The sequence below is a fragment of the Akebia trifoliata genome, chromosome 14 (assembly GCF_017979445.1).
Source record: "Akebia trifoliata isolate Shusen 1 chromosome 14, ASM1797944v1, whole genome shotgun sequence".
Taxonomy (NCBI): Eukaryota; Viridiplantae; Streptophyta; class Magnoliopsida; order Ranunculales; family Lardizabalaceae; genus Akebia; species Akebia trifoliata.
Window position 1 is genome coordinate 4,797,580 of NC_141388.1, and position 126,491 is coordinate 4,924,070.

General features: G+C 34.8%; 13 protein-coding genes and 2 long non-coding RNA genes across 30 annotated transcripts; 7 read left to right on the plus strand and 8 right to left on the minus strand.

Moving 5' to 3' along the window:
• Nucleotides 1-6,535: 6,535 nt before the first annotated feature.
• Nucleotides 6,536-7,607, minus strand: LOC147385700 (histone H4). The gene is made up of 2 exons (XM_086422870.1): nt 7,466-7,607; nt 6,536-7,017 (listed from the first exon to the last, which is right to left on the minus strand). Exon 2 carries the CDS (start codon nt 6,980-6,982, stop codon nt 6,671-6,673), a length of 312 nt encoding a protein of 103 aa, XP_086278996.1. The 5' UTR covers nt 6,983-7,017; nt 7,466-7,607; the 3' UTR covers nt 6,536-6,670.
• Nucleotides 7,608-9,064: 1,457 nt separating this feature from the next.
• On the minus strand, nt 9,065-14,608 carry LOC147385701 (glucuronokinase 1-like). The gene is made up of 6 exons (XM_086422868.1): nt 14,244-14,608; nt 13,357-13,506; nt 11,429-11,617; nt 10,728-10,844; nt 10,204-10,364; nt 9,065-9,612 (listed from the first exon to the last, which is right to left on the minus strand). The coding sequence occupies exons 1-6, from the start codon at nt 14,538-14,540 to the stop codon at nt 9,366-9,368; spliced, it is 1,161 nt and encodes a 386-aa protein (XP_086278994.1). The 5' UTR covers nt 14,541-14,608; the 3' UTR covers nt 9,065-9,365.
• A 4,240-nt stretch (nt 14,609-18,848) lies between these two features.
• On the plus strand, nt 18,849-23,763 carry LOC147385702 (uncharacterized). Of its 2 annotated transcripts, none has more exons than XM_086422064.1 (7): nt 18,849-18,987; nt 20,095-20,215; nt 21,132-21,171; nt 21,342-21,437; nt 22,108-22,307; nt 22,422-22,514; nt 23,163-23,763. In XM_086422064.1, exons 2-7 carry the CDS (start codon nt 20,103-20,105, stop codon nt 23,593-23,595), a joined length of 975 nt encoding a protein of 324 aa, XP_086278190.1. In that variant the 5' UTR covers nt 18,849-18,987; nt 20,095-20,102; the 3' UTR covers nt 23,596-23,763. The 2 variants fall into 2 exon arrangements, with proteins under 2 accessions (XP_086278190.1, XP_086278189.1); XM_086422063.1 differs by having other exon boundaries at nt 18,968-18,987; nt 20,892-21,171.
• Nucleotides 23,764-25,387: 1,624 nt separating this feature from the next.
• LOC147385703 (protein MAEA homolog) lies at nt 25,388-30,909 on the minus strand. The gene is made up of 7 exons (XM_086422062.1): nt 30,537-30,909; nt 30,263-30,457; nt 29,114-29,236; nt 26,789-26,974; nt 26,247-26,380; nt 25,877-26,063; nt 25,388-25,790 (listed from the first exon to the last, which is right to left on the minus strand). Exons 1-7 carry the CDS (start codon nt 30,831-30,833, stop codon nt 25,689-25,691), a joined length of 1,224 nt encoding a protein of 407 aa, XP_086278188.1. The 5' UTR covers nt 30,834-30,909; the 3' UTR covers nt 25,388-25,688.
• Nucleotides 30,910-33,860: 2,951 nt separating this feature from the next.
• Nucleotides 33,861-37,979, plus strand: LOC147385704 (protein GAMETOPHYTE DEFECTIVE 1-like). Of its 6 annotated transcripts, none has more exons than XR_015172246.1 (4): nt 33,861-34,476; nt 34,576-34,846; nt 35,892-36,046; nt 36,532-37,979. XR_015172246.1 is itself a non-coding variant. In XM_086424204.1 (3 exons), exons 1-3 carry the CDS (start codon nt 34,147-34,149, stop codon nt 36,537-36,539), a joined length of 513 nt encoding a protein of 170 aa, XP_086280330.1. In that variant the 5' UTR covers nt 33,861-34,146; the 3' UTR covers nt 36,540-37,979. The 6 variants fall into 6 exon arrangements, 3 of the variants coding, with proteins under 3 accessions (XP_086280330.1, XP_086280329.1, XP_086280328.1); XR_015172248.1 differs by having other exon boundaries at nt 34,753-34,846; XM_086424204.1 differs by lacking the exon at nt 34,576-34,846 and having other exon boundaries at nt 36,512-37,979.
• A 9,776-nt stretch (nt 37,980-47,755) lies between these two features.
• LOC147385705 (kinesin-like protein KIN-5D) lies at nt 47,756-55,672 on the plus strand. 3 transcript variants are annotated; one of them, XR_015171682.1, is made up of 25 exons: nt 47,757-48,030; nt 48,200-48,247; nt 48,328-48,537; nt 48,633-48,762; nt 48,847-49,005; nt 49,095-49,571; nt 49,663-49,760; nt 49,861-50,017; nt 50,133-50,202; nt 50,394-50,470; nt 50,556-50,609; nt 50,703-50,783; nt 50,879-50,990; nt 51,413-51,499; nt 51,601-51,776; nt 51,910-52,071; nt 52,643-52,750; nt 52,846-53,004; nt 53,107-53,190; nt 53,927-54,132; nt 54,243-54,344; nt 54,427-54,536; nt 54,607-54,758; nt 55,074-55,453; nt 55,551-55,672. XR_015171682.1 is itself a non-coding variant. In XM_086422044.1 (24 exons), exons 3-24 carry the CDS (start codon nt 48,359-48,361, stop codon nt 55,299-55,301), a joined length of 3,168 nt encoding a protein of 1,055 aa, XP_086278170.1. In that variant the 5' UTR covers nt 47,757-48,030; nt 48,200-48,247; nt 48,328-48,358; the 3' UTR covers nt 55,302-55,541. The 3 variants fall into 3 exon arrangements, 2 of the variants coding, with proteins under 2 accessions (XP_086278171.1, XP_086278170.1); XM_086422044.1 differs by lacking the exon at nt 55,551-55,672 and having other exon boundaries at nt 55,074-55,541; XM_086422045.1 differs by lacking the exons at nt 48,200-48,247; nt 55,551-55,672 and having other exon boundaries at nt 47,756-48,030; nt 55,074-55,541.
• A 630-nt stretch (nt 55,673-56,302) lies between these two features.
• Nucleotides 56,303-59,673, minus strand: LOC147385706 (putative protein phosphatase 2C 38). 3 transcript variants are annotated; one of them, XM_086422047.1, is made up of 5 exons: nt 59,216-59,673; nt 58,621-58,974; nt 57,800-58,167; nt 57,222-57,458; nt 56,303-57,141 (listed from the first exon to the last, which is right to left on the minus strand). In XM_086422047.1, the coding sequence occupies exons 2-5, from the start codon at nt 58,946-58,948 to the stop codon at nt 56,914-56,916; spliced, it is 1,161 nt and encodes a 386-aa protein (XP_086278173.1). In that variant the 5' UTR covers nt 58,949-58,974; nt 59,216-59,673; the 3' UTR covers nt 56,303-56,913. The 3 variants fall into 3 exon arrangements, with proteins under 3 accessions (XP_086278173.1, XP_086278174.1, XP_086278172.1); XM_086422048.1 differs by having other exon boundaries at nt 59,207-59,673; XM_086422046.1 differs by having other exon boundaries at nt 58,621-59,673.
• Nucleotides 59,674-65,335: 5,662 nt separating this feature from the next.
• Nucleotides 65,336-69,773, plus strand: LOC147385707 (Nitrilase/cyanide hydratase and apolipoprotein N-acyltransferase family protein). Its single transcript, XM_086423735.1, has 9 exons — nt 65,336-65,646; nt 65,978-66,114; nt 66,196-66,324; nt 67,065-67,123; nt 67,204-67,316; nt 67,428-67,520; nt 68,507-68,609; nt 69,203-69,285; nt 69,584-69,773. Exons 1-9 carry the CDS (start codon nt 65,455-65,457, stop codon nt 69,623-69,625), a joined length of 951 nt encoding a protein of 316 aa, XP_086279861.1. The 5' UTR covers nt 65,336-65,454; the 3' UTR covers nt 69,626-69,773.
• Nucleotides 69,774-70,315: 542 nt separating this feature from the next.
• LOC147385708 (uncharacterized) lies at nt 70,316-72,052 on the minus strand. Of its 2 annotated transcripts, XM_086423736.1 has the most exons (5): nt 71,875-72,052; nt 71,694-71,786; nt 71,473-71,593; nt 70,914-71,338; nt 70,316-70,831 (listed from the first exon to the last, which is right to left on the minus strand). In XM_086423736.1, coding segments are annotated over exons 1-5 (885 nt in total). In that variant the 5' UTR covers nt 71,877-72,052; the 3' UTR covers nt 70,316-70,587. The 2 variants fall into 2 exon arrangements, with proteins under 2 accessions (XP_086279862.1, XP_086279864.1); XM_086423738.1 differs by having other exon boundaries at nt 71,694-72,051.
• A 1,853-nt stretch (nt 72,053-73,905) lies between these two features.
• Nucleotides 73,906-80,071, minus strand: LOC147385709 (cardiolipin synthase (CMP-forming)-like). Of its 3 annotated transcripts, none has more exons than XM_086423626.1 (7): nt 79,336-80,071; nt 76,537-76,634; nt 76,383-76,433; nt 76,149-76,262; nt 75,486-75,542; nt 75,293-75,378; nt 73,906-74,096 (listed from the first exon to the last, which is right to left on the minus strand). In XM_086423626.1, the coding sequence occupies exons 1-7, from the start codon at nt 79,499-79,501 to the stop codon at nt 74,084-74,086; spliced, it is 585 nt and encodes a 194-aa protein (XP_086279752.1). In that variant the 5' UTR covers nt 79,502-80,071; the 3' UTR covers nt 73,906-74,083. The 3 variants fall into 3 exon arrangements, with proteins under 3 accessions (XP_086279752.1, XP_086279751.1, XP_086279753.1); XM_086423625.1 differs by lacking the exon at nt 73,906-74,096 and adding an exon at nt 74,486-75,143 and having other exon boundaries at nt 79,336-80,064; XM_086423627.1 differs by lacking the exons at nt 73,906-74,096; nt 76,149-76,262 and adding an exon at nt 74,486-75,143 and having other exon boundaries at nt 79,336-80,068.
• A 316-nt stretch (nt 80,072-80,387) lies between these two features.
• LOC147385710 (uncharacterized) lies at nt 80,388-82,605 on the plus strand. The gene is made up of 4 exons (XR_015171977.1): nt 80,388-80,837; nt 81,164-81,229; nt 82,135-82,252; nt 82,385-82,605. It is a non-coding gene; the product is annotated as an uncharacterized LOC147385710 (long non-coding RNA).
• Nucleotides 82,606-83,529: 924 nt separating this feature from the next.
• Nucleotides 83,530-86,732, minus strand: LOC147385711 (uncharacterized). Its single transcript, XR_015171675.1, has 3 exons — nt 86,432-86,732; nt 86,040-86,105; nt 83,530-83,902 (listed from the first exon to the last, which is right to left on the minus strand). It is a non-coding gene; the product is annotated as an uncharacterized LOC147385711 (long non-coding RNA).
• A 6,582-nt stretch (nt 86,733-93,314) lies between these two features.
• LOC147385712 (uncharacterized) lies at nt 93,315-107,458 on the plus strand. Of its 3 annotated transcripts, none has more exons than XM_086422138.1 (18): nt 93,315-93,633; nt 94,466-94,535; nt 94,613-95,179; nt 95,260-95,445; nt 95,551-95,664; nt 96,804-96,862; nt 97,038-97,104; nt 97,284-97,335; nt 97,439-97,531; nt 97,670-97,753; nt 97,892-98,307; nt 99,576-99,637; nt 103,521-103,590; nt 104,606-104,686; nt 104,766-104,867; nt 105,502-105,626; nt 106,116-106,236; nt 107,029-107,458. In XM_086422138.1, the coding sequence occupies exons 1-18, from the start codon at nt 93,590-93,592 to the stop codon at nt 107,140-107,142; spliced, it is 2,427 nt and encodes an 808-aa protein (XP_086278264.1). In that variant the 5' UTR covers nt 93,315-93,589; the 3' UTR covers nt 107,143-107,458. The 3 variants fall into 3 exon arrangements, with proteins under 3 accessions (XP_086278264.1, XP_086278265.1, XP_086278263.1); XM_086422139.1 differs by lacking the exon at nt 93,315-93,633 and adding an exon at nt 93,729-94,264; XM_086422137.1 differs by lacking the exon at nt 93,315-93,633 and adding an exon at nt 93,736-94,264 and having other exon boundaries at nt 94,457-94,535.
• A 3,690-nt stretch (nt 107,459-111,148) lies between these two features.
• On the minus strand, nt 111,149-114,975 carry CDL1 (Protein kinase superfamily protein). The gene is made up of 5 exons (XM_086422824.1): nt 114,818-114,975; nt 113,709-113,902; nt 113,305-113,494; nt 112,824-113,215; nt 111,149-111,856 (listed from the first exon to the last, which is right to left on the minus strand). Exons 1-5 carry the CDS (start codon nt 114,903-114,905, stop codon nt 111,530-111,532), a joined length of 1,191 nt encoding a protein of 396 aa, XP_086278950.1. The 5' UTR covers nt 114,906-114,975; the 3' UTR covers nt 111,149-111,529.
• Nucleotides 114,976-120,783: 5,808 nt separating this feature from the next.
• Nucleotides 120,784-125,082, plus strand: ELP6 (elongator protein 6). Its single transcript, XM_086421991.1, has 5 exons — nt 120,784-121,168; nt 122,958-123,030; nt 123,586-123,788; nt 123,895-124,041; nt 124,577-125,082. The coding sequence occupies exons 1-5, from the start codon at nt 120,938-120,940 to the stop codon at nt 124,697-124,699; spliced, it is 777 nt and encodes a 258-aa protein (XP_086278117.1). The 5' UTR covers nt 120,784-120,937; the 3' UTR covers nt 124,700-125,082.
• The last annotated feature ends 1,409 nt before the right edge of the window (nt 125,083-126,491 follow it).

The window sequence follows — 126,491 nt, forward strand, 5'->3', positions numbered from 1 at the left end:
AAAAAATAATAATAAAATAAAGAGTTTGATTTCAAACCTAAGTATATAATATCTTTTACTTATATTAAATCCATATCTTTTTTCTTTTTTTTGTTGGCGAGGGGGGGGGGGGTAAGTACTATTTATATTATGTTTAACAGAGGTTTACCCACCCCCAAACCTAACAGTTGCATTTTTATTATTTTATCAACTTTGTTACTTAGCAAACCTTACTTTAAGAATTTCACATGTTGTTTTAGTGAAAGATAACATTATATGATTGTTTAAAAAATAAGTTTTGTTATAATAAACTGGTGGTTTAGACTATTTGCACCCATTGTTTATGCCGAGTGCATCCACTTCCCTCCATACCTTAGAATGTGTTTTCAACTTTTGTCAAGGGCCCCCCAATTCATATGTAAATCACCATAGAATTATCATACATCTTGTGGTGCTCCTAGTAAAAGATGGTGCAAAAATAAAAGGCTCTCTATTAAAATCAAACCCAGCCCATACCCACCATTAACATGTGTGGTTTTGGAGTTGGACCTATTGACACTCAATTCGTTTCTACTAATCTGAACCACGAATTAGTATGAAGTGAATCAATTCGTGGTACGATTCGTAAAATCAAGCGAACCATCGAATTTTAGTTGGGTCGAAACCATCAAAAAATTTGGTTTAGCAAACCAAAGCTTGAAACTCGATAAACCAAATATTTTTTGAAGTGATTTTTTATTTTTTTCGTTGTTCAAATTTAAAATTTAGATTATTTTACTAATTTATTTTTGTTTAAGTTAAAATTTTTTAATATTATAATAGTAATTATAACGTGTATACTTAAATTATAAATATGCAACAATAAAACAAGCTAGCAAACTGATTTAAGAAACCAAAGCAAATTTAAAAAAGAATTTTCTCTATCGACCCTTACAAATCGAGTTCATTTTAGATTGACGAAACATGAACTTTGAACCTGAATTCAAACCGACGAACCAGGTAACATAGAGGTAGACAGTGGACTCTCTCTTTCCACTAATGATGGAGTGATATTCTATTTACTGCGATTTTTAGATTTCTGATGTGGAGGTCCATACATAATCGTAGATGTTTTTACTCATATCATGAGAAGACAACATTTATAGTTCAGTGCACACCTCCACATCAGAAATGTAAAAATCACAGTAAATCTAATGTCACCCCAGCATGACTCCTCTCATTTTACTTGTCAAGAGCCATGATAAAATGACTCATCAAGTGTTATACTCAATCGACTCACTGACGTGACAAATTTGAAACCGTAGATCTATATGCCTTGGTATACACGATTGCAGTTCCTCACGATCTTCAAACTTGTCCACGTCAATGAGTTTATTGAGTATGCCACTTGGCAAGTCATTTTATCAAGACTCATGGTCAATCACACAAATCTTTGCAAGAGGTGCCATCTACCGACAGCAGCCATTGAGTATACGACAAAAGAGTTTCGCGGACAACGCGGCAATGGAATCTAGTGAATTATTGTATGAAATTAGTGGTAAGTGCCAGATCGGGTAGGTATGAAATTCGGTATATCGTGTGGCTTAGGATGCTCGTGTATTAATTATGGCATTTTATGAGTCACTTTCCAAAGTCGTGGTTCACGAGGTAAATTAAAAATTAATGAGAGATTTGCCCGGCAGACCCAACTGTTTCATTTTTATTACAAAATCTCCCTTAGAGTTCTTACAACTCAAAAGCAACCTTATTTTATAAAGTTTGTTGCCCATCAAACCTTACTTTATCATATTTTATTACCACGTCATAAAATTCTAACAACATCAATTTGTGTGGCATCCAAAAATTGGATGCGGATCCTCTAGGGTGAGTCTTCTTTGTTGTGCCTTTTAATTAATAGAGATTGAAATCTTGAAAACAAAATCAAACAACACAATTTTATATGGATTATGATTGAGATCAGATATGAAAAAAAAATAAAAAAAATTGAGTTTGATGAAGGCTTTGAAAATGGATGGTCTATGACCTCAAATTTTTTAACGAAACAGATTTTGTGGCTATGTGACGTGACTGCCTATCAATCGTCTAATATTACTATAGGTTACTATAGGAAAAACACAATGCATAGGATCTGTTCCCATCAAAAATATGATCTGATGCCACAATGTTAAAAAGGAAAAAAAAAATCAAGATTTTAAAAGAAAAAAGAGTTAATTTTCACCTTTAAATTTTAGTTTTAAATTTAGGAATTTGGTAGTTCTTCATTTTCAACACCTATGATCAAGTTCAAAAAGTTTTTTTTTTTTTTTTATTTGAGTTTTTCCATAAAATTTAAAAGTCTGTTGGTTGATTGGTAATTTGATAGTCCATGTGGGTCCAACAACCCTTAGTAAGATTTGAAATCTTACTAAGTTAGTCGTGCTAGTGTGATTCATAAAGTAAGGTTTGATCAAAGGAGTTTTTGTAATAAAATTGGAACAGATAGGTCTGCACAAGAAATCTCTCAAAATTAAAATGAAGTTAAAGCGTTTCTACTTCCCAGTTCCCACAGATCTTTATTATTGTTACAGGTAGGGGACATGTGCACATGATTTACATTTTAAAATGAGTTATCAAAAGATAGATTTAAATAAATCTACTTCCCACAAATCTTTTGCACTATTAGAGTGGGGTGGCATGTGGTTTTGCACATGATTTCACAAATCTAATAATTTTATAAAAATATTATTATCTTTACTCGAAGGTGGCACGTGGAAATCCACGTGTATCAAAAGGATTCATTTGTAACTTAAAATATTGATCAGAGGATTTTTTAAGATTACATACTAAAAACGATGGTTTTATAATTTTGAAAACTAAAAACCAATGTGATTATTTGATCATGGCTTTGCAATTTTCTTTGTTTTGATAAAAATAACCCTAAGTATATTAAGTTAAAATATAAAAGTGTGCGGGACGAAACTATTTAAGGACAAGGGGGAATAATCCCATAAATTTTTTAAAAATAATGTTTTTTTTAATTATTTATTATATACTTAACCAACTTCTAGATAGTAGATAGTGTGACCTCAAAATATGTTTATATATAAAATCTTGGGTTCAAAAAAAAGAGAGTTGTTATTTGCACCCCAATTAAAATAAATATAACAAGTGAACGATTCAAAACAAGCAAAAGTTGGAGTGCCAATAGAAGTTCTCCCTCACTCTCTCTCTCTTGCTAGATTTTTTTTTTTTTGGTTTATTATTTTATATTTGCGTAATAATAGTTGTAAATGGCTATTGAAATTGTTTAAACAGGTGTTATAATGTTTTGTAATCTTGAGATTATAATTTAGGCCTGATCTTTGTAATGTTTGAAGACTTTGCTTTAATCTTTAATTGAGGTGTGGTAACTGGTTTAAGAAATTGGGGTGTAATAATTAAATGTTGGGATGCCAATAGCAGTTCCCTAAAAAATTCTTTCAGGTTGAACCGGTTGAGCTACATGTGCACTATCGTTGTCAATTGAGGCCGCAAGCCCGGCCCGGCCAAACAAAGAAGGGATCGGCCCTTAATCTTGTGCCCAAAAAGTAGGGTCGGGTTCAAATTTTTTCAACCCGCTTAATATGGGCTGGGCTAGGTCCAAATAACGCCCCGCCCAGCCCATTATTGTATTTTAGATTTATATTTTATATATTGTATGATTTTATAACAGAAGATAATTCAAATAAATTATAAATAATGACCTAGTTTCATCTCTAATCATTTTTCAATAAAGAGATATTGGACCCCTATTTTGATGAAAAATAATTAATAGTTTGCTTCCAATGATTTCAAAAAAGGCAAAAATTTAATTTTTTATAAAACCCAAAATCTACCCAAGAAAAGCCCGAGCCGTTTTGGCCAGCCTTGGATATAGGAATCATAGGCCCAATGGGTGTATAGGGCTGCCCACCAATTTAGGGCCAGTTTAGGGCTCGACCGTGCCCAACCCGAACCAGCCCTAGTGTAGACAGTGTGTGGCCCTCAATAAATAATTATATAGAGAGAAATCTTACTAAGTGTAGTTAAACACAATCGATTACCAAATTGGCAAATCCAACACCACATCCCTCTAGATTTCATGGAAAAACTCAGTTCCAAAAAATTGATCCAAGGTTTTGAAAATGAACAGCTACTAAACTTCCAAATTAAAATTTAATATTTAACGGTGAAATAATCTTTTAAAAAAAAAAAAAATTATAGTTCATAGGTTTTTTTTCTCTACATTCATGTGGCATCGGATCATGTTTTAAGATGTCACAAGGTGAATTCAATGATCCTTAGTAAGATTTGAAATCTTATTTGGTAATATTAAACTTAACCTTATATATATATATATATTTGTAATTTTAAATTTCACCGAGTTGAGACAACTTTATTCAACAATTTTGAGATTTTATTTTTCAAAATAAAAGTTATTTTCATCATAATGGCATGAGACTGATTGTTAGGGTTTGTACTTAGTTCGTCTTTACCACTCTGAGAGTTTGAGGTGCAAGAAGTCAATAAACCATCATTTCTCCTTTTTTAAATTTTTTTCTTTAAATCCCCTTATTATTTCTAATCTCATCCATCTTCATGGACTGTTATTTTGGACCATTTATGGGCTACCTTCAAGGACATCATCCCCCACCCCGCAGTCTCGCCATCTCTAATCTTTGGCATCTCTATGTTCATCTTCTTTTCTTTATAATCTTTGCATGAAAAAGAATCAGACATAATGATTAGAAGTCTTAAATCCCTTCGAATGCTTATATGTCAATGGATCGACCAAAAGATCCACTTTTAGGGTAAGTGGGCTCAAAAAAGAATTTAACAAGACATCAAAGATTATGTATTTGGGAATATAAAAAATTTGTGCCTTTAATGATGGATTGGCTTATGTTCCCTAGCTATATAACTAGTTAATACTTAAGTGATTCTTATAGAAGTCCTAAGAAAAATCATAGATCCATGCGATGTTTCTTTATTCACCATAATCGGGATGATAGGAAAAATTAAATAAGTTCTTTTCTGGGATTAGTATAATTATTCGAGACAATGACCTTGGAGACTTATTTATCAAGAATATTTACTAAATACTTCCCCAACAAGAAATATGGGACACACTTTTGATCAAACATCATCATCCCAAAGGACAATTAAAGGAAGTCCTAGCATCCCAACCCTCTATTTGATGGAGTGTTTTCCTTCTGCATTTAAAAATGTGTTAAGAGGGCTTTGAGGATATTTTAGCTATTTTGACTGGGGTTGCAACCCAGAAAGGTTGACTCGAACTCAACCCAATTGATGGGTGAGCCTGGACCGTGTTATGTGGAATATGAGTTGAGCTTGGGCTAGGATATATCAACCCGATAAGTTGGTTTGAAACTTTGCAAAGCCGCGTTGAGATTGTTTGAAATTAAACTAGCTCAATTAGTCCAGCCCACCAAACCTGCGCAGCCCGCTCAAATGACCTAAATTGGACTATTTTAGTTCAATCTCGGTTGAACTTAGATTAATGATCTTAAGCCCAATGATTGGGTTGAGTTAAGCCTAGCTTTAGGGTTCTACAACTTATGTTGAGCCTGAATTTACCCTCCAACCCACCAGGTTCAGTCCTAATTTTGCCAACTTGTTGGGTGTGTATATTTTCCTCCACTCTTGGATGTATTGTACCCCAATCAAGCCGCATGACGCTCATATATTCATAGTTCTACCCCTCTCCAACAGCTCAGTCTTTTGAAATAGCTGGTTAACAAAAACTCTTCGGATGAGTCCACAAATAAACCATAGTTAACATTGTCTGCACAAATCCTTCTTACAATTGTGAACCTTCCTCCATTAAACAAATACCAAATCCGCCAAATCATAAGCTTAATGTCGTTTCAAGAGTAGACAAATAAGAACCCACAAGCTCATCAAATAATGAGTAGAAATACCTCTCTTGCTCTTGTATAGCTAAATTTGTATAGACATGTGGAGTGTTGATCCACCTTGGTTCAATCTCACTTTCATGTTGACAGTTTTTTCTCTCCAAATCAGAAAGAAATGAAAACAAAAGAGATGCTCATAACTATTAAGAATACTAAAAATTATAAATCTACCATTTTTTTCTCTCCAAATATAAGTTTGTCTACTTTACTTAAACTAAACAAAATGAAAAGAAACTAAATTTTCTCTTTGTTTTCTTTTGTTTTAATAATTTTTTATTTTCTACATTTCTCTCAATCCAAACAGAACTTAATTATGTTTATGATCATATGAACATTATATCAACTCATCAAAGAATCACCAAACTTATTACACATCCAATCCACCAATCAAACACCAAACCCACGCAAGTGTCACAACATCCTTTTTTAAATTTCAAATTCAATCAAATTTAATTTATTAAAAATAAAATCATGACTAAACCCATTTGAATATGAATCAACAATAACACAACAATAAACAAAATCTCTATAATTAATCTTTAAATTGGATTAGATAACAAACCATTCTCCAAACTAACAACAATTTCACCAATTCTGAACAATACAGCTTAAAATCTATAACATACATAAAACTCATATTAGTTCATATAATTAACAAAAGGCAGTATACAATCATTAAACCCATTTAGTTTCTAATTGCAATTCTTGACAGCAAGACTTACAACTTACAAGAGAATAAAAAAAAAAAAAACAAAAACCTAACCCCCAAAACCATACAAAGTCCTTCCCTGCCTCTTCAGAGCATAAACAACATCCATGGCTGTTACAGTCTTACGACGAGCATGTTCAGTGTAGGTCACAGCGTCACGAATCACATTCTCAAGAAAGATCTTAAGAACTCCTCTGGTCTCCTCATATATCAGGCCACTTATACGCTTCACACCTCCTCTTCTCGCCAATCTCCTGATCGCTGGCTTCGTTATTCCCTGGATGTTATCGCGAAGCACCTTGCGATGACGCTTCGCTCCTCCCTTACCCAAACCCTTGCCTCCCTTACCACGGCCCGACATTGTTAATGGGCAGAATCTCTAAAACTTAAAGCGATCTGTGAAACATTTGACGAACACAAAGTAATCAAGTTCGAGAATCCGCTATATTAGATTTCAAGAACTCTACAAAATAGGGGTGAAAAAAGGGGGAAGAATCATCTATCGGTGAAGAACCCTAATTTGGAACACAAATTAGAAAAATAACAACTACGACAGTTAATAATAGTGTCACAACTTGAGACTATTGACCTAAAAACCCTAATATTTGAAAAAAAAAAAAAAAAAAAAAAGCTTAAAAATAATTTAAAAAATCTACAGAAATCCAAGCTAAATTCAAGAAAAAAATAAAAATAAAAATAAAAAAACCAAGACCAAAATAAAACTGAAGTAAGATCAAAGCTACCAATTAAAATCCTAGAGATAAGATAAGTTCGAAATCCCTAATTATTTTCTAAGAAATCGAGATCTAACAAGAAAAGAATGTGTAAGAAAATAAAAACATACCTGGAAGAATACTCGAACTTTGATTTGTTGACCTTGTATGGCGGAGTCTTTAGCTTTTATAGTACGATGGTCTCTTTGTTTATTAGTGGAGTCGATCCGCGACAGTTTTCGCTGAAGCATTTAAGCTGTCGATTTTTTATCTAAGGACGGCTAGGATGACCGATAGATTTGACACGGATCGATGACGTGGCAAATAAATGTTTTCTATCTGTGTGTCTTCGACGCTTGCGTTTGTTTTCAAATCATAGGCAAAATCTCTTGGCGGAGACAGTTGCCGCGATAATGGAAATGGGAAGGAAGATAAGTGGGACCTACATGTCCACCAAAGTGGATTTTCTTATTGGGCCTTTTTTATGAATAAGAGCCCAATTGTTATGAGTTTAGTATGCAAAGGGAAATCAAGTGGGAAAATAATTTTCCCAAAAAGAAATGTAATTGGCAAAAATACAATTGTACATTTTTGTGAAAAATTAATTTTTTTTAAGAAAATAATTCTCTCCTTTTGTAGAAAAATATGTCCGCTAATCTTACCCAAAGGACAACATCCCAGTGCTTAATCTTGAAAAAAAAAAAAAATTGAAAATTGAAAAAGATAGTAACAAAATGCTCTTATCATCTCCAAAGACTTACGCCAAAACTTTGAGAAGGTTCATGCTTTGAAAACTCGTCCGAGATTGAGATGACTCCCTCGATATTTATTTGATAATCGAGATACTCGAGCAATATTTTTGAAACTTTAAGAAGGTTCATGATTTGAAAACTTGTCCAAGATTGAGATGATGACTTGCTCGATATTTATTTGATAACCAAGATACTTGAGCAATATTTTTGAAAATCTTGACCGAATCAATAAAGCTCAGATAATTGGGATTTCTTTTTTATTAAAATAATTGATATTTTTTATAATCTAAATATAATAATATTCATTATCATAATTTTGTTATATTTTAATTTCTTATTAGAATTTTTCATGCATCCTAACAAATTTGAGTTTATGTCCTTTTGAGTCTAGGCAAGTTCTAATTTCTCACTGTGGAATACTAGTAAATCTGAGTTTAGTTTTTTTAATGGTTTCCTATCCCATCCACTCCCGTACGATTATTTTTCTGCACATGTACTCATCTCCAATAACTTTTCAGCAGGTAAGGAACACATGCACACGTAAATGACCCATAACTACTACTCTACCTTATTTTAAATAAAACCAACAAAACCACAATCCAGCAATGGGATTCAAAAAAGATGAGTAGGTCAGACATATATACTCCCATACATACATAATAATAATAAATAAATAGCAACCATTGCAACAAATGAATACTTGATATTTCAATGAAGATTTACGCCTCTACAATAACAATAATAATAATAATAATAAACCCCGAGGAGTTGTCTCGATGGCAATTTTGAACTGATAAGCAGTGTGAGGGCATTGCACGTGCCCAGGGAAGGGACCCACACACCTTGGCCTAGTCTCTGACTCTTCCGATCCCATTAGTCTGATGTAAATTGGGATACCCCTTCATCAGAAAAAAAAAAACCGTACAATTGAAAAGGAGAGAAATTCAATGACTGTATATGAGCTTGCCATCCATCAGGTGTTGGGAACAAACACAATTATAAATTATAAATAGGATAGTTGCTGAGAGTCGTTGCAAGTTGGGTCGTGCATACAAATTCATTATTCAACTTCACTTGAACCAACCAGATTCAGAACAAGGAGACTGAACAAATACAAACCTAAATTTCATTTTATTTTTCTAAATTTGGTTCTCAAATTTTGAAGAAATCGATGGAAAGTTCCATGTTCCACCTCTCCATCTTCAGTGGAGACAATATTTTAGCAAAACTGATAGGCAAGTGTCAAGGACAGGACAGGTCCTTGCTCTATAATATTTACTTATTTGGAAGGTAGGGTTTTGAGATCCACATCATTTAGAAGAGACGGAACAACTGTCACGGACTCAATTATAAAACCTGCTTTCCGGCAAGCATCCTCAAGAAGCTTCACTTGCGAGGGCCCATCGGGACAGAAGGCAATAACAGCTCCTCCACTTCCAGTAAACTTTGATGCTGCACCTACCCTTCTGGCCACCTCCACCATCTCTATGTTCATAGAACCAAGGGCATCATCTCCAAACATGAGCCTGTGCAACATTAAGCACAAAAAAGAAAACTACTGACTTATGAAAAAAATTTAATTAAAAGAAAAATTGAAAAATTACATAATCCACCTAAATGTAGGTCTGCCAACCTCACCTTTGCTATCTCTAGATCCATCCCATGATAAGCCAATTTTGTCCCTGTGAATAAATCAAGGATCATATTATCATGGCATGAGTCTTGAGATCCCTGGAGGTGGGCTGACCACGGTGGGTAGAATTCCATACATCTTAAGAGTCTGTATGATTACAAACAACATTTTCAAGGGAAAAAGAATTCCTCGGAAAAATAGTCAAGGAAAAAAAATGAATTCCTGTGTACAATTGCACCCTGGATAATGTCAAAAAGAGAGATTTTAGTTTGGGAGAGGGGTGATTGGTGAGGGTGTGAGATGGGAATTGGTGGGTAATCATGAGAATGACCTCGGGTGGTTGGAAAATGTGTAGTCATAAACCTGAAAATCAAATTTCCCAGGAAAAATCATTTTCCTTGTGCAGTCATACAAACCCTAATAAACGGATTTATAATTTTGCTTTAGATATTGTAAACTGGCTAGAAGCAATAGTGTAGTTTACCTCCGAAGATCAAAATTCCGGTTCATGAGGTCCACAAGTTTAGAATAGCTCTTTTCAAGCAAGGCTGTTCGACCTTCTGAAGCTAGATTTGCAACTTCTTTCATCGATGATATTATAAACTCATCACCATCAAGCCACCTCTTGCGAACAGTACTGTGCACCTACATTAACATATACTGATGTTATATATCATTAATTATCTCCCCTCCCCCAAGCCGCTGCCTCAAAAAAAAAAAGAAAAAAAGTGTGTTTTCATAGATGAGTGCATGCATGTCACAGAATATTCACTTCGATATTTCCTACATTCTAGTATGTTTAAATAGCTCTTAACACAGGAGAAATGCATATACTCTGAACCTAAGAACAGTAAACACGAAGCTTAGATACATTTTATGAAGACAGGTCCCTCCACACACAACCATATCAGTTGAGAAGATATCTTTGCATCTTCTGGCTAGTAAGTATGGAAATTGAAAAAATACAAGACTGACTAAATAACATTAGTAAATGATAGATAAAACTACCTTCCCAGAATCACTTGGATTTTCAGCATAAATGAGATGAAGTGCAGGGAGAAGACTAATATCCATTGGTGTATATAAGCCATGGCCCAAGTCATCCATGTGCTCTTTGCTAAAATCCTGCAACATCAAAATTGAATGAGCTAAGTTTATGGGTGCAATAAATTTTAGTGACGCAAGTTGTGCGGAATTTAAATGCTAACCACTTAATTGTTATGGACTTCGGGTCTGTTTGATTGGAAAATCAAATTCCATGGATTTTCAATTCCTTGAGAAAATGGAATGATGGAAAAAATCGATTCCATTGTTTAATTGCACTTGGGAAAATAACAGGGGGAAAAATAGAATAGGAGAATAATAAGAACAAGGGGGAGAGAGATGGGTAGGAAAACAAAATCCACCCAAAAGTGGACTTTTAAGATTACGGTGGAAATTCATTTTCCATGGAAAATCCATTTACCACCCATTTTCCATGCTTAATCAAACACACACTCGGGGATATTTATGATGCCAACTATTAACCGATGCAACCCTCATACTTTATTCGGGCCTCGGACAAATGGCCAATGCCTCTCCAATTGCAGCGAACATGGTTGGAACATACAACCTTCAGATATTACGTGCTCAGAGTGTGGGATCATATCATTTTGTGTTCCATGGATTACCTACAAAATAATTCTTGCAAGTTTCATAATATTATATACCATGTAAACAAGCCCCCCATAGACCTGAGCAACCCGATCTTGGAGACCAGCAACAATTCCAAGTTCTTTTTCTGCATTTAGAATCAAGTTAGGTCTGACCTCTACTTTAATCAGATGCCTTACATTGTAGAAATCAAGCAAGCAGCTTAGGGCAGCACATACAATAGCACTCGAACCCGAAAGCCCCGTCTGAAATGTCAAAATAGTGCATACTTTTCAGCCAAATGTTGCAATAAGCACAACTCCATACAAGTTCCAGTGAGAATGTGGAGCTAAACACAAGTTAACATGGCATGAAAAATAAACAAAATTCAAACACATCCACATCCATGTAATAATATCACAATTCAAAAGGTAAGATGTACAAAAATATATTTTCATAATTTTCATATGAAAGAGTATAATGTCGATATTAATGAAAAACACAACGTAAAAGTATTTCGTCTTCCCAATCGAAACAAATATAAAATAATTGAACTATCTTATCCACAATGTGCAAAACCAAAGTCAAAAGTCAAGATATAGCGCAAATCCACGGTCATGGATAGGTGAGGTATATGAGTGTTTTTTTTTTAATAAATATAAAGATTTTATAAATATCAAAAGAAGGAGAATACAAAGGAGGTTGGGAGAGCCACCGAGACGGAAAGTAAGGTATATGAGTGTTGTTCTACATTACTTTGCTCTGCTTAATGTATCGGCAGAGATATGTTGGAAATCAAGGGTCATCATGTCTGGGTGAGGTTTGTAATCACTACACCAACCAGCAAAGTCGCGGGATCAGTTATATTACATTTTCCTTCTTTAGTCTATTAACAATTATTAAGGTATTTCTCTTCACTTACACTCTATTTAGAAGAAAAAGAAACACTCCTATGTGTTTATTTCAATTTTTGTAAGTAATTTCTCCTGATTATCTACAACTGCACAAGGTGACAATCAATTTTGAACACAAGGTGACAATCTTCCGTAATGTTTGTGAGAGAATACTTAGAAACATTTCAGTTCATTAAAGGTCCCTAATGAGAAAAAATTCAATATTTCAAAATCATTCGGTCTTTGTCTTACTCCTGCTCTTGCATATCCATATTAAGAGGGTGTATTCCTTTTGTATGAGGTCGGACAAGGAATTAGTCATTCAACTAGATGAATAAGATTTATCGAGGGAAATGAATCAGACTGTCAGGTCATAGTTCTGCTCTTTCACATGATAGCAGCAGCACAGGTCATGGAGGTGAGGTCCATAGTTCAAGCTGAGAAAAGCCAAAAATTTGTTCCTCATTATTCTTTAATGGGACAAGTCAGTTCCACTTATTAGTTCTCCTTTATGCAAAGATATGATCATGACCATTTTTCCCATTAGTTGCGGGAACAAGTTTCCAATTTAATTGTTCTAAGATAATGTACTCAACATAGAAAGGGTTTGAACTATGATTTTTTGCTTAACAAAACTTAGTTCTGTAATAACAGGAAAGAGTGGGGTTCAGTGAGCATTACAACCTAGTGCAAGGGAGAGGTATCCATCAAACACAGATCAACAGTTGATGAGCAATGAAAGAACTATAACGTGGGTCCGAGCTTACAAATTCTCAAGGAGTGAAGAAGGGACAAGTGGATTATTTATACATTGTTGGGATGAAATGTAATGCAATTTTAATTTATACACATTGGTTTTGATTTCCCTGTTATTTGTAGTTATTGTACTGAAATAAAGATGATTTAGGATATTTTTAGATGTTACATTCATTCCAATATAATCTTGATTTTTATACAATATTATATTTGTTAATGTTCTTTTATTAATGAGGAAAAAGTAATTCAATACACAGTATTTGCCTTAGGAGGTCCAAAAAGGTCAATTGTTAAGGTAAACTCATTAGCACACACAACACAAGCAGTTACAATTTATCATCACTCTAAACCTTTACCTGCCGAGGAATATTGGTATCGTAAGATAGAGTGAAATTCCCACCGTTTAGCTCAATCTTATTTTCACTGCAATACTTGCGGAAAATTTTACATATTGCCATAAGCAACCGCACTCCTCCGTAATATCCTTCGTTTTGCAACCTATCCACCTATAACATACATATAAAGCATATTGTTACTCTAATAAAATCAAAAGCAAATATATGTGCATGAGTTTGGCCTAGTTTGTTTGTTTTTTTGATAATATGTGTATCTGAACCATGGTTTTAAATCTCTTCCGAAACTGAGACGACTCGTCTCAGATACATCTCGGTATCCACCAACAAGATGGATAGACAAGTCAAACGTATTGGATGAGATTTAAAACCATGGTTCATTTTTCTCATTGTTGAACGAGACGACTCAAACGTATCAGAAAACTCATTTGAGATGAGACGTCAAAACGAGTTTTAAAACCATGATCTGAACCTCTAGGTGTACTATTCAAGCATGACCAATTGGAATTCTTAGCCTATCGATTCCAAATAAACGCAGACAAATATTAATATAAATACTATCAAATTTCGTTATCTCATTAGTATATCTAGGATCATATCCTCCATTAAATTGAGACTAAGACTGCAAATTTTCAATTGCTACACAATTGCCACTTAAATCTCAAATAAAAACTTAATTTTTAAAAGCTAAATTGATCATCGAATATATTATTCCAATCCCTGATAAAAGGATCGATCCGCATAAATCTATATGAATCCGTGATGATAAAACCGAAAGATCAGATCTTGATGCTCAAATTGGAGGAAACAGAGGCACATCTCACCAATTGCGCGAAAAATAGAAAATAAAATTACAGAACAAATTCAAAAATAATTGGAAAAGAACGAACCAGATGATCGATGGAATTGAAACGAACGAGATCATTTGTAGGGTGAGGCCGAATGACGAGATCTTCTGAAGGCTGTAATCGAACCGTCGCCCAGAAATTTCCAAGACTGAAGGAGATTGTACGGCCGAAGTAAACATCGCTAGGGTTTCCAAGAAGACCAACCCTCGCATAGGCCTTGCGCTCAATGAAGGAAGTAGACCCTTCAACCGAGGAAAGATCGGTTTCAGTCATTGATGCCTTGTTTCTCTTTCGTCTAGAACTCGATCGATCTTCAACAACTTCTTCTACTTTCGTCATTTTAATCTTTATTGTTTATTGATCCGTACAGCTACTGATGTGACAATGGGCGTCGTCACTCCGCTGTGGGACCTGCACTTCTGTGGAAAAAAAAAAATGGAAGGGAAGGTAGTTGTCAAAGTGGGTCCCAGCGAAGAAAAGCTAAGATAAGGTACACGTCAACGTGGTGAAGTGTTATAATTGAAAACTGAAAAAAAAAAAAAAAGATTTATAGGGTTACTCGGCCAACCTTTCTTTCTAAACCGGTCTAACCTGACATTTTTAGTAAGATTTCAAATCTATCTTATAAGGGTCGTTAGGCCTATTGCTGTAAAACGGATACTAATCCAATCGAGTGTGATTATATCCGAATTCGAATTCAAAATCAAAATTTTTTACGATATTTGAATTCGGATATGAAATCGAACGGATCTTATGAATCAAGATTCAAAATTAAATTCAAAAAATATATGAGATCTGATATAAATCTTATAAAAATTAGATTCGATTTATACCATCATTTTTTATTTGTAAAAAAAAGTCGATATTTTTATTTTTTTCAATTTCAAAAATTATAATCTTCAACTTATTTCAATTTTAAAATCAAATAAATTTTGATTTTGAAAAATAATTATGAAAAATTTGAACAAAATATTAAGTTTTTTTTATATCAATGTTAAAAATATGAATTTTTAAAAAACAAATCAATATTATTTTGACTTGAGGTGAAGTGGATGGATTCTGAAAGAAAAAAAAAATAAGATTTTACTTTGAGAGAGAGAAAGATGAAATATCTACCTGAATGTTCGTCGGTCGGAGAAGATGGTGATTATGGAATTCACATAGTCAAAATCCACCCTTTCTGCTTCTTGTGTTTCAGATTGAGAGATGACAAGGATTTGAATAAAAGTTAAGTTTCGTTGTGTGACATGAATACACAAAATATATATATATATAGGGAGCGGATCCACTGGCAAATATGAAAACAGATGAGAAATCAATGAAAACAGGTCGTCTGATCTAATGTGTTTGAAGGGTGAAGATCTGTTTTCTAATGAGAAAAAAACTTTACATCTGTAAAACAGCCTTAAAGAACTTTCGATGGACGTGGCTCACATTATAAAAGTATTGCTTCATGTATCTTAAAATTCTTGTTGAAACTTGAAACCTTTATCAATGCAAAGAATGATGATGAATAATACAGAGAGACAAGATAAGAAGAAGAAAGAGGAGAATGGATTTGATAGGTAGGTGCACTTGATAGAGGAGGAGCATATGTGGTAGGAAAGTACTTATTTCAAATAGTAGGTCTTTATATTAGCTTCTTTTGAATTTTGCTAGTGGTTAAGTCCATTGAAGATTGTTTTTTTCAAGTTATCTTATTTCGTTTGAATATATATATATTTCTTACATTTAATCATTAAGGAATATGGAAGATTCACTATTAAAATATCCAAAACGACTATTTTGAATCGAATAAGTCAGAGATTTTTTTACAAATTTTACTCGGTAGGTTTAGATTAAACTTGTGTTAAGCAAATCTGATAAGTACTTATTGAATATTACCAAACAAATTTGATATGTACCTACCAAATAAAACTTTATACTAAACATTATAAAATTGATTTGGTAGATATCTATCAAATATTACAAAATAAATTTGATATGTACCTATCAAACAAAACCTTTTCATGTGATTGACTTCAACTTGATTAGAGGTGGTAAGGTAAAAAATACAAGTAAGATCAATGTTTTTAGATGTAAAGAAGAATAAGAAATGAGAGAGAGAGAGAGAGAGAAGAAAAAAATGAGCTCGGTGCCTTTTAGTGGGTGCAATGAGCAGTATACGTTACAACGAATGTATTAGGTGCGTGCAATTAGGTATTTATACTTTTCGGTGGGCATCGCAAGAAAGTGAGTATAATAAGATATTTTGGTGCGTGCAAGTAGAGCCACCTAAAACAGTAAATTCATATGGGTGGGTCTCTTTGCACACACCGAACAACTTATTACACCCACTTAAGTGACTTTTGTTAAATAAAAAAGTAAATTACCATATTATCCTTTCATTTTAGCTTATTGCACCCATCACCACATACTGAACAAAAAATATTCTCCCTCCTCCTCATCCTCTTTTTTTTTATTCATACCATCATTCTTCTTTTTCATATTCAACTCCTTATGAGTTTTGTAAGAGGTTGAATCAATAGAGATTAAGTTTTAGTTTTTTTTTTTTTTCAAGTTAATCTTAATTGTTTGAATATATATTGCATTTAATCACCATGAAAGATGATAAAATCACTATTAACATCTCAAAACGATGATTTTGAATTGAAGCCATTGAAATTTCTTTGACAATTATGTTCAGTCGGCTTGGACCGAATGTATTTTAGTCACATTCAGCAGGTACCTATTGAATATTACCAAACAGATTCGATAGGTAATTACCAAACAAAACTTTCTCATGTGAACGACTTCGACTCGATTGAAAAAGTCAAGGTAAGAAAAATAAGTAGAATCAAAGCTTAAATTCCTCATTAAAACCTTTATAGACGAACAGAAGAAGCAGAATAACTGAAAAGAGAGAAGAAAAAGAAAAAAAATAGGAAGAGGAAAATGAAGAAGAAGAAGAAAAATGGCTTAATTTCTTTAGGTGAGTGAAATAAGCAATTTAGGTTAAAATACATTTAATAGGTGTGTGTAGATAGTTATTTTAAAGTTATGGTGGGTATCACAAGAAAGTGGATAGAAATTGCAATTCTGATGAGTGCAAATCGACCCACCCATTTCATATCGAATAGGTCAAACTTTAAAAGAAATCAAGGACTACTCTACTTGCACCCACCTGGCTCAGTGCATCCATTTAGGTGCTGTTTGTTAAACTGAAAAAAATAAGTGCTGAATAGCATTAAGCGCTGAAACTTATAAGCGCTGAATTTAAGTGCTGAAAAAGTTGTTTGTTTAGATGCTGAATTATGTTTGTTACACATTGCTGAAACTAATAAATTGTGTTTGTTACCCTTATAATCATATTATACATTGTTTGCATGTTTCAAATGCTTATTTATTATCAAACACAATAAAATATATTATTTCTTATAAAATTAAAATACAATTTATTTTTAAATAATAAATAATACTCAAATCTTCAATTTATAAATAATAATTTCTATTTATAAAAGCCCACAAATTTCAAATTTAAAATAATAATGTCATACATGTCACCAAAATTTGAAATCAAATTTAAAAAGAACTTAATTTTGGATGAATAATTTTCGATGGAAATGAAGGATGTGTAATTATAAAAGCACCCTATGAATTAATAAGGGTAACCCACACTATAGCCATTTTTTGTTTTGTTTTATATGGATTAAAGTTTTTGGAATAAGCAAATTTTTAGTGAGGATGGTTTATATGGTCTAGAGATCATCCTCACCAAACTCGTTAAAAATAGATTTCAAAAAAAAAAAAAAAGGACAATTTACGGTTCTTGAACTTGTTTTGATAGGGTTAGAAGTTTCAAGATGTGCTGATTTTTTGTGAGGATGATCTCCTCATTGTAGAGATCATCTTCACCAAAAATCAACTCATTCCAAAAATTTTAACCCATATAAGACAAAATAATTTAGCTATGGTGTGGGTTTATTAATTTGTGGGGTGTTTATTTACTTATCCATGGGATATAAGAGGTAATATTCTTTTAAGAATAAGGGCATACTTGTCCATGCTCAAAAAAATAAAGGGCATACTTGTCCGTGTTGAAAAAAGCGAAGTGCTTACCGCTTCAGCACTTTTTTTCAGCATCAAAATAGTGCTGAATTTTTTTCACTTATTTTCAGCAATAAGCACGAGTAAACAAACGCGCTATTTTGACAAAAGTGCTGAATTTAATTTTTTTCAGCAATAAGCACTGAAAAATAGCGCAAACAAACACCACCTTAGTTATATACATCCCCCAATCTGCTTGAGCTATGTCAAACGAGGGTCCAATCATCATTTTAAAACTTGGTTTCGCGTCTCATCCATGTTAGATTCTTAGTCGTCTCAGAAGAGTTTTTCGATATGTTTGAGATGTTTCATTCCAAAATTAAAAAAATTGAACGTGGGGTCTTAAATCTCATTTAAAAAGTTGATTTATCCGTCCATCTTGTCCATACTCGCTACCGAGATGACTCCAACGATACGTCTCGGTCTCGGACGAGTTTTGAAACCATGGGTAGAATTCGTTGGGGGAAAACTCGTTTCGGTTTGGCCACTAGAAACGCACGACCACTTAACACGACTTTTTGGACTGTTTCTCTCGCTGCAGACAAATAAATAGCCTTCATCAAAACCGTTCGATTTTAAAATAGCGTATCCTGACCACCCAATCCCTTCTCACTGGGCTATAAATTGAGGAGAGAGACAAACCTTCGATTCCATTTCAAGAAAGCGAGGGTTCATACGATTTCGCGTTATTCAGGTTTAGGTAAGTACTTCTCTTGCTTGATTTCTAATCAGGGATTCGATTTATTGTTAATTTTGGGAGTTTGTGGGAAGATTGTGAACATTTTTTTTGTTAATTATGATCTGATTCATTCCAAGTCTCTTGTTTCTCCCTATATTACTATGAGTTCATGTAATTTATATGTTAATTGATTGTGAATTATCGCGTGAGATTTTCTTGAATTTTTTTCATTTTTTCGTTTGATTAAGGGAAGATACTTGAAATTTGATGAGTTTTATTAGGGATGAACCGTTTTGATTGAGATTTTTGTTCGTGTAAAGATTCTGTGATTGTGTTAGAATTTGAGATTTTATACTCGAATTTTTTTCCTTAAAACAGATCAGATCCGTGTAAAGTTCTTGTTTTGAGATCATCTATGACTTAACTTTCTTGGTTATCTGAATTAAAAGGGCTTAATAATCTCTTTGCATGTTTTGAAACCTAGAAAGAAGGGGAATTAATTAATTTTTTTAAATATCTTAAGGGGACCTCATCTTGATCGGAACATGGCATGCTGAAGTTATTTATAGGACAGATTTTATCCAACTTCTTGATAATTCCCACTTCATATCCCAACTGCTCGCCAAGTATTCCATGAATCAGTCCAGTCGTTTCTTGTGTCAAGTTTTGACCTTTTGCTCGTGTTTCTCAAGTGGGGATGAAGGAAATCTCGTAAATTTTTTTGCCATATCCTTTAATGAATCATATAAATCGATTCATACTTATGTTAGGGTTTATTGTTGTTCATTTTTTCGTTTAAATGGCCGTTCCTACTCCCAACAAGGGTATGCTTTCTAGACAGTTTGGTAAACAAGCCCCAGACATAACTAAATGTGTTGAAAAGATTATAGTTTTGTTCCTAAATGGTTAGGTTTAGGTTAATGCTCTGCTGTTTATGATAAGTAGGCGTCCAACAAGCATGTTAACCAAATTAGTGAAAGTTGTACGTGAAAAAAGTTATTCACTTATTTTTTTCAAAATCAGCCGTTTAATTTGATTTTTGGTCTAGAATCAAAATCCTCCAAGGATGCCACAACTTTCTTTGCAATACTTGCAACACTCAATGATAAGGTTGCTTAATTTTTTCAGTGTAGAAAATGCCTCGCTATGATGATCGTGATCGCTCTGGTAGTACGCGCCTCTATGTCGGTCATTTGCCTTCACGAACGCGTTCCCGAGATCTGGAAGATCTCTTCAGCAGATATGGAAGGTAGCCAACTCACTTGCCAATTAAATATCCAATTGGTTGCATATTAGATTATGTTGAATTCTACTTGGATCTTTTCTGTTTTCTTTCACCTGTATCTTGAGTGTGTGCTTCTGTCCATTTAGATGCCAAAATGTCCGATGTCTCTCTGCTCCCATTTTTTTAGTATGCGATTTTTATAATTCCATGCTTTTCTATTGTTCTGAGTTTTTTGAGAGTATAATTCATGTAATTGATGTTGTTGCTTGGATTCTGCATCCTTCCGAAATATTTAAGTGGCTAGCATCTATTCTACCATGTTTAGGTAACATACTATATCCATTATCTTCCATAACCTTTTGAAACATTTACCATAGGAGTTTGGGTGATGGAAGCCAACCCTTTATGTTATGGGAGCTTTTCATTGTAGTCAACATTTATCCTATGTTTTTTTTTTGGTCACAACGTGTCTGTCCTGCTCTGTTTGATTACTTTGTCCACAGCTTATGATGTCTACTCTAGGATTAGTGGTCAATTATTGTGGGTGGTGGGGTATGACTTCTTTTTAGATGTCTAGGAGATATTCAGACTATAACCAAGCCTTTGGTGCTTGGTTTTGTGTTCACTATTCATTATGTTATGTGTGAGAAGGATGCACCCCGGCGAGTCGCGTATTTTAACTTGAATGATCTTGTTGAAGGTTTCTGGGCTTTTGCCTGACCTGGAGGTCTATGGTGAGAGGGTGCCCTTGGTGGATTTGGTGGCTATTCTTGCAGATTGTATAGGAGACTTTGGCGATTCTTTCTGTAATGTTATTGCGTGTTTATATGGAAATGGCAACCATCTCAAAGTGGTGTTTTGTTCATCTGAGGGGCGAAGTATCATACCCTTCGTTCTTAAGTCATGATGGCCTTACTGTTTCTGGCAACCGTTTCCGCAGAGTACGTGATGTGGATTTAAAGCATGACTTCGCCTTCATTGTACGTACTGCCACTCTTTATACCTTTTTATCTGAAATGTTCAGCTCTTTGTATTGTTTTGTTAAAACATATTTTGTTACCCAATTTTGATTTTATGCGAACTGTTAGATTATGTCATACAAAATATAGCTTCTCTTTGGTGTTTTTCTTGTGCTTTTCTTTCTTCGCAGGAATTTAATGATCCGCGAGATGCTGATGATGCAAGATACAGCTTAAATGGTCGGAATTTCGATGGAAGTCGTATTATAGTGGAATTTGCAAAAGGGGTATTGTTCTGGACTTGTTGAGTTCATGAAAATTTTAGCAGATGTTTACTTTCTTTTGTTTATTTACTTTTTCAGCTACATCTTCCATGTTCTCTTGCTCTCTCTTTTGGTTTCTAGTGTTGAATATGATAAGACATTAATATGCTGCATGAGTGGGAAAATTTCCCCAAGTACAAAGATAACAATAGAGAAATGGAGAGATCTATTCAAAGTAAGTCATACCTTCCAATTTGGTAGTATTTGGCCAATTCAAGGTGGAGGTTTGTTAGGTATTATTATTTGAAGAGCCCAACTTGAGTAATATCCTGTGTTCGTATTTATTGTTAACCTATGCAGAAATTGTGATGTTTTCTCATTACTGGTAAGTGTTGAACAATTATGAGGTCCTTCACCAATACACACACACACACACACACAAACTGACAGCTTCGGGAGGAAGGCTGGTTTTGATATTAGTAATAAATGATTAAATAAGCAATCTGATCTCTATAAAACCATTCACTACAACTACTGCCAATAGGATAATTGCCAGTCACTGTCATCTATTTTCTCCTGATAGAGAGGATGCCATGATATGAGATTTTAGACCTTATTCCATTATATATCTCTGTACTATCTTGTTGCTTCATCTTTGATTACATTATTGGTGGTGCCTTGACATTTGGTGCAGGGTCCACGTGGCTCAGGAAGTTCTCGAGAGTATCTAGGCAGAGGTCCTCCTCCTGGGTCTGGTCGCTGTTTCAATTGTGGCCTTGATGGTCACTGGGCTCGAGATTGCAAAGCTGGAGACTGGAAAAACAAGTGCTATCGCTGTGGAGAAAGAGGCCATATTGAGAGAAACTGCCAGAATAGTCCAAAGAAGAACCTCAAGTAATCCCACCTTTTGAAGCTTCTTTAGTCATCTTTTATCTGGAGAGAGATGGTACACCATTATGTTGGATATCTCTTCCATTTGTATGATTGATAAGGAATGTTTTGTTGCAGACGGGGACGGAGTTATGAACGATCACCATCAAGATCACCTGCTCGCCGAGGCAGAAGTCGGAGTCGAAGTTTCAGCAGGAACCGCAGTTACAGGTCTGATATGCATCTTTATGGTTCTCTAATTGTGGGTGGAAAAGATCATTTTGAATGATTTATTGTAATAAATTCCAGTTATCAATTTAATATTATAGAATTACTTTTGAAGCTCACTATTGGTTTGGGATCAGAACTTAGAAACCTCTTAGTAAATTGGACTTCTATTCACACACCAAAAAGCTACTTTATTGCAGCCAACCGTATCTATACTCACATTTCTCTCATTACATCCATCACTTGAAATCTAGTTGTGTTTTTGTTCTGCAAAATGGCATTAAAAATCCATCTCCAAGAACTTGTTACTGTACCCCATTTAAATATGAAGATTTTATTTACAGGATATGGAAATTAAATGGTTACCGATCCTTCTATTCTTCTCATAACTTTTTAAGTTTACCTTGAAAAAAATCTTATTATTCACAAACCCACCATTAGTAAAAAATTAAGTATAAAAAACTAAGCGATGTCATCATCAATTTGTTTGATTTGCATTTTGTACATGTTTAACAATCGATTCTATATTTTGTGTGATTTGTATCTCCATTGGGTAGCATTATATTTTTAATCAATTGATTTGATTTAGAATTTTTGTCTAATTCTGCACCACAACTGTAACATAATCGTTTTTTTTCTTCTTCTTGCCAGTCTATCTAGATCTCCTCCAAGGAGAGAGCGTAGTGTCGAGCGTGAGGTGAAGAAATCAAGGAGTCCTCGCTACAGCAGGAGCCCAAAACCAAAGAGCTCTCCACCTCCATCCAGAGGCAGAAAGCGCAGCCCAACTCCTGATGAGGGCAGCCCACAAGAGAGAGGGAGCGCTTCTCCAAGAGATCAAGGACAAGACACAAAGGGTGATGGTTCAGACTACAGTGAGAGTCCCAGGGCCAAGAGCAGAAGCCCCAGCCCTGAGAGAGAGAGCCCTGTAGGTAGAATGTACCGAAGCCCTTCAGAAACTAATGGTCATAGCCGTAGCCGTAGCCCCCCAAGCCCCACAGATGACCGGAGCCCCATGGATGATGAAGATGACGCTCGTGGAACTCCTAGAGGAGGAAGCGAATCTCCTTCAAGCGCTCAAGAGTGAATTGCTGCACCTATCGAATATATAGTTCTGCCGGAAACTTAATAATGTTTGTCTATTTTGTTCTATTTTCATTCTGATATATTACTATGATGACGGAGTGAAAGAACATTCTCTAGGAATAAATATTTTGCTTGCTGATTGTGATTTAATGTTTGCTATGTTGTTTCATCAATTGGTATGCTATTAGATTTGATTTCTTGTTAACATGTGTATAGTTTATGCACCTGGCGGTAGGGTTCAATTTGCTCAGCCCAAGTATATATATTTCTTTGATGTAGGACATCTACAATCCTAGATAAAGTTTTAGTTAGATTTTTATTTCATAGGTATGTTAGCAGTACAATTCCTTGTTAGTTTTTAATTTGTTTTTGTTATTTAGTTATAATTAGAAGTGTTTAAAAGTGTCCAATTTAATTTCTAATAGAATTAAAAAGTTAGTATTATATTATAGATTAGTTAGGAATATTAATTTTTGATATTTTAGTAGAATTCTAAATTGTTATGATGGAGTTATCTGTATAAGGAGTTTTAAATCTGAAAATAATCAATCAATCAATAATCATCAATTCAATTGTCTTTTATCTCTTTATTATTTTTTAGTTTGGTGCTTTATTTTCTTTTGAACTATTGTTTGTTTATTAATTTGAATCAATAGATTTAAATTGATTTTGAATGTTTCATTAAGGTATTTTGAAACTTATTTTTTATTTACTAATTATGAGATTTTAAAGTTTTGGAGTGGGCGGTTTTGTGGGTGTTCTAAACTCTATACACTTTATAGTTCAAGGGTCTGACTACTTTGATTAGAAGTTTTGCGATCTGTCTTTGATGAAAGTTTTCTAGCTCTTGATTAAAATTTTTTTTTCTAGTTCTAATCATTGGTTCACTAGATTTGATGTTCATCTGACGCTCTTTCTGTGAAATACAAGTCAACATACTTTGTTGTGTGCAATTGATTCTTGATTTCGTTTTGTTTAATATCTTGGAGTTGAGCTATGTCCATGGCTGAGAAACAGATACTGATTGGGCTAGGAAGAGAAGTGTCAATGGATTATGTTTTGGTTTTAGTAAGTAATTGATAATTGTTTTATTATTATTATTATTAAACTTGTAAAACACAAAAGTTTAAGCGTTCAGCAATTCTTTGCAACAGAGAAATTCCAATGTGTGACTAAACGTTGAAGTTCATTTCAATAACCACTGCCAGCACACATTAGAATCTCTGGAAGGTTTTGAGGGTTGGGCGTGTTATTTTATCCACCCTTCAGAAGAGATGGGTATAGGAGACATGAAAATGGTCATGGGTTTTCTTAGACTTTCAAGTAGTAAATCAATGACAGATTGCTCTTGATAGACCATCTCATAAGAGTTCCAATATTATAAAGACAACTAAATTTTATATTGGCATCCATCTTGTGCAGTTTTCGATTTCTAATCCGACCAAGATTTTTTTTTTTTTGACGTTCCTAGGGATGACTTTATTGATTAATTACATTTTATTGTATAAGAAGATCTGAGGGAAATACTGGTCTCAAATGAAGTTTGAGGGATCGGAAAACATGTACTACAATCCCTAGGAAACCTGTGCTTTCCCTATCATATATATGTTCAATGTTAGCCACCGTTTGAGTATAGAAAAATGTGAGATCTAACCATTAGACAGTGTCGGATGTTAACGAAAATCACCAATTTGATTTATATGCATTTGGAAAGCAAATAAAACATAAATTTCCAAGAGATCAGTTGTAGCTTTCTATGATCAATGTATCTTTTAAGGAGTAACGTAAGAAGATCACTAAATTGAATTCTAATAGTCATGCACCTAAGAATAACATTTTCCAAGGAAAACCATTTTCCTTTTCATGTCCAATCATAATTCATACATACCCTAAAGGTTTTATATTGCTGAGCTAACAATGGGTTATAAAGCTTCACTAGAAACTTTAAAATATTAATCAAAGTAAGAACATATATATATATATATACATGTAACTCGCACAATAGACCCAACCCGAGTGCTAAAACAACGGGTTAGAACATCTTTGGATCCTTAATTCCTTTACCCAAGTGAATGATCCTTCAGACATGCACAGTTATGAAATGAACGCCTTGACAAGTTCTGAATAATTGCAGACCAAACCAGTCCTTGGACAAGTAACTTTGCCATCGTTCTTCTTGGCCATTTCTGCAAGAGCCTACAACATACACAAAAAGATGAGTAAGACTAATAAAGCACACAAATCCTTGCTTCGAACTAGTTTGTTTTTTAAACAACTTGGACCTTGGTGCTGTAAACATAGCCATTGGGCAGGACTAATGGTGGATTTTCTGTATCCATCAGTTCTTTAGTAATGTAGCAAACAAGCTTCGAATGATGTTGCTTAGAGAATGGTAACGATGTTGCCAGTTTCCGGAAGCTCTCCTGTGACAATGGATCTTCATTCATGCAATCATCTTCATAGCAGAATCTAAATCAGGTCAAGAAAACAACTATTGTTCCTATAAAAATGGATAAATATCAATACAAGGATGCATGCTGTTGGTCTTCACATCATTGGTCCCCAAAGCCAACACCTTAGATTCTCGGTTAATAAAAATATGCAGATAATAGTCAGCAAAATCATTAGTAATGAATCAAATCAAACGGATACGGAGTCTTGAGAGCTGACAAGCCTGCTTGCAGATAAATATTTAGCAAGGGTTCAAGAGTCATGCCATATAACCTGCAAAACTCATGCTTGAATTGCTCCACTAAGTGATCCCATTGCTTTGGTTCAAATAATACCTGAAAAGCACAAGAAACCAAATCATTCTATTGTGCTTCGGCTTAACCAAAACTCTGCCCAAAAAAAAAATTTAAAAATTAAAAATTAGAAAAGTCACTTTGAATATTTTAGTAAGACCAATAGCAGATAAGGCTTCACACCAAAGAAAACACCATCCTTAGAAGACCATAATAAGAGCTTAAGTAGCTGATAATTGGACAGTTATCAAAATAAAAAAAATTCCAAGGCTGTTGTCTCTTTTCCTCCAACTTGCACTAGTGCTGCTAGCATTCCGCTAAACTAGAAGACTAGCAACCATGTTCTCTTACTAATCAAGAGTAAGTAAGAAACAATAGAAAATATTCTCAAAGCCAACTACAGTATACAAATGAAAACACAAAATAAACACTGGACAACTGACAGGTTACCTTGTATGTTTCACATTCGGTATTACTCTTGAAAGCCAGGGTTGCCATGACGCGCTGCAGGTCTTTCATATGGGTAGCTCCCCATGGCGCAAGATACTTCTGAGCATATGTAATGGCTCGAAAGTTGTTGTCCGCTCGTACAAGCTCTATGAACTCCTGAAGTCTCAGTTGAAATTCAAATTTACTCTGTCGTCAAAAAAGAATTCAGCACCAAGTTTAACATGGAGGTAGTTTCAAATGTGTTGTGGTGTGCTGCATAATTATTACAATACTAGGCGAATTACACCTATCAACCTGAGGTCCCAACTGATAGAAGCATGCACATTATAACAAACAACAACAACAACAACAGCAAAGCCTTATCCCAAAAATAACGCTATTAAACAAGAACACTACATTTAAACATAGCTATAAAAGATGAAGAGAGGGAGTATGTATAATTTTCTTATTTCCATTAAACAATATCATTTACCACGATTATCAGAACAAGATGCCATCCAGAAAGACTAGATGCTGCAAAGTTCTAAAAATCTGTTACTGATATCCTTTGTTCAAGCACAAAGTGTGTCAAAGGACAGTTTTGACCCTCTTCTAAGCTCTCCTGAAAACAACCTAAATCAAATATTTGATCTACTAAACTAGCACTAATATTGATCCTGTCATTTCTCTTCATTAACTTTTAACATTTGGCGAAGTTTTATTTCCCTTCACAAATAAGTTCAAAGTTGCTCTCTAACATGCTTTGTACAATTGGTAATACAAATATCTAATAAAACGTATGAATTGTGGCAAATTAACCTATCTAGAAAGTCAGACATGACCAAGTTAAATGTTTCAGTGACATTCAAGACTTTACAAATATAAGCCAGAATCTACGATGATTGCCAAGAAGAGGAAAAAAAATCATGTCCACATATATTCAAGACTAAACGAGTCCTTTCAATACTTGATGGTAACTCAAACTCAACAGAACCGTTCTCCCAAGACATCCACTTAATGTGTTTGGTGAATTCCCTAAACAAAACAATAAACACCTCATGCTGAATAGCTTGATGCAATAAAGTAATTGGAGATCTGGGCAACCTTGAGGTTGCCATTGGGCAATCACAATCATTCATCTTTTAGAAGCCCTCCAACATCTCATTCTTGATCTTGCAACATGCACCTTAGAAGATAAACTCTCAATACCCCAACAACTAGATAGAGGTCCTGAATATCATTAAAACTCATAACCAATGAAATTTTATGCACATAAGCATAACATAATCTTTTTTTTTATTGGTTTTTTTAATGAGTATCAAATGATTTAGATCTTGTTATTTGTATAACATATAGATCATGAAAAAATGATCTAACTACCCAGCTCATGTCTGTCTTAAATCATATCAACAGGTGAAGATTAGCATCTTCTCTTATTCAATGGGTGCGAAAGAGCTAGTCGTGGCTATGTTCCCAGACAAGCCAAGGATATGGCCTCAACATATCACAACAAGGATACAATATTAACACTTAAAATTGAAGTATCTGACAAAGACATGACACCCATTTTGAAACATCCAGGTGACACAAGTTGTTGATGGTCAGATAAATTTATGACAAGCTATTCAGTATCTCTTCTAGCAGACGTGGAACCATAGATTTGTGCTTATTTTCTTTTGCTTGAACCTATTCCCATTTCCAGATTTAGCAACCCATTAGTAAGGGATACCGATTACGACTTACAAGATAGGCATTACTATTAAGTCTTATATTGATATTTATATCAAATACTACACTACTTCCATAATTCTTATGAAGTGCTCTTTAATTCTCTGGAAACTTACCAACAAAGCACCAATATTTACTTTAACTTCTAAAAAAATGCCATTTTTTTTAGAAATTACAAAAAACGTCTTAACTCACTGGACTGTCCAACGTTTCACAACCATTTATAGGTTAACATGTAAAACTGTCCAGAGAGTTACTAAAACGCGGGACAGTCCAGTGAGTTGAATTGCCCATCATCTTCTGCAAAACTCTAAGTCGTTGGAAAATCCAACAAGTTATTAAACGCTAGACTGTCCAGTGTTTTAAATTATTTTTAGAAATTATTGAAAAAAATAGAATCTTTTTTGTAATTAATAAAAAATTAACCTTCTTTTGGTAATTTTCCAAACAGGAATGCAGATTTTCGTTCTTTTCATAAACCATAATTTATTGAAAACATCATACCTATTAAAAAAATATTGAGAACATAATGCAAGTTCCTACAGACTTGTTGAATTCATGGTTTATTCACTGAATTAGATGACAGAGGTTAGAAGCATAGGAGAAAAACATTAAAACCTTCGACTTCTTCAACCTCGACTTGTTCTCTGCACACCAAGCTAAAGCAGGAGCTACCTCCTTATTCTGAAGAGAATCAATAACCTTCTTTGCTTCTTGGAAGACATCAATATCTACAAGATCCTGTTAAAAGAAAAAAAAAAGTACATAAATTAACATGTTCTATGGAAGAGAATTGACAAAAACATTAATGTGGCTAAAGACCTCCTAAAACTGTTATGGCAGGTCTGGATTTAGGTATTGTTAGCCCAAAGTCAATCCCAAGTGACGGTAAAGCTCCATATGAACTTTTTCCACTACCTTTAGGAATGCCATAGTTTATAAACTTATTGGGTAGCGATTGACAGCCAACATTGGAAGTCCAAATTTGTCCTATATGGCTTAAAAGTTCGGATTGATCCTCACAAAAAATCAGTCTAATCTGAAATTTTTAACCCCATCAAAAGTAGTTTACAAATTAACGGTAAAAAATCGACGGTCCACAATTCTAAACCAGTTTTGATCAGGTTAGAAGTTTCATATTGGGCAGATTTTTTGTGAGGATGGTCTCCTCACCATAGACATCATCCTCACAAAAAATCAACTCATTCCAAAACTTCTAACTCATAGGACAAAGGCGTTGGCTCCCTAACGTAACCCAAACTTATTATATCATCATTTCTTATGTTACTTAAGTGGGCTAGACAGACTGGCTCTATTAACGGGATTCACTGACGAGCTTACTGACAACTTGACCAATTCATGTTTCCTTAGAACTTCTTCACAAATTGTCTAATTAAGAAGTTTGACAAGATAATTGACCTTTTGTGGAATGCAATCAAATTGTTTCTTATTTTAACCTTTTCTACATTACACCCCCGTATAATTTTATAGTGTGAGACTTACAAGCTTTATCATGCAATAATTAAAGAAATTCTGCATATACCCTCGCCTATAAAAAAAAATGTATCTTAAACTTCCCCATCATGCTTACATCTATCAAAAGAGTATAAAAAACGTATCATCGAAGCATCAAATTTATCATAGGATCTTCCAATGTTTTTAGAAAATCACATCCAAATAAGATTGTGAAAGAAGTTTCTAACCAATCAAAATATCGATACAATCCTACAAAAATACATGAAAAATCTGACAAACAAATAACAGAACCTGTATGTTGCTGCATTCAGCAAGCTTCGCAGCAGTGTCATAGTATGACAAACGCAACATGTAGTCCACAAGAATCCGTTTGAGCCTCATATCGTTCCAATCCGAAAGGTTTTCGGCTTGTGCAGATTCTAAGTAATCTAACCGAGTCCGACATCTTTGTGCTTGAAATTGTTCTGTTTTATTCCCTTCTTCCAACTAATATACATCAATTTTCATGTTAAATTTCCCCTAATTCTCACTAAATCAGATATAATTCAATTAAAAAAAAAATTACCTTTCTTTTGAGGCCATGTAGTCTGGAAACGAGAGAAGTGAGATGCTGAACGGCTTCTTCTTGGGACATGTTTTCGTTATTTGTTGCTTCTGCGACGCTGGAAATTACAGTCGAGATCTCTTTCTCGACGATCCGATGGTTCGCACGCATCGATTTCTTCAAGTGTTCAAATGGAACCCTCAATAACTGGTGCTCCTGCTTCAGCGATTCGATCAGATTGCTTGGTCTCGATGATTGAGTCGATGCGGCTGCAGCCGCCATGGCTGAATCACCGTTCGATAGAGACTCCATTTCCATGGATGACGTATCAAGAAAATTTTCAGAAATAAAGAGAGAGAGAGAGAGAGAGAGAGAGAAGAGTTTTAAGTGGATACTTGGCTTCATCAAGACTTGAATATTAGAGCTGCTATTGGCACCCAAACTTTTATTTATGACAAATCAACATTTTAAATTATTATCACCCCAATTAAATATTAAAACACACTCTCAAGACATTAGAAAGATTTGGCTCAAATTATAATCTCAACGTTACAAAACATTATCCATTGTTTAACATTTCTGTAGCTGTTTACAGTTATGATTAGATTCACGTAAAATCTTAAACCCAAAAAATGGTAATATCTAGCAAAAAATTTAATGGAATCTCTGAATATGACAAAATTTTGGGTTTGGTACACTGTTCATTTTAATTCTCAAAACAAGCATTCGTCTTTTTTATAACCTACGAACTCATGAGTTCGTCACTTTTAATATCTATGAATTCGTAGATATACCAATGAATTCATTGATTATAAAAGTGATGGATCCACTCGAAATGCATGTTTTGGGAAAAGTCCCAAAAATTGGCACCCTGACTTTTACTTCTTTTCAATCATTCACTTATTTTCTTTATTTTAATAAGGGTTTAATAAATAAAAGTTGGGGGGTGCTAATAACAATTCTCTTTTTCAAAGAGGGAGATTCATTGCACATCAATTAGTATGATTTTTTTCCCTTACCAATATCAGTGGCTCTCCACTGAGTGACACTTGGAGGTTAACAAGGGGTTTTTTTTTCAAAATAAAAAATAAAATAAAATTAGGGGTGTCTCAAAACATGTGGGCTCATCTGATTGATCGATCCCCTAGATCCCTTGTGATCTATGAGCAAAATATTTTTCTATGGAATTACACTCTTCACTTAAAGACTCCTTTATAAGTTAAAATCTTATAAATTTTCATCTTTTACTCTTTGTTTGAGTTTAGAGAAATGGAGAGAAAAGAAACTCATTAAGAGAAGAGAAGAGAAAGAGATGGAGAAAAGAAACTTCTCTCCAAATTCCAATGGAAAGCAAATACATGTGTAGGGCAAAGACTAAATCCTAATGGATAAGTATTTTCGGATCAACTTTTAAGTACAAAATCAAGGATTTTTTTTTTTTTTACAAGGGATTAAAGACTACATTGAAAATCAAGGATTGAAGATGAGGTTGAAATAAATTAAAATATTTTAGATAGAGATTGAAGAGCATGAATATCTGTTTTTTTTAAAGAAAAAAAAACAATGTTTTTGATTAGATACTTTGGTTATTTTATCTATAGTATATAAGAGAAGACCAAGGTCAAGAGACATGCATCAAAACAAAGAGGATTATACATCCGCGCCAATTATATACACCCACTTTTTTGCTCGTCACACCCACTTAAACTTTAAATATCAATAATGTCTAAGTACATAAATACCCTTTTGGATTTTATTATGTTTTATTATTGTATACACCCACCAAGCACTCACCAAACAAACACTACTTTCCCCTCCAATTGATTCGACGCATATCAAATCCTACATCCATATCGAAAAATCTTATTAAAGAATCCACATAACCAACCGATTTTTCTTCAAAGATTTATCAAACGATCGTGTTTTGATCCATTTGTGGGGATATTATTCATTAAAATCTGATTTTTTTTTTAATCTTTATGTAGTATAATTAAACATTTTAATAGATGGAAGAGAGTTTTTATCATTTATTTTCATCATATTTTTGTTTTGGACTTGTTTTGCAAATGAATCTGTTAAAAATTGATTTTATCCTTGTTGTTTGTATATAAAAAAAATTTCAAAATTTTCAGTATGTTCGATAAGTCAATATCAAACTCATCAATACTATTTCAATAGGTACATACCGAACACATTTTTTCAAATGGGATCACCATGTAAAGAACTATTAAGTATGTACTTATTGTACAATAACGTATTTTTCAATATATTTATATTGAATTTATCATTCTTAGATCGAAAGTTGCATACCAAACAATTACTTACATGAGATCCCATGTGGAAAGTGTTTAGCATATTATTATTGAACCTTTTTGAAAATATTCAATATGTATTTATTGAAAATTATTGAAAAATTATAAATTACTATTTAGGGTATGTTTGATTGCACATGGAAAATAAGGTGGAAAATCAATTTTCATGGAAAATGACATTTTTCAAGTGTTTGATTGCACATGGAAATGGAAATCATTTTCCACCCCATTCAAAAAGTCCACTAAATCATGAATTTCACTTTCCCACCTATATGGGTGGGAAAATTAAATCAACCCATATTTTCCATCCTCAATTCTTCCCTACTACCACCACTATCACCACCACCACCACCACCACCATTACACTAATCTTGTCGTCGCCGTCGTCGTCGTCTTCATCGCCGTCGCCGTCGGCTCCGTCTCCGACCATCTTCTTTCTCTCTCTCTCTCTTCTTCTTCTTATTCTCCATCCCTCACCTCCTCTGCCACCACTACCACCACCACGTTTTCCCCCCATCTTCCTCACTTACCTCCATTGTCGCCGCCACTACCGTCGTCGTCGTCGTCGCCACCGTCGCCTTCGCCGTCACCGTCGCCACATCCTCCCCTTTTCCTCTTCCTCGTCATCTTCTTCTTCCTCTCCCCCTCCTCTCATCTTCTTCCTCCTTCTCCTTTTCTTCTTTTTTCTCATATTTTTTCCATGATTTTATCCAAGTGAAATCAAACAATGAAATTTGATTTTTCAACGCTACCTATTTTTCACTACTAATTTTTCATGGATTTCAAATTCTATGGAAAGTGACTTTCCATGCAATCAAACATACCCTTATTTTAAAATAAATCGATGGAAAGCAATTTTTTGCAGCATACACCCACAAGTACATCGACTACTTTTGTTGTATACACCCACAAATATATTGACTTAAAAGCAGTTAGTGGGTGTAGATAGCGTGCCCCTTCAAGATTGATCAAACTGTAAAGGTAAAACGATTCACGCTTGTTATTTTATATCGCCCTACAATCTACTTTTACTCTCTCACACGCGCACACACACACACTCACATAGAGATACATAGGTTTCAGAGATTACAGAGCCAATGGTTGAAACCTAAAACCATTAAAATGGTTTTCTTCGATCTCAACATCCCTTACAACGAAGGAGTAATAGTTGTTGGAGGATCAGAGAAATCTTTGTCTGATAGCAACACTTGAAAGAATGCGAGATTTTGTAAGGAGTAATAGTTGTTGGAGGATCAGAGAAATCTTTGTCTGATAGCAACACTTGAAAGAATGCGAGATTGAAGATTGTAGTGAAGGTTATGGAACTAGGTTACAATGGAATTGCTTACAACCGTTCGATCAAAGGTGTTATGTTTGATTCTCACAGATGCCCAATCTCGTTCTTCCCCATCTCTTCTTTGCTTAAAGTAGCTCCAACTCTCTCCTCCTCCGTTAAGTTTCACAGAGATCTCTTAAACATTCCTCTGAACTCTCCTTTCCGCCAGTACACCCGTTTGACAGTTTTCATTGATAATGTGGTTCATGCCGCTGCATTGAATCTAGGAAATCTAGTTATGAAGACTTATGATTTGATCGTTGTTCGACTGTTAAATCAGACTGTATTCGATCAAGCCTGCAAAATTTCAGAGGTTTGTGGAAGAAATTGTTCTTGCTTTACTTTGAATTATTGAAGGTTTTTTATTTATTTATTAATGATTTTGGAGTGTTGAATACTTGTATTGGTGTAGGTTGATATAACTGCAATAGATTTTTCTGAAAAGCTACCTTTTCGACTGAAACTTCCGATAGTCAAAGCTGCAATTGAGATTTCTTCTTGAATTCACTTGATTATGATAGTTTATTGGATAATGTCCTATAAATGTGTAAATTAGGATCAATTATTTGAAGTGGTGTTCTTGCTCTAGTGTCGATATGCAGCGCTGAGTATATTTTGAGATCACGTACTCTCATCTTATATCTGATGTTCAAGCAAGGAAGCAAATGGTTACAAATGCCAAGGTGAGAATTTACGTGCTGTAAAATTGAAAAAAAATGATAACTTGATCTCAAAATACAAAGAAAATTGGGGGTCTTTAAAGAATTTGATGGCCTCGATGATTTATTCAGATGATGGTGCTCTCCATGTTGAATTGAAAATCATGAATCATGGTTTGCAAACAACGAGTCACTTTGGTGCTAATGAATTTTCTTGAAAGCCAAATTGTCCACTTTAGCATTGATGGAGTGCTTTTGACCCTTTTGGCTCTCATTATCAGGTGCCAAGCGAGATTGCTTTGGCTTGGTTTTCTAATTGAAGCTCATTATTTCATCTTTAGTCACCCATGATGAACTATCCTGAACCATTGGTCCCTTTCTCATCTGATTTCATGTTCTTTTAACAATTAGGGAAAACAATAACCATGTTTTTCATTCTCTTACGTAACAAATTTGATTCAATACTTCTTCATTGTCGAATTCTTATTTTCTCTTATAATCATCTATTCAAATGTTACAATTTTATTAATTTTTTGATGTCTTAGTTATCATTTGTTAGACATCTATAATAATAAATTTTATCAAGATCATCCCTAATTGCCCTGTTTAACCAGTTTCTTTTTAAATATGCTCTTTGAGCCTTAAAAATGAAGTGGGTGAAGCTATTTCCATTATACTGTTAAAATATGAGTAGTTGATCAAGATCTTACTAGAATCTAGAGCAAGATAAAGTAGTGGCCTGCTCTATGAAAATTAAGTACTTTGGGAATTAAAATGCCTCAAGAGCCCACTTGTTTGATAATTGAATAAAACAAAATTTCAATTTTTTCTTAATTTTTAAAGAATTGTGGCTGAAGATCATAATCAAATATGGATGCTTTTATTTATTTTTAGGTTACTATTATCAGAGGTTTTCCCAAGCCTAGTGGAATTGAGTTAAACTTTAGTTATTCATTTTTTATGCTCTTGAAACACAGTAGAAGTAGTAGTATTTGTGCATATTAAGTAATTATAGCCATTTCAACCAAGCATCAAGTTTGTAATCTAAGCATATTAATTGAATTTGTAGTTGCTAGTGGATTGGACACGAGGGAAAAATCTCATTTTCTCAAGTGCTGTTGCTTCTGTAAATGAAGTAAGAGGGCCAGATGACGTTGCAAATTTGTCATCTTTGCTTGGACTCTCTATGGAACGAGCTAAAGCTGTTATTTCAAAGAATTGGAGGTCAGTCAACTTGTATATCTATGAGAGCTGCTATTGGCACCCCAACTTTTACTTATTACACCTCAATTTCTTCAATTATTCATCGCACCCCAGTTAAATATTAAAATACACTCTTCAAACATTTCAAAGGTTTGGCTCAAATTATAACTTCAACATTAAAAAACATTATAACACTCATTCAAACAATTTCAGTTGTTGTTTACTATTATGATTAGGTTCATATAAAATCCTAAACCCAAAAAATAGAAGTCTAGCCCCCCCCCACCCAAAAAAAAAAAAAAAACAAAAAAAAAAAAAAAAAAAAATCTATTTGGCACCCCAACTTTGACTTTTTCTCAACAATTCACTTATTTGCTTTATTTTAATTGGGATGTAATGAGTAAAATTTGGGGTACCAATAGCAGCTCTCATATTTATTGGCAACTGTTATTTTAAGATATTGAGGTAATATATGATTCTTACCAGTCCATTTGGATGCGTTGAAGGTCTATAATGGTCAGTGCTTTGAGGAAAAAATAGTTTTACAAGGAGGAGGCCATTTGAGTAGAAAGAATTTTATCTACTGCAAAGATGGACTCGAATGAGCCTTGGTTTGGTGATTGGCATGCCGGGTGGGATAAAATTTCCAGTGGTGAAGGAGATTTGGTGTTGGATGATATTGCGAAGTTTTTCTCAACCTCCAATAAATTACCAAAAACTTCAAAAGCGATTGCTTTTGCATCAATTGCAGAAGAGTCAAATAGTATGCGATCGAAGGATTGGTTGCGACCAACAAATGATACGTTATCTTTTTTATCTGTGACCAAAGAACTTACTGGGGTCATCCTACAAAAATAAAGTTCTCAAAAAATCAAACGAGGTTGAGGTATTTCCTTTGGGAGATTAGACATCATTAGCAAGTACTCCTTTAAATCACTAGACGTCTGGTTCTCAAGGTCTTCTGGGTTCAGTGTCACGAAATGATATTCCAAAAATTTTCGCTTATGCCAATGAATTTGAGACCCCAATCACCAGTTATGAAGAATCTAGGAGTTCTAACAGACTTATACCGCATGTTATTCCATCCCAAGATTGTGTATCTACTTGTGTACGGAGCCTTGTTTTACCGGATGATAATGTGTCACTTTTCAACCCTGTGAACGACAACCCAGTGTTCCCGATGGATTCTGTGGAACTTTCCACTCTGTCCAAAGAAGTTGATCTTTCTCCTTGGGATGAATATTCTAAAAGGATAAATGCTCTTGGTGTAGTTTCTGGTTCACACGATGCGAGAATGAATGAAGTCTCAACTGACACAGAAGGGAAGGGAGCAAACAAACTTAGTTTTGGCTGGATGTGACGTGCCTATAAGTAGTAATTTTGCCAGAATTGAACAACACAGGCAACATAGTAATGATGCAATTTCACTTGTGGATGACAATCTGTTGGAGGTATCTTATGGTGAGATGCAAGAAGATGTAGCATTGGTTTCAAATAATGTGCCACCCAACGAAGCTTTAGTTGAATAGGAAGAGAAGAAAAAACAAGAAGGTTTTTGTTGAAACCAACAGTCCAAGACTGGACAAATGTAAATCGGGTATTCTACCAAATTTACATCTAGAGTTCGATCATATATACCGATAACAATTATTAATCCTTCTAGCTACTAATGACGCTATTATTTTTCATTTTCTTTGTGATTGCTTATGTTCTTCCTGATTCTATTTTTTGCAAGGAAAACCAGATATAAGCAGACGACATCTCTCCAACCTTTCCTGTTTCTTTTCAAGCCTTTGTTGAAGCCTATACTTATTAAGAAAAAATCACTTATCAAGAAAAAATATCGAAAGTTGAATAGAAAGATAAACATGGTGTAAGTAAGGACTCCATGCTTATGTTATCTGCTTTGGTCGGCATAAGTAATCAAATAGTTGAGAATGTCTTGTTTTTCCAATTTAACTCTTTTCTTACTTGACTTAGTTCATTTTTTTTAGTAAGGCACAACCTTACTATCAAACAGTACCCACATTGGAGGAGAAGATTTAGATGTATGAGGGGTGATAATTTAAACAATATGATTTAATTGGTTAATTTTTCCGAAGTTCTCTGCTTATTCTGCAAATTAAAGGAGATTTATCTATTCTAAATTGCAAATAATGCACATTTAAAATGAGTTGAACTTTGATTTAAGAAATCTCTAAATTTATGAGGTGTGTATATTTTTTCAGTGACTGCTTGTTCTTGGCTCTGTAGATGTTTTTCATTTTTCCCCCAATGCTGTTCATTGGAGAGGAGATCTCAAACATGGTAACAAGAAACGCATTTTGCATCTTTGACGATTAATATGATTAAAAAACATGACTTTTTCTTACGTAACATAAAATGTTATTTTTTCCTATTTTTTTCACATTAATTTTTTTTTTTTTAAATATGGGATTTGATACATAATAGAATTTGGTGATTCATAACTGTTAAAATATGGGATTTGAGACATAATAGAATTTGGTGATTCATAACTGTTAAAATATGGGATTTGATAATAATATCTTGATTGTATGAATTTTCAATATATACATTTTTCATAACTTTTAATATATTTTTTTGATATTTTATTTCCATCGTTGTTGTTGGTTTTTTTTTTTTTTTTTTTTCATTTTTAAAAGTTTTCCCTTGCAGTTTTAAATCTGTACTCCAACTTTGTGACTATGATCTCGAGAGACCTAATTCCTAAGCTTCCAATGTTTAAAAAAGAGAAAAAAATCTTTTAAATGGATGATGAAGAAGAAGCAAGCCAACTCCAAACCCCCATAGTGCGATACGTGCATGTAAGTGTTTGCATCATAAAGTGCAATGTCATCGTTGAGGCAAAATTCTTAAAAAGGCTTTATAATTATAAAGAGAAGACCATTTTCACTTGTTTATTCTTTCTATCCAGGCTTGTAATTGGCTGTTGAATGCGCCCACATAATCGTAGCTAACTTTTTTTTTTCTTTTTTTCTTGATTTTTTAATTCATAGCCTATTACAACTCAACATCCTCAGCTACGCACATGATTTTAAAACTCGTTTTGACATTCGGTCTCATCCATGATCAAGACCGAGTCATCTTAGACGAGTTTTCCGATATGTTTGAGTTGTCTCATTCAACAATGAGAAGAATGAACCATGGTTTTAAATCATTGGTGGACGATACTGAGACATATCGGACAAGTCGTCTCGATCTTAGACGAGATTTAAAACCATGGCTAAGCATGATCTATTTAACGTGATGCGTTTAATCAATTGAACCTAGCAATAGATAAGGATGCTGAGATGGATCTGTATTTGTTCCTTTAAAAGTATGATCCTATTGGTCGGATTGTGGGGTGGAAGAAAGTTGCATGCCAGTTGATGGAAAAAACTTTGAAACGGTATCAAAACAACTCATCCGATATGTCTTGGTATCGTCCACCAACGAGACGGATAGACAAGTCAAACATATCGGACGAGATTTAAAACCACGGTTGAACGAGATGACTTAAACATATCGGAAAACTTGTCTGGGACGACTTGGTCTCGTTCATGGATGAGAGGTCTAAACGAGTTTTAAAACCATGGTTCAACCCGACCCACTAACTTAGGATACCATATCTTCTAGAATTATTAGAGGAGATATTAGTACCATGAATGGGAGAAAGAATTGTAGCCACTTTTATTTTGTGTGTCAGAAATAAGAGATAAGGGTCTCTTTTGGGAAAAAAGGTAGGAGAAGAAGAAAAGAGTGAAGTAAAGCACACGCAGGCATATACGTAAGAGTATGGTCCAAGTAACAGTTGCACTTTCATCTCTCTCTCTCATGCATGTTATGATCCTGTCAAGTAAAATAATATTGAAAATTTACTTTTTGTTTTTCTTCTTTAATTGATCAGTATTTAAAGAATCATGAGAAACAGATGAACTGCTGGATAAGATTTTGGAAAAATACTATTAATTTCTGTATTGGATAATTCTTTGATAATGAAATCTTTATTTCTTTCTACACCTATAAGAACCTACTTAATAATCTAATAAGATTTTTCTAATCTCAAACCACATTTGATGCTAAACGTCAAACGTCATAAAAAGACCAGCTTCCTAAAGATTAATTTAAGATAAATGATAAATAGATGTTGTAGATACGTGGTTTCGTCATTACGATGACCACATCTACTAATGTTAGGAGTCGTCATCACTCATATTGTAAGTGGGTGTGAATGGTCACCCGATGTGCATTTTTTGAAAAAGTGACATTTTGACATTTAATGACTCTCGATGGATAAAGTACAGATCAAATCTTTGAGATTCGGGGTAAGCGGCTCGGTTGGAAAAAAGGAAAGGTGTTAGGCACCCTTTTCTCCCCACTAAATAGTGGTAACCTCAACTCAACTCGGTTATTTCGATTGAAAATACAAGAATAAAAATAAAGTGTTACGTGTGTGTATTTGTACCTTAAGTAGGGATTTACTTTCGGCTCGATTATAGGATCACCCCATTGAAGGGGATGATCCTTATAAACCTTTGCCTTAAGGACCGTTCATCCTTAGCCTATCTAAAATAAAATAAAAAGAGGAAGGGATAATAGAAGAGGGAGGAGGAGAGGGTAGAGAGAGAGAGGAGGGATATTTTGTTGCACCCACCTTGAAGTTTCAATCTTTCTTTTCTTCTTCTTCTTCAATGTCTTCTAAGGTTCTTAATAGTTTAGGAAAATATTTTTTTTTTGTGTAATTGAAGGAGTAGAGAAGAGACGATGAGAGAGATGAGTGGAGTATAATAATTTTTTTGTGAGACTTGGGGGAGAGAATTGGTAGTATTTTTTTTGTAGTAAGAATTGGGAATAGTGGTTGGTAGTAAGAGTTGGGGGAGAATTTTTGTAGTGAAAATTGGGGAATATTTTGGGAAGAGGATGAGGGTATTTATAGATGTTGAGGAGTTATTTTAGGGATATAATGGGATAAAATGAAGAGAAGTAGTAAAATGATGTGGGGTTTAAGAGAAAGGTGGGGGTAAATTAGAGATGATTGAAGGGCATTTGTGTAAGAAGGGTAAATGGGTTATTTTACAATCCAAATGGGTTGGATCTTTCAACCCATTTGGATTGAGTATTAGATGAAATAAAATAAATGAGAGTGGTTGAAAGAATGAGATTGTGTAAGAGAGTAATTAATTGGTGAAGTGAGTTGAGGGGATGAAATTTTAAATAAAAGAAGGGTTGTGTAAGAAGGTGGTTGATGGTATTTTGGGAGGGTGTGGGAGATGATGCCATGTGTCAAAATGGGTGGAGATGAAGGGTTGATGGAAGAGATTGAGTATTTGACTTGAGATGATGGGTGTAGGTTTAGGTTGTAGATGTGGGTTTTGTAGGGAATAATGAAAGTAGATTAGGTGGAGGTATAGGTTAGGGGTGTGGGTAGATTAGATTTTTTTAAAGAAAAGGTGATGGGTTGATGTGGGTAGATTAGGGGAGGTATAGGTTAGGGGTATGGGTAGATGTGTTTGATTTGAGAGAAAATGTGATGGGTTGATGTGTGGGTAGATGAGGTTAAAAGAAAATTAATTGGGTAGGTAGTTGGATGATGAAGGTGAGATGGGGTGATAACATGTGTCATATTTGATTATCAAGATGGTGATTGGTTGATGTGGGTACTGGTTGATGGGTTAGGGTTGTGGGTTGGATAATGAATTGAGTATGGATAATGGTTTGTGGGCTTTGGCTTGAGGGTTATTTTGGTTTGGATGAGGTTTGTTTTGGATTAGATTTTCGAGGATCGGTTCATTTTAGGGTTTAGGTGATATGGGATCGATTTTAGGTTGAGGGTAAGGTGAGAAATTGATTTTTAGAGAGATGAAAGTTAGTGGGCCGTAAATGGGCTTAGAGTATTTTTGGTTTCGGCGATGGAGTGGTGAGGGTAGAGGAAGTAATGGATGTCCCAAGTCTCACATTTTTAGTTTTATCCATTTTTTTTAGATTTTGAAATTATTGAATTAATCAAAATGCCACGTGTTGGCAAATCAGGCTTTTTAGGCCCGTTGGTGAACTTTATCGAAAATTTGACGTTTTTGGTTTTGGGAGCGGAACGGTGAATATTGGGAACGCGGAGGGTTGGTCGAGTCCTCTTGGCGGGCCTCCCAAACCATTAGGAGGTTTTAGGGGCCTTGGTTCGATCAAAATGTCACTTTTCAATGACTTGGGCCCTTGAGACCCGTTGGCCCATTTATTTGAAAATTTTGTATTTTTGGGCTCTTTCGAGTAGTAGCCCATTCAAATTGAGGTGTCTACAGATGTGACAAAACGCACGAGTCTGTATGCTGCTGACCGGGCAAGGGTACAGAAATGTTGATCTTTTTCTTATTTTGTGCCCTTGCCATGTCAGTCACGTGCAAACTGTATGTTTTGCCGTGTCAATTTATCACAATTCTAAATTTAATTAGAGAATCCCTATGAAAATTTCATTTAGAACAATGATTTTCTGACACCCTCTTTTAACACATGCCCCTTGATGTGGCATGTGTTAGAACCATAAATTCTTTTTTCTTGAGATATACAACGATACATATTTATGGGGATATACAGTTGTGTATCCCAAGAGAAAACAATCTATGATTCTAGCCCATGCCACGTCAAGGAGTGTATGGGGGCATGTGTTAAAGGGGCATCATAAAATCACCACTCTTTCATTTTATCTCAAACCTAGTTTAAGACTTTCATTTTCTATTTAATGTAATATTTTTATGAAAATAGAAGTGTTATTTATAAAATAAAAATCAATGCATGTTTGTAAAATTTGAAAAAAATTGGAATATGTAAAAAAAAAAACACATTTGAACAGGTCCGTCCTAGATCACCAAATTTGATAACTTTTACTTATACCACACTAATCTGTATGATATATAAGTAGATTTATTTTCAAAAGGATTGGTGTTTTGTAAGTAAAAGATGGTGTGCCAACAGAATATCTAAAAAATTCGGGAAATACAGGAATAAAAGAGTAGTCCCACTCCCAGTTCGGTACTCAATACCATGTCTGCCCATTAATAAAGCCCACTATCGAAAATATGCTTGAATCCAATGGCTTCAAATCAACAATAAAGCTGACTTCTGGTATGAAATCCCACTATTCTTGGTCAGTGGGCCCAAGTGAATATACCACGTGGCAAAAATGGAGTGATGGAGATGGATAATCTTAAGCAACTCCATACATTCTAATTTTTATTTTACATATGTTGTTTAGAGACTACGTGGCAGTCAGTAGATTCGTTGTAGTGTAGCTTTACCTAACACCAGGAGTACAGGAGAATGTTGTCTCCTCCTTACAAGCTGAAGCTCACGAGGGCTGAATGGCGACACCATAACTTCAAGGAAAGGAAACGTAAGAGTACTGACAATGCAGCAGAAGGTTGCGGAACTGAAAAGTATCTAAAGCACCAAACTAGCAACACGTGCTTCCTCACGTTATTCCTTTTCAGTGGGCCAATTCTTTAACACCGCATAAAACCCATTTCGTCTCTTAAAAAGAATCAAAATTTACTTTTTGTCTCTATGATTTCAAATATTTATCAAGATGCCATTCTTTATAAATCACTCACTAGGAATTTCATTTTATTATAAAGAGTTTTCTAGATATTTAAGAGGTATGCGCTCCAATTATGCTATCTAAAATTACTTTTTATAAACTTACAGATAATGGTCATCTTCATTTGATGTGCAAAAATAGAGAGAGAGAGGAACTCACTCTTTTTTTTTTTCTTATCGAAAAATTTCTCTTCAAAATATCAAAAAATAAAAAGCCAGATGCAGAGTGTGTTGGAGTCCCTTTTGACTCTCCAAAACGACAATTAGGAAGGGATGCAAAGTCCAAGTGTGTTGGAGTTGCACTTAGTGGTGATCATAACATTAAAGATCTTCTATTACCACACCAACTTTTACTAAGAACAAACTGAGAAGTGTGTGCGAAATCTTTGATGATAACATATGAATTGGCATGTCATTAGTAAAAGTTGGCGTGACAATACCATATCTTTACCATTATATGAGTTGAATTCCCATCACCTTCGAATTACTAAGCTCAATAGAAAGTGAAGTCATTTTTATAATAATCATTAATCAAGCCATGTTTGCTGGGCAAATTCGTTTTGAAAGTGCATGGAAACTGTAGATGCTTTTCATCGAGATACGAGTGAAAAAAGTATATGTGATTCCTATCCACTTTCACGTCAAGAAGTGTGATATGAGGTTCTAGTTTGAGGTCATTTTAGCACGATTCTTTGTTTAACTTACAATAATGCTCAGTTTTTTTTCCCCCTTGCCTCTCTTCTGTAAATTACATTTATTTTTGTTTTGAACTTTTTTGAAATATTTTAAATTTTAATTTATAGGTAGGTTGAATAAAATTCACATTTCTTATTCAAAACTACCTTAATTCATAGTTTCGTGCCTAAACATAGGATATATGTCGTCAAGATATTAAGAACAATAGTACTCATTATCATTAAATTCTTATCTCAAAATTTTGGGGTTAACTGAACGAACCTTATTATTCCATCAAATTATATTTAAGACTAGTCTTACATTATTTCAATTGTGTTCAATACAACTATGAAAAACTTGTGTTTTAGTAAGTTAAAGATTGTTTGAAACAAAAATCAGGGGTAGGCTTAGTAAAGCTACTAATGTTAGATATTTATTTAATATAAACTTTTCTATAATACTTCTATAAACTAAAAGTAACACTCTTATTTAACTTGCCAACTTCTTTAATTTCTAGTGGACCCTTGACTCAATCAATTGCACGTAGGACTTTTTGAGGGGACAATGCATGTGATTGTGGGATTATTCTCACTCGAAGGATGGGGATACCCACGATAAGTCAAAAAAAGACAAAAAAAAAAAAAAAAAAATTCAATTAAGTGTAACATCGAACATTTTGTTTTATGCACACAACAAATTCATACGTCCAACGATATGCCTCAGCGTAGGAGGAGCTCACACCAACTTTATTTCTTGATATCTAATCCATTTATGCTAAATATTTTAAACCACCAATCCTCTTTGATATGCATCAAGGAGGTCCGTTCGACCAATATTCAACTCAATCGAATGACTCAAATCATTGGATTAGTGGTCCTGTTACTTAATCATGACTATAGTTTATTTTTAGAAAGAAAAAGAGAAAAGAAAAAGGAAAAGGAAAAGCAATTGATCATACATGGGGTCCATAAACTTGAGAGTCTAGGTAATTGACCATGTGCACCATGGTTTCTACATGAGTGTATATTAATTTCTTGTCTGGTATTAACGATATCAAATAAAGATTCCATGTAAAATGGGAATTTTTTTTTGTCTTCTTAGATCAATGCGGTAACACTAAAGATTCATGACAACCTAACTTGTATTGAACTTACCATTAAGAAAGGACTTAAAAAAATAATGAAATAGAACATAAAGAAAAATAGAAAAGAGAGAAGTGATTTAGGTAAACCCTTCAACGTTTTGATATTTGATATATACCTTAAAAAAATATTTGAAATATATACTACTAGAGTTCACGAGATCTTCTTTGCGGGGTTAAGGGGAGTAAAAGGGGGAAAATAATAGAATTAGATAGGTATCATTAAAAAATCTTTAAGATTGAAGGGATAAAAAAATATATGACAAATTAAGAGGAATATTCTTAAAAAAAGAAAAGGGTTGGAAGAGTAAAAGAGTAAAAGACCATGAAATTGAAGGAGAGGAGAAAAATAATAAAATGGATCATTGTAGTTGAGGGGATGTTTATCCCTACAAATGAATTTCACCATTGTGTTTTATTATATAAATGTTTCCAAACTGATTCATGTTTCTTGACCTATGTCTTGTCTTATTGATCTAGTAAAATGATCTAAACACCCTCATCCTCAATTCTAACTAAAACTCATATATATATATATATATATATATATATATATATATTTAATTCTTTCATCTTCAAGTTTTTAAATCTTTAAGATTAATTTTATTAATTTACTCAACCTCATCTTCAATATGTTGTTTTCAATTTCATCTTAATTTTGTGAAAAAAATCCTTAATTTCCCTGAATTCTATGTAAAAACTCATATCTTTTTCTCACGTTTTGGAAAGGATAACTTAAGCATTTTGGGCCACAAGTTGATAACATGATATTAAGAGACAAGATGACCCCCCACAATACAATTATTCTAGGGGTCTTCACTCTAACTGTACTAGCCAAAATGACTTTTCACAAATTCAACTATAATAAAATGTTTCACAACTACCATTTTTTTTATAATCGTGACAATCTAACTAGCCCACATGACAAACTCAATCGACTACCTTGATGTGACAAATTCAGGAACTGTAGATCTATGCTCCACAGGATACATGACTACACTTCTCCATAAAAAAAATATATCTCAAGGGAACTGTGTATCTCGAGGAGTGTCAATCTACAATTCCCGAACTTGTCACATCAAGTAGTCGATTGAGAATATCACCTGGGTAGTCAGATTATCACGATTCTTTTTTTTATACCTCCAACAAGGAGGGAGAGAGAGAGAGAGAGTCACTATCTTCTTTTGCCTCTCCCACTTTCTCTCTCTCCAAAATATTTCAAACTATAACGCCCTAACTCAAGTGCATTGAAGTGTTTTCAAAGGGTTCTGACTCTGTAAAATGACAATTGGGAGAGGATATAGAACTTGAGTTAGTATGTTGGAATTGTTATGAGGAATAGCCATTGAATAAAGCCTAGGGTGCTCGTTATTCCACATTGTCAATTTTCATCAAAGTGACGTGGCATCGGTTTAAAAACACGGGGATGCCTCAAATATTCGTTGAAGTATAAAGGGGTATGTTTCAATTACTCAAAATAAACTAACTTCTTTGAAAGACAAAAAAAGTTAAATTGTTTCTTGAACGGCATTAACATTAATTGTTTTGGTTTAAATTGTCTAAATTAGGGGTGTCAATGGATAGCTGAAATTTGAGTTCGAATTCAAACAATTGGATATTATCCGAAATTTTTGGATATCGGATGTTATTTTAAAATTCGAATAAGTTTTGGATACGAATTCAGATGCTACGAAATCTGATTCGATAATATCCACTCCGATATAATATATATATTATGTATGCATGTTTTACAACAAAACTTTAATACATGTATATATGGTGCTGTGTATTACTGTTATATAACAAAACTTAATTTCTAAAGTTGTATCTTCTCTCAACCTCACTCTAAAACGCAAAACCAGTCGAAGTAAATAGTACTGGTGGGTTTTGATTGTGTAAGGTTGCGAGCTCCATAACCCATTGTCTTTTCTGGCCAACGAGCATCTAAGTACATACATATTCTCTCTCTCTCTCTCTTTCTTTTCCTCTCTCTCGGTAAAACCCATTTTCTCAACTTGTACGAGCTCCATAACCATTATTTTCTCTCGTCGACGAGTATCCAATATCTCTCTCTCACAATAAAATAAGAAAATCAATTTATTTATTTATTTATTTTTAATAGATTCAATTATGTAGAATTTTACTCTCAAGCTCATTTGTAGGAATTTTTATTGGATCGGATATTATCGGATATTCGATATATTTTTTAAATTCGAATTCAAATGTTTGTTAGTGATATCCGATCGGATTCGAATTCGGATATATATGTTTTTCGGATATGGCAATATCCGATTGTATACCTATCCGTTGACAGCTCTCGTCTCGTCTCATTTTCTTTTCTTAGTTTGCTACAGTGCAACTCCTTTATTTTATCCCAAATTCGTCCTCTTTCTCGTCCAAAATGCTTGAAATCATCGTCAGAGATTCTGGAATATTTTCTTTAACAGACGTTTAAAATCTCATTGGATTGTTCTTCCAGCATTGAAGGACTCGATTGGATGACATTTCGATTTACATTAAATCTTCAGCTCGATTCAACTATCTCATTTGATCTACTTTCGTTGTAGATTCGAAAGTTCGATCCACCATTTTCTATCCTACAGTAAGATTTTGCTGCATTGGTTTATTTTTAATGTTTTTAATGTTTCCAAAACTGAATTTTTTTTTTCTGCGTTTTTGTTTTTTGGATTAAGATTTTTGTTGACATTTCCCAAATCTATGCTCTTAACTCGTAAGCGAGGTACATTGATTTTGTAAATCTTGATTTTCAGATAGTGGGATATAATTCTTCCATCTTCGAGCTTTTTGGGGGTTTCTTGGTAGGTTGATTAGATTCTTGATTGTTGGAGCATTTGATTTGAGGCTCATAGTTGATGTTGTTTGTTGAACTATTTTGCAGGAATATTGGAGATTCATTTATCCATTTAGTTATGGATTCTTCACATTCTCAGCATCAGCAGAGGAGAGTAGGACTGATCTCAGTTTCACCTTCTCAAACACCACGATCAAGCGATAAATCCACAAGAGATCCCAGATTGGGGGATGGAAACTCGAGTAATAAGCACGATAAAGATAAAGGAGTGAATGTTCAGGTTCTTCTCCGTTGCAGGTAAGAAAAAAAATATGTTTTTTTCCCTTCAAATTCGAAGTTATCTGTGGAGTTCATCTCTGAATGCTGGACGATTACACGTTCTGTATCCGTAGGCCTTTAAGCGATGATGAGTTAAGGGCAAAAACGCCTGTTGTGATTTCCTGCAATGAAAATAGACGAGAAGTGTCCGCAATTCAAAACATAGCCAACAAGCAGATTGATAGAACCTTCATATTTGACAAGGTTTGGGACTTAATGTAATTAGTTTCTTTAGTCCAAGTTCTTGCTGTTAAGGATGGATTATAATTGTGTATAAGTTTTGTGTAGGTCTTTGGTCCAACATCCCAACAGAAGGACTTGTTTGATCAATCTGTTTCTCCTATTGTGAATGAGGTTCTCGAGGGCTATAACTGCACCATTTTTGCCTACGGACAGACGGGCACGGGGAAAACTTACACGATGGAAGGAGGAGGGAGGAAAGCAAAGGTTTTTATTTTATTTTATTTTTGTTGTTTTTAATATACATGAATTCACATTGTATAATTGTTCTTAGTTTGATTTTGGATTTTTTGTAGAATGGGGAATTCCCAGTTGATGCAGGTGTTATTCCTAGAGCTGTTCGGCAAATTTTTGATATACTCGAAGCACAAAATGCTGAGTACAGCATGAAAGTTACTTTCCTAGAGTTGTACAATGAAGAAATAACAGATCTTTTGGCTCTAGAAGAATGTATGAAGTTCATAGATGACAAGTCGAAGAAGCCAATAGCCCTCATGGAAGATGGAAAAGGGGGTGTTTTCGTGAGAGGCCTCGAAGAAGAGATAGTTACTACTGCAAATGAAATATATAAAATCCTAGAGAAAGGGTCTGCTAAAAGGCGTACTGCGGAAACTCTTCTCAACAAGCAAAGCAGTCGTTCTCATTCGATATTTTCGATCACAATTCACATTAAGGAGTGTACACCAGAGGGAGAAGAGCTGATCAAGTGTGGAAAGCTTAATCTTGTCGACCTCGCTGGTTCGGAGAACATTTCCCGTTCTGGTGCAAGAGAGGTATCATATTAGTTTTCCTCAACATCTGTTGCATACCTCATAAAAAAGTCTTGCTTTAGGTTTTAGTGTAATTTTACGTTTACGGTTACAGGGGAGGGCAAGGGAAGCTGGAGAGATCAATAAAAGCTTGCTTACACTTGGCCGGGTCATTAATGCACTTGTTGAGCATTCGGGTCATGTTCCATATAGGTATGATTGTGATTTCACCTCCACATTTCTATTGGCATCTCGGATATGTTATCAAAAGTAAAATATGAGGAGTCACAGAAGAACTTTGCTTGGACATCAGGGATAGCAAATTAACAAGATTATTGAGGGATTCTTTGGGAGGGAAAACAAAGACGTGCATAATTGCCACTATATCCCCTTCTATTTACTGTTTGGAAGAGACACTCAGCACCTTAGATTATGCATACCGCGCTAAAAATATCAAGAACAAGCCTGAGGTCAGTTTATTTGATTGGCATTGGTTGGTAGTGGTACCATTCTTTCTTTTTTGGTCTTCAACCGTCTTTCCTTGGATCCACCTCAACTGTTCTGACCTATTCACATTATTTCCAGGTTAATCAGAAGATGATGAAATCCGCGATGATCAAGGATTTGTACACTGAGATTGACCGCCTTAAGCAAGGTGAGTGCTTCCTAGTTCGGGTGATCGATTGTAGTTTCATTTGATCTTTTCTCTTGTTTATCTCTCAAATTATAGAGAGTATTATGTAAGTGCTTTAATTAACAATTATTCTTAAGCAATTGAATGCTAAGGTAAGGTTTTATCAAACTAGGATCTCATTTATACAATTATGCTATACGTTTTCTAATCAGAGGTGTATGCTGCAAGAGAGAAGAATGGCATCTATATACCACGAGATCGTTATCTACAAGAAGAAGCTGAAAAGAAGGTTTGACTCTTACCATGTAATTCATTTTTAATGTATTCTCTCTCGAAGTTCCTAATGAGAGGGACATTTCAACTTTGTTCTCCAGGCCATGTCTGAGAAAATAGAACGCATGGAACTTGATTCAGAGTCCAAGGACAAGGTACAATCCACAACCTCTGTATTTGGTTTTTTTATTTGTCTTTTTGGTTACTATATGTATAGATTTGACCAGCTAATTGTATATCGTGAGCAGCAAGTAATGGGACTTCAAGAACTTTACAACTCTCAGCAGCTGTTGACCGCAGAATTAAGTGAAAAACTTGAAAAGACTCAGGTGACTGTTGATGTAGTCATTCTCCTGACCTTCTTTTAAGCTTTGCCTCAATGCAAGAAATTAAAGTCTTTGCTGTTGCCTGTATGTGTCCATAGAAAAAACTCGAGAACACTGAACATGCTTTGTTCGATCTAGAGGATAGATATAGACAGGCCAACTCAACGATTAAAGAAAAGGAATTCTTGATCTTTAATCTCCTCAGATCAGGTGAGTAAAGTTCCATCACTTTCCTTCAGCACCCTTTCTTGATTGTTTTATGAAATGGTGTTTCTTTTTTGTTTCCTTCGAGAACTTCCATGTTAGGCTTGGATTTTAGAAAAAAATATTTTGAGATGTTTTGGCATTGATATTTTTATCAGACACTCATTATTTGGATTGGATGAAGGGTGCCTGAAAAGGTTGTAACCAATTGGAACATTTAGTTAACAACTTAGTTTAGCTTTAAGTACATGTTGACCATTCCATTGGTTTTTCACACTCATCACATCTGTATCTACTTTACATAGTTTGAACCAGTACCCTTAATTCAAATAGCTTCCATCTTGCAAGGGGTGTTGGACAGTTGCCATCTTGCATTGGTCCTCACTCTGTCTTTCCTCCCTCAGTGACATTTATTGTTTATTTTTCAGAGAAAGCACTCATGGAGCGGGCATTTGAGCTTCGATCAGAGCTAGAGAATGCAACATCTGATGTGTCTGGATTGTTTGCCAAAATTGGTTTGTGTCCATGTTTTGAAGTACACAATGTTGGGTATATCTTACTAAAAAACAAGGCATGAAGATTGCCTCTAAACTTTTGCAATGTGATTGGTGTGTAGAACGCAAGGATAAAATAGAAGATGGAAACAGAACTCTTGTTCAGAAATTCCAGTCTCAATTGACTCAACAACTTGAGGTCTTGCATAAGACTGTTGCAGCTTCCATAATGCAGCAGGAACAACAATTAAAAGAAATGGAAGAAGATATGCAGTCATTTGTTTCCACAAAAGCAGATGTAAGATGTAAATTATGAAGATAATTAGAACACCCCCCCTCTCTCCTCCTCCTCCTCCTCCTCCTTCTCCTCTCTTTTTAAGAGATTTGATTAACAATCTGGACCTATAACTGCTTTTATGGTCTGTTTGTAGGCCACTGAAGAACTTCAAGGACGTGTAGGAAAGCTGAAAACCATGTACAGTTCTGGAATCAAAACTTTGGATGATTTAGCAGGGGAACTTGATGGGAATACAAAGTCAACTTTTGGATATATGAGTTCAGAAGTTTCTAAGCACTCATCAGCCCTTGAGGATGTAAGTTCTCTTATAATTGGTTTGGGTTTGTAGGATTCTGTTGGTGTTACTTTACCATTGGGGCTGCTGAAACCTGGATTTTCTGTGTGTTATTTAAGGATATTTTCATATTGTGAAAACACATATTTTCTAATTTGAGTGAAACTCATTTATTTGGTCCCATTGGTTCGGTCTCTATGAGTCATCATTATAAGCTTTTCGGTTGCACTTGATTCATTTCACATGCTGTGAAAGATCTCAATCTTTATTGATTGTGGATGTGGTGAACCACGTAAATCTCTGTGCCTTGGTGTGTGATTGTTTTTTACCGTTTGTCCTGTTTGTGTTGCCATCAATCCCATTTGATCCTCATTTGTCGTCAACAATATCTGCTCTATTCTGAAGGGCCAACTTAGCTAAGTTTGTAAGGCGTGTGCAGTTTTGTTCCCATGTCATAGTTTCAAACCCCCTTGAACCCAACTTCATTTGCTAACCAACCCTATACCTATATAATAAAAAAAACACTGCTCTATTCCTTTATAAATCACACTTACCAATTTATTGCTGTTTTACCTTCTTTACCATGAGACAGCTTTTAAAAGGAATTGCTTTAGAGGCTGATGTTATTCTTAATGAACTTCAAGAAAGTGTTTCTGATCAAGGGGAGAAGCTCTCTGCATATGCACAACAGCAACGTGAGGTGGGAAGCTGGAAGTTCTTGTATATTTCATCAATTGCAATTAGGAGATGTTGGATGTGTGGGATAAATAACTGATTTTATAACAATGAATGCAGGGATACTCCAGAGCAGTGGAAACCACACGATCTATTTCTAAAATTACTGTGGAATTCTTCAAAACCTTAGACATGCATGCTTCCAATTTATCCCAATTTGTGGAGGAAGCACAAATTGTACACGATCAGAAATTGTGTGAACTTGAAAAAAAATATGAGGTGGTTTGGTTTTCCTCTGAGACTCTTCTATTCATTAGATTCATGAATGACATATCCTTCCAAACATTTTTATTAATTTTTTTTTTTTTTTTTAATATGTAGGAGTATGCAGCTAATGAAGAAAAACAACTACTAGAAAAAGTGGCAGATCTGCTAACAAGTTCAAGTGCTAGGAAGAAAAAATTGGTATGCGTTCTTTTTCCCTTTGATATAAGCTTGTGTAAGCTTTTTGTTATTGAAAGTCTTGTAATCTCTACTCCATGGACATAGTGTGTCACTTTCATATCTACTTTGAATCATGCACCATCACTTGTGTATAAACAATTAGGAAAAACATTAATTATTTTGATGCTACAGACATTTAAGCACCATCACTTTTTCTTATTTTTCTTTTATATTTTCCGTGTACCTGCACTTATTGCTTGTTGGTGCTGGTCAGGCATCCATGGAATGAATTGAATTATTATTATTTTTTAAATACCCATAAGTTGCATTTGCTCTCTTGGCCATAGGTTTTCTTAGGGAATTTACGCGTCACCCCAATTAGAAGAATTTTTCCAAGAACTTGTGAGCCAACCAAAAACACCAAATAGGACATGTAAAGACAATTATCTGCATAGAATGCTTTCAAAAATGTTGGTCGGCCTTCTAATGTTTGATCTGCTCAGCGTTTCCACCATGAATCGGTTCTTTATGAAAAAAATATATAATATATTTCATTTAGGACCTTGCATTTATTTTTGAAATAGCCACATGTACTAATCCTACTATTTGGCAGTCTGTGTAAGCTTGTTTATAATGGAAGCAAGTCAATATCAGCTCAGTTAGGAAGTTAGAAATCAAGCTTTTTCATGGTGGCAGAGATGTCACTGTGTATGATAGTGGAAAATCTTAAATTATTCATGTGCTGATTATTCTTTAGGTTCAAACAGCAGTGGATGGTCTTCGGGAGAGTGCCAACAGCAAAACCAGCAAGTTACGGCAAGAAATGTCAACCATACAAGATTTTACTTCTTCTGTTAAAGATGAGTGGGTAATTTATATGGAAAAAACGGAAACCCACTATCATGAGGATACTGCAGCAGTGGAAAGAGGAAAGAATGGCATGGAAGAAGGTCTTCAGCTATGGTAAGAGAGACATGATCATTACCTATGACCCACCTTTCTCATTTGATTATGAACAAAAGAAATATGATATATTTCATGTAAATATATTGTCTTACTTGAAAAATTTTCAGTATGAAAAAGGCAAGAACAAGTGCACAACAATGGAGAAATGCCCAAAATTCCCTGCTCTGTTTGGAAAAGAGCAATGTTGTGTCAGTGGAATCCATTATCAGGTAAGTTATTTGTCGGTAGTTGATGGTCATAATAAGTTATCAGTTTTGAGAGAACATTTCTAAATGATTTTGTGTTTCGTAGGGAGGGAAAGGAAGCCAATCAGATGCTACGTGCCCGGTTGTCTTCTGCCGCCTCATCTTCTCTTGAAGATCTAGATGTTGCAAACAAGAGTCTTCTTTCCTCCATTGAATGTAAGTTTTTAGTTGCACTCATATTGATTTCAATTTATAGAAAAATTTATTCAAATTAGCAACTCTGCAGATTCTTTGAAACTTGATCACGAGGCATGTGGAAACATCAGTTCCATGATCAGTCCCTGCTGTGATGATCTGAGGGGATTGAAATGTGGACACCACCACAAGATTGTGGAGATCACAAACAATGCGGGGAAATGTCTAGAGAAGGAATACATGGTAAGCACATTAAGAGCTTGGTTAAGGTTGCGTTCTTGAAAAGGCTTAAGGTTGTGTTTGGGGGCCAGATTCCCACTTCTGGACCTCCAAAAACACTTTTGGAATACATGGTAATCCAGATGCTCACATCAGCTTCTGGATTCCAGCTTATGCAGGAATCTGGATGGAACATAAGTTAAATTATTTTAGTGACCAAAATGTCCCATACATACTTTTAATATAATTATCGAAATATCCATATAAGTTGTTTCTTCACCAAATGCCCTCAATTTGTTGAACAAGTCTCTAACTGTGTTGATCCTTTTCAAACGCTAGGTGGATGAAGAGTCTTGTTCGACACCAAAGAGGAGGTCATTTAATCTACCAAACATGATGTCCATTGAAGAACTCAGAACACCGGCTTTTGAAGAGTTGTTGAAGTTATTCTGGGAAGCAAAATCTAATAAGCAAGCAAATGGGGATATTAAGCATTTATTAGGGGCTTATGAGGCTACTGCTCAGTCCTTGAGAGACTCCAGATTTCCTCTCTCTGCTATTAATTAAGAAAGCAGAAACAGATAAATGAGAGTACAGAGCTTGTACAGAATATGATAGCTCAAGTACATATTCATCCACGATAGATACCCGATTGTTGTTTGTTGTTCACGAAGAGAATCGCTTTGCTGAGGCAGATTATTTATATATTCATAAGGATTGTGAGTGTTATATGTATACTGGAAGGTTTTTTATTTGGTCATTACTGATAATTCATCTAGAATTTTTATTTTATTTTTTAATTTTTAATTTTTTCAGATCAATTTCTTTTATGGAATGAGGGGTGGTAACTTTATTGGAGAAAATTCATATGCTGTGTAGGTGCGGATATTTATTCCAAAGATGTTATATTGATGGTATGCTTGTAATGTGATTTTTGAATTGTACTTTGAAACACATCCTTTGCTACCTCGAGTAGATCATGTCGACTCAGAGATCATAAAATACCATTACCACATAACATGTATAAGAACCAGACTTTACCCAAAAAAGAAAAGCAAAATAGAACCATAAGTATAATGTCTAATAACCATGTTGGAGCACCTACACTGTATTGGTGGAAATGCATTTTTCTTTCTGAGTTGTGATTTTCCAACGTCCCCTCTGACATATGCTCCCTGATGTGGGATGGGCCACTAGAACCATAGATCTTTTGCAATGGGATACACAACTGCACATCCCCATAAATACATGTAATTGTGTATCCCGAGGAAAAATATCTATGATATTAGCACATGCCACGTCTGGGAGCGTCATAACATCATTATTCTCTTTTTTTCTTTATTTTTTTACCAAAATGTCATACATCAAAGTAGTTTACATGGATCATTTGATTTGTTATTTTATTTTATTTTTTGGATCCATTTAAGAGAAGATGTTTGCATTCAAATGCTTAAAACCTTTTTTATTAAGTAAAGAAGTTCCTTGATTAAAAAAAAAATTGAAGATAAAGGAGGTCTGAGAAACCCATCCTCGTACAACAAAATCGACCAAAGAGACAAAACAAAGAATTACAAATCAAATCCCATCGAAATAGAAGATCATAAAATAAATAAATAAAAACACTTTCAAAATTCGGGCATACCTTAGCCCAATAACGTATGAAATGCACGATATTGTTATAATTTCATGCATGAGAACTCTTTCCCTTCAAACGTTCTATTGTTTTTCTTCCAGATTCTCCAACAAATAGTAAAAACGGTAATAAATCACGCAACCTGACACACTTCCGCTTAATTGTGAAGTTTAGTCCAAAGAACACACCTTCAACATCTACCATCTTTGTCATCCCATGAAACTTAAACCATTGTCCTAGGGTGGAGTCTCACACAATAACACAGTTCAAAAACAGTTCTTCGGATTATTTTTTTTCAGACTAAAGCCACTAAAAGATAAGGCCAAACCCACTGTGATTTAACCGAGAGCTATTTTTAAGTTTTCTTTTGCAATACAGGCAACTTTTATAAAGAAAACTTCTTTTGTGGCATCTCCCAACTCTCTGGGTTTACAAAGCCAGTTGAAATATTTTGGGGAGCTTCAGTATACATTTGGAATTCTTTTCCTCCAGTTAGATACAATTGGAAAAATGGGGTTTTAAGAGAGATATAGAGGACAATTTGGACTAGGAGTTGGCAAGCATGGGGCCACTCCAACCTCGTATTGAAAGCGTGGGACCAAGGCACGAGTTCTTACTGATCAAATGTGGATCAAGAAACAAAACTATAACTGTGATATCATCATGGAAATGTCTCCTCACCCCTCTATCAATTTTTTTCAGGTCCGAGTATCTCATCTCTCTCTTTTTTGCAGCCTCTCGAAGTGCAGCTTTAACAAGTCTCCTTGCTATCCCCTACACAGTTACGGAAATAATCAGTAATTGTAGGCAACAGTTCCATACATGAAACTCAAATGGGGATCATGGAATCTTACAGTACGCGGATAATGTTGGACAATGTCAACAGCGTCCTGATTGCTAAGATGTTCCCATAGACCGTCTGATGCAAATATAAGAAACTGATCTTGGGGGTATAGTTTATGCACTAATATTGATGGCTCGGCACTTAGGATTGGCTTGAGGAAGGGTTTGGGCAGTCTAAACCTCGAAATCAGTGGTTCTTTGTTGAATTCCGCCTTCTTCAAGTAGGCATCACCAATGGATCTTGAAATCTGCATGGATAAGAGATTTAATCCTCGTTTGCAAAGTTTTCAATACATATGAAATCGCTTCTATAAGACCTGCTATTGTTTGATACCTTTTAGAGCAACAAGTGAAGTGTGAAGGGATAGGGCATTTTCATCCTATTTTTAGGTTTTTTTTTTTTTCTCTTCTGAAAAAGCCAAAATTGGATCTTTGGGTAATATCGGCTTTTGGCCCATTTTTGCCTACCTAATGATAATTTGAGTTTAAAAAGTACTTTTAGGGGGCAGAAAGCTGAAAACTGCCCCCAGAAGCTGCACCAATGTAACCCTATTTGCTTCATTACCATGAAATGATTTGGGAAGAATACCTGTATAAGACCCTTAACGCGCCAAACTTTGTGTTTTAAAACCACAATCTGTGGATCATCGGGATGCAATGAATGCAGTTCCTCTCTCACAGATTCAATACTTGCATTGTGCTCTGTTGACAACTGAATAGGTTTGATTTCTTTCATGGCCTTCTCCGATTTCCCCAAAACCACCCGAGAATCTCCAGCATTGGCAATATATAGTGTACCATTACATACGATTCCCACTAAACAACATGACCCAACTGATGCAATTTGCGGCTTGTTGAGCCACTGCTTCTTTACAAGCGAGATGAATCCATCTTCTGTCGCTGAGAATGCTTTGTATATAACATCATTCGACATCCCCTGATGTTCCGATATGAATTCTATACCATCAAAAAGAAAATTTTGAATTTCAGAAAATTTAGCTAAGAAAAGAAAACCTTAAAATGGCAAATAGAGAACAAATATCGACCACAACAACAACAACAGAGCTTTTATTCCACTTCATATAAAGCCAAGTATTCCGTTAGTGAAAGTGAGTTTATATCTTCTTTCACTATCTCCATCCAAGTTCTTTAAGGATCATCCAACTTGAATGTTTCTTCTAACAAAGATTAACTATGTAAAATTAGAGATGCATTAATGTTCCAAGAACATTTCATTTTATTTTTATTGACCATAAAGAACCAAATATAAGAAGAAAAAAAGAAGCTAAAAACTAGTTGGCCAGATTATTATAGCGAAAAATTCATCAATAATAGCCATTAAAATCTAACTGGAAACATTTCAAAACTAAATTGAAGAATTTACAAAGAATGAGGAGAAGAACAACATACTCTTGAGATTGCGGAACAAATAGTTGTTTATAAACCGAGAAGTCTCAGGTCCTCCATGTCCATCATAGATCCCGACGAACGTTCCTTGAGGACCAGAATCGAGTGAACTCAATGGCCCCGATTCAAGTTGGCTCTGATCTTCCAACAAGTTATTTGCTTGAACCACCGCCATCGAGAATTCGCCATTAACGTGACGTCCTAAATCTTTATACCACAACAATCCGTCTACTCGACCGGTTTCGTCTTTGCTTCTACGAGAACCATCGTCCCCCACGATGGAAGATTTCCAACAAGGTGAAATAATCTTCAATAATCCAGATGATACCATATCTCACATCTCTCATCCAAACCTCTCTACAATCGAATAGTTCATCAATTCAAGACCCAGATCTAATTTCAATTTCAATTTTTTTTTTCGCCAAATGTTCTAAAACAACTAAATACCAACGCCTTTAGAATCTATAATTCTATAGAAATCTTCAAGAAAAACCAAATGGGTATGGGCAGAAATCAAAGTAGATGAATTAAAGACAAGAAATCAACAATTCTTAATAGGAGTTCAGATAATTCAAGAGGGATGTTTCACCTCTCATACCTTGAATCTGGTTGTCAGAGTTTCCAGAGCCCATACGTGTGCTTGATCTTTCAAATGCAGTATTAGCTGGACTGATCGAATATCAGAGAGATCCAGATAGAATGGATAAGAAGCAAATAGTTAGAATTTCTGAACCGAAAATCTTTGAGTTTGTATTGTTGTCAGAGAGATCTGAGGAGAGGAAACAAAAAAAGAAAAAAAGAAATGGGTGTGAGAGAGAGAAGAGGGTCGTCGTCTTCCTCTAATTTCTTAGAAGATTATATTAAAAATCTCTCATTTTTTTCTCTCTCTCTCTCTCTCTCCTTCTTGAGCTTAGCTTAGCTTAGCTTTTCTTTTTGTGGGATTTGTTCTTTAATCCATTGGTTGAGGTTTTGACCTGAAGACTTTTTCGGCTACTTTTGCTCATCTCTCTCTCTCTCTTTCTTTCTCTCAATTGTGTTTTTCTGGTTTTGATTTCATCTCTCCAAATTTGCCGGCAATTTATAGTTAAAAAAAGGGTTAAAATCTTATTTGATCATCAAAGCTTAAAAACCAGACACTTAGACAAATGTTCTTACCTACTTTATCCTCTTTTTTATTTTTTTCTTTAAAATAAGGTTAATTTCCTTTCGTTTGATACTTTATTTTGAGTAGTTAGTTACTGTTTTGGATCTATATAAATTTAAAAATGCTGAAATGGATATTACAAGAAAGTTGATCTGAACCGCTAATTCAGTGGGCCCTTCCAGTATAGTTCTAGATCCAACGGCTTGTATACCTGACACAGTGGATCATAATTTGCTTATGGGCGGAGAATATAATTAACCCATCATTTGGATAAGTCGGCATCCAGTACTACAGGAAGTTTTGGGCCACTTTATCTGACACGTGGCATACTTTGAATACCACTGTAGGAAAAGCACATGTTTGATTTGTCCTGGAATGCTGAAAAGGTTAAAATTGAGAATATTTTACGAGCCAAAGTTTTGCAATGTAACTTTCTACACCGCAAAATTTTGCAATGAAATGATTGTTAGCCTAGAAATGTTTTCCAGGGATTTTGATACAAATGAAAGAGCAGAGAGAGAGCCTTGAATCCACAAGAAGAAACAAGAGAAGTATTTTTCTAAGAAAATTGAATTAGGGTATGTTTGATTGCATATATAGTGATTTTTCATAGAATTTGAAATCCATAAAAAAATAATGATGAAAAATAGGTAGGGTTGGAAAATTAAATTCCATTGTTTGATTTTATTTAAATAAAATTATGAAAAAAATATGAGAAAAAAGAAGAAGAATGAGAGAAAGAGAAGGAGAAGGAGGAAGAAAAAGAGAGGAGGGGGAAAGGAAGAAGAAGATGAGGAGAAAGAAAAAGAGAAAAGGGGGAAAGGAAGAAGAAGATGAGGAGGAAGAGGGAGGGGGGAGGATATGGCGATGGTGACGGTGGAGACTGTGGCAACGACTATAATGGTAGCGACGGAGGTAAGTGAGGAAGAAGAAGGGAGAAGGTGGTGGTGGTGGTGGTAGTGACGACTAAGGTAAGTGAGGGAGAAGATGATGAGAAAGTAGTGGTGGCGACGGAGGTGAGAGAGAGAAAAAAAAAAGGTGGTTGAAGATAGCGACGACGATGGTGACGACGACAAGGTTAGTGTGATGGTGATAGTGGTGGTGGTGGTAGGAAAGAAGAAGATATGAGTGAGAAAGAATTTGGGATGAAAAATATTGGTGGATTTCACTTTCTCACCTATATGGGTGGGAAAGTGAAATCCATGTTTTGGTAGACTTTTTTATTGGGGTGGAAAATGAATTTCCATTTCCATGTGCAATCAAACACTTGAAAAATGTCATTTTTCATGAAAATTGATTTTCCACCATATTTTTCATGTGCAATCAAACATACCCTTAATTTATAATTATCAAGAACCACATTTTTTTTATAGTTTGATTTCCAAAATTTAAATCAGTCGGGACACGAAATCTAGTGGTTGAGATTTGTCTTAAAGATATGTATTTTATCTTAGGTGTTAAATTTCGTATTATAACGGTCTAGATTTCATATTTTTTCACAAGTCACCAAATGCCAACACTTTCAATAAAACTTTAAACTCTTAGTTTGGTTCAATGATAAAATTAACAGCAATGGTTTGATCTCTCTAGTCGCGTGTTCGAAACTGGACGACCTCTTGACTGACCTTGTTGCACATCATAAAACTTCCATGAGGTCAAAACGTGTAATACTTTCGTAAGAGCTGTGTAATACTTTATGTCATAAAAAAGAACATAGTAAAAAATAATTCAACATAATAAAATTTTCAAAAATTGTATATATAAAAAAAAGGTTCATATATATAGGATGGCGTTCAGAAGCCCTATATATATTGTGCCAAACATTTTTTCAATGTATGGGTTAGAAGTTTTGGAATGGGTTGATTTTTTGTGAGGACGATCTCTATGATGAGATCATCTTCACTAAAAATCAGCCCATTCTGTAACTTCTAACCCCATCAAAAATGGTTTACAAAAATTGAACGGTCCGCAAATTTTCAACTTATAAACTAGAGTTAGAAGTTTCGGAAGGAGCTGATTTTTGGTAAGGGTGATCTCTTCACCATAGAGATTATCCTTACAAAAAATCAGCTCATTTCAAAACTTCTAACTTCTATTTTGAAAAATGTTTGGCTCTGTTTAAGGCATCCGAACGCTTCCAATATATATATTTATGTTGAAGTGACTTCAAAATTGTACCTCACATCGCACATCCTAACATGAAAGGGATCTCAAGATTATTCCTACACACTTTCACGTCCAACATGTGCGATATGAGGTACAATCTTGAGGTCATATATATATATATATATATATCAAGATTGCCTAAATGTACTCTTATTTTGCATTTTAAAGTTTAAAACTGATTTTGCTAATGTAGGTGCTCACTTGAGTCTACTGTAATGCACCCTACATCAAATTATTAGGTAAAAAGATGTGGTTGTCTCAAAAATTTACAGCATTTTGCAATGAAGGGAAGGAAATTATGCACCAATAAAAAATTGTCTAGCGATACGTAGAAAGGCGACCAAATACCAAGTAACACAATTTTTCTTTTTTACTCCAATTGAAAGCTTTACTGGCATTCCAAGTAGGGTCTAGTAGCAAATATTTGTAGGTGATTCACAAAAAATTAGAGTCACTTTGTGGGTCCAATTTTGTGGACCACAGACCAATCCAAGAGATGCACCATGGTACCAAATTAATGGTCCAAGCTTCCAGTTCAGAAGGGGATCCACCTCCATGGTGGCCACCCTGGCAAAGTTTGGATTTTTCAAAACATGGTACATTATAGTCTTTTAATATGTAGGGCTTTCTCAATAAAGTTCCTTGGATTTTTGTGCAAATCTTTGTACCCCCTTTGAAAAGAGAGAAAAAGAAAAAATAGAATTGGAAGAAAAAACTCATTCTCCATCTTTAAAGGCTAATAATCTAACCTACAATGATACCCTTAAACAAAATTCTTTACTTCATAGTTAAGTAAATTTCAGATACTTGAACCAATTAACATCATATGCATACAGACAACAACTTCAACAATTCTTTATCTCAAATATTTGGGATCAATTAAATAAATTGCAATTCTCCATTCCATTAGATTGAAAGTTATGTCTTCTCGAACTACGAATGAGTCGATATTTACTTTTAGAGTCGTAATGATCTAACACTCTTTTTTCAGATGCCCCCATCATAAAACTGTAGATATTTTGCTTTGGGATACAGAAGAAAAAGATTTATGGTTCTATAACTGTTAGGTCATGGAGCATATGGGGGGTGTTTGAAAAAAGAGTATCAGATTATCATTTGTCTTATTTTTACTGTCTTTATTTTATGCTATTTTGAATTTTTCTTTCGTATTTTTAGGATCTTTATTTTGAATATTTCTTTTTAATTAAAGGTCTAATTGGTCTTCGTTGACCAAATAACCAAACCATCTCAACCGACTTTCTCTTTTTTTATGCATACATGCAATAAATTTAACATTCTTTATAAATATTAAAAAAAAAAAAAAAAAAAAAAAAAAAAAAAAAAAAAACACGCTTGAAAATATCATATTCATCTTCATAAATCCTTCGATTTCTATTTTTTGAAATTATCCCCAACACGCCAAATATAGTTTGTTATGAGATGTCTTATTGGGCTTCGGATTCAAGAGGCAAGACAGTATCAAAAGGGTTTCTTTATGTTTTTCACTCAGTGAGGTTTCTTGTGATTGGGGACAGAAAGTCTGTAACGATCTTTATCATTGATAGTGAATTTTTCTCCCTTTCCTCCGTGAACATAGGCAATTTATTAAACCACTTAAGTTTTGTGTGTTTGTTTTGTTCTTTTATCTTAACAAGATCTTATTATGCTTCCGCACAACATAGTTGAAGATGAAGTTACAATCTTACATGCATGATGTGTGTTCCTATCATGGTTAAAAAGAAAGACTTTAATCCAAACATTTTAGATATCAAGGATGCAGCCCGATCAATCTGATGGTAAATATCAACTTCGTACATGTGTTTCACATGTGACTAAAAGCAAGCTAATAATAATACATAGAAAAAAAGATGCATTAGAATGTGACAATCAATAAGAAGTTCAACATCCAAATAATGAAAGGAAGTGTGAAAGTGTAGCGTAATGCAATAGAGAAGAGAAATTCAATTTCTCTCCACCATGTTTGAATTGACAGGAGAGAATTTGGGACAACTTTGAGATTTCAAAATATCTTAAAAAAGATCTAGAATAGAGTTGGAATTATAAAATATTTTAAAAGGGTTTCTCTCATCTTCTCCCCACTTTTGAAAAGAAAGAAGACTCATCTTTTTTTCCTCTCCTCTTCTCTCTCTCTCACTTAACAATCCAAACAAGAGAAACAGAGAGAAACTCACTTTTTTTCTCTTCTCTTTTCTCTATTTCTCTTAATCCAAACACGGCGTTAAAAGGGTGGGGGGAAAGGTTTTGACATTTTTAAATATTAACCTTATAAAGGACTTTTGTTGGTTAATGTCTTCTTCAAATAAATAAAAAAATAAAACCTAAATTTCAAACCAATAAAAATATGAAAAAATAAGAACAATTTAGTTTCAATAACATAAATAGATATTATTAGCCAAGATCTATGGAGTCATTTTTCTTAAAAATTAAGTAGTGAAATTATCACACTATCGAGCTATCTCTATATTCAATCTTACATTATAATGACTACACATCATCATATTGTAAAATCACACCATAAGTGAAATGATATGTTGTTCTTAAAGCTTCTATAGATGAGCAATTTTGGATATCTCCTCCAGCTTTTGATGAAAATTAGATATACACCTTTGTTTTCAAACTAATGACATCTCTTGGATTGCAATTTGATTATCCACATAGACCCAATAACCCTTAGTAAGATTTTAAATCTTACCTCATGAGTCAGGCTAGGCTATTTTCTTATAAAGAAAGATTTGTTTGAGTGACAAACTTGATAAATTAAGAGACTTCTTGTAATGGGGGTGCCGAACTTTTACTAAGTTTTACCACACACTTTAACAAACGCGTTTTGTCTTACATGGGTTAGAAGTTTCGGAATGAGCTGATTTTTTATGAGGATGATCTCTATGGTGAGGAGATCATCCTCACCAAAAATCAGCTCATTCCAAAACTTCTAACCCCATCAAAATTGATTTACAAAAAATGGACGGTCCACGATTTTTCAACGTGTAAACATGGGGTTAAACATTTCGGAATGGGCTGATTTTTGGGGAGGATGATCTTCTAATCATAGAGATCATCCTCACCAAAAATTAGCTCATTCCAAAACTTCTAACCCATGTAGGACAAAAAACGTTTGTTAAAGTGTGTGGTAAAACTTAGGGTGCTGAACATTTCCCTCTTGTAATAGAATGCAACTGATAGGTCTGACGGGTAAATCCCATATTTGGGGAATAAAAATGGCACGAGGTTAAAGTTGAGGGTGTTATAGGTATTTTATGTTAGTTTCACATGAAAGACCAGAGTTAAGCCAACCAAAATTAGATATTCCTCGAGATGTTAGGTAATAATCTCAAGTAAAATATATGGTTTGGATCTTAGTCTGACCTTAGTACGTCCGCTACGGGTGGACACTAACAATCCTCTTCTTCGCCGGCTCTTGTCCTGGGAGTGTGGGACGACAAGAACTTGGCCTTTCCTGTGAGAACACGTGTCAATTTTTCATCGGTAATTCTAACTAGAGTGGCATGGCAGCTTGTCCAACTCCAAACCTGAAGTTCACCCTAGTTCCCGGTACCCGTACCCGTACCCATACTGTTCCGTGTCGTGTCTTCTCCTACGAGTCCTCCATGGCAAGCACAGTGAGAGTAGCAGCTTCACAGATGACCTCAATCAACGATCTTGCTTCCAACTATAACATCTGCTCTCGCCTCGTCAAGGTAATTCTTCTACTACTCATTTTGATTTGATGACCAAAACCTCAATTTCGTATGATTTTTGGGTTTAGGGTTTGATTTGAGAAGTTTCAAACACCTTTTACTATGATTATCTTTTTCTTTTTTAATAAAATTTTTTGAAATGTAAAAAAAAATGAAATTTTTTGAAGGAAGCGGTTGATGCTGGTGCGAAATTGATTTGATGACCAAAACCTCAATTTTGTATGATTTTAGGGTTTGATTTGATAAATTTCAAACACCTTGTACTATGATTTCTTTCTTTCTTTAATTCGAATGTTTGAAATCTTTAAAAAAAAAATCGAATTTTTTATAGGAAGCGGTTGATGCTGGTGCGAAATTGATTTGTTTCCCAGAAAGCTTCTCATACATCGGTGCCAGAGATGGAGACAGTCTTAAAATCGCGGAACCTTTAGATGGACCAATTATGCAAAAATACTGTTCTCTTGCTAGGTAATTGGACCAATCTGTGTAATTTTTTATTTTAGTCTCTTAAGTCTCTTAAACTGATTTATTTGCAATTTTAAATTACAGGGAATCAAATATTTGGTTGTCGCTCGGAGGATTCCAAGAAAAAGGACCTGATGATGCACATTTATGTAATACACATGTTTTGATTGACGATACTGGAATTATTAGAAACACGTATCGGAAGATACATTTGTAAGAAATCCCAACTTCATTGCATAATTAAAGCTTTTATTCACCGTATTAGTCTTGATTGAACATTTTCCATAGAAAGACCAAAGGGTTATATAGATTGAGGTAGTGAGAACAGATTTGAGGATACTTGGTGTCTTTATAATTGTGTGGAAAATGGAGTGGTAGTTCCATCAGCCATGTTATGCGTTTTATACCGGACGGCCGTTCTAACATGAGAAATTTTAACCCTGCATTAGTGCCCTTAATTATGAGTCAGGAAAGTGAGGAGGTAGTTTCAATGGTAAGGGGTTTCTATGATCTATTCTGGGATTTTCAGATAACCGTGAAGAGAGAAAATTGAGAAATAAGAGTTAAGTCCGACCGATTTGATTGAAAATGATTGCTTCTGCTTAAGGCTGCTAAAAGCAGAATCTGATTTCTCATTTCATGTCCTGGGTACTATCTGATATACAAACAGACACCATTTTGCATGATAGGTGGTGGACTAGAGAGAACTTTATGCAAAGCTTAGGTCATTTTCTGCTTATTTACCTTGATCTTTTGGGGTTTATAGAGATTATATTGCATGAATGTGGTGTAAGTATTACCCTATTGTCCACTCTGAAGTCATATAATTTGAGCACGGTAACTAGACTAACCTTGTTTACATTGATAGTACACTCTACACTTCCAATAGTTCTGTTTATGTGCATTCTTGGCATAATGAACTCTATATAAGGAATTTTTTCTATAATTTGAAGGTTTGATGTGGATGTTCCTGGAGGAATGGTGTACAAGGAGGGTAGTTTTACAGATCCAGGTGTGCAATGCATTATTTATTTGATGTTTGATGTATGGTGTTATTTACAGAACTAGATTCTAAAATTTTGCAGTTTTCAGGTAAGGATATTGTTGCTGTTGACAGTCCCATTGGACGCCTGGGTCTAACAGTTTGTTATGATTTAAGATTTCCGGATCTTTATCAGCAGCTACGGTTTCAGCACCAAGCACAGGTAGATCTCTTAATCACATGTGTTCCTGAACTCATGGATGAAATCTCTCAATCCTTTTTTTTTTTCCATTTTTGGAACCCCTTGTTTCCTGATATCTGGTTTGCACTACAGATTCTATTAGTACCTTCGGCTTTTACCATGGTAACTGGGGAAGCACACTGGGAGATTCTTCTTCGGGCTCGTGCAATTGAGACTCAATGTTATGTATGGCCTTCATTTTGCACTTTTTTCATGATTCAAATACATTGTCAGTCATATTTGTAAGAGTTACCTATTGATCACTAAAATAGTAATTCTAAAAGGTTATATTTTATCGATAAATGTCTTAGTTGGCAATTTCTCCTAAAGATGAAAAGTTACGGAACAAGTGTTTTGGAGTTTTTGAATTGCTTTTGTTTATTTCATTTTAGTGTTTGCGTTCTTTATTTTCTTTTCTTTTTAATGTTTTTGCGTGTTTATTGAATGTGTAATTTCAAACATCAAACATCTCCCAACTAGAATGTCGGCTTATATTTTATATTTTATACTTCTACATGGCCCTTTTGTATGGTTAAGTCCATGTGCTGGAAGTTTTTGGTAGTTTGCTTCCAGTCAAGTGGATGTTTTATAATTTCTCCTCAGTCCAGAATGGGAAATCTAATTGAAGCTGCTAATCTCTTCCATGTCTATGTAAATTTGATGGCATGGGGAGAGAGAAAAATCAGATAACCCCTTGTAAGGATTTTTAGAGTTGGCATGCTTGATACCTGTGGACACCTAAACCCTTGGCAACGAGCCACATTACCTTGGTAATACTACCTTTAATGGTCTAACCAATATATTTCACCGTACCAAAGTTTGTTTCAGTCTTCCTCTCACACATTTCCAGACTTAATTGGTTTAGAATGACACTCGAAGCATCGATTTTTATGGGGTTTATTTTGCATAGTTATTCTTGGAGTTCTCCTTATGCCTTTTCATGTCTTTCCTCAAAAGTTAGAAAAATACACCTCAAATGGGCAAACGATGTTTACAAAGAAGATAAACTGGTGGAGAATGCAAGTTTTTGAATTATCTTGCAACACATAATATTAGTTCTGAGTAATCTACCAGGGGTCCTAAACAATGTTCTTCGTAAGATTAATGGAGTTGAGTTTTTATCTAGTTTAGTTTACAGAATATCTTGCTAACTTTGATGGACAAATTGTTAGGTTATCGCTGCTGCACAAACTGGGAAGCACAATGATAAAAGAGAAAGCTATGGCAAGACATTAATTATTGATCCATGGGGAAAAATCGTAGGCCAGCTACCAGGTGAGAATTAGTTCGACACTTCGACCCATAATATTAGGCCCTTGCCCATGGTTCAGACTTCATACTTCTATTTAAGGGATAATAAATATGGAATCAGAAGCAATGGAAGTTCTTGTATATTATACATGTCAAGAAGTAGCAGATTTTCCTTGGTACCTCAAACAATGAACTCTTTGCTATTTCCATGTATAAGCAAGTCCATCATCGTCTTCGTGTGATCCCATTTATTCTGTCAGCAACACAAATCCTATTTCACCACTTAAATCTATTTCCCCAAAAGACAACGAATGAATCCAAGAGTTAGGATCAGTACTGATTAGGTTACCTTTGGCCCAGGGAGATCTACTCATCAAATGGTGGGTCCAACTGCTTTGTTTGTATGACAGACAGGGAGGACGGTCTCTACCTGTCCTTCAGCTTTGAAACAGTATTTAGTTCTTCTCATTAAATGAAACTTATTGGCAAATTAAGTAGTTGACCAATTGTTAATGTGACTATATTGTTTGAATGACATCTATTATACTTTGACAGGCACAATATTAACTACAGAAACATCAATATTCATCTCTAATCATTTTATTTTGCTGTTCCAGATCGACTATCAACAGGCATTACTGTATCTGATATCGATTTATCACTGATCGAATCAGTGAGACTTAAGATGCCAATATCCAAGGTAATTTCTGTATGCTACTGTACAGATTCTTATGTTTAAAAGTACACTAATTACAGGAGATGGGGTTGGGAAGAAACCATCCTTTTTTTTTTTTGCATCTTTATGCATTTTAAACGCATTATGTTCGTTTGACCGATCAGAATAAGCAATGGTTCAGGAATAATCCATTGATTGGATAGTGAGAGAGGATGGTTTCTTCTCATCTTCACGCCCTGACATAGTTTCCTTTTTAAAAGAATCAACAATTTCTTAATCAGTTTTGTTTTTCCTCCATGTGTCTGCTGCGATTCTGTTTCAGCAACGGAAGTCCCTCGATTTCTGGAAATCTGCTTCTCCATGATTCTTGGGAAAGCACCCCTTTACTTCTATTTCACCAGGATGATATGTAAAAGCCATTTTGGACATGTATTTGTCTGTAGGACTGGAGAAAATAAATATGCATCAAATTGTGGATATTTGCAATTGAGGAATTTTGACCTTTTCTTGCATTTCTTTCTTTGAAGCAATGATACTAAATGGTCTCAAGAATTGCTAATGTTCCCCTTTTCCATTGTTGGTGATATGGTGAGCCATGCCTCTCACTGTTTGGGATATTAATCATCTCGCTTGTATTATAAGGATCCGGGTTTTGATTTCCAATGATAAAAGTGTATCCTACTGGGTTGTGTCATATCAGATATGTTAAGGGGCATCCTATTTGAATCCATTATAAAGAAATCTATGGAGGGAAAGGATTTTGGACTATAAGTGCTTGATAACAAGGCATCTAAATTAAGATATGCAAATGATACACATCCCATTCTTCGGTTAGGGAAGTAATATTAAATGGTTAAATTGAGGAAATGACGCCCCTGTTATCTTACAAGTCACAAGGGATATTTAAGTTTCGAAGCAGCAATGAAAATGTTTGTAATATTTAAGTTAATGATGAAAATGCCCTCAAAATGTCTTTAGGGATTCAGGTTAATTATCAAAATGTCCAATATTTTTAAATTAACGACCAAATTATGATGCCCTACAGCTTTCAGACTCCAAAAAACACTTCCCTAAGCATTATCGCCCAAAATTCAATGTCGCAATTGCAATTCTCATACAAACGATTTCATAATCATGAAAGTGGAGCTTTGTGAAATCACACCTTACTGAACCCATATTTGTACTGCAAATCTAGCACACATACATATTATTATTGAAATGTTAAAATCCCTCGAAACAGAGTTTCCATGGAAATCCCAGGACTCAAGAACTTCATGTTAAGTGAAGCTTTATTAACATTGTGAGCTTAGAGAGCAGAATTCCCTCTTACACACCACACAACCCAACTGAGTGAGAGTAAATAACATTTCTTCTACCCATTGTGTTATGAAGCTTCTCTCTGGCATGTCTTAGAGCAGCAAGAACATCACACACATTATCGTTGTTGATCGGTGGCTCACGAGTCTGTGAGGCAGACCACACATGTGCCTGAACTAAAGCTAGCGAGTTATCCGTGTACTCCATCGGATTGTTTTCACCGATAAACTCTTTTTCAGATGTCGAAGCTTGCCTGGAAGAATGCGAAGAACAGATTAGCAAACTTGGTCTGTTTTTGAATTTGAATCTGAACGATATAGAAGTAAATTCAGTACCTGATATCATCAACAATCAAGTCTTTGCTGGGTTCTTCTGTGGAAAGATCATCCCTGTTGTTACACGAATGAGAAGTATCAACTGAATTTGAACCCCATCCAATTGATGGTATTTGATGACCTAAAATTTTCGTTTTTTCATTTCCTAGATCTTTGAAGGATAAGGAACAATTCATCTCCCCTTCAATATTATATTTCAATGAGTCTCCCATTGGGGAATCAAGTTTCTGTTCTTTCAGTACATTGAGACTTGAGGGAGATGTGGATGAAGTACTAGACCAATTGGTGTTCTTCTCCGAACTCGAATGGCCTCGAACAGGTGAAAGATTCAGTGATTCCATCTTTTTCATTAAGAATTTTAGCTTCTTTTGTGCTTTGTTCCTCAATTCAGTCTCTAACTTCAGTTGTTTTTCTAGCTCAATTAGCTGTACCCACCAAAGAGATCAAGACGATTAGAAAAGAAAAAAAAAACAGATCAACAAGAAAAGTAATAGATCTGTTTCCAGTTTATCATAGATCAGTAAAATCAATCTATAAAGATATTTAAAAAAAAACAAACCTTGTTCCCCATGAACTCTGCATCTCCTTTTGCAGTCCTTGAAGCAACTCTCTCTGCAAGCAATCTTCCCCTTAAACACTCCATTGTCCATAAACCTTCCTCTCCTTCCATCATCTTCTCTCTAAGAGAAAACCCATCACATAATATGTGAAAACTAAGAAGAAAAAAAAATCAAAATTGAATCAAAATCAAAACTAAACAAGAAATCAATGAGAACCCACTTCCATTTCCCATCTCCATTACCACTACCCAGCATTGTCTCCTTCTGTTCTTCGTCGTCTCTCATCGTAATCGACTCGGAACTTCTCTGAAACCTGATATTAACCCAGAACCAACAATCAACCTACCATAACAACAGATTTCAAATACAAGTTAAACTGAAGAACCCATGACCCAACTAACATTTATTTTTATTTTTATTTGCCAGATCAGAGAGCTTCACAACAATGGCATGAAAACAACTACTACATTTAGAGAAAATGTGAATTTCAAAAGGGAGAATCTCTACTTCTACAAACTACAAAAATGCTACAATGTTTGTTTAGAAAACCAAGGTCAGGTCTTGGAATCTCCTCCCTTGTCAGGTAGATCAGTTATATATACTGCCAGTGCAGAATAGTAATTTTTTTTTTCTTTTTTACTACTGATTTTCTATTTTTAACTGCCTACTTAACTTAACCTTCTTTCGTAAATCTCTCAACTAATAATCCAATGATCAATATTATCAAGATCAGTTGACGTCGATTGAGATTCAACGGTCTAGATTGTTGTATACAAAATTATACCATGGGATTAATTATAGCAGAAATTTCTAAATTAGGGTTTAAATCTAGTTTAGTTTGGAATCGGTTTGTCTTAAATTTATTAATAAGCTCGAGGACCACAATGGTAATTTCCTTATTACTTAGTTTGCATTTAATGAAGAAAAAAGAAAGCCCGGGTGTCCGATTTTGAAATTTTAAATACAAACATAACTGATACCGCTAATGGTTGTTCTGGTCACGTGATCTCCATGTTTGTCGGTACCCCTAATGGCTAATGGCTGTTGTTGGCATGTGATCTCCTTGGTTGTCCTCTCAGTCTGTATCATTTATTCAACTTTTCTCTGACATTATGGATTTGATGACTCAAATGCCCCTGCAAGCCATAGACCTAGAAGCTTGTATTTGTACGATCCTTCTAAGATATCTCTGGCGGGAACTAAGAGAGAAAAAATATATTTGTGAGGACAACTATGAGTGAAATTCTTTTGTGTAGAAGCGTAATGGATTTTTTTATCCATCATTAATCCATAAACTTTGAAAATTCTTGTGGGGGTAAATACCCCGATGGTAAATCTACCCCAATATAATATCAACAATAAACTTGATTAGATGATATTAACCATTTGATGTGAACTTTTCTTTGGATCAGTCTTTTTGTGTGTTTTTTTTCAAAGAACCTTATAAGAGGATAATGAATTATATTACAAGAATCCTAACAAGATTTCAATAGAAAATTTTCATGACTAACTATATAGTATATACTGTTTCCACACACACATACCAAAAAAAAAACCAAAGCCTTATCCTAAAGATTTGGGATCAAACAAATCTTGTTCTTTCATTCCATCTTGTTAAAGTCAAGTTTGTTGTTATTGAAAATGAATTCATATTTATTTTTACTATCTCCAATCACATTTTTTTTTTGGTCTTCTTATTGTTTTTTTAGGACCTTCAACTTGAATATTTTCTAATGGTATGATATTGTAATTGAATTTCGTTGAATATTATCTAAATCATTTGATAGACTTTTTTTAGCATATATCGTCAATTTAGGATGAGTTACTCTCAATTTTTTTTTTTAGTGTATTCATTTCTAATTTTATCTTTCCAATCATCTATCTAGATATCGTCATTTCTATTACGTTTATTTTATTAAAATGATATTTCTTAATCGCTTAGCATTCAGCTCTGTAAAGCATAATTGTTCTTAAAACCATCTTACAAATATATATATATATGAATTTGATTGATACGTGCCTATTGTATGGCACTCTGAATGGCATCTCCACTGTTAATATATATAATCACCAACTCTAATTTTATGAGTAACATCTTCCTTAGGATTTCCATCCTCAAGTATAATATACCTAAAACACATAATTCATAAATATTTAGGATAATTTTAAACCATCAATTTTTTCTGGACATCCCACTTCGTGGCTATCAACGTTAAGTTTATACTCCACATACTCGTTTTAATTCTACGCAAGTATTTATTCTCAAGCCCTTGGCTATCCGCGTACTCAGTTTTACATTGATTCCTCTAATCTCATCGACTAAAATATCATATAATCTATGAATGACACATATCAATGCATCCATATGACCTTGAATATGAACAATTACTTCATCCACAGCTTAAACAAGTATGACTCAAAATCAATCCTATAATTCTTCTCTCTAATATTGTGACACTATTGGAATCATGTGTTAGCTTGTGAGTCATTGTCGGAAAAACAAATTTGCTCATAGAAGTCAATCTGTAATTTCACACAATCTCAGATCGAGTATCTCAAATGTACAAAACTACCCTCATTAGGCCTGGTGCGATTGGTCGTCCAGAATTCTCAATTGACTTTCCTGCGAGCAAAAAATGTAATTTCTGAGACATTCTTCCCACACAATATGTTAGTTTTCCATGTCAAAGCTGAATTTTTCAGACATGCCATGAATTTTGTAATTAAAGTAACATTCACAAATTATTCAAAAGATCCTTCTATAGTACAAAGAAGATTAACCAATATACATCCGACTTCTTCCCACATTGAATTTTGTTCAACTCGACAAGTAATATCTATATCCTTCAAGTCTAAACCAACCCACTAAACAAGTTGTCTCATACGCATCGAAGATGGGGGTAAGACATGCTGATGGTTGGATGAAAATGAATGAATTATTCCATAATGACAAGAAAGAAAATTATAAAAGCATATGTACTTTGTTTGCATTAGAGAGAGGTAGACAATATATTATGATCCTCTTTAATACTTGCACACTACTGCAACTTCTATTCATGTTAAGAAAGAAAAGAAAAAACATCTCTTCTTGTAATTAAAGTTCACATTTCTTATCGATCAAATTTACTCTTTTATCTCAAACACAGTTAGAATAATTGGGTAATGAAACAACCCAAACGATCACTAAACAAGTTAACAACCTTGTTTTATAGAAACTATTTTTCTTCCTTGGAATCCATTACAAGCTCAGTCTCGTAAAATCATTTCTGCTGCAGAAATCCATATCAACTTATAAAAATGAAGCAGTGAGTCTTCCCCAACTCAGTTGAAGATTTCTTCATTGTCTGCCTTGATAAGAACAAGAAAGTGATAATTAGATCCACTTCTTCCAACACAGTTTCAGATGACACTAATCTAAAAGCGGAGATGTTGGGAAAGCAGCTCCACCTCCATCAATGCGGATGGATCACTAAAAGGAGGAGGCCATTCCAAATGATCCCCGAGTGATGACCCTATAACGGCCAAACTACAAAGTGGAAGGTCGAACCTTCACTTCAACAATATTCTCCAAATCTTCCTCATGTATACAGCCAATGACCAAACAGCAAGCCCAGCCGAGATATAAAGTAAAATAACACCAGATGGAACTAGAATTTCCAAGCCTATTAGACTGTACAACACAGACATGAAGAAAAAAAAAACAGATTATTTTTTTCAACAATCAACGATTTCATTTTTTTTCTCTCTTTGATTTGGGTATTATATCATATATGGAATTTTTATGGATAAGTTAAGAGAGTATGGAACAGGGAAGCAAACCTGCTGTCACGAGTAGCTAAGAGGATGGTTAATGCGATCATTTGGATGGCTGTTTTCCACTTCCCCAGGTTGTTTACAGCAACAGCCTGACAATAATAGCAATCAAAGATAAGGTAAAAAGGAGAGTATGTGAGTAATTCTTATCACACATCAGAGAAGACGGTTGAAGAGAGGTATGAGTTGGAAAATGAACCTTGAGAACTCTACTATTCTTAGAAGCAGCCCATTCTCTAACTGCAGAGATTGTTATCTGCAAAAAGGTTGTGAATGAATTAGTAAGATATCAAGTAAAAAAATGAACGTTGTAACCATGGTTCAAGATATCGGAATGTGTTGCCCAATATATATTTTGATATTGGAAGAAACCGTTACGAAACATTGACCCCAAGACATTGAATGTTCCAAAATGGCTCCACCAATTCATTGAACATGATCAAACTATCTCAATTAACTCTCCATCACTGTGGGCTACTCTGAAGTTTCCTTGGATAAGCTAAGTTTTGTTTGCCTTTTCTAGTATTTCTATCCATATAGTTTATTTCATATATTCACATGATACCTTAAAAAGAGAGAGACTAAATCTTCCACGTCCACACTAATTTTACTTTTCCTCTATGCTTGAGGACAAAATCATCACATATCCATGTAAGACGTATTCACTAATTTCCTTCTATGATCCACACCTTGATATTTGTATGAAATAACCCCTCCCCCCAACCTCCACCCAAAAAAATTCATCTTTTGGAGGGGAAAAATTATAAGTATTCGATTTCTAGAACTTATTTATATTTGTGGAAGTTTTAAATTCATGGTTAAAAAATATCAGAAAGGGGGGGGAGGGGGGGTAATAGACTACCTCTCTACCAATGATAGCAATTGAAGGTACAGGTAGCAGCCATGGTACTTCTCGAAACACAGCAACATCCAATGGGCTGGTACACAGTAACACCAATGTTGCAGCAACCATAAGCTGCACTCCATAAGAATAAGAATCAAATAAAAAAAACTTTTTCAAACCTTATAAGCTATATGAGTCTGCATGCCTTCTTAGACCCAACAACATGGAATCTTTGGCGACGGAATAACAAACCTTATCAGCTACAGGATCCAAAAATGCACCAAATGCTGTGGCTAATCGCATCTGAAACGCATGGAAGCAATTAGCCTTAAAAAATACAATGTGATAAAAAGGGAGAATCAGGTAAGATTTAGTCATTTGAAATGTGCTTTTTTGGAGAGATAACCTTTCGAGCAATGTACCCATCAAGCCAATCTGTAATTGCCGCAGCAATGAAAATACTTGTTGTAACCGTTGTAGCCCACCAACTATTCATGTAAAAAGCTAGTGAGCAATATTAATAAGTTAGCCTCATCAAATGAATAGATTAACAAAATGTCCAGTGTAAAGTATCCAGCTAAGATCTCAAAATACAAAAAATAAAATAAAATAAAAGGTAGCACATATTAATCATATTCTAATCCCTTTGGGGTAAGGTTACGTTGATTAAAAGTACTTTAACGAGTATCCTGATTTACTTCCTATCTCTGTTCTCGTTGTCCAAATAGGTGGAATTAAGATTGAAAGACTCATGAAGAATTTTCTATAGAATGATAATGATGATGGTAGGAAGTATTATTTGGTGAATTGGAAGATGGTATGCACTCCAAAGAAGAATGGAGGTTTGGGGATTAGAGGACTAAGACTAATGGAAAAGTGGCTTTGGAGATTCGGGGAAGAAAGAGACAACTTGTGGAGGAGGGTGGTTCAGGCTAAATAGGAGAGAAGAGGTTTGGTTGGTATAGTAATGAAGTTAGAGGAACTTACAAGTGTAGTGTGTGAAGAGGCATAATGAAAGGTGTTGATAAGTTTGATAAGGAGATTAGATTCAACGTTGGGTTGGGGGATAAGGTTAGATTTTGGGAGGACTTTTGGTGCGGAATTTCATTTCTGTCTACTCAATTCTCATCCTTGTAAGCTTTCTTTTTGAAAAAAAATAATTCAGCAAGACAGTGTCTAATTTGGGATGGGATCACGGATTTTTGGGATCTGGGATTTATGAGAAATTTCAATGATTTGGAATTAACGAAGGTTACATCTCTTCTAGATCTCCTCAATTCAATCCAACTCAGAGAGAACAAGCAGGACAGAAGGGAATGATTCAAGGCTAAGGATAAGAAGTTCTCTGTCAAGTCTTTCTATTATAACTTACTTCCGTTGTGTGAGATATCTTTCTCTCCATCTATCATTTGGTCTGCACTTGTTCCTTCTAAGGTATCTTTCTTTGTTTGGCTTATCTCTTGAGGTAGAATCCTTACTTTGGATAATTTGATTTGTCGGGGATGGATTACCCCAAATTTTTGTCATCTTTGTTCGAGGGACGGAGAATTCATCAACCATATTCTTATCCACTGTTCTTTCTCCCGGGTGATTTTGATGTTCTTCTTATCTCGTTTTCAGGCGGTTTGGGTTCTTCCCTTATCTTTCTTTGCACTATTAGAGGGGTGGAGTTACAATATCTTCTCTTCTAGAAAGAGGCATCTTTAGACTATCCTTCCATTCACAATTGTTTGGGGTCTCTGGAGAGAGCGCAACAACAGGGTGTTCCATAGCAAGGAGAGCTAGTCTCACACGGTGATTTTAGAGATTTTGGAGTTTCTTTTCTTTTGGTCAAAGATGAGTAAAAACTTTGAGGGAGTGTGCTTCCAAGATTTTGTATTTAATTGGGATTCTGTTTGTGACTTGTAACCCTTGCAGTGGTTGTTTTTTTCCTTGTTTTTTCTTCTTTTGTTGCTTGGGGGCTATCTCAGTCTCATCTTTTCCTGTTCTTCATCAATAAAATTATATTTATAAAAAATATATATATATATATATTATAATCCCTTTGAACACATGAAACATTCATAAATGACCATGGAATGACACAGCTACTCTACTTAAGTATAAAAAAGTGGAATAGAACTCAAGGTAAAAGCAAAATGCTATTATTTTTATAAGTTGGATCATCTGGAACAAACTTTACAAAAGTAAATTTCCTATTACAAATGACACCCATCAGTCTTTATCTATTGATACGCATTTTCTTTCTAGGCAAGCAAGGGTTAGTAGTTAGCATGAAGGTGGTTCAATGGGTTTTGAACCTAAATTGTGGGATCAACACCACACACCTTACCAACTTAGCTAAGTTGACCTTCCTATTCATATCCATATCCATATGTATGCTTCTATGCGAACCCTTCTACTTATTTGACACGTTCCAGCTCGTAGTTTTGAATTTTTAACCTAAATCCTCTATGTTTCTATGAATATTTGAGTTGCGTACTTGTATTTTCAAACTAATGACATGCCACCCTTGACATTGGTCTTCTCTTATAGACTAATGCAAAATTGATATAAATACTCTCATTCTCCTCCTCGTCACCATTGCCATCATCATCATCATCATATCATTGACGTCATCATCATCATTAGTTTTGGAAAAAATTCAAAGCTTTTTAAATCATTTTTATTATTCCATACAAGAAGACCAAGGTCAAGGGGTATGTCACAAATTTGGAAACATAGGGGCATCACAAATACATTCGAACGTGTTATCAAAGGAGGAGGGTTCCTCCAAAACTTTTAAGCGGGTCGGCCGCTTTAAACTTTTTTCCGATTCCAACCATGTGACATGGTTGATGAGAATGTAAAATTCAGACATTTTAATGAAGGCAGGCTTCACCTTTTCATATGGCTAATTAGCGACAACATGTCTATACCACAAATAAGGTCTCAAAGTGTCAACCAAATAATATGGTGGATTCTTTATTTCCGGATTCCAACCACCAGAGTTTGCAAAATCTAATATTTCATAAATGTAATTGTTACAACAGCAGGTTACCCTCCAAAATTTGATTCTCAGCATATAAAAAAAAAACCCAAATTCAAATATTAGAAATTGAGAATGCCAAGATAATCTCAAACTAACACACATATAGTACTTAAAAAAGCACATTTTTTTTGGAAGATAAATTAATTTAAAGGGGAAAAAACAATATAAACATACTGGTAACAAGGAGAGGCACCACGGCAACACGTCCAAGCGTTAAAATCGTAGGCAATGTGAGCAATCTGGGTGGTTGATGATGTTCTAGCTGTTGTTGATAATGTTGGTGGTTCTGTTGCGAGGGAGACCAGTCGATTTCGTCCCGGTCTTCCTTATAAGAAACCATATTGTGTCGGTCACAAAATCTTTGGCTTCAGAAAGAGGAAAAAAAAAAAAATTATCCTTAGACCTCCAATTTCTAACCAAACCCTTGTCCTGCGCACCCTCGAAACGTACGGACGATACCATCCTCCATCCATCTCTCCACACCCTCCCAACATTTTCTCAATTCTCTCCCTTTTTTACTACTTATTGGGGTCTCCGATTCCTTCGCTCTTGCCATTAACATCGCCACCAAAACCCTAACCCTAACTTTCCTCGTTGCGGTCTTACTTCTGTTACAAGCTGTTATCCTGCGCACCCATCTGTCCACAACCATGTGGGGCTTGCATCAAATAGATAGTGATGCCATGGTCACTTTAAGTGCTGCCATGGTTTAAAAACTTAAAAAGACGCACTCGCACTGGGGGCTTAAGTTAGCAAATAGTGGGAGAATTTTCGCTTACTTGACTTAAATTACGCCATTGATGATAGCGTGAGTGCTTGCGAGGAGATGATTCATTGAATGAGTTACGGAGAGATGAAGACGCAAAGGTCTCCCTTTGCTTTGTTTTTGGATTTCAGTGAACACGAGATGAACGAAATTGGAATGTAATAAGTAAAAGTTGGGGTGCCAATAGCAGGTCTAAAAAAACAATCTATTTTATATTAAAATTAATATAATTCATTTTTATTTCACGTAAAGTTTTTTTTTTTTTTTTTTGTGAAAAGATCGCTGGTGATTGAAGTTTGGAGAGTATCAACTAAATGGCTAATTCAGTGATTCATCAAAGACAATACTTTGGTCAAAATTGTTGTGGAATGTGGACTTATATGTCAAAAAGGCAATCTATGGACCATTTCTAGTGATGGATTCCACTAAATTTTAATATATAGAGAAAGGGTCGCGTTCCTAAGACTCATATTGCGACTCACATCGCGACTCACGAAAACAGTCGTTCGATATTCGGAAGATCCACGGTCCAGATTGCGTCTTGATTTTAAACAAATAAATTTTCAGATTTTACAATTACCTCCCCGTAAATCATAAATCAGAACTAAAATAAACTTCGTCTTCTTCGTTTCTCCCCTCTCTGCGATCTCGACTTCCTCTCTGCGTTCGACGACACACAGACCAACATCGTTTGCGACAGCACCGACGAACCATTCTTCTTCGTCTTCTTCTCATTTCGATCTCGACTTCCTCTCTGCGTTCATCACATACCAACAGATCTGATTTCCTCTCTTCTCTTTCTCTTTACAACGCTTCTTCCTCATCTCTATTCCCTCTCTCTCTCTCTCTCTCTCTCTCGCTAGAATAGACGACGACTCACAGAAACGAAGAGCTCGACAGAAACCCTAAGGTAACAAATCACAAACCCTTATTTTTTTAATTTTTTTACACTTTTATTTGTTTAATAATTTTTTTTTATTATCGGTCTTTGCTGTATTTTTATTATGGAGAGACAAATGGGTTATGGTGTGGATATTCAAACTTATTTTTTCTCCATTGAGAATTATCTATAATCTATGGATTTGCAGAAATTGTCACAATGAAGTTACTAAGTTTCCTTGTTAAAACTTTTTGATTCAGCATTAGGTTTTCTGTAAGTTCTTGTTTCTGAGTCAATATTCTTTGTTGGTGATCTTTATCTCTTATATATGTTTTTTCGATGCTTGAAAATCGCAGAGAAAAGTCACAATAGAAGACTCTCCATGACGACCAAAAGCTCCTTCAAGCTGGAACATCCCCTTGGTTTGTTCTCTCTCTCATTTAGATTTTTTTTCCTGATTTTATTTATGGATTTGGGATCGTTCTTGAGGAAACCCCCTTTAGTTCTGTATTTGAGAATTAAAAGGGTTATTTATAAATTGGTTTTATAATTCAATTCTGTCAGATGAGCTCGTATTTTGTGAAAAAATTTCCCTCACTGTATTTGAGGTTGTCGATCTGAAACAATCTAGTTGTTTTTCTACCTTGGGCTTTCCTGTTAGTTTAGTTTAGCCCCATGGCCATCTGCCAATTGCTGCCACATGTAAGAACTCACATCAATGGATTTTATTGGGTCCATCCAAGATGGCATTTTTATTCATGGCAATTGACGTGGTGCAATGAGCAGATCCATCTACTCTGCCTCCACATTGTAATTTTCATCCCAGGGACCCAAACACACTCATCTTCTAGAAATTCATAGGAAGGTCTAATACACATGAGGGTTATGGATTTGATATTGCTTAGGGCATTGTCTATGTTTCCCTGTCAGGTGGATGATCATGTCAATTCTTATGGGGGCAGAAAATCCTGTGGATGTAACGAATACTAGATTATCCAAATGAGAATGTGGTCATATGTCAACATAAATTTGCTAGTTCATACAATGTGAGTGTGAGTTTCACTGGAGAGGAACACATGGAACTGCCTACCGACTCATTTTTTCATTAAAGTAGAGCCATTTTTCTTTATCGTTCATTTAGTCTTTAATTAGTTTGCATCCATGCTTTGATTACCCTTTTTAAGAACTCAGCGAATTTGAACATGGTCGTGACTGAGAAGTACTGTCCAAAGTTAAGATGAGAGCCATTTACAATGAATTTTGTTCGTCTACTTTAGTTATTGCTAAACTATTGCATTTTAATCTTAATTGTTGGCGACAAATGCAGATATTTGGTTTCTGCTGATTTGACTATTGGCCAATTTGTTTATGTTGTCCGGAAAAGAATAAAACTTATTGTTGAGAAAGCAATATTTTTTTTCTCAAGAATGTCCTATCACCCACTGGTGAGTAGGAATCCATTTTTATGTTTTTTCTAACTTTAGTTTTATATCCACATTATTTCCAATTTAATTTAATTTAATTTTTTTTGGTTATATACTGAATTAAAAGACATTATTATGTTTGGTCATTGACAGCTGCTATGATGGCTGCAATTTACGAGGAGAACAAAGACGCAGATGGTTTCCTTTACATGACCTACAATGGCGAGAACACATTCGGGGTGTTTTAAGAAAATCATGTAAATAAAAATGAAGAAAAATGATAAAAAGAGATGTACATTCTCAGGAATTCCCCCCTACTTTGTTACATTCTTAGACATACTCTGCACAAACCTTTTATTTTCTTAGTGTTAATATGGATCAAAAGATACATCTTATTATTCTTTGCTATTAAATGAAGCAGTTTGAATGTTGTTATGAATTAGAGTTGATGTGGATGGATGAATGTATGAATTATTTAAATTAATTTCTCAATTCCTTTGGAATTCCCTTATCGCCTTGCATTGTTATATAGGATGAATGGTTTTCATTATCTTCTCTAAAGAGTTTTGTTTTATTTTATTTTTCTTATAAAGATCAAAATTATCCCTCTGTTGCTTTAAAAAAATATCGATGAACATCTTATGGGGGAAAAAAGAAGGATCTTTGGACATAAAAAGACTAATGGTCCTCAATCCTCATTAGTCGAAGAAGATGGAATAATTTGTCACCAGAGTCATGGTTGCATGCTTTCTTTCCTGCTGGCCTATGAAATTTTGGTTTCACCACTAGGTTGCCCTTCACATGAATGAATGAGCTTGATTGATGATTTTTTGTCATTGGGTTTGAGCATTTTTCATCATAAACTGAAAAAACTACAGGGGAGAAACATTGAACATTAAAGCTTCAACCCATTGATGAGCATTGCTCAAATCCAAATGGCTAGTATGTCTCAATAAGACTGAATTTTGGTGTGGAAGTCCATCAATGGAGGAACAAAATTTTATTCCATAAGAGAGTTGGCGACCTAAACATTCTGGTTCACTCACTCCATTCTCTGAGGTATTATAGGTCATTGGCAATAATAGTCTTAAGGAATCACATGAACCATTTGGTATTACAAATTTCATCATCAAAACTTGTGATTGGTTGCATTGCTAGTGATTCTGTAGTAAAATAATGCACCAAATATTTTAAATAAAAAAATAAAAAAATAAAATGGTATAAAACATTGCCAAATGACTAAAATCAAACCAAAATTCCATTCAATTTGGTATATAAGTTGAAAGTAAAGTGTTCCTTTAACATTTCAATTCAATAGCACATTCCAATCCTCCATTCCTTAAAACAGAAAATTGATTGATTCACTTAGAAGAGCTTCTTTTCTGGTATTGGGTCTCGATCCATTTGATGCCGACTGATGACCCACTCTTCACCTTTTGTGCTCCAACTATGGTTGCTGCCTTGGCCTTGTCCCTTCCATCTTCTTGCCACCGCCACTTCCCTTCTTGCCCTTGGCCTTATCCTTATCTTCATCATCGGTGGCACCAAAACATCCCTCACCCCATTGATCAGCCCAACTCGGCATTCGAGCTGATTCAAACACAAAAGTTGCTAAAACAAAGTCGATCAAGTAGGAAGGACGCCACACCGAATCAGATCCGCAACTCCATTCTACAACAATCATAAGGAAGTTACTATATGTTTAAATAACAAGAAATCCACACTATATTTTAATATGTAGATCTTTAAGAAGTTATAACAGAAGTATAGATCTGACTAACTTCTTATCGACGTCTAGTATGTCACTACTTTCAGCCTTCTCCACAATTACCTATAAAATCACACTTGGGGCGAGCAATGACATTGAATGAATGCATAGTTTATACAAGAAAAGAGATAGTAATTTTATGGGTTAAAGTTAAAAAAAATAAATTACTGGAATTCTGTCTGGATACTTCTCCCAGATCCGAGCAGATTCAACTTGCCTCTTCTTGACATGTAGAAGAACACAAACTTTAGGGAGGAAAAAATGAACAATAAAGTGAGAAAGTCGTAGTAAATAGCAACTTTGCATCTTTTTAACACGCGTAATAGTACAAATGTCAAATTAGTTTCCTGGTAGGAGTGTTTTTTTTTTTCCTTTTCAAAATATACTTAAAAGAAGCTAGTTAGCTTTTTCTTAATGGAACTTTCTTAGGTCACTATCCATCCACGCCCCCCGGTCATGCACACCTATGACCATAGTCGGAGGGCTGACAATAGGTGTGTTGGTGCTGATAGCAGAAGCTACAACACGATAGATTATTCCAGCTAGCATCGAAAAGTAGGATGCTGTGGAATTGTTTATCTAGAAGTGGTTCTCAATTGTAGCTAACACACAACTTGTTGTCATGGTTATTGCACCGATGGGCCAAAAACTTAAGGTCCATGTCCAGCTTAATTGCTCATTTCACAAGATGGGGCCAGCTTATCTTTGGTTCAAGATACCATTTCAATCTGGAGAACCAACGGTGGTCCTATAAACCATAAACCATAAAGAATTGGGTATTCAGATAAAATTAACAACCACCTTATTTGAATGATCTATGCAGTCTAAATAGACCAGCAGATGCAGTCTAAATACATCACGTATCAGGAATCGGATTCAAAACTTGCAAATCAAAAAGTTTAAGAGAACTGAAAATATTTGGTATCTCGTAATAAAATCAATCATTTAGCTGGCTGGTTTTTTCATTATTTCAGTGAGATCAGTTTTGATTCGGCTATTTCTTTTTGTATACATAACACAAGTTGAGTTTATGTGAGAGAATAAAGGCCATTTTGTTAAATACCTGCTTTCATGGACTTCAATAGCTCAAAATTCTCTAGTAAAGAAATACTTAGAGCTTATTCGAGAATGACAATAACAAATGCAATCAAACAATTATATTTTAATGAGTCATAAATACCACACACACACACACACACACACACACAAAAAACAAAAGTTCTTTTATAATGATCAATTGCCAATGTAATATCACTCAATTTTCAATCTAGCACTCATAAAATCTCAAAAACAGTAGCTATACAAGCTTTAAAGTGTATGAATAATACACGGAATCTCCATATGGATTTCATGTTTCGCCTTGAAAAAGGAAAAAAAAAAAGTACTCCACGTTGCATTTCTCCTAGAGGATAACTACACGATCTTCCAACACGTTTACAAAAAAAGAAATGATTTTGTTGTTAGGCAAGCATGTTAGATGATGAAGATGGGTTTTGAGTCCAATTATGCAGAATCAACCCTCACAAACTTCACCTGACAAGGAAACATAGACAATGCCCTAAGCAATATCAAATCCATAACCCTCATGTGTATTAGACCTTCCTACGAATTTCTAGAAGAAGAGTGTGTTTGGGTCCCTGGGATGAAAATTACAATGTGGAGGCAGAGCAGATGGATCTGCTCATTGTACCACGTCAATTGCCATGAATAAAAATGCCATCTTGGATGGACCCAATAAAATCCATTGATGTGAGTTCTTACATGTGGCAGCAATTGGCAGATGGCCATGGGGCTAAACTAAACTAACAGGAAAGCCCAAGGTAGCAAAACAACTAGATTTTTCAGATCGACAACCTCAAATACAGTGAGGGAAATTTTTTCACAAAATACGTGCTCATCTGACAGAATTGAATTATAAAAACAATTTATAAATAACCCTTTTAATTCTCAAATACAGAACTAAAGGGGGTTTCCTCAAGAACGATCCCAAATCCATAAATAAAATCAGGAAAAAAAATCTAAATGAGAGAGAGAACAAACCAAGGGGATGTTCCAGCTTGAAGGAGCTTTTGGTCGTCATGGAGAGTCTTCTATTGTGACTTTTCTCTGCGATTTTCAAGCATCGAAAAAAACATATAAGAGATAAAGATCACCAACAAAGAATATTGACTCAGAAACAAGAACTTACAGAAAACCTAATGCTGAATCAAAAAGTTTTAACAAGGAAACTTAGTAACTTCATTGTGACAATTTCTGCAAATCCATAGATTATAGATAATTCTCAATGGAGAAAAAAATAAGTTTGAATATCCACACCATAACCCATTTGTCTCTCCATAATAAAAATACAGCAAAGACCGATAATAAAAAAAAATTATTAAACAAATAAAAGTGTAAAAAAATTAAAAAAACAAGGGTTTGTGATTTGTTACCTTAGGGTTTCTGTCGAGCTCTTCGTTTCTGTGAGTCGTCGTCTATTCTAGCGAGAGAGAGAGAGAGAGAGAGAGGGAATAGAGATGAGGAAGAAGCGTTGTAAAGAGAAAGAGAAGAGAGGAAATCAGATCTGTTGGTATGTGATGAACGCAGAGAGGAAGTCGAGATCGAAATGAGAAGAAGACGAAGAAGAATGGTTCGTCGGTGCTGTCGCAAACGATGTTGGTCTGTGTGTCGTCGAACGCAGAGAGGAAGTCGAGATCGCAGAGAGGGGAGAAACGAAGAAGACGAAGTTTATTTTAGTTCTGATTTATGATTTACGGGGAGGTAATTGTAAAATCTGAAAATTTATTTGTTTAAAATCAAGACGCAATCTGGACCGTGGATCTTCCGAATATCGAACGACTGTTTTCGTGAGTCGCGATGTGAGTCACTCCAATATCCCTTAATAACAAGTCGAACTGATTCTCGTTGTGTAGGTCCACCCATATACAACGTGTCATAATGAGCTTGCCAATTTTCTGCTCATTGGGTGGATCGTCCTTCTCTTTTTTTAAAATTAAGCAAAACAATAATTTTACTTTATTGAAATTTTAAGGGATAATATATATATATATATATATAGGGAAATGTTCAGCAACAAACATTTTGACAAACATTTTGGCAAAACATTTTTGAAAATATGGGTTACAGGTTTTGGAATGGGCTGATTTTTGGTGAGGATGATCTCTACAGGGAATAGATCATCATCACCAAAAATCAGCCCATTCCAAAACTTCTAACTCATCAAAAATGGTTTACAAAAAATAGACGGTCCACGATTTTTCAACCTGTTAACATGGGGCTAGAAGTTTTGGAATGGGCTGATTTTTGATGAGGATGATCTCCTCACCGTAGAGATCATCCTCACCAAAAATCAGCCCATTCCAAAACCTCTAACCCATGTTTTGAAAAATGTTTTGCCAAAATGTTTGTCAAAATGTTTGTTGCTGAAAGGGACCCATATATATATATATAATATATATATATATATATTATATTTATGGTAGGAATGTCCAGACTTACACCCAACTAGGGGGATTGGATGAGCCAGGGTTGGAACCAAGGCATATAGGACCCTCTCCCTGTGCAATGCCCACACATCACACGCACCAAGTAAGTGAGTGTACATTCTCATGAGTGGCCTCGAGGAAATATTGTTCATACTAGGTATCAAACACAACCTAGAGACTCTCACTGCTTATTGGATTTGAAATTGTCATTGAGCCACCCCCTTGGGATTTTTTATGGGCTATTGCGTTAACACTTCGGTGATTTGTAACGATGAAGACGTATATTTTATTTGAAGGTTTAGTCTTTTATAGTAAGATACAATATCCTATTCTTCATAAAAAGCAAATTGTTAAATTTTTTTTTTGGTAACTGTATCATTCTCCGCAAAAACGTTATTCTACACTATGTACTAACATGTCATAAATCAACAACTATTTTGTTACTATTCGTTGGTAGAATTTGTAAATTTATCGCTTTTTAGATTTTATAATGACAAATTCGTTGCTTTCTAGGGTAGGTCTTACTGGGCATGGAACTTATTGTCAACCGTCAAATTCAAGAGAAAATTACTTAAAGGACCATGGTGGAGGGATTTCTTTTTAATTTGTCCCCGAGTTTTGGGTAATTGCTTGATAGTCTGTTTAGTAAAACTTTATTTTCTTAATGGTCCCTCAATCTCATTTCTGGTTATAATATTTTTGAAATACTCAAATTACCCCTATTTTCATCTTCTTCATATACTTAGGTTTTCCAATGGTGATTCAAATCATTTCTAGCGATTTTTTATCGTGGATGACGAATTTAAATGATATACTTTTAATTTTGAATATTTAAATGTATTTTTTGATTTATTTCGATGATTTATAACAAAAAATGAAGAACAAAATTGAGATTCGATTTTTTTTACAATGTCAAGTTCATGACTTTTTATCTATTGTTGAGTTCGATAATTTAAAAAAAAATGTCAAACTCAACAATAAAAATGTTGAACTCAAAAATAAAAAGTGGTGAGCTCAACACGAGAAACATCATTGATCGATTTTCATAAAAAAACTAAGCAAAATAATTGAAAAATTCCTAGCTTTTTACATACAGCTTTGAAATACTTGAAAATGACTTCTTTTTTTTTTCCCGTCTCAAATCCTTTCCATCGGAATGGAGTCTTTGAAACTCAATTGGAAAGTCGAAAATCCAATTTTTTGAGACGAAAATGGCAAGTTTTAGTGGTTAGGGTAATTTCAACATTTCAATTGTGAGAATGTCTGGAGTGGGATTTAGGTAGGGGTGTCAATGGATAGCCGAAATTCGAATTCGAATCCGAATTCGAATTCGAAAAATCGGATATTATCCGAAATTTTCGGATAGCGGATTCGGATTCGGATAGTTTTGAATATCCGATAATGTTTCGGATACGAATTCGGATATCGATAAATTCGATTCGATAATATCCGATCCAAAATCAATAATATAAATATCATTTTATTTAATTTTAAAATTAAAGCATTTTCTCTTTCGTTAGGGTTAGAAGTTCTTAAAGAAGTTGAAGTTCTGTCAAAGAACACTCGACCTCCTCGCGGCGAAGCATAGATCTACAGTTCTATCGAAGTCGAACGCCTTGTCGTCGTCTTCAACGATCTCACGCAGCGGCTCAGCTCTTCCTCTTCATCGCGGCATCGCCTCAAGACGTCAAACCCTCGCAATCGCAATCTCAGGCAGCGGCTCAGCCCCTCATCGCCTCACGACCCCACCTCTTCCTTCACGGAGCGATTCAAAGTTGGAAGGTGGAAGAGATGCTTTCCTTAGCAGCAGTATGCAGATGGTGTTCTCAATGGGGTTCATCTATTTGCAGGTGATGGACGCTTACAACAAATTTGGGGATGATGTTGAATCGATGGTTTTTTACCTGTTGGAGACTGGCAGTAGCAACGGATGCAAAGGGAAGGCAACCGAGCGAGCAATAATTAAACCAGATTGATAAAAAGGTTTGAGAGAGGAGTGTAGATTTTTAGTGGCTTTCTTCTGTTTATAGATTTAGGTAAAATAGGTGAAGTAGTAAAATCATCTCTTGTACTGGAAGCTTTTGAGAACACGCCAAACACATTTTAGAAGGTTAAATTCAATGGAAGTTTATCCATCTAATGGTTTGTTTGTAACACATTCTCTGAGATGATTTTCAATTTCTTCTTTTATAAAATAAAAAAAATTTATGAGCCTCATGGTGTTAGATGTGTTTTTATATTTTATTATTTTTATTTTTTATTCAATATATTTAAATAAAATTTTCGGATAGCAAATAAGTTTCGAATAGTAAATAAGTTTCGGATAAATTACGGATAGTTTTCGAATCGGATAATATCGGATATCCGATAATTTATTCGGATACGAATTCGAATATTAATAAGTAATATCCAATCGGATTCGGATTCGAATTCGGATATCACTAAAAAAATTCGAATTCGGATTCAGATATATCACTATCCGATCGGATACCTATCCGTTGACACCCCTAGATTTAGGGACTGATTCAAAATAAAAGTTCTACTAAATGGACTATTAAGAGAAGCCCTAAAGCTTAAGAACTAATTAGAAAGAAATCCTTCTATCGAGGTCCTTTAAGTAATTTTTCCTAAATTTAAACATTTTTAACATTGAGTCCTAAGGCATTGGATTTGAGCACATCTTTTTGGACTTCTCTATGAAATTATTTTTCCACTAAATCCTCAAAAATATTTGAGTCATGCTCAAGTGACTTCAAGATTGGATCTCATATTGCACATCTTGACGTGAAAGTGAATAAAAACCAAATATGCTTTTTCACTCGTATCTCAAGAAAATCTATGGTTCCCGTACACTTTCACGTCAAGATGTACGATATAAGGTCCTATCTTGAGGTCACTTCAGTATTATTCAAATATTTTCTCATCTTTGTTGTTGGTTTGATGGTATGCCACAAAGATTGTTTGAGGCTAGTATTTTACTTTAATATTTTTTTTAATCTTTATATTCATATACCCAAATCAACTTTTAGAAATGATCAATCAATTTGATTTTTAATAAATTGATTCAGAAGGGATGAATGTAAACCAAACATCCAAAAAGGTCAATTAACTGTATGGCATTTTTAGGAGATGAAGGCCCTTTTATAGGTTTGTCGTGGACTTTTGCTTTCAAAAATCTCAAAAGTAATAGTGTAAATAGCAACTCCAACGCAAATAGGCATATATGCCAAGTATTTTAATGTTAAGAGTGATTTTTTCTATTCAAAGAGTCTTCACTCCAATTATACTAACCAAAATGACTCTTCACAAATTTAGCTATAGTAAAATATTTCCCAATTATTATCATTTTTTACCATCAACAAGTAGAAAGAGAGAAAAACTTACTCTTTTCTTTTCTCTCTCTCACTTTTTCTTTCTAAAATATTTCAATAAATAGAGTTAGAGCGTGAGTGCGTTGGAGTGCATTTGGAGGGTCATAACTCTGTAAAATGATAGTCGAGAGAAGATGCAAAACACGAGCCCTAGTGCGTTGTAATTGCTCTTAAGTAGAAAAAGTGATAGTGTGGTTGCAAAATTATTATTTGGTGAGAGGTGTTGTTTGGGAAATAACTTATTTAGACATTAATAATTGTGGTAATTATTTTTATATTTTTCATTTTTAATTAGAAGTATTTTAGTAAATAAATAAATAAAGGTATTATATAAAATAAAAATCACATAATTTCAACATTCTGGCCAATTCCCACAAACGCTAAGCATAAGTGGGAAACCCTCTTGTGTTTGCAAAAAGATCATTTGAATTCAAAGAGTGCTTTTCTAACACTAAAACACAAATCCAAATGGATAAAAAGGCATCTTTCTTATAGTCAAATTTGATTGATTTATAAATTACCGGATTTCAACTCTAAACCTAAAAAATGAAAAGTGGTAGGGCTAGGTTCAGAGTAGGGTGGATTAAACCAATATTAATAGCTTAGTGGGCCAGAGTGTACAAAGCTCCATTTTTTCATGCTGTCATGGTATGGGCGTCCATTGGAGATAGAATCAAGGAAGAAATGTGAAGTCATCATTTTTACTTGGCAAAGTTAACAAAACTGAAACCCAAAAGGTGGAAACTTTTTGGGGTCCAGTGGGGGATAAATAATTGTGCTTCTCTTATCTGTAGCCCACTATGTTGACATTGGCCCCCTAAGAGTTTGTCCCCTCGAGGATAACATGTGGACCCAACAACCACTATTACATATTTCTTGATGGAATATAGGGCCGTGATGGAGTGTGGTATTAGAGACAATTTTTTCATAACTTTACAAATAGTGAATTTGTTTGGTTGGTTTTTTAAATCCGTGATTACAAACATTGAACAAATCATCGATCAGCTTTTCATTAGGTGAGTCTGGAAGGGAAATGTCGGTCTTATTTGGGTTGTTGTGGGCATTTGCTTGCAAGAATTGTTAGTAAGCTAGACTTGAGCCCACTATCTCAAAGTTATTTTGCAATGTGTCAAATCACTGAGTTAGGGGTGGAAGCCCTTTTGGGTTTAGTTTCAAGTTCTTAGTTAATTTTCTTCTTGAAGTAAATATGGGTAGTGTTCATCAATCAAAATTGGGAGTCAAAGTTTTATCCTATATAGCTAAAAATTTCATAATAAGTTGATTTTTTTGTGGGGATCCTTGTAAAAAAATCAGCTCATTTTGAAATTTATAATACCATCAAAAGTGATTTACAAATTAATGATCCACGATTCTTAAATTTGTAAATTGGGATTAAAAGTTTTAAAATGGACTGATTGTTTTATTTTATTTTTTGTTGTGAGGATGATCTCCTTAACATAGAGACCATTCTTACAAAAAAACAGCCCATTTTGAAAATTTTAATCCTTATTGGACAAAACACTTTAACTATGTTATTGACTCTTTAACCGAATTCATAACATATTATATAAATAAAATTATGAACAATTGGACCCAACAACTAAGGTCAGGTTAGACTTGGATATACATGATTATATGAGCCGGGTTTGGACTAAAATTTTGAGAACAAAGAGTGATAATAATATGACAAGGTTTTGGTACACACACTTGATGCTAACTGACGTGTTTGCTCACAGCCCTACAAACGTTTGACATAAGTAATAAAGAGAGCTTTTCTCTCTTGCTCGTTGTCCACATATTTATTTTTTTAGATTTTAAATCTTAAAAAGGGACGTTGGGCTCATATTGATTATCACATCTACGGTCCAACAACACAACCTTCTAGATTTCATGAAAATATTTATATTAAAAAAATATTATTTTTCACGCTTGATTCAAAGTATTGAAAATGAAAAACCAATGAACATCCAAATTTAATAATAAAATTCAATAATGAAAAATAATTATTTTTTAAAGATCATATAATTTTGTCCTCTACAACTCCATTGCATCAGATTATGTTTTTGAAGGTCACAAGGTGATCAGATCAGAAAATTTTCATTTTTACACTACGAACAAGAGAGAGAAAAGGGTGTTAGCCAAAAATCGGATCATATTTTATCAAAATTCGAGAACAAATTAGCATTATGCCCATTCAAACCTGACCCCTTATAAAAATATTTCAGTCATTAAAGACTGCATTTGTTAAATGATAATATTTATTTGAAAAATATTTTCAACGCTAAAACTCAATCCCAAACGTGTACACAACAACTTCTGTAGATTTTCCCAGGCATATTAAGATAATATGTTCCCATCTCAGCCGTCCATGACACAGTGTGTCCAACCGCGTTGCACAGTAGAATTTTTTCCCCATACTTTTCAACATGCAAGATTCAAGTATATATTTTAAGGTTCATTCCCTCTATCTCCCCACCCAAAAACCCTTCACTTCGATCTCCGTGTTAAGACATCAGCACATGTAGTAGCGATCGCTACGATGGCTAGTAAACTCACGCCTGCATGTGACCCTTCTCAGTATTTTTGACTCCCTACTCGTTCTCTCTCTCACTCACTCACTCGCTCGCTCAAGAATTCAGTTGCAGAAAATCAAGGAGAGTAAGATCTTTCTTCGCTACCCGACTAACTGAAATCTCGCAATTTCCCATCAAATCGATCGATCCACCATCCGAAGATGAAGGCGAAGACCTTACCTCTCCTCACTTTCGAGCACAAGAGGTAAAATTCTCTCTCTCTCAATTTCCAGATCTTTCCACGCGTCACTGTTTCGCGAAATCCTCGCAAATCTCATTTCCGTTTCTAGGTTTTTTTTTCTTTCTCTTCTTTATCGCAATTTCTGTGTCCCTCTTCGATCTATCGATTGGAATCAGTAGTTAAGGATCGGTCATCACGATTTATTTTAAATGTCCGTACTGTAGTCTGCAATTCTTGTTTTCTTCTCGATCTTGTCGATGGGCTCTTGTTTTTGACGGTTTTTAATTTCGTCGGTGATGGTTCAACTTTTAGGTTTGGATGAAAGAAGTATCAGATAGATACTTCGATTCTTTGGTGGTTTATTCATTTTTTGCGCTCGAATTTTGCCAAATAAAGGAACTTTTTGTCTTTTACTTTTTTTTTTCTTTGATCATGATTACAAATTATTGTTGTTTCGTATGGAATTTAGGGTTTAGAGTTACTGGAATGTCGGTAGTAGGTCTCAATTTTGATAAGAAGTGTAAATTGGGATTTGAAGTTTAGTACTTGAGTTTGTGTGGAGGCAATGCTGAACGATATGGGCTGTAGGATTGTATTCTCCGCCAAGTATGTTGTTGTCCAAATTGAGTAGGCGATCTTTGGACGTTGAGTCCAGGTAAACTTAGGGCGATCTCATAGTTAATGTTTTAAATCCAATTTGATGTTCGTTTCGTATTCTTCTGTAATTCTTTTTTCTTATACTTATCTTTCTGGATCTGCGCATCTTGAAATTTTTTTGGGCAATGTTGTGATGGTGGATTATGGAATTATGGAGATTGTCAAATTGAGGTCTGAATAAACCTTTTAGTGTGAACAGAGATGCCTATGGGTTTGCTGTGAGACCTCAACACTTGCAGAGATATCGAGAGTATGCTAGTATCTACAAGGTATACGCTTCTTATATTTTTCTCATTTTCGTCAGCAAGTGAGATAATCCTCAACAGTGTTATAATTATGCTTTCAGGAGGAAGAAGAAGAAAGATCAAATAGGTGGAAGCAGTTCTTGGAGAGCCAGGCTGAGAATTCTCAGCTGCTCACAAATGGCTTATCTGACGAGGGAGACAAGGTTGCATCCTCACATACTGAAGCTCTAGTTCAGGAAGCAGAGACTATTTCGGAGAAGGGTATAGAGGAGGATGATTCCTCCGAAGAGGAGGTGCAGGAAGCGAAGGAAACTAAAACTGATAATGTTCAAATATGGACTCAGATTAGACCGTCCCTTGGTTCCATTGAACACATGATGAGTTTTAATGTGAAGAAGAGGAAGAATCTATCGAAAGATGAGCATGAGGCCAGAAGTGGTAACCATCTTGCTCCAATTGTAGAGGCAAGACCATCAAAAGGGGCATCTGAAGAGGATTCGGAGGATGAGTTCTACGATGTAGAGAGATCAGATATGATTCAAGAGATCCCTTCAACTGACAGTAAGAATGCTGCTGCTGATGGGGTCACTGCAGGGCCATTCTTTCCTTGGAAAGAAGAATTGGAGTGCCTTGTTCAAGGAGGTGTGCCAATGGCTCTCAGGGGAGAGGTACAATTGACACTCTTTGAGTTTGTTGCTTCTCTATGAGTTAAATGTAGCTTCAGTTTGGCTTCTGCTTGTGCTTACAGCTATGGCAAGCGTTTGTGGGTGCGAGGACACGCCGGGTGGAGAGATATTACCAAGATTTGCTATCTCCAGTGACTAATACTCCCAATGACAAGGAGTGTGATAGTTCGCTTTCCGACAATACAAGTAAAGGGTCAAGTATGAACCATGGATGTGCTCCTGAGAAATGGAAAGGGCAGATTGAGAAGGTTATTAGATGCATGAGCTTTAAACTTCAAATTTTGATTCTTTCAAGTTGTAGATAATGCCGTCCAAGATTCTCATCACATCTTGAATTTTTTTTCCTTTTGCAGGATTTGCCTCGAACGTTTCCAGGACATCCTGCTCTGGATGAGGATGGTAGAAATGCTTTGAGGCGTTTACTTACAGCATATGCTCGGCATAATCCCTCTGTTGGGTACTGCCAGGTATTTGTGTTTGAGGGAGATACTCTTCTTAAGTTCATCAAACTTGTGTTTAATTATAATGATGGATGTCCTAGAAAAGAACTTATGTCTTTTGGTACCGTATAGGCCCAAGGAATGGACAACAAAATTGTAATTCTTGTTTTTCCAATAAACTTTTCCCCCTAATTTATCTATAAAAGAGAAAAAAGGAAGTTGTGGACTGCATGTTAATTTTGTAGAGCTGGTGAGACTGTAATTTTCTCTGGTTTCAGTTTGTTTTTTTCCTCAATACTGGATTCTCATAGCGCAAATTGAGCTATGTTGCGTTCATGGTATTACAACAACGTGAACTGCAAATTGAATAAAAGGTGCTAGCTTGCAGAGTTGGTTAAAGTCTTGTGAGTGTTGATACCACGACCTGGGTTCAAAACCGTCCTTTACCTAACCACTAACTTGCTTCCTTATCAGGAAACAAAACTGCAAATTGAATCAAAGTGATTATGTAGTTTGTTGTTAAATCCATGAGTTATAGTCCCAAGTTTGTGTAAGCATGTGTTCGACTAACTGCTATCCATACAGTAGTAGCTGATCAGTTTATGGTATCACGTACTCAAGTTCGTGAACTCCACCAGCCCACTCACATTTCTTGTTTGAGTAACATGTCACTTGAAACTCTATTTAAGGCCTTCTATAAGCGATTTACTTGTCCCTCCTTACTTACACTAGGGTACCTCCATGTCCATGTGATAGATGTCTAATCCGATAAGCAAAATATCCTTGCAATATCAGGCAAAGCCCAATCTCTTATAACTGAACCAAGTCAGTCCTTTTGTTCAGCTCTAATCATGCGAAATCGAGCCTTCCTAGTTTGGATAAGCACGTCCATTAAAAGGACTTCAGAGTAAGAGTGCCTAAAGGCCGGTTCCCTCTTAAGGTATTTTAGTTCATTCTTGTGGTTAGACGGCTTTGGCTGTGGATTATTGTAACTTGTGAGTTACATGAAGCTCAAGTATGCTGCCTATTTAAGAACGTTGTTCCATTATGTTTAAGTTGTAGCTTTCATTGATGCTTTCACTTCGATTATTTTTTTCTATTTGGTAAGTAATGGTTTTCTTGTTTATTGATTAAATAATTATATTTTTCTTGGATTATATTCACAGGCCATGAATTTCTTTGCTGGATTATTACTGCTACTTATGCCTGAGGAAAATGCTTTCTGGTAGGTCTGCAGGCTTATTTACCCCTTTTCAGTAGGTGCATTCCTTGAGAGTTAATTTGTTGAAGGATAGTCGTAAGAAGATGAAATTCTTTATCTTCTAAGCATGAATGCTGCATTTTTCTTGTATTAGCTGAATTGTTCTAATGGATCCTAAGTTTAGATGAAAATCTTTCAGGTGTTTGATGGGTATCATTGATGACTACTTTGATGGCTACTACTCAGAGGAAATGATAGAATCTCAGGTAATATTTGCTTTTACCTTTGCTTTCATTAATCAGAGTTGTCTATGAATTAGTTGCGACTCCTTCTTGCCCTGAATTTGACTAATTTTTGAAGTGGAGGGACTGATTACCTAAAGGACAGCAGATGATTGCTTTCAGTAGTTGAAAATCTGTATATTTAAGTTGTTATGTTTCTTCAGGTTGACCAACTTGTTTTTGAGGATTTGGTGCGCGAGAGGTTTCCCAAATTGGGTTTGTCTTTTATTTATATTATTCTCTATCTTTTTTCTCTGGTTGTTTTCATTATGTGCAGCAGGTCGAATAATCTCTCTTTACATTTATGCTTTTGGTGCAGTTAATCATCTGGATTACCTGGGAGTGCAGGTGGCATGGGTTACTGGACCATGGTTCCTTTCCATTTTTGTGAATATGCTTCCCTGGGAAAGTGGTCAGGTTCTATTTTGTATTATGTTGCCATTCCATTGAAAAACGACTCATAATTTGCTGAAGCTTAGCCATCTTGTTGATCTTTGGTAGTCGTCTTATATAATATATCTAGCTTCTGATGGGTTTTTTTTTACTTCAGTTCTTCGGGTTTGGGATGTGCTTCTGTTTGAAGGAAGTCGAGTTATGCTATTTCGAACAGCACTTGCTTTGATGGAATTATATGGTACTGGGTAAATCACATTTGGTTTTATGATTTTGATATGATATGTTTTGTACTTTTTAGAGGAAATTAAATGCACTATGACCACTGTGTATATGATAATTTTATAGTTTGAAACTTATTTCAGTCCATATCTTCCAGGTCCTGCTTTGGTTACAACAAAGGATGCTGGCGACGCAGTTACTTTGTTGCAGACCCTTGCTGGTTCAACATTTGACAGCAGCCAACTTGTATTGACTGCTTGCATGGGTTACCAAACCGTAAATGAAGCTAGATTACAAGATTTGAGAGATAAACACCGACCATCAGTAATAGCTGCCATTGAGGAACGATCCAAAGGGGTCCATGTTTGGAAGGATTCACAGGGTCTTGCATCTAAGCTATACAGTTTCAAGCATGACCCTGGATCACTGGTAACAGACACAAATACAACACAAGGATTGGGTGATACACAAAGAAATGGGGGTTTGGATTCTGGATCAACTAATCTAGACGATTTTCTTTCTAGTCTAACAGAGAATGCAGATGTAGATTCTGTGCCAGATCTTCAAGAACAGGTAGCTTTGTTTCCATGTTTATAACATCTCTCTATGCTCCAATTATTGTTACAATTTGTCTGCAATCATCAAGTCCACATAATCTATATAACAGAGTAATGGATTACTTGTGTTTGTTTAATTTATATATATAGCATGTTGTATTCTTTATCCATTTTGCATACCTTTTTCTTATTATCTTTAATCCAATAACCAGAATGCTTTCTTTTTGGATGAAAAAAATACATGATATTATGGTTGGTTCTATTGAGGTGGAAATAAGATCTTTTATGCAAGGTCTCCGAATTTTTAAGGATAATTTTGAAGGTCCTTTGATGGTTGATGGAGACTTGGCTGATGCTATAATTAGCCGATAACAAAGAAATGAGCTTGGATACTTGCTGATATGATATTCCACATCAGATTACTTGTGAGTGGATAGGTTCTTATTTTTCTTTATTTAAAGAAAAATGTTAATGAAGTGACAGACCCCTTGGCTCCTCGTAAATACATAATTTTCTTCCCCAATTTAATATATCTATAATTTATGTTACGTTTTGATGTGGAACACATGCCTGTTATTAATAAAAACAGAAATGTATAAGATTTCCCATATACAAAGAGTTTCCAACTACACCTCATCTCAACCTAGCCACATTGTCTCATTGGAAAATCTCCAAGGACTTCCCCATCTCCTTGTGGAATAGGATTATCAGTGGACATTCTTAGGTCATATTCTTTTGGTGCAAGCAATTTGAGGATTTTAAGGTTATTTTTCTTCTTCAATTGGGAGCTTATTTGTTATGTGAGAGGGTTAGCTTTAGTGTTTTGTGGTTTTGTCTTCATCTTTATCCTTATGTTTTAGGTACATCTTCTCAACCTACTCCTTTCGCCTTGTGATTATATTTCTATATAGTCATGAAAATATTTTTGAGACATTTTTAGGCTATTTCCAGGTAACTTGAATATCATTCTACTGTTGACTCTCGACTTTATTGGGCTCAATTTTTATGCATGCAATTTATATTCTTTCACTGAATTATTTTCAACTTTGAACTATTCCTTTGATATTGATGATAACGGAGCATTGAAAAGGAAGATTATTTTTCAAGTATTTGATCTTACATGCAACCCTTATTGAATTTCCCATTGTTTTATTCAACAGTATCTTTTGCAAGCATGTTTGTTAAAGTTATTTTTTCCTGGTATATCATTCTTGATTAATTTAAAGTTTGAGGAATTTCTTTCAACCCTCTACGAGCTTTAACAGAGGAAAAACATATGCACAGGTGGTGTGGTTGAAAGTGGAATTGTGCAGATTGCTAGAGGAGAAAAGATCTGCTGTCCTCAGGTTGGTACTTTTTGTGTGGCATCCATATTTGACATCTTCTTAAGGTTAGTCGATAGTTTTGATGTGATCCATTTTACTAAAGTGAAAATGGCAGCTTATAAAAAAGCTAGCTTAAGGTCAAGAACTAAGACAATTATTTTAGGGTGTGGATCTACCTTATTTGGAAAAAATCTTGCTACGATTTTATTTTGATACTTAACTAGCCCTCTCTGCAGTCTGCATGGTACATCTTTGATGGATGTCAAGCTAGCTCGAAATGTGCAGCAGTTCCTTATCTAAATACTTATTCCATTATAATAATATTTTGAGATCTTATTTTAACCTTCTCATTATTTTCCAAAAACTTGATTGACTGAAGCTTAATATATGTCGTTTACTTATACAGCAGTTCAATCAGTGCTGTATTTGGTGAGGTATTTCAAACAAAAGTTCAACTGTTGTGTTAGATTTTGTGTTGACAAAGGGGATAGGGTCCTCTTTACGGCTTTAGGAAGGATTTATGGTGTGGCGAACTCCCCTGCCAAAAAAGAAAGATTTCTCTGCGTTATTTTCTGTAGGGTAGGAACAACCTGAATGATTGGGAATCGACCTGGTTGCTAATCTGTTAGAGTAAGTTGGAGGTCGTCCAATCTCTCCATTCAACGATGATAGGTGTGTGGTTGAGGATTTGATACGGCTTTTTTATGATTAGATCCTTCTAATCTTTCTTTGGATTAGAATTTTGCGAAAGAATAAATTTTTTAGGGTAGTAAAAACATGGAAAGCATAGGAAAGAAAAAATTGAGTGGAACTGGAGATTAAAGAAATGGTACCCAATATTAGAAAGAGAGATTCCATTTGCAATCATGACTTATCAATGGCGCTATATTTTCGTTTTGACTAAACACGCATCGCTAGGCATGTGATTTGTAGCCTGTATCTAGATACTGGGTTGGATCAAATGGCTCATACATCTACATGATGGCCAACGAAGTATAGAAATCATCATCAATAGCCTGGGAATGGGCTATAAAGGCAACCCAAATTTTTCACAAATTTGGCTTTGAATGCATGAATTGGTAGCAACAGAAAAAGGGCTGGCTCTTAGAAGACCCGAATCAGAATATAATGGTACAATCATAATCACCATGGACAAAATCAGCATGACCATGATAACCACAGCCATAACTACCGCTAGTGCAAGCATAATACATTCAATGTTTGAACAACCTCCACTATCTCTTAAGACCACCACAATTAAAGTGTCCATGAGCACGGGTAAGAGTGGTTTCTTTATAAGCACAAACATCAGAAAAAAGATCACAATTAGGGTGGGAAATTAAGGATTACAATAACAAGTGTCGCATAATTAGGTTGAAGGCCACAACAGACAAAAGTAACAAGCTCAATGTTGGAAACTAGTTCATTTGTAGTTTCTATATAATTAACAAGGGGCTTAGGCATGTTGGAGATACTGGGAAATCGATCTATAACCCCTGGAGCCAAAAAAGAGCTGGTGTCGAAGATGAGTTGCATTGCCAAGTGATTGTTGATAGAAGTTTTATTTAAGACAATCAGTTATTAAGAGAGGTATTATGTGCGACAACCTGAGAGGGACAATTTCAGAAAGAGTCGCATTGATAATAGTTGTAAGGATTTGATTAATTTGAGCCTAGGTAGTGGATAGTGAAATAGGCTCTTTATTTTTTTTTATCATCAGAAGGAATACATCGAGGAGGGAATATTGGATTTTTAATTAAAATAATTTGAGTACCTTTTTTATGTATACTTTCAATGACAAACCCAATAGCCCAGCTTGTTTATTTCTGTGAATTTTGATCCCTATAACATGTTGAGGTTGAAAAATCTTTTGATATTTATAAAGAAATACGCTTATACATATAAGATTTGATTTGAATGAAAAAAATAATTAAATTAACTACAATAAAACTAAAATGCCTGGAATTGCTTTCCTTTAGATTCAAGAATATGTTGTAATGCCTCAATCTCGAACTGGAACCATGAATAAGTGTACTATCCCAACTCTTCCTACACTTTGGTAATGGGAACCTCTATCTTAAAAGAATAGATTAATTGTATAGAGAGGGAAGAGACCACCCACCTATAAAAAGAGAGATACCAGATTTCTACCTATTGCATGAATCATAGTATTAAATGGATACCACATAATCATCATAGGAATCATTGTATCGTGATGATATTGTTGAACACGGTTTATTAGTAGATGGAATTTATTAGTTATCTTTGAATGGTCCATTTGCTTCTTCTTTGTTATGTTTATCTATTGATTCCTATGTTTCGAGGTCTAAGTTTGTCAGAAAATTCCTCCACGTTATGGCATTTGAGATTTTAGACCATTTCTTCAAGAAAAGACTCTAATCTTTAATTAACGAAGGAATTCTAGGTCATCTAGATTTCTCAAATTTCGATATCTGTTTGGACTATTACTAATTTATTGGAATTAATTCATACGGATATTTGCGGTCCCTTCTATTCTTTCTCGAGATGGTCAACATTATTTCGTTAATTTTTTTTTTATTATTTTTAGATTTGCTACATGTATCTGATGATCCACCACTAGGACGAGGAATTAGATGTCTTCAAAATCTATCAAGTAGAAGTTGTTAGATGAGAAGATCAAAACTGTTTGATTTGACAGAGGTGAGGAGTATTATGGAAAAATGGATAATGATGGTGTAAACCACGGGAACGCTTGAGCAATATACAAATTATGTAATATTCACATAATATAATGATTCCAGCGATAGGTTGAAATTTGGCATCTCTCTCTTTATAAATAGATGGCCGTCCCCCTATCCTATACAATCATTCTTTTCTTCTGGGATTGAAGTTCCTATCACTAAAGTTGAAGAAGAGTTGGGGTAGTACACATATTCGTGGCTCAAGTTCGAGAATGAGACATTGCAACAGGTTATTGGATGAAGCAGCATTTATGAGATATATGTAAAGCGATTGATTAGTAACTTGTTTGAAAATAGGAGAGACTATGTGTGAGGTACATAAACCAATCCACCAAAAGGTTTAGATCTGTTGGAACGCGTTCAATTTAAGCTCTTAACCACTTGGGCATGTAATAAACCACCACTCTCCGCAGTCAACATCCACAACAACTTTCACTTGGGCAGGGCACTTCTCGGGGGGTTTTTTCCCAGTATTTTTCTCTATAGTTCATAGTTCTCCCAGGCAACCTTTTCTGTGACTTGAACTCAAGATGTGGGATTGACTCTAAAACCAAATGTTAGGTACCTAAACCAATACGTCAAAAGACCTAGACCTATTGGAACATATCAAGTTTAAGCTCTTAACCACTTGGGCATGTAACACAACAATTAAGATAAGAGAGTTTTTTAAAAATAAAAATATTGTGGGTCAGTTGGGTCTGAGATGAAAGGAAGAGGATGAAGATATTGAACCATGAACATTTTGTGAAGTGGATGCTGGGAACCAACACTCTTGATATCCTCAAATACCCTAATTAGGGTAATGAAAATAGTATTTAGTGGAATATGAGGACTTTATGAAAAATTATACTAGGGCTCACGAATACAATATTATCTTTCTATACTACCATAGTTTTAAAATGTGTTTGCTTGGAAAGAGTTGTGTTTGATTAGTGGCATATAGACTAAGGGTTGCTTGGGGCAGACTTCAGAGGTATAATTTGAAGGGTTTAATGGTAGTTATTGTATGGAAACATAAACGGCTTCCACCATGCAGACCCATATTCTCATTAATTTCAGTGCTTATTTAAGGTGTCATTGATGAAACCATCTTGTTTACTGTGAAACAAGGAAAAAAATTCATGTTTTTTTCTTCATACAGATACAACACTGAACTTCCATTGGTTCCTGTTCTTTGCCAGAGCTGAAGAGCTGGAAACTGCATTGATGGAGATGGTCAAGCAGGACAACAGACGACAATTGAGTGCAAGGGTATGTTCAAAATAATTAACTGTGTTTGGTATGTATGCTAAATTCTCCTGTTAAATCAGGATGTAATTAAATCTGAAAGAATTTGGCTTAAAAAATGGAGGGCAACATGGTTTCAGTTACCTCTGTTATAATTACAAAGTAACAATTTCAAGATCTGGTTCTCTTTTACTTATGAATTATGTGGATTTGCTGCAGTTCATATAGGTGAAAATTTCATCAATACTTCTTGAGTGTCTTCTGGTGTGCAATATTTTCAAACATTGTGGCATGGGCACTTTGATGGCCTAAAGCATGAGGCATAACCCTCGCAAGGATGCTTTTTTAATCTTGTTTTCTTTTAACTTGGTTTTTGTTATTTATTTTGCATTCCGTATCAATAAAATTTCTTTACCTATATATTTCTTTTTTTAATTTGCTTATTTTTCTCTGATAGGTAGTTGGAACATTTTATCTTGCTTCATTTGATTCATTCCTCTTCACTGATATTAGTTAGAAAATTTTGAGGATCTAAAACTGGAGAATATGGTACAGATACCTTTCTCCAATTTTTTATTCTTATTCTTGTTGAGATGTGCTCAAAAGTTTATAGTATGTTAACTCACTGTGACTCATCAACCAAGACATAATTTGTTTTGATACTTTGTGTTCATGTATATGTAATTCTCTTGTTAAATTTTTGTTTTACTAGCTTTGCACTTCCTGGCAGCACTTTTCATTGAGCATTTTATGTTATGTGCCTATTTTAATGTGTTTTAAATCAATATTTTGGAAGTTTTCTGATAAAGCAAAAAAATATTGTTAAACTTTTTAATAACCCATCTATGTAATGGGTGAAATGTTATCAAATGCGTTGTGCTGGCCTGGCTTTGCAGTCCTTGTAGGATTCCCAAATCTTCTTTCAAATTCCAAGCTACTCATTATCATCATCAAACTTTATCCCAAAAATCTGTGGTTGGCTAAACTCCAAGCCACTTATCTTGTTTAAAATATCTGAGAATCTTCATTCAATGCACAGGTTGAGATGTTAGAGCAAGAGGTGGCTGAGCTACGGCAGACCCTTGCAGACAAGCAGGAACAAGAACGCGCCATGCTTCAGGTCTTATTTTTATTCTGCTTATTTCGGGTAGGGATTGTCCTGTGGCCTTTAATTTGCTAATTGTCCATTATGACTGTAGGTCCTGATGCGTGTTGAGCAAGAACAAAAGGTAACAGAGGATGCTCGCAGATTTGCGGAACAAGATGCGGCTGCTCAGAGATATGCTACGAATGTCCTTCAGGTTTCTCCTTTCCTTGGGCATAGTGATTCATTCCAGATGATACATGTCTTTCCTGAGTTTCTGTGTGTGGAGAAATAAGTCCTATAACATTTTCTTTAACATGAAACTCGGATAAAATAAGAAATTGAACATGGGGACTCCACCTCCCCATATTGAACGTGGAGGGTTGATTGTATTGGGGAGAAAGTTTATCATGGATCTGTCAAAGTTGAATTTTCAGACAATAAAAGATATTAATGAATTTGGAACCCAGGTGAGCTTAGTTTCCCAAACTAAGGAACTCCACTTATGTGATCCTGCTGACTATAGCCTTGAAGTGGTTCTCTATCGAGTGTCTATAATACCCCTGTTGACTATCTTCATGCAGCCCTCCATATCAAGACGATTATAATTTTTTATTTCAATCCATGCTACAAAAACAATTTTTTGTTCCAATTTCTTTTATCTGGGTGCCGAAAACCACATGCTGAGTTGTTTTACTGCAAGTTGCCGAATATATCTGAACCTGTCAATTTAGGAAGGTTGTGTTGTTTTCCAGACATCCAGCTGCGCTGGCTTAGATTTGCGTGGAAATATATGTTCTGTTATGTTTCAATATTTGTAGTTTTTATCTACTCTAACCATATATATTCAGGAAAAATATGAAGAAGCTATGGCTTCACTCGCCCAGATGGAGAAGAGGGTGGTAATGGCTGAATCAACGCTGGAGGCTACCTTGCAGTACCAATCTGGACAAGTTAAAGCACAACCATCTCCAAGGTATGTGGATCAAATCCTTAAATCTCAAATCATCCTTTTTTTTTATGGGTAAGCTGGACTTGAGCCCACGACCTCAAAGTTGTTTTGCAATGTGCCACCAACTGAGCTATGGATCTAAACCTCTCAAATCCTATTCTTTGGGTACCTTCTTTTCTTTTCTTTTTTATATATTGGCAAGACTTTCTTGTCCTTGCCTGATATTGATGATGATCTTCTATGATATATTATTAATCATATGTTAATGTTTTCAGAAGTTGAATATTTCATTCATACTTCACATAATTGTAAAAGAATTTCTCATTATGCTTTCATTTATATTGTCTTGCTTTTGTACTTGGCTTGGATATAACATTTTTTCTCTTTCCAACAACCGCACGTACCTACAATGCTCCATGAAGGAAGATGTGAAGATGCACACATGTTTTCATAGTTGGGTTTTTGCCTCTCGAGATGAAATCAATGGCTTATGAAGGCTTTTTTGCTTTGTAGATCTGGACAATCCGAATCTTCATCCGTACGAACAAGTCAGGAATCCACACAGGATGTGCCTGTAAGAAAAATCAGTTTGCTTTCTAGACCATTTGGGCTTGGCTGGCGTGACAGGAATAAGGTTAGCATTTTTATAAGTTTACAAGGACTTCTTTATCTAGTAAAAGCTCAGTCCAGTAATTTGAAGAACATTGCAATGCATTTCTCTTACTGTGAGTCTTAATGTTGCTCTAGCTGTTATTTAAGTGGCAGAACTAACTGAATATAGAAATTTCTTGTATATGCTTCATCTTCTGTTATAGATTGTGCGGATATGGGTATGTATCTAGGTACCGTGCTTGTGAGCATCAGTGTTTCAATGGAGACCTTTTACGAATTGGTTGATGATCTCTACCCCCACCACGAGGTCTGGTTCCCTTTTGGCCCACAAGATGGGTTTAAAAAAAACTTACTCGTCTTAATTTTGAAATCTGTACACTTCTGATGAGCCAACCGGCATGGTTTCCATACCCATAAAAATTTCTTTATGCCAACATATGCTAAGGTGGATTTGAAGGAGAATCTTTGTACACACCATGAGAAGTATTTAGAAGTCGTTACTAAAAATTTCAGTTAAGTTCTTTCTTCAATATTTACTAATTCTCTTGGATCAGAAATGGATTGTTAGATGATCCTAACCATTCAATACATCACATTCATTTGGATGATTGGTAACAATGGCAGCATTCCCAACTATCTAAAACAATGCAAATAATCAAACTGTTATGAACATCAGATTTGTTTGATATATTGTATGGTCCAGATTGATGAGAAGGGCCAGTTTGGACCATCGACACTAGAATTAAGTTTTTCCTGTAATATGCTGTATACTGCCTCTAATTTTATTACTGCATATCTCCATTCGACCTAACAGGGGAAACCTAGTAATGTTGAGGAGCCCAGCAACAGCAAATCTTCCATTGAGGAGCTGAGCCCTGCAACCCAGGAGAAAGAAGACATGAATGGCCACCAAGAGCAAGAGAAATAGCAGGGTGACCGGGCGATTTCATATCTCGTTTTTATCAGATAATTCTACCGCCGTGAACCTACTTGTATAAATGTGTGGTGAGGGCAGCTCCAGGTATGAGAGAGCTATACCTTTGTTGTCCTGTATCAATGCCAATTCAAAATGAACTGCACGGATCTGGTCTCTAGTCTGTAATTTAGCGTACAGAATTGATACGAAGTGCATTACCATTCAATCGTTGTTAATTACTAATAATAGGTGTAGACGAAAAAAAGCAAAAAAAACAAAAAACAAAAAACAAAATGGGGATATATTGATGAATAATATTTATTTATTTATTTTTAAAATGTAATGTTGTCTTAATTTTCATGGATATTATCTAGTTGTATTTGTGTGGTCCATCTTTCTTTGATGATGGAGAGATTGAGAGGATGAAGCTGATTGAATTAGATTCTTAAATGGTTTAATAGAGAGACAACATAAGGGAGCTGACAGCTCCTATCTGCAAGAAATTTAATGGCAAAATGATTTGAGTTTTAATACAAAACCCTAATCTCAGAGCCTATCCTGAGATTGTACTGCACCAGTTGAATTTATACAAAAAATTATCTTTACGAGATTAAAATCCCTAAAAATTATCTATCTGCCCAATTAGGACTGCAACCTGAGCGGGGTGGAGAATCAACCCAAGTTTTAAAACCTTGGAGCCAAGTTCAACTCAACCCAATCATCGGTTTAGAGTTCATTAACCCAAGTTCAATTAAAGATTTAGTTTCTAAAATCAGGTTGAGCTCAGGTTAATCCAAGTTAGATAATTTTGGATGGGTTGAGCAATCCTAATTTTATTTTGATCAACATATAAATTTTATTTTATACCTTAAAATAGAAATACAATATAAAAAACAAAATCACTAGTAACTAAATTTTTACACGACCTCCAAATTCATAAATTTTTATATTATTAATTTTTTTCCTTTTACAAATATATTTAGAAAGATAATTAAATTTCTTGAATTCAGGTTGAGGCTCCGAGCAACCCAACTCAACTCATTTTTCATATAATCCAACTTGGACTCGCCTATCAATCCGATTGAGTCCGGGTTAGCCCGCTCAAGTTGCAGCCCTACACCCAATATAGTATTACTTTCTTTTATTTTTATTTTTTCTTTATCTATTTATTTTATTACTATTTTTTTTTTTTTTTGGTTTTGTTGTGGAATCATCAACAAGAGTAACATGTTACAGCTTTTAATTCAACCAAATAAAATATAAAAGTTTTGATTAACTATTTTTATTAAGTAATGGGGACATTATAAAAAAAAACCTTTAAAAAAGTTTATTATAAAAAAAGTAACACATTTTTTATAATTATTAAAAGGAACCCAAATCAACATTTCAAGTGCTGAAATTTATATATATTTGCTGATTTTTTTTATAAGATAAAAATAAAATAAAATTTCCCAATTTGTTTTAATGGGCCAATCCGTATGATGTTGGCTCACAGGCATGTGGCACACTGACAGCAGCAATAGATAGAATTCTCTCTCTTGCCCGTTGCCCACATATTTATTGTTTTAGATTTCAAATCTTAAAAAGGGTTGCTAGGCAGACATTGATTACCGCTCAAAAAAGTAATTTTGTAAAAATTGGACGTTGTTTTTGGCCAATGACCCTCATGCCCCTTTCTCTCTCCTGCCCATAGTGAAAAAAAGCAACCTTTCTTATTTGATCACCCTATAACATTCAAAAACATGATCTAATGTAATGCAATTGTAGAGGAAAAAAATATATGAACTTTAAATAAACAAATTAAAAAAATAGTTACTTTTTACAGATGAATTTTATTTTTAAATTTGGATGCTTAGAGACCATCCATTTTCAACAACTTAGATTAAGTTTGAAAAACAATATTTTTTTAAATTTCTTCTTTTTTTAATATGAATATTTTCATGAAATCTAAAAAAATAAATACGTGGGCAGGTAAGAGAAAGAAGCTCTCTCTATTGTTGATGTCAGTGTGCGACATGTCAAACATTTGTGGGTTGTGAGCCAACGTCATAGTGCGTGGTCCATTAAAAAAAATATGAAAATTTTATTCTATTTTAAAATTCAACTCTTCAAGTATCGATTTAAGTTCTTTTTAATAATTATAAGAAATATATATATTTTTTTAATATATATATTATAATTTCCCTTTAAGTAATCAAGGACATATGTTGAAATGGATCTATGAAAATAATAAGAAAAATAGCACTGTAAAACTGGCAACAGAGGAGTTGTGTGTACAACAGAGTGTGATTTCCTATTTGGGGTTGAGGATTGCAGGGACTAGTCCCATCCCATCTCCAAAAAGGATATTTTAAATAGTTTGAAATAAGTGGTAAACAAAAAGAAAAAGAAAATCAATTGATGTGGTGAAAGTGATTTGAAGATGTTTGAACTAACATAAGGTGGAAATGATTTGAATGATGTGTTCCCATCTTGTGCAATATTTTACACTTTATCGACATAGACACTGTGTTCTCTCTCTCACATTAAGCTTGCCTTGCGCTGGTCTACTGCAAGGTTTAGTTTACAAGTGTCTGTCCACTTATTAAAAAAGGTTTTACACTTTTGGTCTAGTCAAAAGGCCTGAACAAGGAAAATGAAAGGTGTGTCTGTTAGACTCTTGGATTTAAGGGGCTGTTACTTGTGATAAACATGGCGTCCCAGTCTATCACATAAACACTGTTCACTTGCTTTATCTCTTCAACTACACCCACACCCACACCCACACACACGCACATACACATGGGCAACTCAGATTTTAAATTAATTTTCCAAAACAAGAAAAGAAATTGAACGTTTGCTTAAATTTGAAATAGTTTCTTTCAACTAAAGTAATGTGGTTACATAGTGGATGCATTAAGACCGTTATGTAAAATAAAAATGATCCAATAACATTAACACCCTTATTTTCAAAATAAAGGAGTTTGACAATATACCATTATGACAACTGTCAAAAGTCATGATTTTGCCTAAAAAATAATAGGGGTAATAACAAATTCTGTTGCTCCATTTGAAATTATAGGCTCTTCATTGATTGCTGTATGAATAATGATGAAAGTTGAGTACAAAGCTGGCGTGGCAAGGGCTCGAAACTGCACATTTTTTTCCTGTGTAGTCCGATGAAAATGATTTATGGTTCTGTGCCCTTGTCACGTCAATCACGTACCCAATCATGTACATTCATCACGACTCTTATTGTATATATCCCATCTTCAAAGTCTTATAGGTGAAATAAGTCGCATTCCTCCATTCCACTTTATTGAAAGTCATTTCTTTTGTTATTAAAAAGGATTTTAATTGTGTGCCAAACCATTTCCAAAAACACTTTCCACAGCCAAACGGAAGTGTTTCTTTAAAAACAAAATCATGAAATATTTCATTTTCAATGGGAAATATCTCGCATTGTGCTATAATTATGTAGGACATTGATTCTCTAAGTAGCCTAGGGTCTCGTTGATTTGCAGAGTTCGTATTTCTAAATTTCAACTTTTAAAAGTCAACAATAAAAGCTAATTATAATTCCAGTACTTGATTGCTTTTGAGAGATCACGCTAGAATCACAGAGAACTCCTGCTCGTCACTAATTTTGCTCGAGCCTACTTAAATATTTGCAAAATATTTAGAATCAATGTTATAAATATGCTCAATCTCTAATGGTGGGATGGACTAACCAAAATGTATATCATCCCACCCAACCTCAACTCTCACTAGAAAGAAGTTATTAATCTCACCTTATAGGTAGAGAGTTGTTCAACTCCTTAAAAAACTCTATACGTAAATTTCCACCATCATATGGTTATTTATTTATATTTTGATGAGTTTTGAATGTGCTTTTAATGTTTAAGTTCTCATTTTCTTTATAAAAAAAAAAAACCATCGGACTTCAGCAACTTAGACTATATTTCCATCATTTCTATAAAAATGATTTTTTTTACAACAAATCAAAATATTTTGATATTTGAACTGGACAATGTAAGAGTTGGGCACAAAAGGAAGATATGTATTTATCAAATAAGCAGATAGTTATGTAAGAACAACAAGAATTTAGATACAAGAACCCAAGCTCACATGTACAAAGAAACAAAAAAGAGAAAATTCAAAAAGGAAAAGTGAATTCCCAGTATCGAACATATAAGAGTAGGAGTGGGAGATCCACCTGTAATCTGACATGATGCAAAATTTGATAACCATGGTGTTTCATGTGCAAATATGTATTGCTAAACCCTACTCCAAGCGATTTCTGACAAATACAAAACCATCCCATCATGAGGCAACCATCCAGCAAATTGATGTCTTGCAAAGCAGTAACCATAGTTGGCAAGATTTGACAACAATTCCATCAACTTACTGATGTTGAGCTCTATCGGTGTAATCCTCTTGTTTGGTCTCTGTCAGACCCACTACCACTATTGAGTCGCCTGTCACTGTCTCTTCTAGTTCGAGGAGGAGTGGTGGGTGCAATACAGGAATTTTGGACAGGTTGGGTTTCAAGGTCGTATTTTTGTGAAGCAAGGTAAGTCAAAGCCGTGACAACATCTGCTATGAGGGGTCGCATGGTGGGTTGCTCTTGAACACACATCGCAGCAACGGCAAGTGCCTGGTATAAGCCTCTCACAGGGTACTGGCCCTGAAGCACTGGATCAGCCATTTGTGAGAATTTCCTCCGGTCTTTGAATAATGGTCGTGCCTGCAATCAAATCCAAGAGCTTGGGTGTTTAGGGGATCCACATAAAAAAATACAATCTTCTTATTCTTCTTATTCTTTTAGATGAACATGAGATATATTATCAACAGAAATAGAAAGCAAATTGGCATTTCAAGTCATTGTCGCATGAAGTTGAGTATTTCAAAATCAGGAGAAGGGATGAGATTGGTCTTAAATGTCAGGGAGCAGGAACAAGCGAGTCTCTTGTAAAAAAATATCCAAAACATGTTTACTTACTTGAATTATAAATTAATGTAATTAAAAGTGAACTTAAAAATTTTAATCGAAGAAAGATTTCATAGTCATGTCAACAATAGCTGGTGTGTATGTGTGTGGGTGGTGGTGGTGGTGGTGGTGGGGGGGGATAGGAGCTGCATGTGCCGTGAGGATTTGTCAGGTGCTCTAAGAGGCCCTGATACCTCGTTTCCAAAACAAACACGCACGCAACACACACACAACAACAACAACAACAACAAAAACAATAGCTAGTGTGCAAAGTTGGGCAAAGACTGAGAATTTTCAACAGCTTCTCAGAACTAAGCTAATCACAGGGTGAGACTTGTACCTTGGGCTGTATTACTTCAAGAATGACTCCTACTCCCAAACTAGTTGAAAGGTTTGGGAAGAATTTTCATATGAACGGGATTTTCATTGAGATGGAGATTTTTTTAATTTGACAATACCTCCCAAACTTCCAATGTCAATGAAAAAATTCTGTTAAGTCTGTGGGTTCACCCTCTTTGACACGCCGTATCCCAAAATATGCTTACATCAAAACAACAGACCTATTAAGCCTTATGAGGGGGATTATGACTGAAACAAGAGCTTGCCCACTTAATGAATGGTTAGGATTAATTAATCAGTTTCCAAATATACTGCCAACGGAACCTGACATAACCATAGACTTCAGTAACAAATATATTAAAAAACAGATTATCTTAGGTCTTACCCATGCGACCAGATTTTGCTCTCCTGCAGCTCTTGAATTGTCAATTGCTTTCCTGCCTGTTATGATTTCCAAAAGAACAACCCCAAAGCTGTAAATATCTGATTTTATCGTCAGCTGACCAGTCATTGCATACTCCGGTGCACAATAGCCATATGTGCCCATCACCCTGGTGGAAACATGGGTGTTATCCCCAACAGGACCTAACTTGGCCAAGCCAAAATCTGACAGCTTGGGATGATACCCCTCCCCAAGCAAGATATTTGAGCATTTCAAATCACGGTATATAACTGGTGGGCTAGCCTTGTCATGCAAATACTCCAAACCCTTTGCTGCACCGGCCGCTATTTTCATTCTCATATTCCAGTCGAGCCGTCTCTTGTTGGGCGTAAGGTCTGCACAAACAAGTAAATGGAGTGATCCATCATGTCTTTTTGCAACACACACACGCGGGAGAGACTCAAGAGGATAATATAGTATATACCATGAAGATGGTCTTCCAAAGATCCTAATGGCATGTACTCGTAGACCAAAAGTCTCTGATCTCCATCAGCACAATACCCAATTAGATTAACAAGGTTTGAATTGTGAAGTAGACTTAACATTAGTACTTCAACAAGGAATTCCCGGTTCCCTTGCAAACCGTTACGATCAAGTTGCTTGATAGCCACAACCTACACCAAACACAATAACATGATTCACATCTCACCACTAGCTTTACAAATCAGGTTCAAAACTCAATAATAGAGAATAAAAACCCCATTAAATCCTAACACTAGCAAATAATCTTAATAGAAAAAGAAAAAAAAATTATACATAACAAAACAAGCATCCATGACATATATTACTTCATACGAAACAGTTAAAATCCTATAAAACATGACGAACCTGGTTGGTACTCTCCAATCGCCCTTTATAAACCCTACCAAAACCACCCTCCCCCAAAAGACAATCTACCCTGAAATTCTTTGTTGCGGCTGCCAATTCACGAAAGGTAAATGTCTGAGCCGCAATGCGACCAGATCCTCCATCTTTGGAGCCCTCCTTCTTCACATCCAATGAGGGATTTACCTTCGGTTTCTCTAGAAAAAAAAAAGGGGGGGGTCAAAAAAACACAATTGACATCATCTGAAGAAAAGATAAATAAGACATGTACAACATGCAATAGATCCAAAAGTTATGAATCCTTGATACCATCATCAACAGCATAAGAAAAAAGAAAAAAGAAAAAAACATAAAAGACAACAAAAGACGCCCAAGAAGAATTTAAGTTTGGATTTTTCCAATCATGGAGAAAAAAACAAATCAATCTGCACAAAGAGTACCAAGTAATGGTTGCATCATCACCATCTCATCCTACAACAGAGTTTCAAAATCTAGTTTCAGCACGATTGACTTGCCCTTCAGGAATTCAAGGCTGTCTCCGCTTGAAAAATCGATAAAAAAAAAAAATGTTCAATTAAGATGTTCTGGCTAATCCATCCAACCCAAATCAAAATTTAGCTTCAGTGATACTTCATCCATCAAAGAAATTAACATATTAAGCTCAATATCTGGAGAGAAAAAAATACCTCTAAGATTGAAAAACACATATCTCCTATGACTTAATTCAAATTAACGGCACTGGAAGGCGAAATAATCAGAAAATTCGAAAATTTCGATTTCTAAAGAAAACCCACGCATGCAAAGCCAATAAAAATCTACCAACTTAGAAACTCAACTCATTTCGTCTCGAATCCAAACAGATCAGACCCAGCAATCAAAAACCCTACATGGGTACTTAAAAGTTCTTCTACAAAACCAAATTGCGATCGATTCCAAACAAACCCAGATATAAAAAAATGAAGAAAAATTATCCCAAATGATCATGAAAGATGTTTTTTCATCTTCCTTAATATAGAGGGAAAAAGAAAGAAAGAAAAGAAGAAGAAAAAAAAAAACAGAGTGGAAACAAGGTTAGATTACATGGGGTTCGTATAATTTTGAGGAAACAATACCTAATGAGGTAGATTGGATCTGATCATCGGGTTTGTTCGTCTTCTTTGATTTCTTATTCGATTTTCCAAAGCAAGGAAACCAACCCATGGCTTCTTCTACTGTCACCTCTCTGCGAGAGAACAATGCTGAGAGTGTGCGAGTGAAAATGCCGAATATAGAGACAGAGCTCTTTTTTATGTTTATCTGTTTAATTGTTTATTTGTTTATTTATTATATAAAAATATATTTTTATATATTAAAAAAAATGTATGCCCTCTTAGGAAAAGACTGAAAAGGACAAGTTGCCCCCAACTAAAAATGGTGTACTCTTTAGGTATAATTTGTAATTTGAAATTTTAGAATATATGTTTAAAAAGTCATTTAAAAATTTCATAAAAAATATAAAGAATGGTGAAAATATGGGTTAATTTTTTTAATAAATAATCAAATAAATTGAATTTTCACTAGTATCATTTGTGTATTTAAGAAACTTCTCAATTTGATTAAGATTACTATTTTGTACTTTTATGTAATTTAAAATAATTATATTTAATTATCATATTTAAATTCATATTTGTGTAAATCAAGTCTTCTAATATAAATCCACCAAGGGTAGCTGAGAGATAAGACTAAGTAGGTTTGTTTCTTAGGTCATGTCTTCTAATCTCTATATAGTCCTTCATTAAAAAAGTGATTATTTAACTGTTGTATACGTATTGGGTGAGATAGATGTGCAGTCTGCTCAATCAAAAAAAAAAATCTTCTAACATACATTATGTCAATATATTTCTCTTTTTTATTTATGAAATATTAAATGATGTCAAATTATACTCACGTATTTATTTTATTATAATTGGATATCTCTGTAGACAACGAATCGGATCTGTATCTGGGCTTTGCCTAGTCCATAAACCATGGTCTTGTCCAAGGACTAGTATTGGCACGTGCAATGGCCACACATCATACACACCAAGTAAATGAGGACGGGTGACCCTAAGGAATTAATACTCATTAAGCTTTTGCCATTTTTTACATTGTTCCTTTCATTTGCTTAAATCGAAAAATGAATAATTGCAAATGATTCATTAAAATTCAATAAATTGAGTATTTATCAAAGGGGCTGAACTACATGATTATTTTAATTAATTCTTACATTATTCGAGGAATTCTTGTATATTCGTAGGTTATTCAAAGATTTTTAACTATATAACTATTTTAGAGTGCCAATGGATCGTTGAATAATCAGTTACGATCCAAGCCAAATCAGTTATCCAAATTTTGGAACAACTTATTTTTACAATAACCAAACCATTAATCATCCTTATTTAAAAACTTCTTCTTTTTTATAATTTAATATGTTAGTGATCATAATTTAAACGAATTGTCACGAAATGTTTCCATCAAATTATTTTAATTTCGAACGAGAATAAATATTGATCCCAAAATATTGAATGTTTTATTGTAATATTATATAATATATCAAAATTTATTTTTTAAGCAAAAATAACCAGATATTAATATTGGATTCAAGGAGGGTAATCTAGTCATTGTAACGCTCAAAGGCGATACTCTCAACTCAAGCAGCCTACTCGAAGCTGTTTTTGTCAAACCGCGTTTTTCTATTTCAGGTAAGATTTTCTTGTTCTTTTCAAATAATACAAAATAATATTTATTATATTCAAAATTAACTAATAAAAAATTATTATTTAGGGCCGTCTAAGTTAGTCCAAATGTCTGGCAGACTCTTGAGATAGTCTACAAGGCCCCATGAACAAAGAACAAAGTTGTAAGGGTTAATTTGTAAAAAAATTGAAATTTTTTTCGGAGAACTTACATATTTTGCATTTCTTACCAAAAACCATCACCTTCAAACTCTTAAAAAAAAACTTAACTTCTCGAAAATAAAATTTTGAAGGCGAAGAGTAAAAATATTACATGTTTCATGATTAATTAATAAATCATTGATTTATTAAACTTTTATTCGGAGAATGTTACAAATCTTTTTAAAAAATTGAGAAAATTTTGTGACTCTATGCCCATGAGGGAGAATGGTTTCCGTGAACACCGGCCTCTAATTGTTTGTTGATCAAGAGATAACAACTAATGGTACAAATAAATTTTTTCTGAATAATATAACTTGGTTACTAAATCAACATCATTTGGATTTGAGTCGTGATATTCTGACTCAAAAATACTCATTTGGTCTATACGCAGTTGACATGGCAAGGACACAGAATCATGGATCTTTTTATTCGAGATACACACACAAAAAGATCAACGGTTTTGTGCCCTTGTCACGCCAGTAACATAAAGACCGAGTGAGTCTTTTCGAGGCAGAAAATCATTAGTCTTTGGGTTTAGATGTTTTGTACACAGTTTTTGCTGTGCATGAGATATATTCTACAATTTCTCTTACCTAGAAAGAAACAAAATAAAGAAGGTCATGCCAGCTGGTATAAACGGCTCTAATTCTTATTTGGGTTCCCTGGTTTTGAACATTTTTCCCAGACTTCTAGTGCTTTAAATTTAAAATAACGTAAGGATATATATGTAATTTTCAGTGTTTACACGTGGACTACTAATCAATAAATATCGCACGTGAGCTGGATCATCTATTCCTTTGAGGAAGGGTAACACGAATTTGAATTATGGGGGTGCCTATAATTTAGGGTAATTTAGATCTTAAACATACCCCACCATATATTAGTAAGTATTGAGATGTCCCCAATGTTTCTAAATTGATGACATGCCCCCCTTGACTTCCGTCATCTCTATAGATTAATAAAAATGATTTAAATGCTTTCATCTTCAATCTTTACCTAAAATATTTTTATTTTTATTTTCAATATTTTGAATAAATTTTTTATATTTTAATATCATAATAACAAAGTTCGGATTTGATAATTATACGGTGCAGTTTCAATTCAAATTTAACTGGAAAAGTTTCGTAAAAAATTGAGAAAGTTTCACCTCTCCTTGACTTCTGCATACGTTTCACCTCAACGACAACGAACATGATAAGTAGGAGTAGACAAAGGCTAAGGACTCAATATTCTCAATCAAGTCTTTTTACAAGTGACTTACTTCCGATGTAGAGCAATCCATTTTGGGACCAATCAGTTGGTCCAGGTTTGTTCCCTTTAAAATTTATTTTTTTGTTTGGTTGGCTTCCCTTGGAAGGATTCTCACGTTGGATAACTTGATTGTGCGGGGTTGGATCATTCTCAACTGTTGTCCCCTCTGCTTGAGTGATGAGGAGTTCGTGGATCATATTTTAGTCCATTGTTCCTTTTCTTATAATATTTGGTCAACTTTCCTTAATTTTTTTCGTATTAACTGGGTCCCTCCTCGTTGTTAATAGAGTGGACAAGTAACGCTTTCCACACCAGAAAAAATATCATTTGGGCTATGTTTCCCTCGATTATTGCTTGGGGGGTCTGGAACGAGAGAAACAATAGAGTGTTCAACAATAAGAGTAGAAGCTTGCAAGCCAATTTTTTTTGGAGATCTTAGGTTTGTTATATCTTTGGTCTAAGCAGAATATAAAGTTCGTAGGGACTACTTTTGATGATTTTGTTTTTAGATGGCATTCTTAATGTAATCATTGATACTATTTTTTCTTTTTTTTGTTACTTTTCTTGAGGCTATCTCGGCCTCTTTGTTTCTTGTTTGCCCTCTTTGATTAATATATTATACTTTTCAAAAAAAAAAAAAAAAAAAATTGAGAAAATTTCAAATATTATACAAAATTTCATTTTGGATTTCTTACGAAAACCCATCATGTTGAACCTTTGTATAAATCCTGTCTTTTTGTTGGTGTTTGAATGTTGAAAAAAATAAAATTTTGAAGATGAAAATTAAAATATTACCATATTCCATGATTAATTGAGGAATTTTCAATTAATTCACTGATTTAATCGACGAACCCCTAATTCGGAGAATTTTATGAATTTTTTTTTAAAAGATTCAGAGAATTTTGTGATTATGATTAATATTGAACCTTCAACCCTCAAGAAAAGGATGGGATTTTTTAATAGGAAAATCAAGGATTTTTTACAAAGGTTTGATTTATTGAAGTTCGGGTTGAATAGATTAAAAATAATTTATTAAACAATTAAAGTACTTGAAGATAACTAATTTTTTAAAGAAAAATTAATTTTTTAGAGAAAAATTAATTTTTTTTTATCAAAAATCGAAGATGAGAGTATTTGAATTATTTTTCATTAGTTTAAAAGAGAAGATGGAGGTCAAGAGGTACATTGTCAACTTGAAAATGTAGGGGTGTTTCAATTATTTTTCAAAAAATGGAGGAATATCTCTGAAATCAGATATCTAAGACCATCATCATTGTTTTAAAGTAGGATATCTCATTTGGAAAGGTACTTATCAAACAAACAAAAAATCTCATCGGAAAGGTTAAACTTCTAAATCATTATAAAATTATTAATTAATATCTATTATATTTAAATAATTATATTATTTCTTATTTTATGTAAATCAATAGATGATCATTACAAGTCCTTTAAAAAAAAAAAAATTATAGATAACGAACACTTAAATCAATAAAATATGATTGATTTACATTTCACATAGTCGAGTTTTCATTGACTTGCACCGATACATTTCCAAAATGTTGGATGAGTCCTCTCACATCCCCAATGAGACAATGGGATGAATGATTCACATTAATTATCTCTTCATTTAAGGGTTTGATGGGTCAATTTTTATTAATTAGTTTTTATTTTTTCAAAATATTTGACAAATCATCTCAAAATCTTAGATGAGTCACGTCATTGGTGTGGCTCCATGATTGGAATGACTCGTCTAAAATTCAAATAAGTCATTTCAATCTTAGACGAGTTTTAAAATCTTAGCCATGAGCCCTTGATGCAACATTGACTATCTCTCCATGTGGGGATTTGATGTGCCAGTTTTCATTAACTAATGTTTATATTTTCAACACATTTGACGAATTATCTCAAATCTTAGATGGGTCACAATATTGGAGTGACTCCAAAAAATGGATTGTATAAGATTCATCCGTGTCATCTTGGTCTTGGATGAGTTTTAAAATCGTAGTTGTGAGCCCATATTACCTCAACCTTCAAATAGGATGTTGTTTAGATAGTATATAGGTATAAAATTTCAACACACCTCTTAAAAAAACATCTATGATTGCTATGCATTTTCACATCAGAAAAGTGAGATATAAGGTACGATCTGAAGGTCACTCCAGCACAACTCCTAATATTAGAATAATGTTGAAGTGACTTCAAGATTGTACCTCATATCTCAAGTTATAGATGTTTTTTCACTTGAGATTCGAGTGAAAAAACATCTATGACTCCTAGACATTTCCATGATAGAAAAATGAGATAAGAGGTACAATCTTGAGGTAATTCTAGTGTGACAATTAATATTAGAATAATGTTGAAGTGTGAGTATTTCATCTCTCACTTTCATGTCGCGGAAGCATGGTTTTAAATCTCATATGAGATTGAGACGACTTGTCCAATACATCTTGTATTGTCCACCAACGAGACGGATAAATAAGTCAAACGTATTAAACGAGATTTAAAATCATAATTCATTTTTTCTCTCATTGTTGAATAAGATGATTCAAACATATTGAAAAACTTGTCCAAGATGATTCGATCTCATTCATGGATGAGATGAGATATCAAAAAGAGTTTTAAAACCATGCGTGAAAATGTATAGGAAGTAGGAATCATAGATGCTTTTTCACTCATATCTCAATGAAAAGCATCTATAGTTCCTACACTTCCACGACATGAAAGTGAGATATGTGATGCATTCTTGAGGTCACTTGAGCACGGTTTTTATAATAGAGTCGTGCTAAATTGTCACAAAGAGGACATAGGAATCACACAATAACGTGATGGTGCATATATAACCGTATAAGAGCCGTCTTACAGTGACACAAAGTGGACATAGGAATCACACGGTGACGTGATAGCACACGCCACCACGTCATTTATTTAACCCTTCTGTCCCCTTTTGTGTCACTCCAGCATTAGCGCTTGTAATATTATCGTTCTAATTATACAATTCAGAAACCCTAAACCCTACTTCCAAAAAAACTCTTCATTATTAGATGAGCAGAGAATCAGGGAGGAAACATGGATAGATCGTCAAACCTACTCGACGAAACCCTAGGTTTGGATCACAATTATAGGGCTTCTCTTTCTTCTGGCCTCGTTCTTCTGATCGAGGACTGCGTCGAGACCAGTGGAGCTTTCGTTCTTCATCATCTAATCAAACGTTCTCTCTCCCTCGAGGGTTCTGGTGTTGTTCTCTTCGTCTCATTCGCTCATCCCTTCTCTCACTACGATCGCATTTTAAGAAAACTCGTAAGTTTGTCACCTTATTTTAATTCTTTGGAGCAAATTAACAAACACTCTCTGAGCAAATTGGTTTGTTTTGAAAGATAACGTTTTTCCACCTATTTTTTGTCATCGTGGGATGGAAATTGTGGTTGAAACATTAAGAACTTGTTCTTTGATTTACTATTATCCCCAGAATGTGTGGGAGGAATTAGGGTTCTTGTGATGTTAGAAAAGGTTGAGAAACTGATTTTTTTAATGAAATTAGGGTTTCTGAGCTTTCTAACTCAGTAAGATTTCATGTAAGGTTGTTTATGATGAATATTTACTGGTAAAAAGAACAAGTTGTGTAGTTTGACAAAGTGATGATTGGTTAAGATAGCTAAATCTCTAATTGTGATGGGTTCCATGTGAAAGGGGAATGCTTTGAGAGGAGGCAGTGAGCTTGTTTGGAAAAACGGATAAATAGTGGAATCACATTTGAGGATAATTGGCTTGGGTTTATTTAAGTGATTGGATGTTTGTGAAAAAATTTGTTATCAGGTTGTGATGGTGTTTTCTACTTTATGCATTATGTGTATGATTGAAGTTTTTTTTTTTTGAAAAGTATAATATATTGAGCAAAAGAAGGAGAACTACAAAGAGAGAGTGTATGATTGAAGTTTCATTGTCTAATTTCATTAAAAGACACCTTCCTTACTTAGTAAGGTTTTAACTCTTACTAAGGGTCTTGAGCTGAAATGGTTTATCACATTGGCAATCCAACACTACTGCCCTCTAGATTTCATTAAAAAACTCAGATCCCCTCCACACAAAAAAAAAAAAAAAATTCAATTTTTTTGGGCTTGATTCATTCTTTTGAATTGATAGCTACCGAGCTTCCACGGAACTCCCAAATTTAAAATTAAAATTCAAACGGCCAAAAATGCCATTTTCTTTGATTTTTTTTTTTCCGAAGTTCATAGAATTTTGTCCTCTACAACCCCATGGCATTAGATCATGTTTTTGGATGTCACAAGGTGAGCTCAATGACCCTTAGTAAGACTTGAAATCTTACTAAGTTAGTAAGGCTAGTTGGAATCATTTCATTATTATCAAACAAACAGACAATCAACTAACTTGCATCATGTACCTTGAAAATTTCCGTGAATCAAATGATTGTTTGAGTATGAAAAAAAAAATTCATGTTCATTTTCCTGATGAGTGGCAAAACTTGGAAAGAAAATTTGGGGCTAGTCCTAAAAGTTGATGGGATTGTTTGATCATGTGCAATGTAGACCGATGACAGAACCATTTAGACGGAGTGTGCAGGTTGAAGCTTCTAAATGAGCAAGAGGAAAGACCAAGATGGATATGAATAGAGGTAAATAGTAGACATGGCTTGGACAGAATTGAATGGAACTTATCAAAAAACAAAAAAGAATTTGAATGGAAGAATAAGATTCATTTATCTAATGATGATGATAATAATAGTGAATTGATTTGGTATGGTCTGTAAAAGTCCTATAATGTTTACTTCATCAAATGGCTACAAGCATAGCCAAATTGTCTTCTTCTTTTTTCAGACTTCAACCATTTGTGTTGTTCGGATTTTTGGTTCCTAATGAGTTTATTCATCTGATGGTCGTTGTTATTCTATTATAACAACTTTGATTTACTATTATGATTTTCTTTGTAAGGACTTGCCTAGTGGCCTAGTTATTCGATATTTACCTGAAAATTGTAGTTCTTGGTCAGTGAGTTTTGTATAACCTTTTTCCCCCCCTCATAAGTAAATTAAGCACATTTGTAATACCTGGAGGTGATGTCAAAACAGGGATGCAACTTAGTCTCACAGAGGGAAAATGGAAGATTCGTTTTCTTCGACATGCTTAAGTTGGAGTGTCCAGGTGAGAAAATCTGGTAAAAAAGGGGTTCTTGCTAACAAAACACCTGCTATTCTTTTATGTAATGGCAGTGAAATGTGTTGTTGGTTGGTTTCTGGGAATGCGTGTGTAAGGGTATCATGATCGAATATAAGTAGCAGCTAATTGGTACCTTAGGAGCTGGCATAGTAGATGGTCTTGCATGCTCCAACACCGTGGATTCCTCTATCTATGGTATGACTCAGGATCCAATATGGTGTCCTGTAATGGTGTCTATGTGGCATGCATTAATTGGAGTTTAAAACACCTCGGGCTCCTAACAAAGCTGTGCACGCAACCCAAGGCATTTAAAATTCAACTAAAGCGTGCCACGTAGACACCATTCCTATCTATAGAAACGGTACACCGTACTGGATAGTGACTCTTATGGTATTTGGGCATTTGTGTAATCAATGAATTTTGGTTTCTTTGTCGACTGGGGATCCACTGTGATGGATCATATATATTTAATCTTTTACCTTAAAATAACATGCCAATATCTCCTCTGTGATTTATTCAGCCCTATTCTTGTTTGATTAGATAGAGATAACGGTGAAGATGGGTTGGTTGAATTGTTTCGGAAAATCCAGAAAGCTGTGGAAGTTAGCGTGTCACTTGAACATAACAGGAGCTGCATCACCATTATGATAGATGATGTGTCTCTTATGGAGGTGGTTGCTCGTGGTTCCTCAATTCATGTCTTAGATTTTCTGCATTACTGCCACACATTAACCGCAGAGATCGTAAGATTCAACAGAAACTTCTCTCTTCTTGTATTCATTGATGCTACTTTCACACCCTGTTTACTTCATTCCTTTTAGTAATACTTCTCTTATCTTGTTTTATCAGGGTTGCTCACTAGTTATACTGAATCATGATGATATCTATTCAAATACGATGGGCCCGACACTCATTTTACAAATGGAATACGATGCTGACATTGTGATAAAGGCAGAACCCCTGGTGACTGGTTTGGCTCCAGACGTGCATGGACAGGTATTATCATTTTCTATGAATTTTCATCAATTTAATTCATGTTATTTATCATTATTTTTTTCTCATAAAAAAGTTCTAGAGAGATGAATTGATTCTTGAATATAAAGTTTGAAGACCAATTTGCTTGCTCAGTTGCTCCCTCAGTACTTTATTAAGTGATCCTGTGAGTTCATCACTTGGGGTTTTGCAAGAATGGTGTTCGAATTTGTTGACATAACAATGCTGTATTTGATTGTTATGTCAAAATTCTTCGGGCATTCTATACCATGGGCTTTCTCATCAATGTTGTATAGAGCGTTCAAGTGTACTTCACGAATACCCTCTGGTGGTCTTCAGTAGTGAAAGATAATTGTCTATGGATAACTGAAGATGCAATACAATCTGTTTAGATGCGAATTCTAAATTAATATTTATGACCAAATTTTCAGCATTCATGGACTTGTGCCCTTATACGGAACTGATTGTACAGATATTTTTCATTTCGACCGCTCTTCTTTTTCACGGCAGTATGTAACCGTAATTTTGTTTGTTGCAGCTGACCATTCTGAACAAGAGAACTCTTGATGAGCATGGCAGTTCAAGGAATAAGATACATAATTTCCACTTCAAGATCAAGGAAAATACTGTTGAGTACTTTTATCCTGGGAGTCAGACTTGAAGTGGCGTTAAACAGATTCAAGAAACACATTTATGCATAATTAATCATATTATCAGCAGTTTTGAAGTGTTCGGGGAAGTATCCAACTGTTCCTGATTTCCAAATCACAAAAGCTATATTCCATTCTATTCAAATAGTAAGGCTCAGGGTAGAAAAACAATGTCAGAGGTGAATGGAGCACTGGTAAGTGACTGATAGGAGGGTCTTTCAACATTTTGCAGCTCTAATGTGGTGTGGCTTGAGGTATATTTTCACTACATCTTTGGCGTAAGTCAGTGTTTGATTAGTCCTGTGTTTTTGTTTCTTTTCTGTTTTGACCATCCAGAGAACTCTAATGGATTGATTGGATTAATCGGATGGCGAGCCCTATCTCTTTTGCGCCACTGCTAGTGTGCCACGTCAACGTGTATGGATGATTATGTCAATACAGACTAGGGGTGCAACTCGGTTCGGGTTGGTTCGGTTTCGAGCAAAAGTAGAACCGAACCGACCAAGGTCGGTTCCATTATATTGAAACCAAAACCGAACCGAATTGATGTATAACCGAACCAAACCGAACTGACCTTCATTCGGTTTGGTTCGGTTCGGTTCCATGGGTTGCCAAATACATGTCATCAATAATTAAGAAAAAAAAAAAAAACATTTTACAATAAATATTCTACAGGCCATTCTACAAGCCATCTACCAGCCATCTTACAGTCGATGCAACAGACGAGAGAGGGATGAACCGTCGGCTGCCGAAGTTGAGGCAACCCACAGCCACGGCCGCAGCCGCAGCCGCACACCCGTACAATCGCAAATAATTGCAAGAGAGAGAGAGAGAGAGAGAGAGAGAGAGAGAGAGAGAGAGAATGATGGAGGGAGGATCGCCGAACGCCGGCCGTTAGATTTGAGCCCACCGTCGCAGGTTGGCTGCAAGAGATGAGAACAATAGTGAGAGGGAAAGAACGAGTGAGATTAGGGTTTAAAAAAAAATCTTATATGGGTTCGGTTTTTGGTTTGGTTCGGTTATATATAAAGTCTGAATCGAGAACCGAATCGAATTCATCGGTTCTTCATTTTTCTATCCAAAACCGAATCATTATCAATTTAAACCGAACCAAATCAATCCAAATCTCACGGTTTGGTTCGGTTCTCGATTTGAACCGAATTAACTTGCACCCCTAATACAGACTGTAGTTGGGAGTCCAAGGAAATAAAAATTGCTTATCCTTGTTTTTAGTACCATGGGAGGCAGAAGAAGGTATCATTGAGTTAGATCAGCACTGAGAGTGAGAGTGAATGGTCATTGAATGCAAGGATTTTTTAGTTATGAGCCTTACTACAGTGACCCAAAATAACACTGGAAGTAGCACTCTGAGCTGTGTAGTGAACATGGATTGTCCTCGAATGTGTATCACTCTTGTATCTCCAGAAAGAGTCATGCTGGAGTAACATTGACTTTTATATCGTTTCACACATTGGTGTGCACAGAACCATTAGATGCGTCTCACTTGTATCTCGATGAAAAGCATCTATGGTTCTGTACACACGTCCACATCAGCAATATGTGAAACGAAGTGAATTTTAATGTTACTTAAGCATTTTCCCTCTGGAAAAACTGAAAAAGCATCTGTGGTTTTGAGCTCACTTAAGAGTGTTATTTCAAGTCATTTTAGCATTTTTGTTCAGTTCAAGAAAGATTGAATTTTATTAAAAAGGTCCTTATAACAAAAAAGAATAGGAAAAATTTATACAAACAAAAAAAGTTAAGTAGGTTGGTGAAATTACCCAAACTTGTGTACATGATTGT

Excerpts from the sequence above, each read along its gene's own strand:
- LOC147385700 (XM_086422870.1), bottom strand. The coding sequence starts at position 6,982 with ATGTCGGGCCGTGGTAAGGGAGGCAAGGGTTTGGGTAAGGGAGGAGCG.
- LOC147385701 (XM_086422868.1), bottom strand. The coding sequence starts at position 14,540 with ATGACGAAAGTAGAAGAAGTTGTTGAAGATCGATCGAGTTCTAGACGA. Across the intron at positions 13,507-14,243 it reads TCAATTCCATCGATCATCTG|GTGGATAGGTTGCAAAACGA; the intron begins GTTCGTTCTTTT and ends TGTATGTTATAG. Across the intron at positions 10,845-11,428 it reads ATGGGGGGCTTGTTTACATG|GATTTTAGCAAAGAGCACAT; the intron begins GTATATAATATT and ends TTGATGTTGCAG.
- LOC147385702 (XM_086422063.1), top strand. The coding sequence starts at position 21,001 with ATGTTATTGCGTGTTTATATGGAAATGGCAACCATCTCAAAGTGGTGT. Across the intron at positions 22,308-22,421 it reads AGTCCAAAGAAGAACCTCAA|ACGGGGACGGAGTTATGAAC; the intron begins GTAATCCCACCT and ends GTTTTGTTGCAG. Across the intron at positions 22,515-23,162 it reads AGCAGGAACCGCAGTTACAG|TCTATCTAGATCTCCTCCAA; the intron begins GTCTGATATGCA and ends TCTTCTTGCCAG.
- LOC147385703 (XM_086422062.1), bottom strand. The coding sequence starts at position 30,833 with ATGGAAATGGAGTCTCTATCGAACGGTGATTCAGCCATGGCGGCTGCA. Across the intron at positions 29,237-30,262 it reads CTGAATGCAGCAACATACAG|GATCTTGTAGATATTGATGT; the intron begins GTTCTGTTATTT and ends TTCTTTTAACAG. Across the intron at positions 26,975-29,113 it reads CGAGGTTGAAGAAGTCGAAG|AGTAAATTTGAATTTCAACT; the intron begins GTTTTAATGTTT and ends TTTTGACGACAG.
- LOC147385704 (XM_086424202.1), top strand. The coding sequence starts at position 34,147 with ATGGAACTAGGTTACAATGGAATTGCTTACAACCGTTCGATCAAAGGT. Across the intron at positions 34,477-35,891 it reads AAGCCTGCAAAATTTCAGAG|TTGCTAGTGGATTGGACACG; the intron begins GTTTGTGGAAGA and ends TTGAATTTGTAG. Across the intron at positions 36,047-37,769 it reads GTTATTTCAAAGAATTGGAG|ATATAAGCAGACGACATCTC; the intron begins GTCAGTCAACTT and ends AAGGAAAACCAG.
- LOC147385705 (XM_086422045.1), top strand. The coding sequence starts at position 48,359 with ATGGATTCTTCACATTCTCAGCATCAGCAGAGGAGAGTAGGACTGATC. Across the intron at positions 49,006-49,094 it reads GAGGAGGGAGGAAAGCAAAG|AATGGGGAATTCCCAGTTGA; the intron begins GTTTTTATTTTA and ends GATTTTTTGTAG. Across the intron at positions 54,345-54,426 it reads TCAGTGGAATCCATTATCAG|GGAGGGAAAGGAAGCCAATC; the intron begins GTAAGTTATTTG and ends TGTGTTTCGTAG.
- LOC147385706 (XM_086422047.1), bottom strand. The coding sequence starts at position 58,948 with ATGGTATCATCTGGATTATTGAAGATTATTTCACCTTGTTGGAAATCT. Across the intron at positions 58,168-58,620 it reads TTTGTTCCGCAATCTCAAGA|AATTCATATCGGAACATCAG; the intron begins GTATGTTGTTCT and ends TTGATGGTATAG. Across the intron at positions 57,142-57,221 it reads TCCAACATTATCCGCGTACT|GGGATAGCAAGGAGACTTGT; the intron begins GTAAGATTCCAT and ends GTAACTGTGTAG.
- LOC147385707 (XM_086423735.1), top strand. The coding sequence starts at position 65,455 with ATGGCAGCTTGTCCAACTCCAAACCTGAAGTTCACCCTAGTTCCCGGT. Across the intron at positions 65,647-65,977 it reads TCTGCTCTCGCCTCGTCAAG|GAAGCGGTTGATGCTGGTGC; the intron begins GTAATTCTTCTA and ends AATTTTTTATAG. Across the intron at positions 68,610-69,202 it reads AATCGTAGGCCAGCTACCAG|ATCGACTATCAACAGGCATT; the intron begins GTGAGAATTAGT and ends TTGCTGTTCCAG.
- LOC147385708 (XM_086423736.1), bottom strand. Across the intron at positions 71,339-71,472 it reads CAGAGTTCATGGGGAACAAG|CTAATTGAGCTAGAAAAACA; the intron begins GTTTGTTTTTTT and ends TGGTGGGTACAG. Across the intron at positions 70,832-70,913 it reads TTGATTGTTGATGATATCAG|GCAAGCTTCGACATCTGAAA; the intron begins GTACTGAATTTA and ends GCATTCTTCCAG.
- LOC147385709 (XM_086423625.1), bottom strand. The coding sequence starts at position 79,501 with ATGGTTTCTTATAAGGAAGACCGGGACGAAATCGACTGGTCTCCCTCG. Across the intron at positions 76,635-79,335 it reads GGTGCCTCTCCTTGTTACCA|CTTTTTACATGAATAGTTGG; the intron begins GTATGTTTATAT and ends ATTGCTCACTAG. Across the intron at positions 75,144-75,292 it reads TTAGCTACTCGTGACAGCAG|TCTAATAGGCTTGGAAATTC; the intron begins GTTTGCTTCCCT and ends TGTGTTGTACAG.
- LOC147385712 (XM_086422137.1), top strand. The coding sequence starts at position 94,218 with ATGTTGTTGTCCAAATTGAGTAGGCGATCTTTGGACGTTGAGTCCAG. Across the intron at positions 97,336-97,438 it reads CGAGAGGTTTCCCAAATTGG|TTAATCATCTGGATTACCTG; the intron begins GTTTGTCTTTTA and ends CTTTTGGTGCAG. Across the intron at positions 97,754-97,891 it reads TGCTTTGATGGAATTATATG|GTCCTGCTTTGGTTACAACA; the intron begins GTACTGGGTAAA and ends CATATCTTCCAG.
- CDL1 (XM_086422824.1), bottom strand. The coding sequence starts at position 114,905 with ATGGGTTGGTTTCCTTGCTTTGGAAAATCGAATAAGAAATCAAAGAAG. Across the intron at positions 113,903-114,817 it reads GATCCAATCTACCTCATTAG|AGAAACCGAAGGTAAATCCC; the intron begins GTATTGTTTCCT and ends TTTTTTTTCTAG. Across the intron at positions 113,495-113,708 it reads GATTGGAGAGTACCAACCAG|GTTGTGGCTATCAAGCAACT; the intron begins GTTCGTCATGTT and ends TGTTTGGTGTAG.
- ELP6 (XM_086421991.1), top strand. The coding sequence starts at position 120,938 with ATGGATAGATCGTCAAACCTACTCGACGAAACCCTAGGTTTGGATCAC. Across the intron at positions 123,789-123,894 it reads ACACATTAACCGCAGAGATC|GGTTGCTCACTAGTTATACT; the intron begins GTAAGATTCAAC and ends TTGTTTTATCAG. Across the intron at positions 124,042-124,576 it reads CTCCAGACGTGCATGGACAG|CTGACCATTCTGAACAAGAG; the intron begins GTATTATCATTT and ends TGTTTGTTGCAG.